The sequence below is a fragment of the Natrix helvetica genome (assembly GCF_964273705.1).
Source record: "Natrix helvetica genome assembly, chromosome: W".
Lineage (NCBI taxonomy): Eukaryota > Metazoa > Chordata > Lepidosauria > Squamata > Natricidae > Natrix > Natrix helvetica.
This window is the reverse complement of record NC_138555.1, coordinates 85,966,532-86,088,427: the sequence shown is the minus strand read 5'-3', so window position 1 is coordinate 86,088,427 and position 121,896 is coordinate 85,966,532. Positions and strand designations below refer to the sequence as shown.

General features: G+C 53.9%; 7 protein-coding genes and 1 long non-coding RNA gene across 10 annotated transcripts in view; 5 read left to right on the top strand and 3 right to left on the bottom strand.

Moving 5' to 3' along the window:
* Positions 1-13,649: 13,649 nt before the first annotated feature.
* Positions 13,650-15,773, bottom strand: LOC309400365. Its single transcript, XR_014176645.1, has 3 exons — positions 15,677-15,773; positions 14,693-14,784; positions 13,650-13,702 (listed from the first exon to the last, which is right to left on the bottom strand). It is a non-coding gene; the product is annotated as an uncharacterized lncRNA (long non-coding RNA).
* A 2,763-nt stretch (positions 15,774-18,536) lies between these two features.
* On the top strand, positions 18,537-51,079 carry LOC309400533 (GRB10-interacting GYF protein 1-like). The gene is made up of 28 exons (XM_081969102.1): positions 18,537-18,940; positions 27,603-27,866; positions 28,549-28,620; positions 28,787-28,915; positions 30,220-30,349; positions 30,582-30,677; positions 30,768-30,879; positions 31,004-31,118; positions 31,205-31,245; positions 31,423-31,623; positions 32,060-32,289; positions 37,765-37,933; positions 38,020-38,214; positions 38,351-38,493; positions 39,748-39,907; positions 40,018-40,184; positions 41,131-41,231; positions 41,373-41,462; positions 41,690-41,790; positions 42,116-42,198; positions 42,311-42,403; positions 43,264-43,386; positions 43,505-43,678; positions 44,505-44,680; positions 44,781-44,941; positions 45,154-45,326; positions 45,539-45,680; positions 46,231-51,079. The coding sequence occupies exons 4-28, from the start codon at positions 28,881-28,883 to the stop codon at positions 46,281-46,283; spliced, it is 3,264 nt and encodes a 1,087-aa protein (XP_081825228.1). The 5' UTR covers positions 18,537-18,940; positions 27,603-27,866; positions 28,549-28,620; positions 28,787-28,880; the 3' UTR covers positions 46,284-51,079.
* Positions 51,080-53,094: 2,015 nt separating this feature from the next.
* LOC309400861 (guanine nucleotide-binding protein G(I)/G(S)/G(T) subunit beta-2) lies at positions 53,095-65,148 on the bottom strand. The gene is made up of 10 exons (XM_081969576.1): positions 64,961-65,148; positions 58,375-58,492; positions 58,069-58,107; positions 57,860-57,966; positions 57,657-57,720; positions 57,408-57,570; positions 57,244-57,310; positions 55,728-55,929; positions 54,831-55,047; positions 53,095-53,484 (listed from the first exon to the last, which is right to left on the bottom strand). Exons 2-10 carry the CDS (start codon positions 58,429-58,431, stop codon positions 53,378-53,380), a joined length of 1,023 nt encoding a protein of 340 aa, XP_081825702.1. The 5' UTR covers positions 58,432-58,492; positions 64,961-65,148; the 3' UTR covers positions 53,095-53,377.
* A 2,899-nt stretch (positions 65,149-68,047) lies between these two features.
* On the top strand, positions 68,048-78,421 carry LOC309400744 (actin-like protein 6B). Its single transcript, XM_081969380.1, has 14 exons — positions 68,048-68,226; positions 68,982-69,058; positions 69,191-69,356; positions 69,922-70,022; positions 70,112-70,209; positions 70,429-70,523; positions 71,247-71,353; positions 71,788-71,877; positions 72,118-72,179; positions 73,980-74,094; positions 75,524-75,604; positions 76,431-76,526; positions 77,741-77,827; positions 77,969-78,421. The coding sequence occupies exons 1-14, from the start codon at positions 68,202-68,204 to the stop codon at positions 78,047-78,049; spliced, it is 1,281 nt and encodes a 426-aa protein (XP_081825506.1). The 5' UTR covers positions 68,048-68,201; the 3' UTR covers positions 78,050-78,421.
* Positions 78,422-81,864: 3,443 nt separating this feature from the next.
* Positions 81,865-82,748, top strand: LOC309400865 (ribonuclease P protein subunit p20-like). 2 transcript variants are annotated; one of them, XM_081969581.1, is made up of 2 exons: positions 81,865-81,955; positions 82,231-82,748. In XM_081969581.1, exon 2 carries the CDS (start codon positions 82,237-82,239, stop codon positions 82,621-82,623), a length of 387 nt encoding a protein of 128 aa, XP_081825707.1. In that variant the 5' UTR covers positions 81,865-81,955; positions 82,231-82,236; the 3' UTR covers positions 82,624-82,748. The 2 variants fall into 2 exon arrangements, with proteins under 2 accessions (XP_081825707.1, XP_081825708.1); XM_081969582.1 differs by having other exon boundaries at positions 81,932-82,057.
* A 13,507-nt stretch (positions 82,749-96,255) lies between these two features.
* On the top strand, positions 96,256-101,653 carry LOC309400863 (erythropoietin-like). 2 transcript variants are annotated; one of them, XM_081969579.1, is made up of 5 exons: positions 96,256-96,526; positions 98,004-98,131; positions 98,428-98,517; positions 98,616-98,783; positions 99,221-101,653. In XM_081969579.1, exons 1-5 carry the CDS (start codon positions 96,514-96,516, stop codon positions 99,251-99,253), a joined length of 432 nt encoding a protein of 143 aa, XP_081825705.1. In that variant the 5' UTR covers positions 96,256-96,513; the 3' UTR covers positions 99,254-101,653. The 2 variants fall into 2 exon arrangements, with proteins under 2 accessions (XP_081825705.1, XP_081825704.1); XM_081969578.1 differs by having other exon boundaries at positions 99,217-101,653.
* Positions 101,654-104,021: 2,368 nt separating this feature from the next.
* On the top strand, positions 104,022-117,733 carry LOC309400858 (transferrin receptor protein 2-like). Its single transcript, XM_081969573.1, has 19 exons — positions 104,022-104,194; positions 105,872-105,930; positions 106,082-106,304; positions 106,639-106,831; positions 107,445-107,585; positions 107,681-107,792; positions 108,646-108,768; positions 109,945-110,061; positions 110,269-110,408; positions 110,529-110,701; positions 110,798-110,917; positions 111,653-111,735; positions 112,008-112,071; positions 112,309-112,376; positions 112,487-112,563; positions 112,991-113,075; positions 113,653-113,880; positions 114,677-114,817; positions 115,702-117,733. The coding sequence occupies exons 1-19, from the start codon at positions 104,053-104,055 to the stop codon at positions 115,942-115,944; spliced, it is 2,532 nt and encodes an 843-aa protein (XP_081825699.1). The 5' UTR covers positions 104,022-104,052; the 3' UTR covers positions 115,945-117,733.
* Positions 117,734-117,793: 60 nt separating this feature from the next.
* The window catches only part of LOC309400645 (phosphatidylinositol 4,5-bisphosphate 3-kinase catalytic subunit alpha isoform-like), a gene marked incomplete at its 5' end in the record, with an annotated part of 27,797 nt that continues 23,694 nt past the window's right edge, over positions 117,794-121,896 (bottom strand). Inside the window, 4 exon segments of the mRNA XM_081969208.1 lie at positions 117,794-118,559; positions 119,894-120,045; positions 120,177-120,294; positions 120,953-121,123. Of these exon segments, the coding sequence (XP_081825334.1) occupies positions 118,274-118,559; positions 119,894-120,045; positions 120,177-120,294; positions 120,953-121,123 (727 nt within the window). The 3' untranslated portion in view covers positions 117,794-118,273.

The following is a 121,896-nucleotide window of genomic DNA, read 5'->3' as shown; positions in this document are numbered from 1 at the left end:
TGGATCTCAGATTACTGCAGTAGACTTGGGAGGGGTGCACCTCATTGGGGAATATGATTTATGACACAGACTGAGAGGAGGGAAGGAACAGGGGTAAAGTTCAGCTATAATTCAGCCTAACAAGGCTCAGATCTGACTGCGAAAAGGCCTTGCCTAATGGTGCTGCTAATAAATGACTGGATTTCTTTTGAACATTGGCTCGAGGCTCGTAAATTAATTAGGGCATTTTTAGGAAACCTGACAGCATCCTCATTTCAATTCTGAGCTACAAATATTCTCCTTTATTGGTAGTCAATCATGATTCATCTTACCCAAAAGCTGGGACCACCGCAGATATGCAGACATCTGTTCTACCCTTTCCCCCCCACAAGTCTTGCATCCTAAAATATGCAAACTCCTGGTTGTCAATAAACTACACTGGTGCGCCTTGTATACCGGGGATCCGTTAGTCTCCTCTTCCACTAACCTTGCTTGGCTGTGCTCTAGTGTACGGCAATGTCACAGATCCATACAGCCAGTTGGGACTCTGAGTCCCTATACGGTTCCAGAGTAGAACGGCGCTTCCTGAAGGGTCCTCCAGCAGGACCTGCAACTGAGTCTCCACTTCCACGACGCTATGCATGTGGTAGTAGAATTCAACGCAGGCCTCCTGACTGATGCAGAATGGTGAGCTGGAGAAACGCGTAGACTCATTCGGCTTTAGTTGGCCACCTTCTACGTAGATGTAGTAGCCTTCTAGAAAAAGGTGAGGGAGACCCATCAGGGCATCCATGGTCCTTATGTCAACACTGACAGGACAGGCGCCAGAGGGAGGAGGTCAGGCCACAGAGTATTGTGAGGGGTCCTTGGCGCTCTCTGAATCTGGTTGTTTTCTTGCAGACATTTCATGAACCCAAGTAGGTAACATCATTACTGCTAGATGATGTTCATCAAGGATCATTACACTGATGATGTTACCCAGTTGGGTCATGAAATGTCTGCAAGGAAACAACTATGCTCATCTAGCACTAAGGACCACAACCCTCCTCCAAAATGGGACAACTCGCCGTGGCCAACTCATCGCTGCCAATTCACCATGGCCCACTCACCATGGGACAACTTGCCAATTTCCTGCAAGGCAACTCACCGGACAATTCATCAATTTTATTTAATTATAAAATAAAGCCAGAGGTGGTATTTGCCGGTTCTCCGAACGACTCAAAATTTCTGCTACTGGTTCTCTAGAACTGGTCAGAACCTGCTGAATACCATCTCTGCCCCAATTCGAATGTGGTGGAAGTGATGAAATCCCCGTCTTGAAATCCCAGGCGTGTCCCCTTCTTCTTACCACCGTGGGGATAATCTCCAGGGGGCCCAGTGTCTTCGGTTGGGGTGTTTCGGTTTGTTCGTTTCCAGGTGTTATTCATAGACTCACTCCAGCCACAGAAGGGGTCCGTGTTGTTGTTGAAATCACAGCTGGCAAAAATATCTGTGGGGCAGGAAAGGCAGCGAGGCAGAGTCAGCTTCCCTTCACCCCTTGGCTATTCTTCAGCCCCACTCCCACCACCACCCACACTACTTGCCCACAGGGTCAGGCCTGGGTTACCTTCACAGGGAGAAACTGCCACATTGTCCACTGCCAAGCCGGGGTTCCCTGCATAGATGCCTTCGAAGACAAACTGGAAGGGGAAAACCGTGAGTGACCACCAGCAGGAAAGGATGCCCGTGGATGCTTAAGGATGCCCACTCAACTTCTGGGTGTAGCATTGCAGGCAACAGTTATGTTAATTAACCTCTCTAAGATCGGACCTTCTGTGTAGAGCAGGGGTGTCAAACTGGATTTCTTCGAGGGCCGGATCAGCATTGTAGTTCTCCTCCACATGCTGGTGGTGGGGCGGGGAGGGTGGGGGAGGCCGGACTGGTGCCTTCTGTAGCACCCTACTGGCCAAAACGGGGCACAGGAGGGTGCATGGTTTCCCCCCCCCCCCATGCCTCATTTTCACCCTCCATGGCCTCCAGCAGCACTCTGAGGCCAAAAATGAGCCACACGGAGGCCCTGCGAACCCCCCGTGTAGCCCGTTTTTGGCTGGCAGAGTGCTGCAGGAGGCTGTGGGGGCTAAAAATGGGCCACGGAGGGATGGAGATGCAGCCTGTTTTGGCTGACAGAGACCTCCGCGCAGCCCATTTTTGGCCGGATCCAACCTGCGGGTCTCGAGTCTGACATTGCCACACTGGTGGTAGAGTCCCTCGAGTGTCCATGCTCTGCCATGCTCTAACTCCACCACTTGTGTAAAGCGAGGTTACCTGCCATGTTCTGCCATAATAGCCAGGGGGCCATGCATCCAGCCAGTAGTGTAAGCAGCTGTGTGGTTGACAGGCTCTCTGACAGCTGATTGAGACATGCTCCAGTAAAGAGGAGTTGAGATCACACAATGGTAAGGAGGCACCTTGGATTCTAGGGCCGGGGTCTCCAACTGTGGCAACTTAAAGCCACAAACCTGGTGGCTTTAAGAGGCGTGGACTTCAATTCCCAGAATCCCCCGGCACTAATGCATTCCTTTTTATATGCCTACCCATTGTGGCCTGCTTACTCTCTTGTAATCCTTTCCTCCGCAATCTCTAAGGAGCAAAAAGGCCTGGGCATTTCTGGGAGTTGAAGTCCACAATTCTTATAATAATAATAATAATAATAATAAATTTGGATTTATTAGCCGCTCCCTTTCCAAGTAGGACTCGGGGCGGCGTACAATGGAGCATATAACATAAAAAATATATAACAACACCCAACGTACATACATACACAACACACATACATACACGGAGGAGGAAACAAATTACATCTATGGACAGTTAAAAATCTGCTTTAAAATACCCCAATTGTAAAAACCCAATAAAATTAATATTTAAGAACAATTTAAAAAACAGTTTGGAGGAAGTTTCCAAAGTTGGAGATTCCTGTTCTAGAGCAAGCAGAGGTGGGCCCTTTCGACAAATGAGATGTTCCAGACGGTAGTCTGGATTCCCCGCAGGGAAGGGCTCCACTCCAAAGGAGGAAGGGACAGCTCCGTTTGCGTGGAAGAAAGAGGGTGAAGGCAGTTCCTTCCTATTAATTCCGAAAGTATACATCTTAGGAGGAAAATAGTCTGCTACAGTTTGGCAAGATTCGGTCCGTAGGCGTGGAGCAGAGGAAGGAAACTGCTTAGAAAAATCTCTGGGTGCCATTTATGGTTTTGGGAGCCTGACAATCTGTCACGTGGATACAGGTCGTCCTTAACTTAAAACCATTCATTTAGTGATTATTTGAAGTTACGACGGCACTGAAAAAGGGTGATGACTGTTTTTCACACTTATGGCCATTGCAACACCCCCCATGGCCCTGCCATCCCCTTTCGCTTTTGCAAATTCAACGGGGAAGCCAGATTCACTTAACAACCATGTTACTAACTTAACAACGGCAGTGATTCACTTAACAACCCTGTCAAGGAAAACTCATTTAGCAACCGTCTCATTTAGCAATGGAAGTTTTGGGCTTCATTGGGAGGACTGCAGGTATTCCCCTCTGCTCCGTGGGGAGTTGCTCTTACTGTCACTACCGGTACGCTCATCATGCACTCGCGTGTTCTGTTCGCACAAGCGCCTGACTGTGCCAAATCCACCACCCCTGCGAGAAACAGCTGATTGTTGGGGCTCGCACAGGAACCGCACGATGTGCACACATGTGAACTTTGCCGTTTGCCGTAAAAACAGATATAGAGCGAGGGAGGGTGGGCCAAAAGAGCCACCGTGCCAGTATGCTCTCAGCTGCTCCGGGCCACTACCGGTAGGGCCATACCGGGCCATGCCCACAGCAACCCACCTCTGCTCCTTCTACTCCCACATGGCCAAAGCGAGCAGCAACACCCCCCCCCCCCGCATCATCTCCCCTTCGACCCCCTTACCTGGATGTCCTCCCTCCCGGTATAATTAACAGACCTTCCCCTCCAGTTGGGACCATGTTCCCCTTTGAGAGTCAGCAACGGGACCCCCAGGTCTCCCCCTATTTACAGGAAACACAAAGAGGAAATGGCGTTTACTCAAGGCTCCGTCTGCTCGGAGGGTCTTTGGGGGGAGGGCGGGTCCCCTTCCGAAGTCCCAGGAACCTGCCTGGGGGAGCCGCATAGATCTTCAGGGCTGCATCGTCGGAGACGCCATGGAGAGTGTAGAAGAAGGTCAGGAGAAGGCACCCTCCCGAACTGAACGTGGGGCTCTTCAGAAAGCTGCTTCCACGACTTCCCTCATCGAAAGGCTCCAGCCACATGTAGGAACCAGCTACAATGACAGTGGAAAGGATCTGAATTGGCTTTGGGGCAAGAGTCCGGAGGGGGGTGGGAAGCAGGTTTGAAAAGCCTGAGACTATGCTGGGCCATAAAAACCTCCGGAGGCTGGCAGAAATGTTTCCGAACTGATCGGCAGAATGCTGGAGATGCAAATATAAACAAGGTGCATTTTCCCATATGTGGTGGAGGTGCCCAAAATATTGCCCAGGAAATATTGGAACCAAATAAAGACATGTCTAGAAGAAATTGCGAAGCAAAAAACTGAATCGAGACCGGAGTTATTCCTATTAGGTATAATAAGAGAAGACCTTTGCCAGAATTACATTTGCTCAAAACTGGAAACAAGATAGCGTTTCTTCAGATGTCATGGGTAATAAAAAAAGGTGATAGATTGTGCTGAGATGGACAGGCTAACTATGGAATTAAAAGATAGAGAAGAAATAGATTATATGATTTGGAATATATGGTATAATTTGCTAGAAAATAGATGCAAAGAACATACATAAAGACTACTGGAGAGGTATATTAAAAAGGGAAGATATTGTATATATTTGTAAATATGGATATGTTAAAACTATGCACAGTACCTATATAAATAATTGTACAGTACATAGAATAATGATGTATAAAGTGAGTTGAAATAGCCATGATGTAAATATGAGTGATAGTGCTACTGAAACACTGTTAAGAGTGGAAATGTGGTGGTAAAGTTGAAATATGCTTGATGCATATTTGAAATATGCTTCCCTCCTGCTTGATGCAAAGTGACCCAAAGTTACATGCAAAAGAAACCTCTACTTGCATTGGAGGAAAGCACCTTAGGAATACCTGCCTCAACAGGTAGTACCTTCTTCTTGCCCAATACATACTCACCTCCAGGCCTGGAGAAGTCATCTGATGGCCCCACACCAGGTATCCCTGTGGAGCCAGGCCATTGAGTCCAAGCCACATCTCCCTCGTCTGGGTTGCTCCACCCACAGAGATCCATTGCAGTATCAAAATCGCATTTGGTCTTACAGGCTGTAGAAGGGGGGGGGGGGGGGAGAATGAGACCACCACCCATTCAGCAAAACCCTTCTTCTCCAGAGCAGTGTTTCTCAACCTTGGTGCCTTTAAAATGGATGGAGTTCAACTCCCAGAATTCCCTAGCCAGAAGTCTATCGCCTAGAGTGCAAAGATTGCAGAGGAAGGGATTACAAGAGAGTAAGCTGGCCACAAAGAGTGTGTGTGGGGGGGGGGGGTTGCATTTTTGCTGATAAATAAATAAAGGGAGACTAGTATAGATCTATTTCAAACTATTTACCTCTCATCAGCTAGCCAAACCCTTACTGGGATTCGAGCTTTGGCTGTTTTTACTGATTAGGCAGTTGTATTAACCTCTAAGCCACAAGCTCTCCTCTCTTATCAGCTGAACCAGGGGAATGAGTAAGTGTTTTTTCTTTTGTCAAAGCACCTGGTGTGCCCAAATATGGGAGGGAGGGAGCATACTGCTCCCCATTTGCCTTTCAGCCCTATTCCAGTGGCCCATATTTGGGCACACCAGGTACTTTGACAAAAGGGAAAACATTAGTGCATTAGTGCCAGAGAATTCTGGGAGTTGAAGTCCATCCATCTTAAAGCCGCCAAGGTTGGGAAACACGTGAAGCGTGAAGGTGGTGGGGGCATGGGTGTTAGATATTAGCATATATCGGGATAAGTCTTCCCTCAGGTCCGCTCCTACAGCGGGAAACAGGTATTCCTCTGATTGGTCAATGGGCGTGCCTCATCCCTATAAAAGGGGAACCCTCCGACCACAGAGTAAGCTGGATCACTACTATTACTAATAAAGAGCTGTTAAGTCACGTCGTGTCCGCAGTCTGTCTCTCGTTGCCCAGATCTAACATTGGCGACGAGGGTGGGATTGAGAGACAGATAGGACGAAGAACGCTACTTCAAGAATCTCCGGATTTGATCCAGCCCAGGAATTCGGCAGAAATTCCGGCAGCCATCTCAGATCACCGCAGCGCGGCAAATTCAAACTGAGAAGATGGCGATGCATGCTCCCCCCGCTCCTTTCGACCCAGCAACCGACGAATGGGAAGCCTTCATGATTCGCTTCGAGTGTTTCCTCGAAGCAAATGAGTACACGGGGATCACCGATGCAAGAAAGAAAAATATCTTCCTCGGCTACTGCGGAAAGGAAGTCTTCAATACGGCCAGAGACCTCACCGCGCCTACTCCAATACAAGCAGTACCATGGGCGACGCTGAAACAAGCCTTGGAAACACATTACGCGCCAAAACCGTCCCGCCATGTCAGCCGCAAAGAGTTCAACATGAGGACTCAAAAGGCGGGAGAATCCATTAACCAATTTGTTGCAGCTCTACGAAGAATAGCAGCCCACTGTGAATACAGGGATTTGGAAGAGCATATCTTAGAGCAATTCATCTGTGGGGTAAGAGACATTTCGTTGCAAAAGAAACTGTTAGCCAACCCGAATCTAACCCTACAGTCAGCATTGAACAAAGCAAGAGCGTCGGAATCAGCGGAGAAATCAGCAGTGACCATACAACGAAGGGTCAACGAAACCCAGCCAGCACCGAGACAAACCAGAGTCCACTACGAAGACGCAAGCCCCGACTACGTGGATCCCGAGTTCGAGGACAGTCACCTAATGCAGAGCAGTCACTGGAGGCCTGGGGGGAAACCCGGATCCCGTTTGCCGCCCTGCGCAAGCTGCGGAGGGAATCACCCCAGGTCTACTTGCAGGTTCAGGAACGTTGTTTGTTCGCACTGCAACAAACTTGGGCACATCGCACGAGTGTGCCGGAGCGGAGTCCCTGCCTCACGGCAGCCACCCATGTACCGCCAACAGAAGCCCAACCCAGGGGCTTGGCGAAATCAAAAAGGGCGCCCAGAGAAAAATCCACAAGTGTTTACCCAGAGAGAAACTCCCCAAAGAGCTGAACGAGCGTATTCCCAGAGAGATTACTCACAAGAAAGTGAGCGAGCGTATCCCCAGAGAGAATTCACACAGAGAGCCGAAAGAGCGTTCTACCAAGACGCTCAACGAGAGTATTTTCAGGATATAGACGATGAGATAGAGTTGACCCAGAGAGAGGAGTTGCGAACGTATCTCACCACGATACATCAGGTCCGCCCTAAGCGGCCCAAAAGGCTGAAAGTCACAGTCCTCTTGGAGGGCTCACCCTGCGAGCTGGAGGTTGACACAGGATCAACCCTGACGATCATTTCATGGGCATCCATGAAACAGGCCATTCCCAGCCTCAGAAAGAGCCAACTGCGCGCTCCTGACGTCCTGCTACGAGACTACCAGGGGAACCAAGTCCCCATCGTGGGCCAAGGCACATTCCACATCCAGTTTAAGGACATCGAAGCCCAGCTGCCCGTGACCATCTCCAGCGCGCCATTGCAGAACCTCCTGGGGCTTGATTGGTTTGAAGCCCTGGGATTAGAAGTCACCGGAATCAACGCCGTGAGAAACAGCAGCGCTGAAAAGATCTTTAAGGAGTTCGAGGATGTGTTCAGCTCCGGTCTTGGTAAGTATGTGGGCAAACCAATATCGTTCAATTTAGATCCAAATGTGGCGCCAATCCGGCTTAAACCGAGACGAGTGCCTTTTGCACTCCGCCCAAAAATAGATAAAGAGATAGATAAGTTAGTGGAACAAGGAATCCTGGAGCCGGTAGATCACGCGCGTTGGGAGACACCTATCGTGACCCCAGTTAAGTCAGACGGATCAGTCCGCTTGTGCGCAGACTATAAATGCACAATTAATGTCGCGCTACAACAGAGCGCATATCCGGTGCCCGTAGTACAGCACCTATTGCACTCATTGGGGCCAGGAAAAGTTTTCGCTAAATTAGATATGGCACAAGCTTACCAGCAACTGCCAGTAGATAGCGCCACAGCGGAGGCCCAGACTATAGTGACGCACAGAGGAGCGTTTAAATGCAACCGGCTACAATTCGGCGTAAGTATTGCTCCAGGATTGTTCCAGAGCGTCATGGAACGACTGTTGCAAGGGATACCGGGAGTCGTCCCATATTTTGACGATATCTTGGTGTCCGCTGCAAACGAGGAGCAACTAAACAAAAGAGTCAGATCGGTTTTGGCCAGAATCAGAGAGAAGGGTCTCCGCCTGAAAAAAGAAAAATGCCAAATTAACGTGCCTAGCGTAGAATTCCTGGGTTATAGAATTGATGGTCAGGGAATTCACCCCACTGAAAAGAAAATTAAGGCGATCCAGGACGCCCCCACACCACGAAATCAAACCGAGTTGCAGGCCTTCCTCGGACTACTTAATTTCTACAGCGTTTTTCTGAGACAGAAGGCGACCGTTGCTGAGCCACTACACCGTCTACTCCAGAGGAACGCACCATGGAGATGGGGACGAGCAGAAGCTGCAGCATTCGCCGGGGTAAAGCGCCTGCTCACCACTGACTCACTACTTGTACAATACAGTCAGACCCTCCCGCTGGTATTGACCTGCGACGCATCGCCGTTCGGGGTTGGAGCAGTCCTCAGCCACAGGATGCCCGACGGGAAAGAAGCACCCATTGCTTTCTACTCCAGAACTCTTTCATCGGCCGAAAGGAACTACAGCCAAATGGACAGAGAAGCATTGGCTGCCGTTGCAGGTGTGAAACGTTTCCATGAATACCTCTACGGCCGCGATTTTGAACTCATTACTGATCACAAACCGCTGTTAGGACTTTTGGCGGGAAATCGCCCCACTCCGGTCTCCCTTTCTCCACGTATGACCAGGTGGACTGTTTTCCTGGCTGCGTACTCTTACAAGTTAATTCATCGACCGGGCTCCACTCTAGGGCACGCAGATGCGCTCAGCCGTTGCCCATTACCAGACATTTTGCCAGACCCCACTCCAGAAGTACCGGTATTGCTCATTGACTGTTTGGATTCGGGACCGGTTTCTTCTTACGACGTTGCAAGGTTCTCCTCGAAGGACAATTTAATAAAACAAGTGCAAACTTGGGTATGGAGGGGGTGGCCAAAGGGAAATGTGGGCCCGGAATTCAAAATGTTTTGGTCTAAACGGGACGAACTCTCCGTGTTACAGGGATGTTTGTTGTGGGGGGATCGAGTTGTTATTCCTTTTGCGCTACGAAAAAAGGTATTGAATGCTTTACATATGGGGCATCCGGGGATCGTGAGAATGAAAGCGTTAGCGAGAAGTTATGTGTGGTGGCCCAATATGGACAAAGAAATAGAGGAGTGGGTGGCCACTTGCGACCCATGCCAGGAGTCGAGACCAGCACCCCCGGAAGCGCCCGCCACAGAATGGGAGAAACCCAAGGCACCCTGGTCACGCATTCATATTGATTTTGCAGGGCCATTCCAGGGTCAAACCTTCCTCATAGTTGTAGATGCTTATTCTAAATGGTTGGATGTAGTCCTAATGACATCAACCACGGCAGAGGCAGTTATAAAGGTTCTTAGGCGGCTTTTCGCCACCCATGGTCTACCAGATCTGTTAGTATCGGACAACGGGCCCCAATTCACGGCCATGCAGTTCGAAACATTTTTAGCAGGGTTGGGAATCAGACACGCCCTCATCGCGCCATTCCATCCAGCGTCCAATGGTCAGGCAGAAAGAATGGTGCGGTTCGCGAAAGAGGCCCTCGCCAGGATGGGCCCGGGGGATTGGCAAACACGCATTGACCATTACCTCCTCATTCAACACATTACCCCGAGCGCAACGACGGGTAGAAGCCCCGCTGAACTACTAATGGGTCGCCGCCTACGATCTCACCTGGACAGGCTCCACCCGAATTATTCTACCTCGGCTCCCCCAGACTCTACAAGTAAGGTCAGATCTTTTAGAGAAGGAGACACTGTTTATGCTCAAAATTACACAGGGGGGACATTGTGGATACCGGCAAGGGTCATTGGCATCATGGGCCCTCGATCGTATTTGTTAGAGCTTGAAGATGGGCGGAATTGGAGAAGGCACATCGATCAGCTTCGAGGTCGCCTAGCACACTCCAACTTAAGGGATGAGGGCGAAAGTTTCCTGTCCACAGAAAGACAACCGCAGGGAAACTTCATCCCAGGAAACGACGACACCGGCGAGCTAAGCGGGGGACAGGACATCACGCACGCAGCTGAGCAACCCCCCGTCATCACAGCCGCTGAGCAAACCCCCGTCATCGCAGCCGAACAAGATACCAGGGAAAAGAGCATCGAAAACGCAAGACCTCCAGAAACAGAAAAAGCACCCGATCCTGCAACTACTTCAACCCAACAGGAAACCAATCCTGCAAGTACTTCAACACAACCTGAACTCCGACGTTCCTCCCGAGCAAGACAAACACCCACCTACCTAAAGGACTATGTCACCTACCGCAACGTCCCATCTAGGAGGGGAGGGGTGTTAGATATTAGCATATATCGGGATAAGTCTTCCCTCAGGTCCGCTCCTACAGCGGGAAACAGGTATTCCTCTGATTGGTCAATGGGCGTGCCTCATCCCTATAAAAGGGGAACCCTCCGACCACAGAGTAAGCTGGATCACTACTATTACTAATAAAGAGCTGTTAAGTCACGTCGTGTCCGCAGTCTGTCTCTCGTTGCCCAGATCTAACAATGGGGGAAGAACGCTTACGTGAACAAGGTCCCGGTTGGATGAAGATGGAGTCCAGAGCCAGTGAGATGTCTCCTGTGCTGACCTCTTTGCCTTTGAAAACAACCTGGATAGAAAGACAGATGAGGGTTTGTTCCTGCTCTCCAAACAGGGCCTTTCCATCCCCAAGAGTTAACAAGGATTGTTTTATGAAATTCAGATCAGACACGGACAAGGGCTTACGGTGCAAAGGACCAACTATGCAAGAGCTTAGGGTGGGCCAACTGTGAGATATAACCAAGATCGGTTGGACCACCGGAAGAGCTTCAAAATCCCTTCCAATTCTGTTATATATTTGGGTTTCGAATGTTGCTTCTGTTTATGTTTCCCTGTTTTTAAGAGTAGTTTATGTTTGTTTTTATCTTTACTCTGCCCAGAGTCACTTGGGTGAGACGGCCAGCTATATTGAATTACTGGATAAAACAAAATATATAATAAAGTAAAACATAAAATAAAATAATAAAATGTAAAATAAAATAATAAAATAGTAAAATAAAATAAAATAAAATAAAATAAAACAAAACATAAAAGGAAATAATAAAATAAAACAAAATAAAAAGCAAAGTAAAAATAATAAAAAATAGTAAAATAAAATAAAATAAAATGAAATGAAATAAGAATAAAATAAATTAATAAAATAAAACATAAAATAGTAAAATAAAATAATTAAAACAAAACCAACCAAACAAAACAAAATAGGCAGCCGGGAGGCAGCCAGGAAGTCAGAATGACCTGAGTAGTGATAATCCTCGACTTATGACTGGCTGCTTAGCGACCGTTCGAAATTACGACAGGCTCCTCCAAACGGGACTTACAACCTGGTTCCGAAGTTCTGACGTGGCCCCCAGCCCTCGTGGTTATGTGACCACATTTTTGTCCTTGGAAAACCGCCCTTCGTTTACGGCTGTTCGCAACGCCCTGCAGTCACGTGACCCCGGATTTCTATTTCTGCGGGAAAATGGGGTTTCCTTCCAGATTACCACAAAGGAAATCAGACAACACTGGGGGGGGGGGGGGCTGTTTGCTTAATGAACGCCACACAAAAGGATGCAATGACTCCAGCCACGTGGTGACCTGCTTTACGAACATCAGGATTTATAACTGCAATTGCCAGGCTCGATTATGGTCATAGGTTGAGGACTCTCCCCTGCCTCCCCCCCCCTTACCTTGAAGGGGCGCAGAGTCTGGGCAGGAACTGTGATGGCCCCACTCAGCCAGGAGGTGCTCTGCACTTTCTTTGGGGTCCACAAGAGGGCGACACTGCCCGAAGCGTCCTGGATCTCAACGCTCAGCGGGACTTCGGAGCTGAGGCCGTAAAAATAATACAGGAATCGCACGCAGACCTCCGCCCCCGCCGGGTCCACATCCGGGCTCTCCAGCTGTGCAAGCCCTCCAGCTGCTGGATGGATGTAATTGTCTCCTGGGAAGGGAGAAGCCGTGGCCCTTTTAGGGGGCTGGAGAGCAGAGGGGCCGGGCTGATGGGGCCCCTGCCAGATGCACCCCGAAGGGCAGGGCTTTGCAGGGAGGGCCTTGGCTTGCTGCCCTGGGATCTCTGGGGTGTACCCCCCCCTTGCCGGGAGCCCCAGGTTGTGGGGAAGCTCGGCCAGGAGAGGGAAGTTCAAGGTGGCACGGATCCAGGAGCAGCGGGTGCCAACCCTAGGGCTGCCTGTCTGTCCCAGGGCCCCACGAGGATGCTGGCCTGAGAGGGGCCCAGCGCAGCCTCCGCAGAAGAGACCGGGGCCACCGCGAAGCTCTTACTCCGTGCGATGTCTCCTTCAGGGGGTCCAGGGCTCTCCCCAGGCTTCTGCCCCTGTGCTTGGAGCCACAGGCTGCCCTGGCTGTCGGGGGGCTGGCTCCAGTCGCAGAAGGGATGGTCGGCATTGTCAAAGTCACAGTAGTCTAAGGGGAAGGGGGAGCAAAAGGTCAGCCCCTCCAGCCATTGATACACAGCCCTCAGGTGCAAGGGATGCTGGGTTTCCCAGTGCCTGGAAGCGCCTGGTTTGGCACTGCATGGCCACTCCCTGCTTCGGGAGGGAAGGAGGGTTGGGAGCTGTGGAATGCCCCCTTCTCTCCTCTGCCTCCAAAGCTCTCAGGTGCCCCCCTGGGCATCTGCACAGAAGATGCCCCTTGCTCCCTCTGGGACCAGGGTAGTGCAGGGGAAGGAAGGAAGGAAGGAAGGAAGGAAGGAAGGAAGGAAGGAAGGAAGGAAGGAGAGAGAAAAAAGGAAGGAATGGAGGGAGGGATGGAAAGAAAGGGGCAGAAGCAAGGAAAGAAAAGGAAGGAAAAGGAAGGAAATAAGGAAGGAGAGAAAAGGAAGGAAGGGATGGAAAGAAACGGATAGAAGGAAGGAAGGAAGGAAGGAAGGAAGGAAGGAAAAGAAAGGGATGAAGGAGAGAAAAGGAAGGAAGGGATGGAAAGAAAGGGACAGAAGGAAGGAAGACAAGAAGGAAGGAAGAAAAAGAAGGAAATAAGGAAGGAAGGAGAGAAAAAGAAGGAAGGAAGGAAAAGAAAGGGATGAAGGAGAGAAAAGGAAGGAAGGGATGGAAAGAAAGGGACAGACGTAAGGAAGGAAAAGGAAGGAAGGAAAGAAGGAAGGAAGAAAAACAAGGAAATAAGGAAGGAAGGAGAGAAAAGGAAGGAGGGAGCGAGGAAGGGAAATACAATCCTGAGCTACAAATATTCTCCTTGAGTAGAAGGGAAATACTACTCACAGTCTGTGCTCAGGGTCTTCGGTGGAGTCTCCACACCTGGGGCTAAGTGTACCCTGAAACAGGGGATGAAAGGGAGGGGCAGGGAGGGTTAACTTCCGCACAGAGACAGAGCCCCCTGCCCCCCCTCCCCTCCCAATGGGACCCCCCCCAGGACCTCCCTCCTTCTGCACCCCACACGACCTTCCAATGGCCACCGATGGCAAAAGGCTCCAAGGTTCGCCTCAAAGAAGCCCTTGGGTGTTCCTCGCCCTCCCCCGCCCCCGGTGCCCAGCAGGGTGTGGGTCGCCCTCGCCCTCCAAGGGAGCCAGTTCGGAGGGAGGCAGGGCGGGGGGTCTGAAACCCAGGCCTTAGGATGAGCACCAAGGACAATGTGGAGGGAAGCATCACACGTAAAAAACCTGGACCAAAGTCTATGAAACTGTGACCTTTCGTTACTCATCCAAGTTAAATGAAGATTTTTGATTAGGCATAGGATCAAAAGTCAACTTTCTTGGCTATTCTTTGAAAACTTTTCACTTCTCCTCCAAGAAGCTTCCTCAGTTCTGTCCACTAAAGCCCCTTTGGGACAACCATAGTCTGGATGACTGGGAAGCTCCGTAGACAAGGCAGAGAGCCTCCTCTCTCCCAGCTGCTCGCCTTCCAGCATTTTGGGTGTTCCTTCTGTTAGCTCCCCCAGAGCCAGCCCTCCCTCCGCTCTTCTCAGATCTGCTAGAAATGGGATTCCCACCCTGAAGACCCCCACCCCAAAGTAGCTTCTGGCTTCAGCTTTAAGGGCGGAAGAAATGCTGAAAGGCCTCCGTGTGTCATCCAGGTGCTTTGAACAATCCCCGAAAGACAAACCTAAGTCAGAATAGAGCTGGAAGGGACCGTGGAGGTCTTCCAGTCCAGCCCCTGCTCAAGCAGGAGACCCTAGACCAAGGGTGCCAAACTGGATTTCTTCCAGGGCCAGATCAGAGTTGCAGCTCTCCCACCAGCTGAGGGAAGGATGGGAGGGATGCCTCCTGCAGCAGCAGCCTCGGTTTAATCGAAGCGTCGGTGCTTACCTGCTGGGTCCGGTGGCGAAAAGGCCCTCCAGGGCCAGGAGGAGAAGCACCGCCGCCAGGCCTGCCTTCTTGCAGCCCATCCTGGGAAGCAGCTGGAGTGAAGGACGAGCGCATCTCCCTTTCCGACTTATATAGCTGGCCGCACTTCCCACCCACCCCTCCACGGGCAGAGGGCAAGAGGCTGCTCGCCCATCTCGAACCCTGGACTTTCCCCTTCACCATGGGGACTTGACGTGCGGATGCCTCATGGGGTGCGGCCCCGGACAAAGATCAAAATATAGGAGGGGGAGGAGGGGGACAGATTGGCAGGCAGATTTGGGGAGCAATGGAAACACCCAACAGCCAACCCATGGCAAGTCCTTAACCGGGGTCTCCGGTTGAGGACTCAGGGGGCCAGGTGGAGGTGATGCCTCGGGGCAACGTGGCTCCAGCTTTCAGGAGCTTTCGTTGCCTTGACAAGCACCCACAGCCTCCCTTGAGCCCACCTGGAGCCCAGTTCGAGGGTCAGCACCTGTGGCGGATTCCTACCGGTTCAGCTGAACCAGTAGCGGTTTGGCGGTAAACAAAAAATTCCGCACGCACCGAACCATCAGTAATGCCGGGAGCAACCCACCCCTGGCCAGCACCCTTCAGGCCAGTTTCAGAGGGGGGCTCCCAGTGCTGCCACCCAGCGAGGGAGGGGTGATTAGAAAGCTATGCTGGTTAGGGAAGAGTTCCACGCATCTTCTGAATTACTATTTGAACCAAGGCTGAAGCAAAACCGTAGCGACGTTGCCACCAAGTGAGAAATTGGCGGGTGGATCCTTCCGTTCCAAGAATCCACTGGGCAGGTTGTAAGCCCAAACTGGTCAACAAATTGCACCTCACTCTGCTCATTAGGTGCCCCCCAACTTCTCCCAGGCCCCTGCGTGTTTTTGTTTCTGATTGCAAAAAAAGAAAGAAAGATATTTTTGAATGTGGTTGATCTTTGATCAGGCAGCTCACTTATCTTGATTTCAGTCCAGCTGAAGATATTCCCTGCACAGGGCGTGGTGGGTCATACCCCCCCCCCCCCGGCTGAGGGTTGAAACCCCCCCTCTTTCACAGACCTCAGTCACATGGGAGAAAAGAGTTGAAGGGGTGGGGGGAAGAAACAGGTGTGGTCCTCTTACATTCTTTAGCCGTGCATAATTGGCCAATAAAGAATTCCATGTGGATTAGTAATTTACAGGAAGGAATTAAGGTTTATATGCCTGCAGATAAGGAAGAATTGGTTGGGGTGGACTAGAAGACCTCCAAGGTCCCTTCCAGTTCTATTCTATTTTAGAAGACCTCCAAGGTCCCTTCCAACTCTGTTAGTCTGTTAAAGAGTCCAACGCATCAGAGGGCAGGAAAAAGAAATGATGGTTGGAAGCTGATCAAGGAGAGAAGCAACCTGGAATGAAGGAGAAACTTCCTAACAGGGAGGACAATTAACCGGTGGAACTGCTTGCCTCCAGAAATCGTGAGTGCTCCGTCACTGGAGGTTTTTAGGAAGAGATTGGACAGTCACTTGTCTGAGACAGTATGGGGTCTCCTGCTTGAGCAGGGGGTTGGACTAGAAGACCTCCAACGTCCCTTCCAACTCTGTTTGTCTCTTCAAAATTAAGAGAAATCTTGGCAATGAAAATGTGGGCGAAAAATATCAAAATGGAATTTGGGAGACAAAAGTGAAATAGGAACCCAACACAGAACTATAAATAGCCGGGAGAGGGGGCGCTCTATAAATGTGAATAATAAATAAATAAATAAATAAATAAATAGCCAACCCGGTAACCGCATTTGTAAGAAAGATTGTGGAAGAGCCACCGATTGCAAAACAAATGTGAATCGGCAAATCCAATGCAGTTGCAAAACAGATAAAAGCAGTTTTAGGCAGTGGGGATGAGGGAAGATGGGCTCCCCTTTTCCAGAGGTTTCCAGAGGTTGCAGAGCCATGGGGCAGGGTCGAGCTTTGCCGGCTTCCTGTCTTCCAGGAATGGGAGCCTGCAAAAGGCAGCTGGCTGGAAAAAGCACATTTTATTTATTTTTCATATGTTTGAATAGCCATCTCTCCCAGAGACGGGCTCTGGGCGCTGCCCAATAAAGTGATAAAATTTTAAAACAGGCATATATGAAAGTTCAAGATTGAGAATTTCAGAGGAATAATTTAGGGATTTAACTCGACTGCGCGAGAATAAATAAAAATGAGATCCAGACAGCTGTGAGGAAAGAAGAAATATTTATTCCGAAATGCAAAATGATTTGCAGAGAAATGGGGCACAGGGGCAGTTTTTTACCGGGGGAGCTTGTCCGGGGTGTGGAAGCATCTCATATGGTGATTCTCGGGTTACCCTTGAGGGGTGTGTGTGTGTCTGTGTGTGTGTGTGTGTGTGTGTGTGTGTGTGTGTGTGTAGATATGTTTGTTCTCGTGAACATGCAGTTCCTTTGGGAGACCTAATTTAATTAACTCTGTTTATGCTTGCAAACCCTATCCTTTGATATGTGGATGAGGCTTTACGGGATTTTGAGGAAGTTTGCTAATTTTAATTGATTAACTTAGTTTCAGCTGGACTTGTCAATTCTCTAGGGAAGACTTTGGTTATCAGACCACGGTGGGCTCTGTTAATATTTTAGGGGAAAATGGAAACAATATCTTCTTCTTCTTCTTCTTCTTCTTCTTCTTCTTCTTCTTCTTCTTCTTCTTCTTCTTCTTCTTCTTCTTCTTCTTCTTCTTCTTCTTCTTCTTCTTCTTCTGCCATATCCGTCATCGGACGTTGGTGATCATGAGTTTTGTCCAAACCAAACCTTTAGGTTTTGAAGCCATGAGGTTCTTCTTCTGCCTGGACCTCCTTTGCCTTCAATCTTCCCCTGCCTGGGGGATTAAAGTGAAGGAGGACGTGTTTTTCTGGGTGCTGCATCACCAAGATATTCTAACTTTTGGCTTTTTTATGGTTTTGATGATCTTCCTTGGCTTTATCATTTGTGGTTTTGTCAACCCAGCTTCTACGCAACAGTCGTCTGTCAATCCACATTTCAACCGCTTCTGGTTTCTTCGGGTGTTTTTTCTGTCAGACACCAAAAGTATAAAGGAAACAGTATAAGGAATAAAAGTTAATTTGGATATGAAGCTTCTCACAAGGCAAGGATTTACACCAGGGAACCCCAAATTTGGCCCCATTAAGACCGTTGGACTTCGGCTCCCAGAATTCCCCAGCTGGAAGTTGAAGACCAACGGTCTTAACGGGACAAAGTTTGGAGACCCCTGATTTAGTCCCCAAAGGAAGAGGGGGGCTCTTATCAGCTCCATGGCTGGGGGGCTCCTCGGCCTCCCTGTCCCCCAAATACGGGGCTGCGTAGCTATGTTTTGACTCCGTAAACATCAAAGGCAACCAGGCAGGATTTAATTCTTCCAAATGAAGCTCTGGGACAGGTTGGGGGTCTACAGTGACCTTCACCTCAGGCCTGTCCACCCTCAAGGCCAGTTTTGACTACTTTAAGAGCATGGACTTCAACTCCCAAAACCCCCCACACTGTGACAGGGGGATTATGGGAGTTGAAGTCCGCCTCTGTCTTAACACAGTCCCTCGTTCGGCAGAAGAGGAGCCAAAGGCACTCTGCGCATGCTCAGAGGCCCTCTGGCCCTGACATCATTTTGTCACAGGCGCGTGACGTCACGCGAGAGGCAGGCCAGGCTAAATGAATAAAAGGAATGAAGGGCGGGGCCGGAGCTTGGATCACATAACGGCGGGGCGGGGCCACGTCCAAACAACGTCGACGTCCTTCACCTCAGGCCTGCCCCCCCAAAAGGACGATGGAGCGGGGGCGGAGCTTGTATCACGTGACGGCGCGGGGTCGCCCAGTCTGATGAGGGGAGGAGTCACGACGTCCAAACGGCCTGGCCAAAGAAAAAAAAAAGAGGAGAAAAAGGGGGCCGGGCCTGAGGGCGGATCACGTGCCGCCCAGCCTGAGGGAAGCGCGGGGTCACGTCCAGCGACGTCCCCGGCACACGTGACGCCTCCCGCGCGCCTTCGGGGGAGCCCGCGTCACGTGACCGGGAGGAGGGCGGCCATCTTGGTTACAAACACAAACAAGCGGCGAGAGGAGGAAGGAGCGCGAGACGCGGAGCCGCAGAGCCCTGGAAGAGCCGTCGCGGCCTCTTCCTCCTCCTCCTCCTCCTCCTCGGCCCCAGGCCCGCCCCCCGCTCCGGCCCCCGCCGCCTCGCCCGCCCACCCACCCAGCCACCGGCGGGTAAGGCGCGCCGCGGGGGGCCCTGCGTCGTCATGGGAACCGGGGCTCCCCACCCCCTCCCTCCGTCCCCACTCCCTCTCCGGGCCCGGGTTGCGCTCCCCGCCGGCCCTCGGCCCGCCCTGCCTTCGCGCACGTGGGGACCCCGCGTGGCCCGTGGGAGCGGCGCCCCCCTCTTCCCCTCCCCCCGCGGGGGTGTGGCTGCAGTGGGGGAGGGGCAAAACGGGGGCCCTGCAGGGCCCTTTGGGGGGAGGGGCCAGGGCCCTCATCCTGGGCGGGGGCTGCAAGCGGGGCTCCCGGGAAGAGAAGGGAAAGGGAGCAGGAGCAGGGGGGAGTCCGGTGGGGGGTATTGGGGGCGAGAGGGAGGGACCCCCGTTTTCCTCCCCCAGCCCCTCCTAATAGACCCCCCCCCGCATGCAGTTTGTGGGGAGCCCTGGAGGGGGGGAAGACACGCCTCTTTCCAGGCCAGGTTTTGGGGTTTGGCTGCAAAGGGCGGGAGATTGGGGGTGGGGGGCTTTGCAAAGGGGAGCCTGCAAAAAAATGTGCTTTTTGTGGTGTTGTGTGTTAAAAACAATATTTTTTGATGCATGGATAAATTGTTGTAACCTGGGATGGTGCTTTGTTTCCGGGGGGAAAAGGGTCCCTTCTCTCCGCCCCCCCTTCAAGGGATGCTGGTACTGACCTGGCTTCACCTAAGTTTGGTGGCCTGATGCTGCTCTGGAGGAAGCGCCGCCTGAGATGTTGGCTTAGCGGAGGGGAGGTTCAAAGGCCAGTGGCTAATGATTGCCAGCCGGTCAGGGGCATGACCTGGGTTTGAACGTGGAGGGTAAACATGGACCCTGGAAGGGGGTCCTCTGCGGTGGGAACCAGCTTCCCTCCAGAAGATGTGGGTGCTCCCTCAGTGGAGGCTTTTAAGAAAAGATTAGACAACCATTTGTCTGGAATGGTGTAGGGTCTCGTGGTTGAGCAGGGGGCTGGACTAGAAGACCTCCCAGGTCCCTTCCAGCTCTGATAGTCTATAATCCCAGGTCAATTAATCACTGGAACGAATTGACTCCAGAAATTGTGGGGGCTTCATCACTGGAGCTTTTAAAAAGAGACTGGACATCTAGTTGTCCGGAATGGTAGAGGGTCTCGTGGTTGAGCAGGGGGCTGGACTAGAAGACCTCCCGGGTTCCTTCCAGCTCTGATATTCAATAATCCCAGATCAGTTAATGAAACGACTTGACTCCTGAGTTATGTGTGCTCCATCACTGGGGGTTTTTAAAGAAGAGTCTGGACAGTCACTTGTCTTAAATGGTCCAGGGAGTTGGACTGGGTCCCTTCCAGCCCTCTTCTGATTCATTCATTGAGATTGGGGAAAGGGTGGGCTGGTGGGTCTCTCCCTCCCTCCCTCCCCCCCCCCTCTCTCTCTCTGTATCACAGCTAGCAGTTCATCTAGACCTCCAAGGTCCCTTCCAACTCTTTTTTCCTGTTCCCTTTCTCGGGGTGTTCATATAGTTTTATCAGGTTGCCAATGAGATTTGGTTGTTCTGGAAACAGAATTATAGTACAGGTAGTCTTCAACTTAATGACCACAGTTGAGCCCCACATTGCTGCTGCTAAATGAGACAGTTAAGTGGGTTTTACCGCCTTTCTCGCCACCGTTGTTAAGTGATTCGCTGCAGCTGTTAATGTTAGTAACCGGTCGTAAAGCAGATGTGGCTTCCCCATTGACTTTGCTCGTCGGAAGGTTGCAAGCGGGAATCAAGTGACTTTGGGACGCTGCGACCGTCATAATCGTGAGCCCCCAGCCCTAAGTGGCTTTTTCCAGTGCCCTTGAAACTTTCAACGGTCATTAAACGACCTGTATGGTGTTTTTTTTTTTTTTTTAAGTTTCAGTTCTGTTTCCTTTCACCTGCTGCCTTTGACCCACCTGGCTTGTAGAGTCGCCCCTGAATAGGGGAATGGATGCTTGGAGGGCGGGAGGGAGGGAGGCTTTGCCCTTAGATCTTCCTCTGAGGAAGGCAGAGGTGGCTGGGATGTTGGAGGGGGGCACGACACCCTTTTGGGTCTCTCTCATTTATTTCTTAAGCACCAGGCGAAACCCACGTTACTTCAGCCTCTGCTTTCCTACGGCCTCCTTTCACGCCTAATTCCCATGCATTTAAAATAGAACAAATGGTTGTGCAATATTTTATTTTATTTTAAATATGCGTGTGTGTGTCTCCCTCCACCCCACCCATCTTAAGCAACTCTGGGTGGTTCATATCAACAATGAAAGCCATAAATATAAAGCAGCCTTATCAAGCATTAAAACCATAAAACGATAACGCTCCTGTGCGTTGAGTGTCCTGTTGGAATGACTCCACTTGCCCTCTTACCATACTTTCTGTCTCTGCAGCCCTATCCCAGCACCACAGGGAAATATCGGGTCTTAATGGACTCCCAAAAGACTAAAAAGTTGTGCGTGTGTGTGGGTCTGTTAAATTACCTGTGTGTGTGTGTGTGGATTTGTAGCATCCCTATTCTATCTGAGTTTTGAATGAAAGGCCTGTATAAAAATATTCAGGATCTGCTAATGTGGTGGATGCCTTTTTGGTTATACACTCTGAGCTCTAGTAGTCTCCCTGTAGAATCCTTTCTTTAAAAAATTGTCCTCTGCTTACGCTCAGGAATTGCTTTCAGTATTCTACCATATCCAGTATATGAAGAAGAAAACCAGGTTCCATGCCACGGCTGTGGCCGTGTGGAAAAGGCACGAGGGGGATTTGCAGAATGTCAGAAGTGGTTTTTATTTTCAGAAAAGTAACGGGACTGATATTTTGAGGAGGAAGAAGTAGAAAAAAACATTTTGCTTCCTATCCTGGAAGCGTCATCAGTTGCACTGGGTGGTGTGTGAGAGATGGAAGGACAGTTACTGACAGTTGGGATGACTTGGCTATTGTTAATCAGTTCAGTTGCCTTTTCTAAATAGAAATCACTTTTGACCTGGAGGACTGAGAATCTTCGTAAAGGTTTGATTTGCCAAAAGTGGTCAGCACGTATCTGTTGGGCAGCTGCCTTCCGTTTTGAATCAGATTCAGGTGTAGGACAATTCTTTGGCATTTGGGCCATGATGAGCACTTGCGTGTCTTACAAAATTGTCAACCCAGGGAAGTGTCCCCTCCATGGTGGTTGGTAGGCGGATATGTGTGGAAGCTGTGGGTCACCTGTTGCAAGGAGGAAGTGACCAGGGATTCTGAACTGAACTGAAAGATGCTTTGGGCCCAATTGCCTGAGACAGGGGATAGCTGGCAGAAAGGAAGGGTTGCTTAATTGATTTCTTCCTGCGTGAGAGAAGGAGGTGTCAGGAGAACAGCTTCTTTTTGATGTACTTCAGTGCCTCCACAAATAGGGCTTTGAATCAGGAGGGACTAAAACACGCAGGTGTGTGCGTTACTTTTTATTTTATTTTTGTAGCTCAGTCAGGTAAATCTGTTTTAAGAATTTAAGACCTAGGCAGCTAAGTTGTTATGCCAGCGAGAGTCAAACGTTGCCTAATGGGAAGGGTGGGCTTTCTATGACACCAGAGGTGGTGAGGGGCTTGGAGCTGGGACACGCAACACCAATGATGGTTTGTTAAATTCCTCTGTGGACTTCCACTCCCAAAGATGCCAGAAGTCCCCAAATTGGTTGGTGGTTCTTTTCCCCTGTGGAGAGAATACGAAACTGGAGGGGGCTGCCTCCCCCCCCGCCCCCCCCGTTAAAGAGGTTCTCCAGGGCAAAAGAACTTAAGAGATCCCCCTTCGTGCCTGGGGGATTCCTCCTCACAATCCTCTGAAACCCAGATTGCCCAGTCTGTGCAATTGAGCAGGGGTTCTCCGACCTTAGCCCCTTTAAGACTTGTGGACTTCAACTCCCAGAGTTCCCCACCAGGTAGGACCTAAGTGGGAGACCCGCTTCCCTGGGACGGCCCCTCGGCTATGGGGGAAACGCTTGGTCGGCTCTCCACTTAGCCTTCTCTGCCTTAGGCTGCACAGGCCCTGCTCCTTTTGTAAGTTAAAAGTGTACGTCACGGGGTCTGCTCTCCCCCCTCCAACAACAACTGACAAGTTCTGCTGTGTAGACAAATAATTTGTGCTCCAGCCTTAAGGTTAATAGTTGCTCCGTACGAATTATCCCCACATTTGGCTCCCCAAGGAAGGCTGCCGATTGGAGTCTCTCCCTTCTTGTTCTGGCAGAAGAGTCCTGGATAGTTTGTAGGGTTCCAGAAATCCTGGGTTGTCTTGCTTAGCCAGGATGGGGCCACCTGCAGGGCGCTGCAGGTTGTTATTGAGTTGTGGGTCCTGGAGGTTTTCAAAAACAGGCCCAACCTTTTGATTGGGATGATATGAGATCTGCATTGTCCAGGGGGTTGGACTAGAAGACCTCTGAGGTCAATTCCCGTCCTTGGAGTCTGTATGTCCTCACCTTTGCTCCCAGTCTTTCCTTGGGGGGTTGGGCTCTTCTGGCAGGTGCCTTGCTCTGCGCAGGACTCCGCTCAGCCTATGGACGCTGGGAGATCATCCTGGCATTCTGACTGGGGGGCCAGGAATCGGCCATGGCAGCAGTGGAGGAGGTAGTCCTCACGTTAGGACCATTCACTCAGTGAGGGCACTGAAAAAGTGACTTGGGACCTTTTTTCACACTTACGACCACAGGTGCATCGCCATGGTCACACGATCAAACTTCAGATGCTGGGCAACCGGTTCATAGTTATGACGGTCGCTCTGTGTCTCGGTCCTGTGAAAGTGTTGCAACTTTCTGACTCCCCTCTTCCCCCCCCCCCCCCCCCGGAAGTAAGCCCTCCCCGGAGAATCAGCCCCATCGGGGCTTTTGAGCGCATGGGCTGAAATAAGCCCCCCCCCCTGACAATATGGCAACAGAGCAGCAGCCGTGAGGTGACCACGCTCGCCGCCTCCTGCACCCCTAAAATAATAAGACCTCCCCGAAAATAAGGCCAAGCGCTTATTTCGGGGTGTGTGTGTCAAAGGAAAATAGGACCCTGTCCTGTTTTCAGGGGAAGCCAGGTTCACTTAACAACAGCCAGCGTTACTACGTTCACACGGCAACTATGGCAAGAAAGGTGGCAAAATGGGGCAAAGCTCACAACTGTCTCATTTAAGATCAGACATTTTGGGCTCAGTTGTGGTCAAAGGTTGAGGCCTCTCTGTGCTGGAGAATTGCAGAGGCTTTTTCTGCCTCATTTCCCTCCTTGAGTTCAGAACTGTGTCCAACCCCTTCTACGTGTAAATACGCCAAATAAAACAGGCATAAAGTGGGACCTTTTCACAAGCACAGAGTTTGAGCTTCGTTTTCAACTTTCAGTCCGCAGCAGCTGCAGCATCCGACAAATCTCCTGAACTGGTTGCTCTTCTCTTGCATTGTTAGCCCCCCCCCCCCCCCCCGATCTTAACTTCTGGTTTTAAAGAAAGAGCAATCCGTTTTTGCCTCCTTATGTGGCGGGTTTACTGATCAGATGAGGAAGTTTCCTTACTTGCCACTTTCCAATAAAACCATTTTTGATTGAGAATAGAGGAAGCCGGAAGGGACCTCGGAGGTCTTCTAGTCCAGCCCCCTATTCAAGCAGGAGAACTTATACCATCTCAGACAAGTGACCTCCAGGGATGGAGCACCCACAACTTCTGGTGGCAAGCAGTTCCACCGGCTAATTGTCCTCACTGTTAGGAAGTCTCTCCCTAATTCCAGGTTGCTTCCCTCCTTGGTTAGTTTCCATCCCTTGTTTCTTCTCCTGCCCTCCGGTGCTTTGGAGAATAGCTTGACCCCCCCCCCCCCGGTCCTCTTTGTGGCAGCCCCTCAAATACTGGAAGATGCTATCATGTCCTTCCTAATTCTTCCTTTCTTTAGACCAGCCAGTCCCAAACCCTGCAGCCGTTCTGTGTATGTTTTAAGACGGGTAGACTTCAGCTACCCTTAATTCCATAGGTGGCACAGCTGGCTGGGCAATTCTGGGAGTTGAGGCCCACAAGCCTTAAAGTTGCCAAGGTTGGAAACCCCCCTCCCCCCCTTTACTCTATCCACACAGACTGGACCTGTTAAGATGCCCTCCTCCAGAAATGCATGGGTTTTGTTTTACACCAGCTAAACCTTTGAAAGAGTTAATTACTCATTTAGTAGATTGGGGAAAAACGCCCTGACATACTTTATCTGGACCCGAGATTTCTTTATAAGATGGCAAGAGATGGGCCAGATGACACCACCGCTGGCTTCAGGTGGGAGAACGGCCATAACGGAAGAGATCCCTTAACAAGCTGGCTGGCGAATTCTGGGAGTTGAAGTCCACAAGTCTTAAAACTGCCAACGTTGAGTAACACCGTCCTGGAGCAGCGGTCACCAGTTGGTGGTCCACGAGAAAATTTTGGTGGTCCGCAGAAAAATGATTTGCATTTTTTTATATTGCACTCAATCAGGGGTCCTCAAACTACGGCCCCTGGGCTGGATACGTGCAATGAGCACCTGTGTTGCTGCAGAGAGTCTCCCCCTTTGGGGTCTTTTTGTGGGGGGCGGAGGGGGGCGGAAATCCCGACTTGGGGTCTGTTTTGGCCTCCTGTTTGTGGGGCTTTGGGCGAAGGCTGGAGGGCCTCGTTCCAGTGGGACAGCATCAGGGCCTGGAACCGGCTGACCATCTCAGCCCGCTGAGCCTCCGGGTGCCAGTACCTGGCCTTGCATTCCCACAGGTCTTCCCTCTGCTTGGAAAGCCTATGCTCCTAGTCCTCAGTGAGGTGCTTCGGCTGAGCCTCCTCCTCGGTCAGATCCAATTTGAACTGAGCTGTTTTGCCAGCTCTTTCCCCTGGTGGCTGCTTAGCTCCAGCAACGGCTTCCTGTTGGGGCCCTAGGAGCCCGGTGGGCAGGCGAGGAGGGCCTGGGAGGGGAGGGGCGAGTGACATCAAGTTGGCCACGCCCACACAGCCACGCCCACACAGCCGGTCATTAGGCAGATCATATTAGTGGTCCTCAGGATTTAGAATGATGAGTTTAGTGGTCCCTGAGGTCCGAGAGGTTGGGGCCCCCTGTCCTAGAGTGTCTTCATTCAGAGTAAAGGATGGCACAAACCTCCTTTTGCTGAAGGCTTCCGTCCTTCTCTTGCCCTTGTGCCAGTGTGGGGCTCTCTTAGGGGGTGTTGCTCCTTGCTCCGGAATCCAGATCTCTCTAGCCACCAGAACAGCTGTTGGGCACCATGGCATTCTTCCTTCTTCCACGAATCCCAGACCTCTGTGGCAGCGGAAGCAGAGTGGTTAGAGCAGTCGGGAAGGCATCCGTGTGGGTTAGGGGGAGGAAGAAGATGGTGGGGGCAGCCAGGGCTTCTGAGCTGAAGGAGGAAACGCTTGGAAGGCCTGCCAGGAAAATTGCCCAATCTCTCGCTTTTGAAATGATGGCGCAGGACTTGGGATTGACCTTCCTTGCAAGCCCTGCCTGCCTCTCGTGCCCTGTGTGGTGCCCTGTTCCTCCTTTGGCCCTGCAGTGGGAGGCAGAGGTGGGCACCAGGCTATGGGGAGTCAGTCGGCTGAAGTTGTGTTTCTTCAGATTTAAATTTTCCCTGGCACGTTGCTCCAGTTAACAGAAGAGCAATAGACTTATACACCGCTTCGTAGGGCTTTCCAGCCCCTTCTCTCTAAGTGCTTGACAGAGTCAGCCTATTGCCCCCCCCCCAACAATCTGGGTCCTCCTTTTACCGACCTGGGAAGGAAGGACGGAAGGCTGAGTCGCCCTTAAGCCCTGTGAGAATCGAACTGCTGGCAGAGTCAGCCTGCAGTCCTGCATTCTAAGCACTGCAACACCACAGCTCCAAATAGCAAGAGCTGGAAGGGACCTTGGAGGTCTTCTAGCCCAACCCCCTGCTCAAGCAGGAAACGCTTTAACATTTCAGACAAAGGGTTGTCCAATCTCTTGGTAAAAATCTCCAGTTGGGCTAGCCATTCCACTGATTAATTGTTCTAACTGTCAGGACATTATGTCTCTCAGAAGGACCGTAACAGAGTTGGAAGGGACCTTGGAGGTCATCTAGTCCAACCCCCTGCTCATGCAGGAGACCTAGGGTTTCGAACCGCCGACCTTTCTGATCGATAAGCTCAGCGTCTTAACCACTGAGCCACTTCCAAGGTGCCCAATCAGGGAGATTTGGTCTGTTCTCTCTTTGCCAGTGGTGATCTAGCATTTAGAAATAAAATTGAAACTATTTCTGCCAGGGCAGAGGGGAGCTTCTGCCCTTCTAAAGAGGGCAAAGTGCAGGGAGGTAACGCCTCTTCTGCTTCCTTCTGGAGCAGACGCCCTCAGGATGCCCACTTTGATCTAGTGGTTAAGTGCCAGGCTAGACACCGGGAGGTTGTGAGTTCTAGTCCTGCCTTAGCTATGAAAGCCAACTGGGTGATTTTGAGCCAATCACCAGGTGACGGGGGGGGGGGGGAGTTCTAGTCCTGCCTTAAGTGAGCAGGGTGACTTTGCGCCAGCCACTTTTCCTCGGCCCACCCCACCTTGCAGGGTCGTTGTTAGGAAAATAGGAGGATTTGCTTTGTTTGCCGCCTTGAGAAAGTAGCTGCTTTTGAGAAACAGGGCGGGGGGGGGGTGTCCTCCCCTTCGGCTCTCCCCAGCCTTCCAAGGCAGGTGTCCGTCTGCCGTTTTAACGCCGGCCTCTCTTCTTTTGCAGAGTGCTGCTTTGACAGGAGTCAAGCCGCCGGGCTTCGTCCTGGGGGGGGGGCGGCCAAGCCAAACCGCTTTCTTCTCCGGCCACCCCAGGCTGCGGAAGCTGCTTCGGTGGGATCGTGCCTGCTGAGGGAGGAGGAGGCTGACCCTCCCTGCCTCCACCCCTCCCTTCCTCCATCCCTCCCTCCCTTCCTTCCCTTGCTCTTTCTGCCAGCTTCCCTCCTCCTCCTCCTGACAAGGGGCAGCACCTGCGCACAGGCACCCTCAGGTGAGTGGCCAGGCCTGGGTCAGAGGGGGCCTGAGATTATGACGGTCGCTTCCATGGAGCAGCTGCACTCAATCCTGGGATATATCCCTCCCCCCCCCTCAATCAATGGGGCATGTGGGGGGCCAGGCAGTAATTCCAAAGACCCCAGGACTTTGGGATACAGGTAGTCCTCGACTTATGACCACAGTTGAGCCCAAAATGTGTTCCTATAAGTGAAGCGGTTGTTAAGTAACCCCAGGGACCAGGTGCCCTCTGGGGCCAAGCGGTGGGAGAGCCGTATCTTGGGAAAACCCAGCATGATTGACTTTGCTCTCTCTCTCTCTTGATATTTTTTCCCCTTTTTGAGATAAGCCCTCGGTCGCTCGCCAGTTAAAAATAGCTCTGGGAATAAAAAGAGCCATAAAAGAATTATCAGCCGGGAGGGGCTCCCGGTGCCATCCCAGGGCAGTTGCCTAAATCACGTAACGCTTCTCTCTCAAAGCAAGCAGACAAACAAACAACCTTCCGGTGTCCTTCAGGCCGTGGCTGATGGATCTCTGCCACCGCTTGGCCCCAGAAGGCACCTGCAGGCTGGGTCTGGTGCAAGGAAGGGCAGCCAGCAAGCCCCATCTGGCTTGTTTTGCTCACCCATCTGGCAGCTCCAGGTTGGCATCGCCCATTGGTGTCCTTTCCTCTTTTGTAGGTTCCTTGGGGGTTTCATAGCCCCCCCCTCCCATACACCCAGTCAGGGAGAGAATAGCAGCCGAGTTTTAAGGTACGTTAGGAGGGCAGGCCCCCCCCTCCTTAAGGACGGGCTATTCTCCTCTCCCGCCCAAGCGACGGGCTCTTCCCACAGGGAGCAGGCTGTCCCCGCTTTTCCCTCTGGGGTCCCTCGAGAAACGGGGAGTGGCGGTAGCAACCCCTCTGCCTTTCCCTTCAAGCTCTCCACCGTCGCTTGGGCTGTCGGGGGTCTCCTTGGCGAGGCATTGAGGAAGGACGTCTTAGCCGGCCAGAGAGCCGCCCCAAGACAGGAGGATGGCTGCCGAGATGCTGAACTTCGGGCCAGAATGGTGAGCGAGGCAGGGAAGGGCAGCGGGGGGGGGGGGGGGTTGCAGGAGATCCAGAGCCCCCAGGGGAAATGGAAGTGGCCCAAGATCTTCTGGAGTGGTGCCACGAGGGCCCCATCTTTGCAGGATCCAACTGGAACCAAAGTTTTATTCTTCCAGGCTTTTGGACTGTTACGAAAAAAGTTTCCCTAGTTACTAGAACAATAAAAGTAAACACTCCTGAAGAAAAGATGCAATAGCTACAAACAGAGGAAAAAGAAGAAGTGAGGAGAAAGGGGGAGAAGGAGAAAAGGAATGAATTAAGAGTGGAATTTTTGAGAGCCCAAGAGAACAATGGTTAAAAGAGGAAGGAAGGAGAAAAGAGTTACATTAGTAGACCAAAGAGAATAATAGTAAGATTGTTATTGTTAGGAAACTAATAAAGAGATAAAGAAACTATAGCATATTGTTAATTGTAGACAAATTGAAAGAAACACTCTCTGTGTTTAAATTGAACTAGAAGATATATGTTGTTTATGGTAAAATATATATAAATGGAGAAAAGAAGAAATGGGAATTTGATGTAACTTTGAAGGGGCAATTGAAGATATTGTTTATGTAGTAAGAAAAATAAGTATAAAGGTGAAAATAGTAGAAGAGAATAATTTGGCTGAAAGGAAAAACAAAACTATGATGTAAAATGGACTGTGTAAATCAGAGGGTTCCTATAATATGTATAATTTGTATTAAAATAATAAAAAATTATATATATTAAAAAAGAGAATGGGCTCCAGCACAAGTCCAGCTAAAATAGAATAGAGCGGGAAGGGACCTTGGAGGTCTTCTAGTCCAGCCCCCTAACTCAGGAAGGAGACCCTCTACATCTCAGACAAGGAGCTCTCCAGTCTCTCCTTCAAAGCCTCCAGGGATGGAGCGGCCATGATTTCCGGTGGCAAGCAGTTCCACTGGCTAATTGTCCTCACCGTCAGGAAGTTTCCCCTGAAGTCCAAAAGCTTGGAAGGTTCAGCCTCTGGTCCCAGGCACCCACTCCGGTTGGATCCTGCCCCCTTATTGTGGGACACGTGAATTCACCTTAAATTCATTTTAGGATTTCTTTTTTACCGGGCAGGCAAGAGGAGCGGAGGCCCTTCCTCTCCCCTTTTCCTCTTCTGCTACCTGGCCAGGAGTCCTGAGTCCCTGAAGGGGCCCTTCTGTCCCTCGGCCTTGCCATGCCACCTTGCCCCCTGCTGCCAAGTAGCCACTCCACTCCACCTCCTCCTCCTCCTCCTCCTCTGCTGTGGTCTCACGCCGGCCTTCTGCTTCCGCAGGCTTCGTGCACTCTCCAGTGGGGGCAGCGTGGCTTCCCCGCCATCCTCCCCTGCCATGCCAAAGTACAAACTAGCCGAGTACCGATACGGGCGGGAAGAGATGCTAGCACTTTACGTCAAAGACAATAAGGTGAGCCTGGAACCTGTAGGTGCTCGGGGACTGAGCCTGTCTCTGGCCTAGGTGCAGGAGGGGCACCCCTGAGGAAGCCGAATGGGCAGAGTGCGGAGGGCACACAAAGGGACCGGGGCTGGCTGAGGAATTCTGGGAGTTGAAGTCCATAAGTCATAAGGTTTTGGACTTTGGAGACCCCCTCGGTCACACGAGGGCCCATGGTTCTGTTCCCCCCCCATCCTCCTGGCAGGTCCCTGACGAAATCCAAGACCGTGAATTCTCCGCCATCCTGGAGGAGGAGCCTCTGCAGCCCCTGGCGTTGGTCCCGTTGACCGAAGAAGAGCAGGTGAGTTTGGAGGCTGCTGCCCTGGGAGGAGGCCGAGGCCCTGGCCCTTCCCTCCCTCACCTCTTTCTCTCCCCTTTTGGCCTCCTGCAGCGGAACTTCTCCATGTCCGTGAACAGCGTGGCCGTGCTGAGGCTGATGGGAAAGGGGGCTGGGGTGGCCCCTGCGGGGGTCTCTCGTGGGAGAGGCAGCACGCGGAGCCGAGGTAAGGAGGCTTTGGGGCAGGTGGCAGCAGACCCCAAGGGCTGGGCCTTCTCCCCCTTTCCGTAAGGGGCAGCGGCCTGCCTCTGTGACGTGCCTCCCGTCTGCCCCCTCCTCGAAACAAGCAGGCCGCGGGCGAGGCGAGAGCGGTTTTTACCAAAGAAGCGTTGAGGAGGCGGAAGGCGGAGCCTTTGGACGAGGAGGGGTCCGTGAAATCCACCGCAGCCAGAGTTGGGATGACAGGTGCGTAGTAGGGGCAGAACTTTGGAAGGGGACACAGTGGGGCTGGCCTGCCTGTTCCCGACCCTGATGCCCTCCTTTTCCCGCAGAGGGGATCGGCGGTTTGAGAAGCCCATCCGGCGGGAAGGAGGTACGTGTGGGGCAGAGGAGACACCCCCGGGTGCTTCTCCCCTCCCCCCGAGGAGGCTGCAGAGAGGAGGGTGGGGGTTTCCCGTTGGGGCTGGAGGGTTGTTTGGGCGCTTTGTGTCCTTGGGGGAGGCGGCCGTCTCTGCCAAGGGGGAGGGGTGACGGCTGTTCTCTTTCTTAGCCCGTGCCCCCTTTGAGGAGGGGGCTCCCCCCAGCCGCAAAGACTTTGCCCGCTCGGACAGCGACAACTGGCGCACGCTGCGTGAGGAGCACGAGGAGGAGGGAGAGGGCAGCGGCAACACAGGGGGCGGGTCAGGAGGAAGCTGGCGGCAGAGCGGGGGGTCCCGGCGAGAGAGCGAGCGCTGGCGGTCGGCCAGCCCAGGTGAGCTGCCCGTGGTGTCTCCTTGGGGCTCCCAAAGGGAAAGACCCTCCGGCCGATACAGGCGGTCCTTGAATTTCAACAGTTCATTTAGTGACCGTTCAAAGTTCAAAAGCATCGAAAAAATACGACCAAGTTTTCCACACTTACGACGGTTTGTACTATCCCGTGGTCACGTGATCAAAATTAAAGCACTTGGCAATGGACTCAAATTTATGACGGGTTGCACATGATTCCCCTTTTGTGACCTTGTGACTAGCAGAGTTGACGGGGAAGCCGGGTTCACTTAACGACCGGGTTACTAACTTATCCATGACAAGGATTCACTTAAGAATTGTGGCAAGCACTGTCATAAAGTGGGGCAAAACTCGCTTGACAGCAGAAACGGTCGTAAGTCAAGGACTACCTGCAGTCTCAACCTCCTTCCCCCCCCCCCCAGATGGAGGGCCTCGTTCGGCCGGCTGGAGGGAGCACGGCGGGGATGGGCGCCGGCGGAAGTTTGACTTTGACTTCCGGGAGCGTGAGGAGGAGCCGCGCGGGGGACGTCGCCATCGGCAGAGCAGTGACAGCTTTGAGGAGGAGAAGGACGGGCTGCCCGAGTGGTGCCTGGAGGACGAGGAAGAGGAGATGGGCACCTTTGACTCCTCAGGGGCCTTCATGTCCCTCAAGGTATGGGCTGCCCCCCCCTTCTTCTTGACCAGGGGTCAAATGCTCTGATGTCTTCCATTCTTTTGCTATTTTCGTGCACGCACACCAAACGTGCACTTTGTGCGAATGCGTACCGCAGGCGCTGATTATCGGAACTACTGCTTGGCCTAAACTGGTAGTAAAAAATCGTGCGGCACAGCTGATTTTCATACAGCTGATCATCGGACCCAAACCGGTACTAAAACATGCTACCAGTTCAGGCGAACCAGTAGCATTTTTAAATTATTTGTTCAGGTGAACCGGAAGCATTTTTGTACTACTTGTTTGGGCGAACCGGTAGCATTTTTTAATTATTTGTTCAGGCGAACCGGAAGCATTTTTGTACTACTTGTGCAGGCGAACCGGTAGCATTTTTTAATTATTTGTTCAGGCAAACCGGAAGCATTTTTGTACTATTTGTGCAGGCGAACCGGTAGCATTTTTTAATTATTTGTTCAGGCGAACCGGAAGCATTTTTGTACTACTTGTTCAGGCGAACCAGTAGCATTTTTTAATTATTTGTTCAGGCGAACCGGAAGCATTTTTGTACTACTTGTGCAGGCGAACCAGTAGCATTTTTTAATTATTTGTTCAGGCGAACTGGAAGCATTTTTTAATTATTTGTTCAGGCGAACCGGAAGCATTTTTGTACTACTTGTGCAAGCGAACCGGTAGCATTTTTTAATTATTTGTTCAGGCGAACCGGAAGCATTTTTGTACTACTTGTTCAGGCAAACCAGTAGCATTTTTAAATTATTTGTTCAGGCGAACCGGAAGCATTTTTGTACTACTTGTGCAGGCGAACCAGTAGCATTTTTTAATTATTTGTTCAGGCGAACCGGAAGCATTTTTGTACTACTTGTTCAGGCGAACCAGTAGCATTTTTTAATTATTTGTTCAGGCGAACTGGAAGCATTTTTAATTATTTGTTCAGGCGAACCGGAAGCATTTTTGTACTACTTGTGCAGGCGAATCGGTAGCATTTTTAAATTATTTGTTCAGGCGAACCGGAAGCAATTTTATACTACTTGTTCAGGCGAACCGGTAGCATTTTTAAATTATTTGTTCAGGCGAACCGGTAGCATTTTTAACTACTTGTTCAGGCGAACCGGAAGCTTTTTTTTACTACTTGTTCAGCCGATCCGGAAGCATTATTTTACTACTTGTTTGGGCGAACCGATAGCGTTTTTAAATTATTTGTTCAGGTGAACCGGTAGCATTTTTAAATTATTTGTTTAGGTGAACCGGAAGCATTTTTGTACTACTTGTGCAGGCGAACCGGTAGCATTTTTTAATTATTTGTTCAGGCGAACCGGAAGCATTTTTGTACTACTTGTGCAGGCGAACCGGTAGCATTTTTAACTACTTGTTCAGGCGAACCGGAAGCTTTTTTTTACTACTTGTTCAGCCGATCCGGAAGCATTATTTTACTACTTGTTTGGGCGAACCGATAGCGTTTTTAAATTATTTGTTCAGGTGAACCGGTAGCATTTTTAAATTATTTGTTTAGGTGAACCGGAAGCATTTTTGTACTACTTGTGCAGGCGAACCGGTAGCATTTTTTAATTATTTGTTCAGGCGAACCGGAAGCATTTTTGTACTACTTGTGCAGGCGAATCGGTAGCATTTTTAAATTATTTGTTCAGGCGAACCGGAAGCAATTTTATACTACTTGTTCAGGCGAACCGGTAGCATTTTTAAATTATTTGTTCAGGCGAACCGGTAGCATTTTTAACTACTTGTTCAGGCGAACCGGAAGCTTTTTTTTACTACTTGTTCAGCCGATCCGGAAGCATTATTTTACTACTTGTTTGGGCGAACCGATAGCGTTTTTAAATTATTTGTTCAGGTGAACCGGTAGCATTTTTAAATTATTTGTTTAGGTGAACCGGAAGCATTTTTGTACTACTTGTGCAGGCGAACCGGTAGCATTTTTTAATTATTTGTTCAGGCGAACCGGAAGCATTTTTGTACTACTTGTGCAGGCGAACCGGTAGCATTTTTTAATTATTTGTTCAGGTGAACCGGAAGCATTTTTAACTACTTGTTCAGGCGAACCAGAAGCATTTTTTTACTATTTGTTCAGGCGAACCGGAAGCATTATTTTACTACTTGTTTGGGCGAACCGATAGCATTTTTAAATTATTTGTTCAGGTGAACCGGAAGCATTATTTTACTACTTGTGCAGGCGAACCGGTAGCATTTTTTAATTATTTGTTCAGGCAAACCGGAAGCATTTTTGTACTACTTGTTCAGGCGAACCAGAAGCATTTTTTTACTACTTGTTCAGGCGAACCGGAAGCATTATTTTACTACTTGTTTGGGCGAACCGATAGCGTTTTTAAATTATTTGTTCAGGTGAACCGGTAGCATTTTTAAATTATTTGTTCAGGCGAACCGGAAGCAATTTTGTACTACTTGTTCAGGCGAACCGGTAGCATTTTTAAATTATTTGTTCAGGCGAACCGGTAGCATTTTTAACTACTTGTTCAGGCGAACCGGAAGCATTATTTTACTACTTGTTTGGGCGAACCGATAGCGTTTTTAAATTATTTGTTCAGGTGAACCGGAAGCATTTTTGTACTACTTGTGCAGGCGAACCAGTAGCATTTTTTAATTATTTGTTCAGGCGAACCGGAAGCATTTTTAACTACTTGTTCAGGCGAACCAGAAGCATTTTTTTACTACTTGTTCAGGCGAACCGGAAGCATTATTTTACTACTTGTTTGGGCGAACCGATAGCGTTTTTAAATTATTTGTTCAGGCGAACCGGTAGCATTTTTAAATTATTTGTTCAGGCGAACCGGTAGCATTTTTAACTACTTGTTCAGGCGAACCGGAAGCATTATTTTACTACTTGTTTGGGCGAACCGATAGCGTTTTTAAATTATTTGTTCAGGTGAACCGGAAGCAATTTTGTACTACTTGTTCAGGCGAACCGGTAGCATTTTTAAATTATTTGTTCAGGCGAACCGGTAGCATTTTTAACTACTTGTTCAGGCGAACCGGAAGCTTTTTTTTACTACTTGTTCAGGCGATCCGGAAGCATTATTTTACTACTTGTTTGGGCGAACCGATAGCGTTTTTAAATTATTTGTTCAGGTGAACCGGTAGCATTTTTTAATTATTTGTTCAGGCGAACCGGAAGCATTTTTGTACTACTTGTGCAGGCGAACCGGTAGCATTTTTTAATTATTTGTTCAGGCGAACCGGAAGCATTTTTAACTACTTGTTCAGGCGAACCAGAAGCATTTTTTTACTACTTGTTCAGGCGATCCGGAAGCATTACCGTGTTTCCCCGAAAATACAACCTGTCCCGAAACTAAACCCATGCCACATTTTTCGCGTGGGCAAAAATATAAGCCCACCCCCGAAAATAAACCCCCCCTCCGGCCAGGCAGAGCACCGCTCACTGACCTAGCGTTATTCCGAAAGCGCCAAGTCGCAGGAGGGGGGGAGCGCTCACGTTGCTTGCTGCCTTCGGGATACCGCTAGGTTGGGGAGTGGCGTTCTGCCTGGCCGAAGGGGAGAGTTGCCGGGCGGCTGCTCCCTTGTGAACTGGCTCCCGAAGAGCCGGGCACAGCCTCAGGGGCAAAGCAGCCATGAGGTAATCATGCCCACGAGCAGCCGCCCGGCAAATCCCCTCTCCAGCCGGGAAGAGCGCCATTCACTGACCTAGGGGGTAATCCCCAAAGTGCCAAGCCATGCGGCGCTCTGCCCGCTCCCCAGCTCCTGCGGCTTGGCACATTCGGGATACCCCCTAGGTCAGTGCATGGAGCTCTGCCCGGCTGGAGAAGGGGGTTGCGCGAGCGCCTGTTCCGCTCGCAGCTTCACCAAGCCCTTGCCAGGCTCTCCCAGGCCACCGCCGCTGGCTGCTGCTGCTGCCCGCCGCCGCCGCCCCGCTGCTGCTGCCCGCCGCCGCCCCACTCCTCTCCGCGCAGCTTCAAAACTCGGGCCGAGTCTTTCAGCATCGGCCGCTCCAGGAGTGCTCTCTATGGTGGGCTGGCTGCCGGACAGGGAGTTTTCCAGCAGCCGGCCCACCATAGAGAGCACTCCTAGAGCGGCCGATGCCGAAAGACTCGGCCCGAGTTTTGAAGTTGCGCGGAGCGGAGCGGGGCGGCGGCAGCAGCCAGCGGCGTTGGCCTGGGAGAGCCTGGCAAGGGCTTGGTGAAGCTGCGAGCGGAACAGGCGCTCGCGCAACCCCCTTCTCCAGCCGGGCAGAGCTCCATGCACTGACCTAGGGGGTATCCCGAATGTGCCAAGCCGCAGGAGCTGGGGAGCGGGCAGAGCGCCACATGGCTTGGCACTTTGGGGATTACCCCCTAGGTCAGTGAATGGCGCTCTTCCCGGCTGGAGAGGGGATTTGCCGGGCGGCAGCTCGTGAGCATGGTTACCTCATGGCTGCTTTGCCCCTGAGGCTGTGCCCGGCACTTCGGGAGCCACTTCACAAGGGAGCAGCCGCCCGGCAGCCCCAAAACAATAAGCCCTCCCTGATAATAAACCCAAGGGCATATTTCGTGGGGCAAAAGAAAATAAGCCCCTGGCGTATTTTCGGGGAAACACGGTATTTTACTACTTGTTTGGGCGAACCGATAGCGTTTTTAAATTATTTGTTCAGGTGAACCGGAAGCATTTTTGTACTACTTGTGCAGGCGAACCGGTAGCATTTTTTAATTATTTGTTCAGGCAAACCGGAAGCATTTTTGTACTACTTGTGCAGGCGAACCGGTAGCATTTTTGTACTACTTGTTCAGGCGAACCAGTAGCATTTTTAAATTATTTGTTCAGATGAACCGGTAGCATTTTTGTACTACTTGTTTGGGCGAACCGGTAGCATTTTTTAATTATTTGTTCAGGCGAACCAGAAGCATTTTTGTACTACATGTTCAGGCGAACCAGTAGCATTTTTAAATTATTTGTTCAGGCGATCCGGAAGCATTATTTTACTACTTGTTTGGGCGAACCAGTAGCGTTTTTAAATTATTTGTTCAGGTGAACCGGTAGCATTTTTAAATTATTTGTTCAGGCGAACCAGAAGCATTATTTTACTACTTGTTTGGGCGAACCGATAGCATTTTTAAATTATTTGTTCAGGCGAACCGGAAGCATTTTTCTACTACTTGTTCGGGCGAACCAGTAGCAATTTTTAACTACTTGTTCATGTGAACCGGAAGCATTTTTTTATTAGTTGTTCAGGCGAACCGGAAGCATTTTTTTACTACTTGTTCAGGCAAACCAATAGCATTTTTTTACTGCTTGTTCGGGCGAACCAGTTCGAACCAGTAGCATTTCACCCCTGTTCTTGACACACAGGCAATGCCTTGAGTACTTGGTCTTGTGTGAATTCAGCTAACGGTTGGGTAGCTTAGAGTGGGCGGGAGTGGGGGCTTGTGAAGCAGGCAGGCTGAGCTTGTGGTGTGACACCCCTCCCAGGCTCTCCCTGCCCCCCTTCTGCAGAAGAGCCCCAAAGAGTTTTTGTCGGAAGAGCAGGAGCTGAGTTTCCAGCCGCTGCCGGAGGAGCAAGAGGAGGAGGAGGAGGAGGAGGAGGAGGAGGAGCAGCCTCCTGAGGCCAAGGAGGGCAACCCAAAGGCCGGCAGCCCCACTGCTGTGGAGAGGGCAGAGAGAGGTGAGGGCAAGGGCAGGGCTGGCGGGGGGGTCTGGGGGCAGAGGCAGCACCTGGGGCTTGGAAGCTGAAGCCTTCCCTCCCCCCAGATCAAAAGGACCCCCGTCCTGGCCCAGAGGAAAAGAAGCTGCCTGTTCCCCCGGGCACCCCCTGGCAGCCCAGCCCTCCCTTCATCCCTCTTGCCGCCACTAGCAACTGTGAAGCCCTTGTGTCGGGGAACTCTCCCAAAGCAGAGAAGCTGGCGCTGCTGCCCTGCGGCAACTTGGAGGCGGAGGCCCTGGATGGTAGGTGGCCCTGGCAAAAGGCCCGAGCGGGGCTGAGCAGGCATCGCATCGCCTGCCCGTGGGTGGGGCTGGCACAGGTTGGGCGGGGGGGGAGGGCACCTGGGTTCTGAAACCCTCTCCCTCTGCGCCTCCCCAGGGGACCCGGCCTCTCTCGGCTGCCCAGCCCAGCCCAGCCCAGCTGCCGTCCCTCCCCTCCCCGTGGCCCCGCCTGCTGCTCCTGCCGCCGGATTCACAGTGGGCGACAACGAGGATGAGGACGGGATGAAGCACCTGCAGCAGGTGAGAATGGCTCTCCAGGGGTTGCCCTGGGGCCTGCCAGCAGAGGGCGCTCTCCCGCCTCCCCTCCCATGCCAGGAGGGAGGGGCCTTGGCCTGGCATCCTGCAGAGGGGTTTGCTGGGGAGCCCTCGGCCGACCCCCCCCCCTTTCCTCTAGGTCACCTTGCAAGGGAGACAGGCAGCATCAAAATATAAATTAAATTTAAAAAGAATCAAATCAAATAATCAAATAATAACAAAAATAATAAGGCCTAAGGGGTGGAAGTGGCCAAGATCCACTTCTCTCCTGGATCGTCCGTCCCGCTTTGAATTGGGGCACCCCTGCCGGACCCCTTGCGTCAGTTGCAGGGAGTCCTCACTATAACGGCCATAACAGAGGCCAACATTGAGGTTACTAAGTGAGGAATTTGTTAAGGGGGGGTTGTCCCATTTTACGGCTTCTCTTACCACATTTGTTGACTCAATCACTCTTCAATTAGTAACATGGTCCTTAAGTGAATCTGGCTTCCCCATTGACTTGGCTTGTCAGGAGGTCGCAAAAGTGGGGTGTCAGGTGACACACCCCCCCCGGAAACCGCAACCATCATAAATATGAGCCGCTTGCCAACATCCGTATTTTGATCACATGACACACACGGGGACACTGGCAACGGTCGCAAGTGTGAAAAATGGGGACACGTCATTTTTTCAACACCGTTCTAACTCTGAACGGTCACTGAATGGTCACTGAATGAACCGTTCTAAGTCCAGGACTGCCTGTCTGGGCGTGAGGCAGATGAAGGGGAGGCTTTATAAATGCATTTTGGACCATCTCCTCCACAGGCGGCACCTGCTTTATGACCGTTACAACTTAAGACAGATATGGGCAGACTGCCGGGCACACGGGGAGGGCAGAGGGTAGTCGCTTCATTTTACACACGTTTCTTCACCCCTGCGAATGCCATTAAGCAAGTGCTGGTTTTCGGCAAAACCATAACAATACGAAGGCAGCCACGGGAAGGCCGGATGGTGCCAAGAGCCGTGGATGGGATTGTCGCAGAGTCCCCGCAGGGCAGGGCCCCCCGGGACGACGGCCGGAACTTAGGATCCAGGTTATAAGTCCCCTTTTGTGACTCGGTCCTAAGTGACCGTAAGTGGCCACCTGTTCCCAACTCCTCCGCAGCCGAGGTGGCTCTCTCCTTGGGCTCCCCCAGCCTTGTCTTTGTGGTCGTGGCCTCTGGGACCCTCACCCTGCCCCTCGTCCCCTTCTGCCCCCAGGAAGCGGAGAAGATGGTGGCCTCCCTGCAGGACAGCTCGCTGGAGGAGGAGCACTTCGGCCAGGCCATCCCTGAGCACCGCAACACGGCGGCCGCCTTGCCCCTCTCCCACGAAGCAGCCATGAAGTGGTTCTACAAGGACCCCCAAGGGGAGATCCAAGGTGCGCCCCACCCCCACCCCCCCGAAGCCCTCGGGGCTGGAAAGGGCCGGCTCTGGGGCTCACTCACGGGCCCCTTCCTCCCTCTCTCTCTCTCTCTCTCTCCCTGCCAGGACCCTTCACCACCCAAGAGATGGCCGAATGGTTCCAGGCCGGCTACTTTGCCATGTCGCTCTTGGTGAAGCGGGGCTGTGACGAGGGCTTCCAGCCCCTCGGAGAAGTGATCAAGATGTGGGGAAGAGTGCCTTTTGCGCCCGGTCCATCTCCCCCGCCGTTGCTGGTGAGCGTAGGCCGGGGGAGGGCTGGGCGGGAGCAGGTGGGCGCCTGGCCTGCTTTTCCGGGTTCCCCATTTGGCAATTTATGTCGGGGGTGGCATGGACTCCAACTCCCAGAATCCCCCAGCCATCAAGGGCTGAACAGAATTCAGCCTGGGCTGGAGAAGAAGAACAAAGATGGCCAAACGAGGTTACTGTTTGTTTCTGATCAGGGTAGCTTTCTTAGGAGATGGTGGGAAGCGTAATACATCTCGGCTTCAGCACAGTGGAAACAAGAGCTGGATGGGGAATAGGGGGAGTTTGTCCACGTGCCCAGGTTGAAGTTATTGTTTTTAGAAGCTAGGAAAAGCCGGTGCCAAAGGATGTCCGTCTCCACTGGTCTCCTAGATCACAAGGATGGCAAACTCCCCGGCTCACCTCACCGTCACGTGGGATTTCACGACGGTTCTCCCCTTTGCGGGGTGGGCCTGCGTGAGATTCTGTGCATTGAGGCCACCCACACTTGGCAGTTTTAAGGCTTGTGGACTTCGACTCCCAGAATTCCCCAGCTGGAGAGGAGAAGGACAAATGTAGCTAGACGGTTTATGCCGTTCTCCTAACCCTAACCCTAACTTAATAGAAAGGGGGAGCGTGGTTGACATAATATAGCTTGACGTTGGCAAAGGGGGGGGGGAGCCGGCTGGGGAATTCTGGGAGTTCACAAGCCTTAAAGTTGCATCCATGGTTTATGCAGTATGCTCTTCCTTGAAGCCATGGGGGGGGGGCACCCTGGTGGGGGACTCGGTGCCCCCCTCCATTTAGAGCAGTGGAAGTGGGGCGTTGAAGCAGCATGGCATTTCTTTGGTCCTGCCTTGGTTGGCGTGGGGAGGGGGCTGCAGGGTCCCTTGCAGGGAGCTCTAGGGTCCTGTCTTCATGCAGGGGGTAGGTGACCCCCTCCTCTCGCCCCTCCAGGGCAACCTGGACCAGGAGCGCCTGAAGAAGCAGCAGGAACTGGCAGCCGCAGCCATCTACCAACAGCTCCAGCAACAGCAGCTGCTTCAGCTGGCCAACAGGTACCGCCCATGCCCCCCTCCGCCCCGCTCCACCCACGCCAGGGCTGCCCCAGGTGGGCCAGGGGGAGGGAGCAGAGGAGCCTGCAGCAAGCGGGGGTCTTTCTGGGACTCCCCCCTGGCTACTCCGCCTTCCTCTTGCAGCCGGCAATACCCCCAGTGTGCCGTCCAGCAGAAGGTGTCGTCGGGGGATCTGAGCACCTTCCTCCAGCAGCTGCAGGCTCTCAAGCCCAGGTGAGGCCCCTGCAGCCCCCCATCCAAGGGGGCCCCTGAGTCTGCTGCCCCCTCCCCAGGTGGACTCCCTGTAGTGCCTCTAATCGGTGGGGGGGGGGCTTCCTCTGAGGAGGAGTTGCAATTGAGGGACAGGGAAGCAGGTCTGCTGTACTTGCGAGGGGTGGGGGGGGCAGCACTTGGGGGGCCTGGGGAGCTTTTACATCCCCGCCTTCTCGCTTCTCTTCCAGAGCTGGGGAGCAGGGCATGATCCCCTCCATGAACCGATCCATATCTGTGCCAGACACTGGGTCCCTCTGGGACACACATACCTCAGCCTCACCGCAAGCAGGTCTCTGACAGGCGGGGGGGAGGGGGAGGGGGGGACACCTGCTTGGGAGGGGGAGTTGTGTCCTGGGATGAAGGTCCGGCAAGGCCTCCAAATGGCCCCAGCTGGAGTCCCTCGCATGGCCCAGAGGAAAGGGAGGCTGCTGGGCTTTGGGGTCCTCAATGGATAGGACCCTCGTGTCCCCACAGGGGTGGGGGGTGGAGGGGCAGAGCCCTTGTAACTGGCCATTTTAGAGGGGAAGACGTGGGCAGAGGGAGGAAGTGGGGCTCAGGGTCAAAGCTCTCTCTCTCTCTCTTCCCTTCCTGGCTAACCTCGATTTCTCCTCTAGGCGGTGAAGCCAGTTTGTGGGATATTCCAATTAATTCTTCAACTCAGGGTCCGATCTTAGAACAACTTCAACTACAACATAAAGTGAGTTTATTCATTCCCCCCCCCCCCCCATTCCCAGAGTGGCCCTCAGAAGGGGGCAGCCGGGAAGGGCCTTCCCCCCCCCGGTGACCCCCTCTGTCCCCCCCTCCCTCAGCTGCAAGAGCGCCGAGGGGCCGAACTCAGGGCGAAGCGGGACGAGGACGAACGGAAGCGGCGCGAAGAGGAGGAGCTCTACCGGCGCAAACAGGCAAGGGCAAGTGCCGGGTGGCCCACGGCCGAGAGGGGACGGGGAGGAGGGAGGGGCTGCGTGTGGGGCGGCAGCCGGGCTTGGCCCATTCCGGTACAGGGGGAGTGAAAATGGGGTGAAAAAACAGGGGGGGGCACTTCCAGGGGGAGGGGGATACCTATAAAGGAGAACCTTTGTAGCTCAGGGTTGAAATGAGGGGTCCTTGGGGGTCCTTGTTTTACTACCTGACTACATAACCTCATCCGTGCTAGAAGGGAGGAGGGTTTGGGGGGGGCAGAACGATGACTGCGGGGTCCTTGGGGGTCTCGGAGCTTGGAAGTTTCCTTGCAGACGTTTCACGACCCAGCTAGGGAACCTCATCAGTGCTAGAAAGGAGTGGAGTCTGTTCTCACTTTATATTCTGCTGGCTTCCCCTGGGTGGTCTTAGTTGGCTTGTTGGGCCATTTCCTTGATTGTTGGTCTGATGTTAATTTTGGTCTGATTGCTGGGGTGTGTGTGTGTGTGTCTCTCTTTCTGTGTGTGTGTGTGTGTGTGTGTGTGTTTTGGCCTCTTTGTTCCCTTTTTTGGCGGGTGGATTGTCTCTTCTGCACAGGATGTAGGTCTCCTTCATGGGTGCCTGTGGGTGGCTGGCTGGTGAGAGAGACAGGGAAAGGCCCAAGAATGGAAACAGAGCAGCAAAAAAAAACACCTCTCCCTCCTAGCACTGATGACGTTCTCTAGCTGGGTCGTGAAAGGTCTGTGAGAAAACAAGGCCGTTCTGAGAGCACCAGGGATTCCTGCCTGGGTAGGGGCTCCCTTGGGGAGGCAGGGGGCTGGGGGAGTCTGCCCGGCCGTGAGCAGCCTGGCCTTCCTCCCTGCAGCTGCCCTCCTCTTCCTCCTGGGGCCAGCAGTCCGTCAACGCCTCTTCCGGGCAGGGCAGCTTCAGCCTGGCCGACCTGCAGAAGCTGGGAGACGCTCGGACCTGCAGGGAACTTCGGGAGGAGGTGAGCCCGGCCCCCTCTGGCCTCCCCCCACCCTGCCCCTAGGGGCCTTGGGAACAGGAGTGGGAGGAGCGCCAGAGACCCTTGCCCACCTCTCTCTCTCTCTCCCTCCCCCCCCCAGTGCCGCCACCAGGAAATCCTGCAGAAACTCCTGCAGCAGCAACAGCAGAGCACGCAGCCCCTCTGGGGGGGGCTGGCCAAGCAGAGCCCCTCCCTGAAGGCCCTGCTGGAGTTGCAACAGGAGAGTGACAGGCACCTGCAGAAGCCGGCCCAACCCCGGGGTCAGCAGCGAGCGGTGAGTGACCCCTGGATGGGCAGACCGGCTTTCAGGGAGGGGGAGGGGGGGGTTCCCTGCAGCCCACCCACCCTCTGAGTCAGCACCAGGTCTCCTCGCCTACTTTCACACCATCCACCCTCCCCCAGCCCTTGCTCCTGCTTGCAGCCCCCCCCCCCCCCGGTCAAGAGTGTCAGGGTTCCAAAGAGCATCCAAAAGCCAATCGGAGTCCGAGGCAGAGGATTCCTCAAAGTCCCCGTTGATGAAGAGAGCCACGTTGGCACACCTGGGAAAACCCGAATCTGGAAGCTTCCTGCTTTTCCCATCCAGTTGGGATGGGAAAGTTCAAGATCTCCCCCCCCCCACCCCCAAGTCCATCCCATGGTCCAATCTCCCACTGCCACGCTGGCAGCTTCCACCCACCCAGCTCCAGTCAGGTGCAGAGACAAAGGATGACCTTGGCTTTCCAGAAAGAATGTTGTTATGGCTACCTGTCGTCTAACTCCGTACAATCCCATTTTCCCACCATAGAAAATGCATCGTAGAATAATAGAGAGGGTGCCAGGCCTAACGTCCAAAAGAAAAGATGGCTGCAGGGCTGACAAAGAGGACCTTGGGGGAGGGGGGGGGTTGCACCCCAGGCCAGCCCCCGCCCTTTACCTAGCGGGTGTGTGCTGGGAAGGGGCCGTGCTTTAAGGAAAGGAACCCTTTCAGGGCCTGGAGAGACTGGGGGGGTTTGTTCCCCATTGGGCTTCCTGCTTTAGGGGTCCCCGCAGTTTCCCCCCCCCCCCCGGTTGACTCTCTCCCAAAGCTCCCGGTGACCCTTTTCTCTTTCCTGCCCTGCTAGCACGGCGGACACGGCCTGAGCAGCCTCTCCTCTCAGTGGGCTTCAGACGTGGGTTCCCTGTGGGGGGGCCACGAGAAGGCCGGCCCCCTCGGTCTCTGGGAGGAGAGCATGAAGGGCCCCGGGCCCCTCGGCCGCAACCTGGGCTTGAGGAATAGCCGGAGCAGCCCCTCCCTAGGGTGAGTTGGTCTCCAGGGATGGGAGGGGTGGGGGTGGGGGACAGCTGAGCTGGGGGGCCCCCTCACTCACTCCTTCCCCCCCCCCATCTCTCTCTCTCAGGGACGCCTACTCCGTCTCCAGCCGGCAGAGCAGGAAGAAAACGGAGGAGGAGGAGAAGCTGCTGAAGCTGCTTCAGGGCCTCCACAAACCTGCCCAGGACGGCTTCACCCAGTGGTGTGAGCAGATGCTGCACGCCCTCAACGCTTCCAGCAGCCTCGATGGTACCTCCTGGGGGACGGGGGGGGGGCAGGGGGGAGGGGGAGGGGTCTGCGGACGGAACCGATGGGAGGCTTACGTGATTCGGGAGGGAGCCACGGGGGGGGGAGGGGTCTCCTGGGGAGGGTGGCTCCCCCCCCCTTTCTCCTCCCTGGCCGGTGTAAAGAGAAGCTTCCTTGTGCCCCCCACCAATCATCTCCCCCCCCCGCCCCCCCAGTGCCCACCGTGGTCGCTTTCCTGAAGGAGATGGATTCGCCCTACGACGTCCACGACTGCATCCGCTCCTGCCTGGGGGACACCCTGGAAGCCAAAGAGTTTGCAAAACAGTTCCTAGAGCGCCGTGCCAAGCAGAGAGCCAATCAGCAGCGACAGCAGCAGCAGCAGCAGCAGGTGAGGGGCGCCTGCCAGGGGGGCACAGGAAGGTGTGGGTGTGGGTGTGGGGCTTTTCCTTTGGGTGGGTCCGTAGGCGGATCTTCGGATGGGCACAGAAGTCTGCCCTGCCTGCCCCTTCTCTGCTCAAAGGACGCCAGGCCCCACCTTGCAGCTTCTCCCCCTTTGCTCACCCCCCCCACTCACTCACCCCCCCCCCCCCCCCCCGGCAGGAGGCCTCCTGGCTCAGCCCCAGCAGCCTGCAGTCGCTCTTCCAGGCCAACCACAGCCCCAAACCGCCATCCTTTGAGAACAGCCAAGCCGTGAAGATCAAGAGGCGCCCCGTGATGCTGCACGCAGACCCCAGCATCCTGGGTGAGTGGACGCGGCTGGGGAGTCTGCAGGCAGGGGCGCTCGGTTGGGAGGGGCACCGGGAGGTGGCAGGACGGGCGCTTCCCTCCTGGCCACAGGGCAGCTCGCTGCGGGAGGACCCAACCGCTCCACTTAGTTGCTTAAAGTAGTTTTGAAAACTCTTTTAGGAGTGGTTGCGGTGGCCTAGAGGGGGAGCTCTCGCCTCACAGTCAGGAGGCTGTGAGTTCGGTCCTAGGTAGAGGCAGATCTTTCACTCTCTCTGGGCACCACGAGAATCTATCTGCTGAACAAAACTCCGCCCTGGCCTCAGGAAGGGCATCCGGCCAGTAAACACTCTGCTAGCTTCATTCAGTCGCCCAGACTCCACCCGGCAAGGGATTGTGGGCTCCTTAAATGAAGATGATGAGTGGAAACATTATTTTAATGTTTGCAATTCACCTTTCAATTTTGTCCTTGCTCTGGGGCAAGGTTTCTTATATAACAGTCTTAACTCGTCCCGCAACGCCCTGTTCCCGGGTCGAGCTGTGGTAGACGCTCCGCTCCTTCCTTGCAGGCTACGCTCTTCATGGCGCCTCCAGCGAGCTGGAAACGGTGGAGGACTACTGAGCCCCTCCCTCCCTCCCTCCCTCCCTCCCTCCAGCCGTGGGACCCCCGTCCACCCTGCCGCTGCTGCCTTGATCTCACCCATTTCAGTTCCAGCTGAGAGAGCCCTGCGGGAGGCAGGGTTGGGGGCCGTGCGGGCCCCCTGGCGAGTGAGCGCGAGGATCAGCTGGGCCAGACCGGAAGGAAGGCTGTTGCGCACTTCATTCCTTAAAAAAAAGCACCTTAAACAACGCCCTCTTCTTCTTCTTCTGCCATATGCACTTTATCCGAACTTTGGTGGTTGTTTTTTTTTTACAGTGACTTGTTACAGACTGAGAAAAAAAAAGGAAAAAAAATTTTTTTTTTGAAATTGTGAAAGATTTTTTTTAAAAAAAAAAGCTTAAAAAAACCTACAAAAAAGTTTATCTTAAAAAAAAAACACTTATTTTTCACGTATGTTTAAAAAATGTGAATGGTAAATTTCACAGAAGCTTGATAAAAAAAAGATTTATAAAAGAAAAAAAAACTTGAAGAAATGCACTTAGAAAAAAGATCTTTTTTTAAAAAAAAATGGTTTGGATAACTATAGATAACAGATGTAAATATTCTACAGACTCTTCTCGATCCGCACAGTATATTTTCTCTTACGAAGAGGCCATTTTATAAGAAGTTTTTCTTTTTTTTCGTTTTTGGTTTTTGTTGAGTTCTTTTTTTAAGAAAATTGCACAAAAAAATGCCTCCCTCCTCGTTTCCTTTTCTCCACCCCACCCTGGATGTCACAATTTTCTATTGTGTTTGATTTAAACAAAAAAGAAAGAAAAAAAAACCCAGAAAAAAAAAAGAGAAGAAGAAACAACAACTTGCAAAAAGAGGAATCTACACTACTGTTGAAGCGGGTCCCTCCTCCAAGAAGCTGCTTTGTTCTCCAAGCCGATCCCGGACTCCGGCATCTCCTCCTCCTCCTCCTCGATCTCCAGGAACCTCTGTGGAGCCCCCTCCCCCCAGTGGCCCTTTCCCCTTCCGGCCAGTTCCTTCCTCGTCCGTCTGTCCTTCCGTGGAGATGCTCATGGCGGGCAGTTTTTCTCCAGCGACCGGCGTGGGGATGCGTCCTTTTTTTTTCTAACAAAGGAAAGCAAACGCCGGATGTTGTGAGTCTCCCCGTTTCTCCGGGCCCTTCCCCTCCTCCCCTCCCCGTTTCGTGCACGGATGAGAATCATGAATCGTCCTGCGGGTCGCCCGCCCCGTGGCATCGACGGTCGGAGCGCCCTGTGCACCCAAAGCCAAATTTGAATGTATCCTACTTGGGTGACACTTTTGGCTCCATGCCTCCCTCCCAGAGTTGTCAGCTATGTTGCTGCTCACCTGGGCACAATTGATGTGTGTGTGTGTGTCTGTGTGTGTGTGAAAAAGAGAGAGCGCATGGGACTGTTTTTTGAAAGGAGCTGGCGAGAGATGCGGTTCTCGCACTCTACGCCGGAGCTGTGATGGGCACATTCTCCGTTATCCCGAGGGGCTGCTCTGCTTTTTGGGGTCTTTGTCTCTACACAAGCACCTGCTCGGTTTTTGGTTTTGTGGCAAGGACCTTGTTTTTGCTCGAAATCCGACCCAAGTCCTGGGGACGGGGGCTGCTTTGGACACAGGGTACTCGGAAGACACGCGGAGATTTTTGTTTGTGCGCCGCCTGGCCATCCTGTCGACTTCCGAGGGCTCGACGGACCGGATTGTTCCCTGCACTCCAGAGGCCTCCTTTATCGTTGCCCCCCTCCCCTGCCAAGATTTCCCCCTTGCAAAGGTGAGAGGACACGGAAGGCTTCTGGGGGTGCCCCCCCCCCCCCCCGTGGCATCTTGCGCCAGTGGGGCAGGGACAGGATCGGCTCCCTCCCTCCCAGAAACACATCTCACAAACACTCGGTGGCACGAAGGACTCTGGAGCGCCAGATGCCGCTTTCTTGCAGTGCGTTTAGAATGTGTGTGTGGGGGGGAGGGCGGGGGAGGGGAAAGGGAATCCCCCCCACTTTGGACTGCAGCAGCAGCAGCAGCAGGAGGGAAACCCCCGTCCCGTTGTGACCAAATGCTGAAAGACTGTCTGGGGGTTTTCCGCCTGACGCCAAGCCAGGTAAGGCTCCAAGCCAGGATGGATGGATCCTGTGTGTGTGCGTGTGTGTGCGTGTGCGTGCGTATATGTGTATCTGCAAGAGAATTCAATACTTTTTGTAACTGATACTGTGATGCTTGGAGGGTCCCCATTCTGCCAGACGGACGCAACCCGAGCAGGAAGGGACGAGTCCCTTCTGTGCGCGAGTGGAAGGCCAGTCTTGCTAGGGCGTGCTCGCCCCTTGCCACCCTGGCGCTTGGAAGTGTTGAGATCCCTGGGGGAGGGGGTCACTGTCCTCAGTCTTTCCCCTCCTCAAGGAGGTGAGCTGGGGCTGGGCGCCTTGCTGCAGCACTGGTAAGGGGCCCAGTGTGGCGCCCACTTGCCGTGGGCATCTGTGGGATGCGTTGCCGCCAGAATGTATGTGCAAAATTGCTCCTCCCGCCTGCCTTTGGGCCCGGGGCTGCCTCTGACTTGGGAGCCCCTCTTTCAATGTCCGGCTTTGCTTGCAAATTGGTTTTGGGGGGGAGTCCTCCCCTTCTCGCTGAACCCCCCCCCTTTATTTTCTTTGCACCAAACATTGGGGAGGGATGTGAATTGTAATAATCCTAAGACCTTTTGTGTTGTTTATTTCTGTTTGTGTTAATCAAGGTACGGGAAAAGTTTACAAAACAGGCTGATTGTTTTCTGGGGGGGGGTGTCCCTGTCCTGGGAGGGGGGCTCTCCACCACCACCACTCAGACCTGGAAGGTGGTTACAGGGAGGGCGGGACGGGGGGGGTCCTTTCCCCTTTTGTCATAGGAACCTCTCCTCTTTTTCAGCCTCTGTGTGAATTGTGTTGGGCGTTTTTTCCTGCGAGCTGAACAAAAATGGGAAACTCGTGTGTGCAATTCCTGCCTTACTAGTTTTCGAGGAAAAAATAATAGGGGAGGGAAGAGCGTGAAGTTTGTTTTCAGTATTATATAGCTTTTTTAAAAAAATATGAAATATATCTATCTATCTATCTAGCAATAAGGAGGGAAAAGTTTCACCGAGAATTGTTGTAGCACATGGAAAAGCTGGCATTGAGGCAAAGGGGGCTCCTGCCCACATCCAGTGGGAGAGGGAGGGGGGCTTACCTGGCTGCTGGAACAGGGGGTCCCCACTTTCCCACCCCCCCATGTCTTGACTTCCGGGTCCCATGCTCCACAGCCAGCAGCTTCTGAGTCAGGGCCAGTCTGAGTATTAGTACTACTGCTGCCAGTTCGTTTCCTTTCAGACAATAATGCGCATAAGAAGAGTTTCCTGTAGCAATCCCCCCCCCTTCTGTTCGTTGAAATTTTGGGGCAACCATTTTTTGGAATGTGACTATGAATGTATACATGTGTCTGTCTCGGTCCCTTTTCGCAACCATTGGGAGGGTTGTGTGGGAGGGGTCTCTGGGGGTGGGGGGGTGGGAGTAGTGTTTTAATTTTGAGCTTGGTGTATGCCAGAACAAATAATAGCTCTCGTGCATGTCTCGTTAAGAGAGAGCCACAGCAAGCGAAGAAGGCAATTACAACGCTATGCAGCCGTCAGTGCGGTCTCCGGCTCATCCATTTTGGAGGGGGGAGGGGGCTCTTCCTGGGGTTCCCTCGGAGGGAAAAGCTCGCTGCGACCCCCATCGCTCCCCTCGCTCCTGGAGAAGGGACGGGCTCCCCCACTTTTTGCTCGTTCCAAAACTTTGTGACAACATTTTTGTGTGTCTCTGATGCCTTAAAACTGTACCCACAAACTTCTGCGGAGGGGCAGACCCAGGAGGGGTTTCGCCCGAGGAGACCACTTGGTGAGGAAGACCAGAGAGGCTGGACCGAGGCCGGCAGGCGAGAAGGCCCTGGAGCCAGGAAGGAGGCCTGGGAGCCTCGTTTGGACGCCTGCCCACATCCACAGCAGCCGCAACGGGAGCCTGGCCTTTACCCTCCCTGGTATCCCACGCGAGGAGGGCCCAGCCAGCTCGGCCTCCAGCTCCGGCCACCATCTACCTCCCCGCTGCAGCTGCTGTCCCCCCAGAGGCAGGCGAGGCCCGGACATTGTCGTGGTCTGTCCGTCCTTCCCGAGTGTTACAAGAAACTGATGGGGGTCCGAGGCCCCTGGGGGAGGGGTCTCTGAGCTCCTACTGAGAGTGGAAAGATGTTTACAGACTTCACCTTTTCCCGGCGCGACTGGCAGGGCCCGGGAGAGGGGCCACAACTTCCTCCCTGTCCCGGGTGCCGAATGTTTCCCCATGGACCACCTGCCTGAAAGACTTGAGGGGGGCGATGGCGGCCGTCCCCCCCGTCTGCGCCCAAGCTGGCTGGCTGCCCACGGGACTTGGCTCTTCTGCCAGAAGACGAAGCCGCAGCCAGACCGGCCGAATTGGACTGCGAGGGGCAGACGGGGGCCCCGCCACAGCTCTTCCTCCTTCCGGGCGTGCGGGGCATCCACCTGCCTGCGTGCCGACGAGGGGCCGGCCGGACCCGGTCTGCTTCTGCGCCTTAAACTGGCGGCGGCGGCGGAGCGCCTGCTGGTTGCACGCAAGACAGCTTTGCTCTCTGAACCCGCGTAGAGACTTGTTTGGCTTTTGCTAGTGGCAGACTATCCAAAGGGGGCGAGACGCCAAGCCCCCCTCCCCCTCCTGTACATATCCCCCCATTTGCCGCTTGTTTTGTAAATGGTTTTGCGTCCCTCCCTTTGCTCTGCGTGTCTGCAAGGAAATAAAAGCTTAGATGTTGTGGAACGTTCTGGGCTTTTTCTCTCACACCCACCAGTGATGGGTTGCAAACATTTGAACTCCCGGTTTGGGCCGCTCCCAGAAGTCTTCACAACACTTCTGTGCATACAGAGAAGCCTCCGCGTGTACGGGTGGGGCCGAACCAGGAGCAACCCACTCCTGACTGACAGACAGAGACACACACAGGAGATAAAGGTAATCCTCGCTTACTGACTGAAGTTACAAGGGAGCCAAAAAAGTGGCCTGTGACCGATTTTCACACTCGTGGCCATTGTAGCATCCCCTCGGTCACGTGACTCGCATTCGGGTACTTGGCAGCTGACTCTCGTCGTCCGTGACGGTTGCCGTGTCCTGAGTAGCAGAAGTCCCCGGGGAAAGCAAGAGTCTCTCCCTGGAAAATAAGCCCCAGCCTAGAAGGCACCCGAAGGCATCCAGGATGGGGGACCTATGCCAGGGGTGCCAGAAGTGGCATGCAGAGCCCGCTTGGTGGGCACGGGTGCCACCAGCTGCTCTTCACAGGCACCGGAGTGCCCGAAAACATCCCCCAAACAGCCAAAAAATGGGGGCGTGTGCACCAGAAGCCCAAAGAGCAGTTGACTAGCAGGCACAGGCTGGTTTGGGGGCAGGGGGGGCATGCACACACATTCCAGCTTGGAGACTGGGTGCTGAAAAGGTCTTTGGAGTAGGCCTAAGACAAGCCCTCCTCCGCAAATAGGCCTGGAGGGCAGGAGTGGGCAGCACAAGAGGGCTTGGGGGCTGCTGGTGTCTGGCGTGGCGGTGAGAAATCTGAGGGCAGAGGGGGGCAAGGGTGGGAAGACGGGTGGTCCGGACATGTTGCACACCTGCCTGGCTCATGGGAAGCTGCCAGGCAGCTCATATGGCAGCACGGGGAAGAGGCAGCAGTGGGCGAGGGGCGCCTGCCAGGGGAAAGCTGCGGGAGACTAGGCACGAAAAGTCTCTCTGTGCCAGGAAGCTCGGCAAGCCATTGCGGCCATGGGTAAGCGGAGGGAGGGGGAGGGCGGATGGCCGTAAAATAAAGACTTCCCCCCCCCAAAATAAGACCTAATGGGTCTTGGTTCCCCCCCCCCATTTATGAGCCTCGGGTCCTGTTTTGGGGGAAACACGGTAGTTTAAAAATGGCAGCGATTCACTTTAAATGGGGCAAGAAAAGTTGTAAAATGGGGCAAAATTCTGTGAACAAATGTCTGTCTGAAGGTGAATTCTGGTGGTCAGTTGAGGACCCCCTGCCATCTCATTGGGCTGGGCCACCCCAAGGGCAGCTCAGGGGCCGGTGGAGCAGAGCCCCTGGTGGCAAAAGGTTGGGGAACGGGGTCAGCAGCTGCAGCCTGTCAAAATCCCCCCCCCCCCCAACCAAGACGGGGGCTAACCCTTAGCCCTATACCTCTCCCTCCTGGCCATTTTGGTGGGAGGGAAAATCGATCCAGGCGCAAACGGGGACAGCCAGCAAAGAATGAAGAAAAGGGGGGGGGAGGTTTCTTTGAACTGCCCCCCCCCCCCCGCATCCCAGGAGTTGGGGCCCAATCCCTTTCCTGGCTCCAGTAAGTCAGGGCTCCCCAAAAGTCTCCAGCTCAAGGCTGAACTGCCGAATTGGGACGCTCCTATTTCGCAGCTCGAGCAGATCCCCCTCGAGGGGGGGGCACTGATGACCTCCCCTACCCCCAAGGAAACCTGTGCAGCAACAGCCCTCCAAAGAACCCAGCACAGCCTGGGACCCACATCTGCCTCGGTGGCCAGGGGGGGGGGGATGGGTTTTTCTCCCCCACCTGCCTCCGAGAATGAGGAGATCGGGGAGGGAGGGAGGGATACCAAGAGAGTCATTGGGCCACAAGGGGCGATCCCCATCGGAAGGAAGGCATTCGTCCCAGGGAATAGTTGAAGCCCACAAGTCTTAAAAGTGGCCCCCTTTGGACACCCCTGCCCTAGGCTATGCACACCAAAGCTTCCCCACCACCACAATCCTGCAGCTCCCCTCAACGAAATCACACAGTGCTACATTGTAACCCCTCAAAACCTTTTTATTTGTGGGGCTGGCACCCCCTGCTCCCCCTTGGCAGCATCACTGGCATCCTCCCCCCTCAACGTTGCAGGTGGAAATCAGGCTTAGAACGAGGTTGAAGTGGGGCAGAGAAAGAAACGGGAGGGGGGGACGGACTGGGAGGGCAGCCGGCTGAGGGGCAGAGGCTCAAGGCCACAGCAGAGGGGGCAGAGACTGGAGGGGGGGGCACCAAGGGCTCCCACCAGCCCCCCGCCCCACCCCCACCCACCCCAAGGCAGGGTTCAGTTCCAGACTTTCAAGAAGCTGTCCCAGGAGCCAGTAGCTACGGCCATACCGTCGTCTGTCACTCCGAGGCAGCTGACCCGGTTGTCGTGGCCAGCGAGGACCCCTGTAAGGAGAGAGAATTCCTAGCAAGGAAGCTCGAGGCAGCAGAGGCCACGGGGGCACCTGGGAAGCCTTTTCCTGCCAGTCAGTCCAGAGGGAGAGGAGCCCCTCCCCATGGCATTCCCCTTGGCCAGCCCCTGACCGCTTGCAACCAAACCCTGAGAGAAGGGTCTCCTCTCCTGCTCCTCCCATGGGCCCAGCCTGACCCCTCCCCAGCACAAAAATTGGGTTTCTCTTCCTGGATGCTGGCCTGGGGCATGGGGCTCCGGGTGTTGACCAATGGGCAGATCAACCAATGTGGTTATAGCAAAGAGGCGGAGGCGGCAAATATCGGCCATAGCTACGGTTTAGGGTACAGGGGAGTGGGACGCAGGACAGAGTTTACTCCTCTTTTGGGGGACTATCAGGTTGGCCTGTGGTGGATGGCAGCCTGGATTCCCAGGAGGGAGGGGCTACTTTCCCGAGGGCAAAGAGGCAGCGGAGATCGGAGCGTCTGGGAGGCAGGAAGGAGGCCAAGGCGGCCCCTCCCTGGCAGCTCACAGGAGTCTATATAGCTATGCAGGGAGTTGCTTTAGTCTAGCAAGATCCCGTCTACAGGCAACAAGAGGAACCGGCACTGGGGATGTTTCCTAGTTGGGGTCATGAACCTCCTGCAAGGAAGCAACCAAGCTCAGAGAGCAGCCAAGACCCCACAGCCCTTTTCCTCCTCTTCCTCTTCCTCACAACCCCCACTCCCTTCTAGCACTGAAGAAGCTACCTAGTTGGGTCTCGAAATGTCTGCAAGGAAACCCCCAAGCTCAGAGGGCACCAAGGACCCCTCCAATAAGCATAAAAACATCTACGGAACTTCTCTGTCATCCAAGTCATGGTTCTCTCAAAGGTGTTTCCCCCCCCCCCCAAGCGACAACTGGAGTTCTTCGTTTTTCTTTGAAAATGTTTCGCTTCTCACCCAAGAAGCTTCTTCGGCTCTGACTGGGATGGTGGGGAATGGAAGGATCAAATTTGAAGAAGCTTCTTGGGTGAAAAGTACCTTCAAAGAAAAGCAAGAAAGTCCAGTTGCCTCTTGCAAAAAAAAACCTCCCTGGGGAGGAACAATAAGCTACTCAAACAGCCGAGGCCACAGAACTCTAAGCTAAGCAGACTGTGGTCCGATCTGGTTTCTGAAAACCAGGAATCCCTAGAGTTTGGAGGGATCCCAATTGGGCTCCAGCAGATCCTTGAGGCTGGGAGGAGAACTTTGTTCCCTTAACTCCGCCGACTTTAAAAGGGCTGCTCTGAGCTTTTAACAGAGCAGCGAAGTCAGGGGGCACAGGAGATGGGAGGGAAGAGGAGCTCCCGCTGGCCACTCACCCGCCCGGTCGCCCTTCATGGAGTCCCAGATGTTGCAGTTGAAGTCATCGTAGCCGGCCAGCAGGAGGCGTCCGCTGCGGGAGAAGGCGACCGAGGTGATGCCACAAATGATGTTGTCGTGCGAGTACAGCATCAGCTCCTGGTCGGCACGCAGGTCGAAGAGGCGACAGGTGGCATCGTCGGAACCCGTGGTGAAGGCATTCCCATTGGGGAAGAACTGGGTGAGAGAGGAAGAGGGGGGGGCAGCTAAGCAGAGGCACCGAGGGGATTCTGGGCGTTGAAGTTCCCCCGCCTCAAAATGGCCACTGCGGAGCAACCGTCCCAGTCGAGGCCAAACGGGGAATTAGAGCAAGGGACTCGTTACGTTAACACGTGAGGACGGAGTCTGACACACACACACACACACACACACACACACACACACACACACACACGCTTTGAATGCCAGGAAGTCCCAAACTGCAGTCTGGGAGATTCAATAAAGCAGCTACTTTGAAGTCTTTTTTGGCCTGGGTGTTTGTTGTGTGTGTGTGTAAGAAGAGAAATTCTGGCCTAGGTGTCTCTCAGGGGCTGGAGAGCACCTCAAACAGGGTTTTTCGAGTCCGGCCTCCTACAAACCCCCCACCCCCCATTGCCACCCCTATATTATTCAGGGAGAAGATAGATGGAGGCTTCCGCCTATGCGTGGACTTTCAGGGTACCAATGTCGCGTGCGTGGAGCTTATAAATCCTCGGCCCCTCGTGGGGGCTTTGCAAGCCAGTTGTTGGAGGGGGTTACCTTTCCTAAGTTGGACCTCTGAGGTCAGGAGGGAGCGCCGCCACGGAAAAGCCACCACCCCCACGAATGTCAGCAGGAGGATTGACGTCTCCCCCCCCCAAGGCAGGCTCCGCACTCACACAGACAGCGTTGATGTCGGATTCGTGTCCCGTGAAGGTCTGGCGGCACATGCTGTCTCGGATGTCCCACAGCTTGACGGAAGCATCGCATGCGCCCGAGACAAAGCAGCGCATGTCGGGGGAGAGCGAGAGGGACATGACGTCCCCGCTGTGGCCTGTGAAGGTGGTGGTTTGCTGGCCCGTCTCGATGTCCCACAAGGCGCTGGCAAGGAGGAAGGGGAGGCGGTCAGGCAGGCACCCCACCGAGTTTCAGGGCTCCAGACCCGACCTCTCCCTGGTGTTTGATACCCCACGCCAAAATGGACATGGGGCAGACGGACGGCTTTAGAACAGCGGCCTCCCAACCAATGGTGAAATCTAAACCTTTTTTTTACTACCGGTTCTGTGGGCGGGGCTTGGTGGAGGGTGTCATGTGACTTTATGGGGGTGGCTATGTAGTTATGTAACTGGGGGATCAAAAGACACTTTAACAATGTCCTGCTGGAGCAGGGTTGGACTAGATGACCTCCAGGTGCATTCCAGCCGTGGGTTATCCTCTGAAGCTGCGTCTAGTGCCGGGTTTGTAGTCCTTCCTTCCTCTCCTTCTTCCCTCCCTCCCTCTCTCTTTCTCAGCACCCCCAACCTCCGTTTTTGGCCTAGCAGGCTCCAGGGAAGGCTGCTGGGTGCAAAAACAGAAAGAAAGAAAAAAATACCCTGCATTTCGGGAGAACCTGTAGTAAAAAATAAAAACAATTGTGCGACTCCAGGACATCCGCGGCCATCATAAATGTCAGCCAGTTGGCAAGCATCCAACTTTTGATCACGTGACTATGGGGATGTGGGAAATGGTCATAAGTCACTTTTTTCAGTGTGGTCGTAACTTTGAGCAGCCATGAAATGAAAGTTGCAAGTCAAGGACTACCAGCGTTATGAGCCATGGTACCCAGTGGTTAGAATGCAGGATTGCAGGCTGACTCTGCCAACTGCCAGGAGTTCGATCCTGACCGGTTCAAGGTGGCCTCAGCCTTCCCTCCTTCTGAGGTGGGCAAGAGGAGGACCCAGATGGCTGGGGGCGGGGGGGGGCAAGAGGCTAACTCTGTAAACCGCTTAGAGAGGGCTGTAAAAGCCCAGTCAAGCGGTATATAAGTCTAAGGGCGATTCCTTGGGAAGGGAAGATGAAGGGAAGGAAGCTGTAGGGGCCCAGTGGTTAGAATACAGTATTGTAGGCTAATTCTGCCCATGGCCAGCAGTTTGAACCTCACCGGGCTCAAGGTTGACTCAGCCTTCCGTGGCAGTAAAATGAGGACCCAGATGGTTGGGGGGCAAGAGGCTCTGTCAACCGCTTAGAGAGGGCAGTAAAAGCCCTGCAAAGCAGCATATAGATGTCTCAGTGCGATCGTGCCCACTTCTAGCTGGGTCTCAGCTCAAAGCATCTCTCTCAGCAAGGGAGTGAGGGATAGATCACAAACCCCCTCCCCTTCTTTTGGGAGTGGGAGGGGGGCTTGGCATCTATTTGGCTCAAAGCCCACCCACTCACCAGGTTGTGTCTCCCGAACTGGTGATGATCTGGTTATCGGTCAGGAACCGGCAGCAGGAAAGGTACCCTGGTAGAGAGGAGAGGAGGTTTCGTCAGGAGGGCGGGTGGGGGGGGGGCGCGGAGGAGTCCTGACCCCTCCCCGGGGGAGAAACGCGAGTCCTCACCCGTGTGTCCTGGCAGCTCCCGGCTGACGCGGACGTTTCCTTCGCGGGTTTTGAGGCTGTAGATGGAGCAAATGTTGTCCAGCCCCCCGCAGGCCACGTAGTTCCCGGAGGGCGCGTAGGCGCAGGTCATCACCCAGGACGACCGCAGAGGAATGGCGTGGACCTGGAAGGAGAGGGGCACTGAGCGGGGGGGAGGGGAGGGGCCGTGGGGGCCTTCCTCGGGTGCCCACCTGCCGCCTTCCCGCTCACCTTGTTGGTGGTGTAGCTGTCCCAGATGATCAGCTTCCCGTCTTGAGAGGCACTAACCAAAAGTCTGGGGCGAGAGAGGGAAATGGGGCTCAGGGCCTTGATCGTTTGGGGGGGGGAAGGGATGGGGATCCCCCACCCTCGAGGACGCTTCCAACTCCCCCACCCCCTCTTCATTGGGGGGGGGAGGGGGGAGGGGCTCTCACCTGGAGTCTGTCCCCCAGTGCATGGCGTAGATCTTGGCCAGGTGACCCCGCAGCGTCCGCCTCGTTCGCATCTGGATCCGGCCCACCGGATCGAGGCCAGCGGTGATCTTGGGGTGGGGGGGGAAGAGAGGGGTCAGGGGTGGGAGGAGGGGCCGAGTGAGGTCCCAGAAGCCACCTCCACCTCCCCTCCCCGAGTCCAATGGCCTTACCTGGGTCAGTGTGGAATCGCCACATGCTTTCCTGGCGTCCTGCGGAAGAGAGGAGGAAGGAGCGGCTCACTTAACGACCGGCTCAGATGCCAGTTGGCAGTTTTGCAAAATGCCCACTCCCCTCACCCAAAACCCAACTGCCCCCTTCATTCCCCTCCCCGGAGAGCATTGTATCCTCCAGCAGCCCCCCTCCCGCCAAACCAAAGATGGTGCCATGAAGGCCCACCGCCTGGTTTCTCAACATGCATTTGCCACCTCACTGAGGACTAGAACCTTGTGGCAGCCCCACTCCTCCGAGTAACTCACCCGGATCTGGTTCCGCAGCTGCTCCGCTTCCTGCCTCAGCTGCTCTAGTTCACTCATGGTGGCTGGGGGGGGGCCAGGGGCTTGGCCAGCAGCCCCTTTCACTTAGCCACGGTCCTGCCTGGGGGGGGAGAGAGAGAATCCTGAGCTTGGAGGCAATCGGAAATGACTACTGCGACTTTAAGGAAGAATACCTCACTTCTTCACCAGGGTGGTGCGGTGGCCTAGAGGTGGAGCTCTTGCCTCTCAGTCAGGCGGCTGTGTGTTCGATCCTAGGTAGAGGCAGATATTTCTCTCTCTCTCTGGGCTCAATGATAATCTATATGCTGAACAAAACTCCGCATTGGCAACAGGGAAGGGCATCCGGCCACTAAGCACTCAGCTCCATTCAGTTACCCTGATGCGAGGGATTATGGGGTCGTTAAATGATGATCTTGCATTTTCTCCAAGTGGCGTTCCAGTTGAATGGCAGCTTTCACAATCAGAATTCCTTGACTTAACAACAGTTTAGTGACCACTCAAAGTTACGACGGCACTGGAAAAAAATGACTTATGACGTTTTTCAGAGTTACAATCTTTGCAGCATCCTTATGATGGTCACTGTGTCCCAAGGTCACGCCCATCCCCTTTTGCGACCTCACTTGACCACCAGTTACTCGCTTAACAACGGCAGTGATTCACTTAAGGACCGTGGCATGAAAAGGTCGTAAAATGGGGACAAAACCCGCTTCACAAGTGTCTCGCTTAACAACAGAAGTGTTGGGCTCAATTGTGGTCGTAAGTCGAGGACCACCTGTAAAGTCAATGATTCACTTAACGACCATATTACTAAACAGCTGCAGTGGCTTTTAAGAAAGGCCAGAAAATGGAGCAGAACTCAGAACAACTGTTTTGCTTAGTGACTGAAATCTGAAGCTCAGTTGTGGTCATACGTCAAGGACAACCTGTGATTTAAAAATGCAGCTATAATACTCCCTTTAATCCGGCAAAAATCGCTTGCTGGATTAAAAATGTTTTTCCACTTTCCAGTCGGAAAGAGGACAAAGAGAGGACGCGGCCACGATTCTCCCCTTACGCCTCCCCTCCGTTTGTCCCTGGTCCAGCCGGACCCCCGGCTCCCCACCAGGGGCCAAGGGAGCCACTGACCCTCCTGAACCAGACCCACAAGGGGCAGCCTTTGAAGGGAGCGGCCCTCTTGCCTCTGCAGGGAGCTCACCGTCCCACTCCTGAGCCCACCCCAGGGACCCCAAAAAGGGGGATTTGAGGGATGGTTGACATGCACCCCCCTTGCAACACAAGCCCCCCCAATTCCAAAGCCATGGGGGGGGAGGCAGGCCGATCCAGGAGGTGCTGCTAAGAGGAGAAAGGAAGATTTGCAGCCCCAAATCCCCACAGATGCAAAGGAGGGACACACACACACAAGGAGGGGGTCCCACTTTAACCGGGCCCCTCAATGCTCTTCTCTCAAAGGTTGACTCAGCCTTCCGTCCTTCCGAGGTCGGTAAAATGAAGACCCCAGTTTGTTGGAGGGGGGGGGGAGAGGCTGACTCTGTAAACTGCTTAGAGAGGGCAGTAATAGCCCTGCAAAACGGTATATGAGCCTAAGGGCTATTCCTTGGGAATGGAAGATGAAGAAAAGGAAGAAAAGGAAGGAAGGAAGGAAGGAAGGAAGGAAGGAAGGAAGGAAGGAAGGAAGGAAGGAAGGAAGGTGTAGTGGCACAGTGGATAGAATACAGTATTGCAGGCTAATTCTGCCCACAGCCTCAATGGCTCAAGGTTGACTCAGCCTTCCGTCCTTCCGAGGTTGGGTAAAAGGAGGACCCAGATTTTGGGGGGAGGGCTGCAAAGCACTGACTTAAGTCTAACTGCTATGGCTATTGCTACCCGAGCCCCCCCCCCGATAGGACCCCCCCCCCTCTGCAGCTCCCACGACCGCTTCTGAATGGAAAAAAGGCTGGGGGAGAAACTCAGAGCAGCTGGATTTTCACTTCCTGGCAGAGCCTTTTGCAAATAAAGGTGGGGTCGCCCCCTACAGACCCCCCCCCCTCTGGCCACCCCAGAGAAGCCCAAAAGACAGGGTTGCTAAGGCGACCGGCCATTCTCTCTCACACATACACACATACAGAGACTGCTCTATGCTAAGGGAGGCGGTTGCCTGGGCAACAGGATGAGAAAGCCGAGCGAGCGATGGATCCGGCCTGTTGGGAGGGAGGAAGTGGGAAGGGAAGGAGGCCAAGGGCGGCTTCCTCCAGCAGGGGGGGGGGGACTGCTCCTTCCGGGGGGGGGGGGAAGGAAAGAACCCCCCCCCCCGCTGCTCAGCCTTCGCTCCAGACGAGAAAGGTCCAGAGTGGCCAGAAAACGCCTGGAGGGGGAAGAGGGCAGGCTGGGACCTCCCGGCTCCCAATTTACAGGGGAGACCCCAAAACAAGGGGGAAGAGGGGAGGGCCCCCAGGGGGGGAGAGGCACAGCTGGAGCATGGCAGGGATGGTGCCAGGTGCCGTCTTCCAAAACCGGAATTCTTTGCCACATCCAGGGATCCTGGCACTTTTGCACGATGCCAGGCACCAACCCCCCCCATTAGAAATGGGAGGGCATTTGAGGTGCCCAGGGAGGGGGCTGCAGCAAAGGAGGCAGCAGGATCACAGTGCTCACCCCCTCCCCAGATCCTCCGACTCAGCCCAGATCACAGGCGCTCCCTGCTCCTCCGCAGGCCCGTCTGATCCTCCGTCTGATCCTCCGCCGTGGGGGATTTGGGAGCCTTCCTGGGGTGCAGCGAGGGGGCCCACCCTCACGGCTGGCAAGAGACTCAGCAGACGGGAGCCCAGCGGGAAGGAGGCCTCAGCACTCCCCCCCCTCCCGGCTGCAAATCTGTGCTCAGACTCACAGGGAAAGCCTGCATTTATTTAGAATGGAATAGAGCTGGAAGGGACCCCAGAGGTCTTCTAGTCCAACCCCCTGCTGAAGCAGGAGACCCTGCACCATTTCAGACAAGCAGCCGTCCACTGAAAACCTCCAGCACCCACAACTTCTGGTGGCAGGCTGTTCCATTGGTTAATTGTCCTCAAAACAATACAATACAATACAATAGCAGAGTTGGAAGGGACCTTGGAGGTCTTCTAGTCCAACCCCCTGCTTAGGCAGGAAACCCTACACCACTTCAGACAAATGGCGATCCAACATCTTCTTAAAGACTTCCAGTGTTTGGGCATTCACAACTTCTGGAGGCAACTTCTGTTCTACTGATTAATTGTTCTAACTGTCAGGAAGTTTCTCCTGAGTTCTAAGTTGCTTCTCTCCTTGATTAGTTTCCACCCATTGCTTCTACCCTCAGATGCTTTGGAGAATAGCTTGACTCCCTCTTCTTTGTGGCAACCCCTGAGATATTGGAAGACTGCTATCATGTCTCCCCTAGTCCTTCTTTTCATTAAACTAGACATACCCAGTTCCTGCAACCGTTCTTCATATGTTTTAGTCTCCGGTCCCCTAATCCTCTTTGTTGCTCTTCTCTGCACTCTTTCTAGAGTCTCCACATCTTTTCTACATTGTGGCGACCAGAACTGAATGCCGTATTCCAAGTGTGGCCTTACCAAGGCCTTATAAAGTGGTATTAACACTTCACGTGATCTTCATTCTCTCCCTCTGTTGATGCAGCCTAGGACTGTGTTGGCTTTTTTGGCAGCTGCTGCACACGGCTGGCTCCTATTTAAACGGTTGTCCACTAGGACTCCAAGATCCCTCTCACAGTTACTACTGTTGAGCAAGGTACCACCTATCCTGTCCCTGTGCATTCCGTTTTCCTTGCCTAAATGTAGAACCTTACTCTTTTCACCATTGAATTTCATTTTATTAGATAGTGCCCAATGTTCAAGTTTGTCAAGATCCTTCTGTATCTTAAGCCTATCTTCTGGAGTGTTGGCTATTCCCATCTGCAAATTTGATGAGTTCCCCATTTATTCCCTCATCCAAATCCTCACTGTCAGGAGATTTCTCCTTAATTCCAGGTTGCTTCTCTTCCTGATTAGTTTCCATCTTTTCTTTCTTGGTGCTTTGCAGAATAATTTGACCCCTTCTTCTTTGGGGCAGCAGCCCCTCAAATACTGGAAGACTGATATCATGTCCCCCCTAGTCCTTCTCCTCTCTAGACTGGCCAAATGCAATTCCTGCAGGCGCTCTTCCTATGTTTTAGTCTCCAGGCCTTTGATCATCTCCGTTGCTCGTCTCTGCACTTTTCCCAAAGTCTCAACGTTTTGGTTTTTTTGTTACGTGGGGACCAAAACTGGACGCAGTCTTCCAGGTGTGGCCTTACTAAGATTTTACAAAGCGGCACTTTATAAAGCGTAAAATACTTCATTTGCACTGTCTCATCCACGCGCTGGACCACAACACCCCAAATTCCCAGCCAAACCCCACCAGAGGAGAGGCACCAAAGCAGGGACCCCAGCTACATCCAGAGGGTCTCCCCTCAATCCAGACTAAAAGTTGCAGTATTCACCCAACTTTCTGGTTCAACAGTGGAACACCACAGTTGTGCCTCTGACTTACGACCACAACTAAGCTAAGCAAAACAGTTGTTAAGTGAGTTTTGCCCCATTCTACCACCTTTCTTGACACCGTTGTTAAGCGAATCTCTGCAAAGGTTATTAAGTGAATCTGGCTTCCCCGTGGACTTTGCTCGTCAGAGAGGTCGCCAAAAGAGGCTCACATGACAACACACACATCCCCGGGACATTGCAACCGTCGTAAGTATGAACCAGCTGCCCATCATCCGAATTTTGGTCACGTGATCCCAGGGAATGGGGCAAGGATTAGTAACTGTGAAACACGATCCTAAGTCACTTTTTTTCAGTGCCGTCATAACTTTGAGCAGTCACTAAATGAACTTGTAAGCGGAGGATCTAGGCCAGCCTTTCTCAACCTTGGCCCCTTTAAGAGGGCTGGGGAATTCTGGGAGTTGAAGTCCACATCTCTGAAAACAGCTGAGGTTGAGAAATAGGAACATCCTCGGAGGAACAAGTAGGTGCAAAAAACTGCACACCGGAAGTAAAAGTGCAATGAGTTCTGCAGAGAGCTGTGAGGGGGGGGGGAGAGAACGGGACCAGAAAACCAAAGCCCCAGGAGTCTCCATCGGGGACCCCCGCCCAGGAGGAGGGGCTCCCGGTGCCCATTGGCAGCATTTCCCAGCTGGCATTTCCTCTTTCAGCTCTCGCCCAAATCATGGGTGGTGGGCCCTTTTCCAAACAGTGGGGCTCCACCCTCCGAGCTCAGGGGGTCTTTTCCAGGGACTCTGGGAGTCTGGGAGACCCCTCCCCTTCTGCAGTGGCGCATCAGCTCCAATCCCCCCCCCCATTCTGGGGCTCAACAGGCAGCGGGCATCAGCTCAGCGCCAGGGTGAAGCCCACCTCCACTTCCTGTAAGGGGGCCTTGCTGGGCTCTGACGGTTCAGGCTGGGCAAAACACCCTCCCGTGTGTCTCTGGGGGAGCTGTTTTGCCCCCTCCCCACGGCTAGAGGGGCTGAAGCTTCCCCTTGGCTGTGTTTGCCACCCTAGCTGACTTTCAGGAGGAAGTGAACTGATGCAAGGCTGGGTGGGGAGGGGGCTCTTCTGCACAGTGCTCTTGGGTGGGGGGTGGGGTTCCTAACTCTGCAAAGGTCAGGACAGCAGGTAGCCCACCCCCAACCCACCTGCCGTTGCAAAGAGGCAGCCACCGAGGGTCTCTTCCTTTGCGAGATGCTGCAGCCTGCCAGGTGCAAGGGTGCCCCCTCCCCACCTTGCACGCACCTTGACCAAGCCCAGAACTTGGCTGCTTGCAAGATGCAAAATTGTCTGTCTGTCTCTCTCTCTCTCTCTCTCTCTCTCTCTCTCACACACACACACACACACACACACGCACACCTTCTGAGCCCTGAGACGCGAAGGCTCCCCCGGGGGAGTCTCATTTCAAGTCCTAATGGAAGCCTCCAGAGAGGCTCCCGAGGATGCCTGGGCTGCTCTTTTGGGGAGGGGACGCCCAGCTGCCAGCCCAGCTCTCCCCACCCACGCCCAAGAGCTCAGCCCGGGCTCCCCACCCCCCCAGCACAAGAAGACCCCTCCCCCAAAAAGTGCCAGGGACTTTTTCTGGGAGGGGGGATGCAGGAGCTTCCTTCTTGCGGGCGCGGGGGGGGCAAGCCAAGGCACCGCTTTACCATCCCCCCCGCCAAAAGGGAAGGGACTGGCTGATTTCAGTGGGGAGGGGTCGCGAGAGCGAGGGGGGGCACTGCTGCGGGGGAAGAAGTCGGGGTAGGCTAGGGGGCGTAGGAAGGGGATCCCGGGGAGCCAGGGCGGCCCCTCCCTGCTGCTCGGGGGCGAAAGGGCGGCGGAGCGGCCGGAGGTTGTGCAATGGGGCGGGCGCTTCCCGGCGCCGACAGAGGCTGGGGCGGCGCGGGGGAAGGGCTGCCCCGGGTTAGGGGGGCTTCCCGGGCTTGCATGGGGGGTCGGGGGCGCCTGGGCGGGGGTCTGCAGGCAGGAGGGGAGGGGGAAAGAGGGGGAGTGCAGCAGGAGGAGGAAAAGAAGGGGGAACCGCCCGGCCTTCCCCAGCCTCCCCCCCCACCTACCTGCTGCTGCCGCAGCGCCGCCGCCGCCGCACGAGGGGGCCCGGGGGGGCGGGGGACTCGTTTCCGCTGCTCCCAGGAGCGGAAGGATCGCGGATCGGCCGCGGATGCTGGAGCTGCTCAGAGCGCGCGGCGGCGGCGGCCGGGACTCGACTCGGGAGCGCGCGGAGCGATCTTGCCTCCGCCGGCCCAGTGATGCGGCTCTCTGCCGCCGCGCCCAGAGTCGGACGCGGCTGAAAGGGCTCCCCGTTGGAGGGAGGGGGGAAGCGGGAGAAACCAAATCGCTCCGGAAGGGGGAGGTCGCGCGGCAAAGGGGAGGCAGGCGGACGCTGCCAGACTGTGAAGCGGGTATGGGCAGTCGAGGAGGACCCGTCCCGGGGTGGGGCGAGGCCGGGCCAGCGCCTCCTTTCCCCCGCTCCGAAAATAATTCTCGGGTCGGGCCGTACCAACTCGGATGGGCAGGATCAGACCACGCATCCCGGAGGGGGCGAGAGAGGGATGAAGGACTTGGGCCATACCAATTCCCAGGGGTGACTGACGATGAGGGCGAGGAAGAAGCGTCCAGGAAGGAACGAGGGCACGCATTTCTTTAAGGGGAGAGTTGTTCCATCCAGAGGGGGGCACCAGGAAAGGTGGTACAGTCCAAAACAGCTAGCCTGCCCCCCCACACACATACACACCCCGGATGCGTCGGGACTACAATTCCCATCGGTCCTTGCAGGAGATTCAAAAATGGCCTCTGGGCATTCAGAAGCAGGCAGAAATCCGCAGGGGCAGCCTTGCCATTGGCTGCCAGTGGAACCAGCTGGTCAAAGGGGATCCTGGCAGGCAGAAGGCCAGGGCTGGGTGCGGCTGCACCTGGCAACACCTGCCTGCCCCACAGCATGGAGAGATGCCAAGCAGGCTGCCCGGGGGGGATGCATCAGAACTGCTCTCGCTAACCTCCTGGGATAATGGGAATTGGAGTCCGAGCCTGTTTGGGAGGCTGTAGCCACTAGGCCTGGCGAGGGTCTTCACTTCAGGCCCCAGGAGCTTGGTGCTGCTCCAGAGTGGCTGAGGATGAAGGGAGTTGGAGTCTAATTATTATTTATTTATCATAGGGGACGGACGAGCCGTACAGGTAGTCCCAGACTTACAACGGGGCTTCATTAAGTGACCAAAATAGCCCTGAAAATAGGGACTTGGGACTGTTTTTCACACTTACGACCTGCCCATGATCAAGTAATGCTTGGCAATTGGTTCATACCTACGATGGTGGCAGGGTCCCAGGGTCACGTGATTTCCCTTTTACGGCCGTCTTGACGTGCAAAGTCCACGAGGAATCCAGATTCACTTAACCGGGTTTGTTAACTTCAGAACCGCAGTGATTCAGTTAGCAACCGTGGCAAGAAAAGTCATAAAATGGGGCCAAACTCGCCTAAGAAATGTCTTAGGGCTCCATTGTAAGTCGAGGGCTGCCTGGATATATGAACATTTCACTGAGAATATTAAAGCACAAAAAACCCCAAATGCTAGAAAGATCCAGGTTCGAATACTAGGCCTTCTAACCACTCAACCTCAGCATTGTTTACATGGGGGGTGGGGGGCGAATCAGATCCCTGGACAGATAGATGCCCTCTGCTTACAACCGGCCATGATGTGGTTTGACATGATGGGACCCCTTAGTCCCACCAAGGAGGAGGAGGAGGAGGAGGAGGAGGAGGAGGAGAGTCCGGCAGGTGCCCTGGGAGGTGCAATTCCTATTCAGGGCTGTCCATGGCTGACGGACGCCTTAGTTCGAAGCCTGAGGGGTCATTTATCTTCCATCCATGCAATGAGGAGCGTAAGGAGGGTGGCAGAGGCTGGGTGCCTAATAATACAGAATAGAATAGAACAGAACAGAATAGGGCAGATAATAACATATAGAATAGAATAAATAATAAAATATAGAATTAGAATGGAGTAGACAATATAGAATAGAATAGAGAGGAATAGGAATGGAATGGAACAAATAATAAAATATAGAATTAGGATAGAACAGAAAATATAATACAGAATAGAATAACTTTATTGTCACTTTGAATGCACACCAATCAGCATACATTAAATGAAATAACTTTGCATACAGCTATGAAAGGATCAGCCAGGGACCTGGAAATCCAGGGGAAGCCTTCTGCCTCAATCTTGCACTCCAGCCCCAAATTCTGTCTCCTCCCCCCCCCCCCAGGGTGGGTTAGTCCCGCCCTTAGTGGAAAATTGAGAGGGGAGAGGGGAAGGAAGGAAAGGAGGAGGGAGGGAGAAAGGAAGGAAAGAGAAAGGAAGAGAGGATGGAAGGAAGGAAAGAGGAGGAAGGATGGAAGGAAGGGGGAGGAAGGAAGGAAGGAAAGAGATGGCAGGAGGGGGAAGGAGGAGAGAGGGAGAAAGGAAAGGAAAGAAGGAGAAAGGAAGGAAGGAAAGAGGAAGAAGAAAGGAGGGAAGGAAAATATAAAAGGAGGGAGAAAAGGCTGTGGGAAGGGAGGGAGTTTCTAAGGGGGGGGAGGAAAGGGCTCGTCCGTGGACGGCACCTCCCACCTGATGGGTTCCAAAACCCGACTGAATTCTCCACCCCGGTCGGGAAGACGCGTCCTCCTCGGGGAATGCGGGGAGGCCGATTGGGCGGGCAGCGCTCGCTCTGCACGAGCTCAGAGGCACAGCTGCCTTTCCTCCTCTCTCCCTCCGCCTCCCCCCCCCCCGCACTCACACCCGGGTCCTTGCAGCCTGGGCAGAAATAAAGACCCCTCCCCTGAATTAAGCAGCCTCTTTCAACCAGGCACTCCCTTGGGTGGGGGGGGTTGCAGCCGGGCCAACGGGGGGGGGGGGGGGAGACTAAATAGAATTTCCAGGCATTCGTTCCAATTAGCGATCAATGAAGGCGATCCCTGGAATCCCCGCCGACTTCTAAAAGGGGAAGGGTCCGCTTCTCCCCCCTCCCTGCGGGTTACCTGCCGCCTCCCCCCCCCGCCGCCTCGTCCCCTTTAAGGGCCCATCGCTCCTTTCTCTTCATTGTCTCCAACGGCGGCCAATCAGTGACCCTCTTGGGGAGGGGTGGGCATCCCTGATTGGCCGAGACGCAGACCCTCCCCTCTCCCTTCGCAGCCCCCTGCCCAGGCTGCTGTCCGCCGGCCCAGGTGCTGAACTCTCCCGCCCTTTGGCAGCCCAGCCCCGGCAGCGCCGGCATCCCGCCCAGGCCCACCGCGACGCCCACGGGCACCGCACGCGGGTCGGGATGAGCGGAGGGGTCTACGGAGGAGGTAGGGCTGTCCCTCGCCCCGCTCTCGCCCCCCTGCCCTGCTCCGGGGCACCGGAAGGCGGGCGACCGGGCGCTGGGAATTCTAGCAGCCGCACTGGACCGCCTTGAGCTGGGAGCTGGGTTTGAATCCTGGTCCTGAGCGAAGCCCCTTTGCCAGAGAGGCCGAGCGAGGGAGGAGGATCGGAGGTCCTCCCCCTTCACTGCTGCGTGCGGCTTGGCTCACTTGCTTAAGCGGCCTATGGGCAGGAATGTGCTCGGCTTCCCTCCTGCCGTGGGCGACGGGCCTACGAGGAGGCATCCGCGGTCCCTCTTCAGGGGAGCAGGATGGGCGACTCGGATGCCCCGGAGGGGTCCATCCCCGCGACCCTCTCTTCTCCCTGTCAGTCGCCCCCTCCTCCCAATTTCGTAGCCACCTTCCCGGACAGCCAGGGACAAAAGAAGCCAACTTTGCAGGCTGCCAAATGGAAATGAAAGAGCCGGAAGGGGCCCTCGAGGCCATCCAGTCCCCCCCGCCCCCCGCCCCTGTGCAGTCCAGAGATCCAGACTGTCGCCTGCTGATCTCATATCCTTAAATCTGGGCCTCTCTGTTGGAGGCACTTGGGTGAATTAAGCCCCTGGATGAGTTGGAAGTGTTAAAATGCGAATTAAAACGCCTCCTCTAGGCTGTAAGCGAACAAATTGGGGTGGGGGGGCTGCATCCCTCTCCCCTCCGCTCTCCCTCCCTCCTCACGCGTGTCGCTGGTGCCTTCCTTGCAGACGAGGTGGGAGCACTGGTCTTCGACATCGGCTCCTTCTCTGTCCGGGCCGGCTATGCTGGGGAAGACTGTCCAAAGGTAGGAGGGGGACACCCCCCTTCTCCTCCAGCCCCCCCCGATGGGGGGAGTTTTCCTTGGCAGGGGCCCTCTTTGCAGAGCCCCTCCCCAATCCTGCACTCCCCTGCCCCACGGCGCCTGCTCTGCTTGCAGGCGGATTTCCCCACCACGGTGGGCCTGCTGTCCCACGATGAGTCGGCCATGGAGCTGGACGGCGACAAGGAGACCAAATCGGGCAAGGCCTACTACATCGACACCAACTCCCTCCATGTCCCACGGGAGAACACGGAGATTGCCTCGCCCCTCAAGAACGGGATGAGTACGAGGGCGGGCCGGGGAACGGGGGAGGCCGAGGGCCTGGGGGGCTCCAAGGGGGAATGGTGGCCCTTGCCCACTGTGCTGGGACCCCTAAACCCCCGGGTCCTTCAGTCCACGGGCTCACGGTGCACCTGGAAAGGGGGAGAGAGAGAGAATGAGAAAGAAAAAGAGAGAGAGAAAGAGAGAAGGATAAAGAGAGAAAGAGAGGGAGGGAAAGAGAGAGAGAGAGAGGCCGAGGCCCAGGGGGGCTCCAGAGGGGAACTGTGGTCCTTGCCTGCTGTGCTGAGACCCCTAAATCCCTCCTTTCCTTGAGTCCACTGGTACATCTGGAAGGAGAGAAAGAGAGAGAAAGAGAAATGTATACACAGAGAGAGAGATACTGAGAGAGGGGGAGGGGAAGAGGGAGGGAGAGGGAAAGAGGGAGGGAGAGAGAGAGAGAGAGAGGCTCCCTGCTTGGGGATTTGAGCAGACCATCCCAAGCGGGGCCTGGAGAGGGGTCCCGGCGTGGGGAGCAGCCAGGGGGGTCCCGTTCTCCTTTATCAGCCCCATTTCTCCTCTCCCCTAAGTCGAAGACTGGGGCTGCTTCCAAGCCATCCTGGACCACACCTACAACAAGCACATCAAATCAGAGGCCAACCTCCACCCTGTCCTCATGTCGGAGGCCCCGGTAGGTATCTGGGGTGACTCCCCCCTCCCCCCTCCTCCTTGGGGGGGTGGGCCCCTGCACCCTTCTGACCCTCTGCCCCCTCCCTCCAGTGGAACACGCGGGCCAAGCGGGAGAAGCTGACGGAGTTGATGTTTGAGCATTACGCCATCCCAGCTTTCTTCCTCTGCAAGACGGCCGTCCTCACGGCGTATCCTCTCGGGGCCAGAAATGGGACCCCCACCCCACCCCGGCCCCTGCCTGGTTGCCCCCAGGCTTTGCCTTCCTCGGGCCTGTTGCTCCAGTTAAGGCTCTCGCCACCTGGGAGCCTCGAAGGAGAAGATTGGGGAGGGGTGTGTGGCTTCCCCTCCCCCCCTCCCCCCCATCACAGGCCCCCCGTCTTGCCAAAGCCTTGACGCCGCTTCACCAGCTTTGCCAACGGGCGCAGCACCGGCCTGGTCCTCGACAGTGGGGCGACCCACACCACGGCCATCCCCGTGCACGATGGCTACATCCTGCAGCAAGGTGGGGGGGTGTCGCTGTCTTCGGAAGGGGGGGGGAGCTTCTGGTCTCTGTTATTGTGAAGGCCCAGTGCCACGTTCTGGGGGCCGTGCCAGGATGCCAGGGAGCTCTGGCACAAAGAAAGAAATCGCCCATTCAGGGAGTCCCCAGGTGTGCTTGGCCTCCGAGCCCTTGGCAGGTTCAGGGGGAAGTGGGGTGGGTTTGGGGGGGGGCTCCAAATAATTTGGGGGGAGTTCTGCAGGGCAGAAGAAGATGCTGCCAATATAGGGGACAGTGGGGGCAGCTCTTCCTTCCTTCCCTCCTCTCCTCTCCTTTCTTCCTTTCCTCCCCCCTTTCTCCTTCTTTTCTATCTTCTTTCTTTCTCCTTCCCTCCCTCCCTCATTCAATTTCTTCCCTCCTTCTTTCCTTCCTTCCTCCCCCCTTCTTTTTTATCTTGCTTCGTCCTCCTTCCTCCCCTCCCCCCTCCCTCCTTTTTTATTTTCCTTCTTTCTCCTTCCCTCTTTCCCTTCCCTCCTTTCTTCCTTTCCTCCCTCCCTTCCTTTCTCCCTCCCTTCCTTTCTCGCTCCCTTCCCTCCTCTCCTCTCCCTCCCTCCTTTTTTCCCTCCCTTCAATCTTTCTCCCCCACCCCTTCCCTCCTTCCCTGCCCCCTTCCTCTCCTCTTCCTCCCTCGCTCCCCTCTCCCCCTCTTCCTTTTCTCCCTCCTTTTCTCCCCCTCCCCGATTGCAGGGATTGTCAAATCCCCCCTGGCTGGCGACTTCATCTCCATGCAGTGCCGTGAACTGTTCCAAGAGATGAATATCGAAATTGTCCCCCCCTACATGATCGCAGCCAAGGTAGGGCTCCCCCTTCTCTCCTCGCGCCCCAGTATGCAGCGATGGATCCCTGGCGGGGGGGAGGGGGCAACCGGGCGCCTTGCATTCGGTCCACTCTGCTGCTAGGAAGAAGTGCAAGGAATGGGGTGGGGGGGAGTGTCATTCAGACCTGGAAGCCCCCCACCCAGTGCCTGTCCTGAGCTCGAAGCTTTCAAGAAGAGAGCGGAAGTCCAGCCTGCTGTTTTGCTCCCATCTCCCAGAGCGGAGAGATCACAGAGGAAGGGATTGCAAGAGAGTAAATAGGCCACAATGGGTGATACCTATCAAAAGGAACGCATTCGTCCCAGGGAATTCTGGGTGTTGGAGTCCACAAGCCCCTCCTCCTACAGACAGCTGGGTCCAGAGAGGGTTGCAAGGGAAGGGGCTCCCACAATCTGCCTGTCTTTCTCCCCCAGGAAGCTGTGCGTGAAGGAGCCCCCCCCAACTGGAAGAAGAAGGAGAAGCTTCCCCAAGTCAGCAAGTCCTGGCACGGCTACATGTGCAACGTGAGCCCTTGGGGGAGGGAAGGGGGGAGGGGCCCCTGGGCTGCCAAAGGTGCCCAGGACGGTTGGGGCAACATGGGGCACACAGGTCAAGGAACGGGGCGGTCGGTGGGCTGATAGGTTGAGGTCAAGGCTTGTTCCTGGGTGGGAAGGCGGGGGAGGGTGTGTATTGGGGAGGGGGCTTCTGTGCAGGCCCTGGATGTGCTGACCCCCACCCACCCACCCTCTCTGTCCCTCCCGCAGGAGGTGATACAAGATTTCCAGGCATCTGTCCTGCAAGTTTCAGACTCTCCCTATGACGAGCAGTGAGTACCGGGGAGGAGGAATGGGGCGAGGGCAGGGGTGGGTTCCCACTGGCATTGCTACTGGTTCGGTGCCCGAAAAAGTTTGCGCTCTGTGCATGTGCATATTTGCACATAAAAAGGTCTGCACATATTGGGCACAACATTAAAAATGGGGAATAAAATACTTTTTTTTCAATGAAGATTGTGCAGAACAGGAAATCAAGATGGCAGCCCCGAGGACAGAACCGGTTCGGGCGCATGTCCAGCCGAGTTACTACCTACTTGGCCAAACTGGTCCGAAGCGGTAGGAACCCACCTCTGGTTGGGGGCTACGTCTGGGGTTTCCCATGGCCCAATCTTTGCCCAGCCTGCTGGCTGCCCTCCCGATGGGTTGGGACCACATCTCCCAGAATCCCCCTCTTTCGGGCAAGGTGCTGGGAATTCTGGGAGCAGGGTGAAAAAAGCCAAGAATCTATTTCCTGCTTTGAGAGTTCAAGGCTGGTTGCTCCCTAAGGGTTTTGTCTCCAGAAAAAAAAACAGCCCTGTAAGGTAGGCTGGACCTGAGTCACAAATAGCCCCTGTTCTCTCTGGCCTCAGATCCACACCACGTTTTCCCACTCATCCCGCCTGGAGTGGGCTGTAGGGGAAAAACTCCCTGCCAAGGAAGGTTTAAATCTACGTGTCCCCGGATGACGTTAGATGAATTCATTGGTAGCCTCAGCAAGGCCATGCAGTCAGTTTCACAGCTACTCCGATGGTTGGTTGAGCAGGGACAAAAACAGCCAGAGAAATGATTGAAGTCTGAGAAATGGGCTACTCAATAGGAGGGTTGATTTATGACCAGCTTACGAGGCTCTTTGCAGCACAAGGAAACAGCAATTCAGGACTTAGTAGCCAGCCAGCCAGCCACACTCTAAGTAACAACCCAAAGCTACACAAAACAGGAACCATAAAAATTCAACGGGTGGAGCAGCCCAGGTCGCACGTTCTGAAGAGAGAGAGAGAGGGAGAGAGAGAGAGAGAGAAAGTCACTGGCGATGGGCTCCAGCAGGAGGTCTGAAAGCTTGAAAGAAGAAACTTTTGGTTCCGGCGACCAACTCAAATTAAGGAGAAAAAAAAAACTTTTCCAAAAGTTGAATTTCAAAAGAAGCTTCTCCCAGCTGACATTTTATAAAATCCCAACTCCCTCCCCATGACCGGAATGGCAGGACGCCCCTCCTCTGGGGGCCGGAGGAGACCAGATCCAGAAGACAGAATGCAAGGCGACAAATCAAAAGAGACGAGGGCCCAGAAAGACACCAAGGGTTGCATCCTTGGTGGGAGAAATGAAACTGGTTTACGAAATGGAAAAGAGGATCTGATCTAATCAAGGAAAGAAGCAGCCTGGAATTAAGGAGAAACTTCCTAACGATGAGAACAATTCACCAGTGGAACCGCTTGCCACCTGAAGGTGTGGACGCTCCATCACTGGAGGTTTTTAGGAAGAGATTGGACTGCTTGAGCAGGGGGATGGACTAGAAGACCTCCAAGGTCCCTTCTGATCTGTTCTGATTGATTGATTGATTGTAGGTTGTGGGAAAGGAAAAGGAATTAGGTGGGGCCTGGATCCAGGGAGATGCCAGAGAGATCTGGCAGGGACAAAGCTGTCCCAGGCATCACCCTGGTAGTCCAGAGGCTGGGAAGCATTGTTTATGGGAGGGGTCTGTGTCCCCCATGTGGGAAGGAGGAAGGTTGGAGGGAAGACTGCCCTGTCCTGGCACGGTGAGTCCAGCCAGACCTGGCACTTTCTCTGTTTCCAAACCCCGCCCTTCTTCGGAGCAGGGTGGCTGCCCAGATGCCCACCGTCCACTACGAAATGCCCAATGGCTACAACACAGACTATGGGGCTGAGCGCCTGAGGATCCCCGAGGGGCTTTTTGACCCCTCCAATGTGAAGGTGAGCAGGGCAGCAGAGGAAGGGCAGAGAGGGGCCCTGGCATTGCATTTCCCCGGGAATCTGGGCGGGCGGGATGGGCAAGCAGGTTTGGGGCAGGCAGAAGTCACGGTGCTGGCCTGCTAGAGTAAGGGTCTCCGACCTCGGCCATTTTAAGACTTGAGGGCTAGTGGGAGAAGGTCCAAACACCCCTCAAACACCCCCCCCCAATTGCTCTATGCCAGGGGTCTCCGAACTTGGCAATGACTCGTGGACTTCAACTCCCAGAATTCCTCAGCCAGGAATTCCTGTTGTTTTTCTCCCATGTCCTACAACTGGGAGATCGCAGAGGAAGGGATTACAAGAGAGTAAATAGGCCTATCAAAAGGAATGCATTCGTCCCGGTGAATTCTGGGGGTTCAAGTCCACAAGTCTTTTTTTTTTAATATAAAATTTTATTTCTTCCTTTCATATATGTTCCCAAATATACATTCTTGTAAATACTCTTGACGTTCATCTATTAGCTATTAACGTTTATCCCAATCTCCTTATGAATATAGAAAACACAGTTGGGGGTTAACTGTATGGCCCCTCCGTATCGCCATCTTATTTTGCAACGACTCTACTTCCGTCTTGCCAACCTCCCTTCTCCTTTCCTCCTCTCCTTCCTCTTTTCTTCTTCCCTTCCCCTCCCCTTCCCCAACTCCTCCTCTCTTCTCCTCCTTCTTGCCCCCTCTCCTCCTCTTCCTTCCCCTCCCTTGCGTCCTCTGCTCTCCCCTTTCTTCCTTTCCCTCCTCTTCCTCCCTCCTTTCCATTGTTTTGTCCACAAGTCTTAAAAGTGGCCGAGGTTGGAGCCCCCTGTGCCAGGGGAGGGACCGGGCTCTCTCTCAAAAGAGGGGCAAGCCCAGCCCCCTGCCCGTCTTGCGCAACAGGCAGGCGTGGCCAGCCAAGTGGAGGATCTGAAGGGCTGGTGTGTCATCTTTTAAGCACAGGCAGGGTGGACACAGGGCGGCGGCTGGACTTCCTCCCGTCCCCTGTTCCCTGTCCACGGCTGGCCGTGCTTTGCTCCTGGCGAAAAGGTTGGGCGCTCCTTGTGATGGGTTATTCTGGGGGTGCAGCACCCCCAAACCACGACCTTTGGGGGGACAGGGTTGAACGGGGGGGTGTTTACATTCATATTGGTGCTTCCTGTCTGCTTGCACCCCCCCCCCGTGCCTGCTCAAATGTGTCCATAGGTTCTCTCGCTTAGATGCACCCCTGAGCGGGCACCGGACGCCCCCCCCCAACCTCCTCCGCTTTCTTCTTCCCCCCACACACGCACCCCAGTTTATGTCCCTATTATACCCGCAGCATTGCAACCAGGGAAGGTTGGTGTGTGAGGCTTGGTGTTATTTTGCTTTGTCCCCCTGAAGTCTGGCAGTCACAGCCCCTCCCCTCCCCCTCTATTTCTCAGGGTCTCTCTGGAAACACCATGCTGGGCGTTGGCCATGTGGTCACCACGAGCATCGGGATGTGTGACATCGACATACGGCCGGTGAGTCGCCCCCCCTCCCCACCCAAAGCCCCCCCTGGACTCTTCTCTCGGCCGGAAGGCTGAATTCCCCAAGGCCCCGCCCTTTGAGGAGAAGCAGGGGCTCCTCACCCCCTCCTCACAAAAGCCCAAAGGGCAAGCGGGAAAGCCCCCTCCCCCACTAGGTTTTCACACTTAGGTAAGGGCTTCTACGTAGCTCAGATTCTCATTAAGCTTCATTTACTGGCATCTGGGTTTATTAATGCATTGTAAGCTGCCCAGAGTGGATAGCGCAATGAGAAATAGAGAAATAAATAAGTAAAAAGAAAGGAGAGAAGGAAGGAAGGTGGGAGGGAGGAAAAGAGGAATGGAGGAAGGAAGGAAAGAAAAGAGGAAGGAAGGAAGGAAGGAAGGAAGGAAGGAAGGAAAGAAAGAAAGAAAGAAAGAAAGAAAGAAAGAAAGAAAGAAAGAAAGAAAGAAAGAAAGAAAGAAAGAAAAGAGGAATGGATGAAGGAAGGAAAGAAGGGCATGGAAGGAAGGAAGGAAAGAAGGGCATGGAAGGAAGGAAAGGAAAGGAAAAAGAATAGAGGAAGGAAGGAAAGGAAAGGAAAAAGAATAGAGGAAGGAAGGAAAGGAAAGGAAAAAGGAATGGAGGAAGGAAGGAAAGAAGGGCATGGAAGGAAGGAAAGGAAAGGAAAGAGGAATGGAGGAAGGAAGGATCGATCCACAGGGATCTTGGAGCGTTGGGAAGATCGAGTGGGAAAACACCGCCATCTCTCAAAGGCAGCCTTGTGGGCCGAGTGGAGAAAGAGGCTCCTTCCCCCTTGACTCCCCCTCCCCATTTCTGCAGGGTCTCTACGGCAGTGTCATCGTCACGGGTGGGAACACCCTCCTGCAGGGCTTCACCGATCGCCTCAACCGGGAGCTCTCCCAGAAGACCCCGCCGGTGAGAGCCCCCACCCCCAGGCGAGGAGTGAAAGGGGGCCACGAGGGCAGGTGGCCGAGGGGCTTTGGGGGTCCCCGCTTGGCCCATCGGCACAAGGCCAGCGGGGCTGCCGGAGGAGGGGGGAACAGTCACCCCACCCCCCACCCACCCCCCATGGGTCTCCCAACCCCGAGGGGCAGCTGAGAGGGTCTTGCCCGTGTGGCGTGGATAAAAGTACTGCTGGAGATAGGAGGGCCATTGCAGGGCACCCCGAAAACAAAAATGACTTTGGAAATTCAGGAGTCGCTAAATCTCCTCCTCCTTGGGTATCAATGAATCAATCAACCAATCAACCAATCAATCAGAATAGAGCTGGAAGGGACCGTGGAGGTCTTCTAGTCCAGCTCAAGCAGGAGACCCCAGACAGTTTCAGACAGATGGCTGCCCGGTCTCTTCTTAAAAACCTCCCGTGTTAGAGCACTCAAAATTTCTGGTGGCAAGTAGTTCCACTGGTCAATTGTCCTCACTATAAGGAAGTTTCTCCTTCGTTCCAGATTGCTTTTATCCTTAGCTAGTTTCCATCCATTGCTTCTTGTCCTACCTTCCATCCATCCATCCATCCATCCATCCATCCATCCAAATAAAGCTGGAGGAGATCCTAGAGGTCATCTAGTCCAGCCTCTGCCCAAGCAGGAGACTCTACCCCATTCCAGACAAATGGTTGTCCAGTCTCTTCTTAAAAGCCTCCAGTGTTGGAGCACCCACAGCTTCTGGTGGCAAGCAGTTCCACGGATTAATTGTCCTCCTGTCAGGAAGTTTCTCCTTCGTTCCAGGTTGCTTCCCTCCTTGATGAGTTTCCACCCGTTGCTTCTTCTCTTCCTGCCTTCAGGGGCTTTGGAGAAGAGCTTGACCCCCCCCCCTCTTCTTTGGGGCAGCCCATCAGATACTGGAAGGCTGCTGTCGTGTCCCCCCCCCACCCCGCCCCGGTTCTTCTTTGCTCTAGGCCGGCCCAAATCCTGCAGCCGTTCTTCATCAAATAAAATCTCTGCACTGGAAAAGTTTGCCATCCGGCTGCTGATTTTTGGCTGCTCCGAGAAGGGATTTTCTCCTTTCGAAAGTCAATTAAAAGGGGAAAATAGGCCCTTCCCTGGGGAGTCAGGACTTGGCAATGAGAATGAACTTGGATTCAGAGCCCCCTCCCCGACCTGTGACCCCCTTTTTTGCCCCTGCTGCAGAGTATGCGCTTGAAGCTGATTGCAAGCAACAGCACCATGGAACGGAGGTTCAGCCCGTGGATCGGGGGCTCCATCCTGGCCTCTCTAGTGAGTGGGGAGGGAGGGGGGATCGAGGGAGGGCTTGGTTGCAAGGGGTGGGGTCTGCAGTTGTCTGTGGGGCTGAGGGGTGGGTGGGTGGGAAGGAGGGGGCTGGGGAGGGGGCCTCTCACCGTCTATTTCCTTCTCCAGGGCACCTTCCAACAGATGTGGATCTCCAAGCAGGAGTATGAAGAGGGGGGAAAACAGTGTGTAGAGAGGAAATGCCCCTGAATCGCTGCGCCCCCCCCTCCCACCTCTGACCCCCCCTCCCACCCTCTCGGGGGCGCCTGCAGCCCTTCTCGGCCCGGGTGGCAAAATCCGCTCCCCACTGCACTCCTGGCTCTGCCCTCCCTCCCCCCCTCCCCACCCCCCCTCCCCTCCCACCATGGCCCCTCTTGTGCCCAAGAGCCCCCTCCTCTGAAATTATGGGGGGAGGGAAACACAGGGGAGGCCGCCTCGTCCGTTCGTGCTCCAACCTTCCTTCGTCCATTTCACCAGGTGCCCGGATGGCACCCCAGAATTCCTGAATGGGGGGGAGGGGGGGTCTGAGTTCTTTTTAAAAAAAGTTTTGTTTGGGAAGGCCTGACAAAATAAAGAAATAAATGTGGAAGTTTTTTTTTTAAAAAAAAGAAGAAGAAATGAGCTTTCTTTCTTCAGGGTGGGATTGTAGAAGCGGTTTGGCCCATGCCTTGTCTCCCTTCTTGCACCCGAGTGCCAAACTCTGCTCACCAAGGGGGCCAGTGCACCCCACTTGCCTGCATCTCTTTGGGGTGCAGGTGGATTTAATTTGGGGGCTTGCTCGGCACCTGCGGGCCAATAGCGCCATCGTGGGGCATCTTGAGTTCATCATCCAGCAGTGTCTTTCTCGGTGTTCAGGCTTGATTGCGGTCCGCAAAGAGCTTCCCCGCCCTCCTTTGCCCACCCAACCTACTTGTAAGAGAAGCCCCCAGCAGAGATCCCCAAATATAACACAAGGAAGGACAACCCAGAACGAGCGTCCTGCGAATTTCAACTTAAAGATGGTGGACTTCAACTCCCAGAATTCCCCACCCAGCTATTTTTTTTTTCATCACTTTGCTGAAGTCAAGTTATATTTATATTACATGGACCGGATTCCCACCATCTCTTAAGAAAGTTACCCTATCCGAAAAAAAGGAAGAAGTATAAAATAGATTGCCTAACCACATTTGTTCTTGTCTGATAAATGCTGAATCCTGGTGGGGCCTAGCCGGCTGGGGAATTCTGGGAGTTGAAGTCCACACGTCTTAAAATTGCCAAGGTTGAGAAACACAGCTCCAGAATGAGGATCTCTGTGGAAGGGAGGGAGGAACGACAACCAGGACCACTGTTCGAAATGTCAGTCCTCCCCCTCCCACTGATGTTATTCTCTAGTTGGGTCATGAAACGTCTGCAAGAAAACAGCCAAGCTCAGAGAGCACCGAGGACTCCACAGTCTTTGCCTTCCTCCTCCTCCTCCTCCTCCTCCTCCTCCTCCTCCTCCTCCTCCTCCTCCTCCTCCTCCTGCTGTGCTTTGCATCCCCAGACAGGATGGAGGACGGGCCCCAGCTGGACCACCCTCTCAAGGGCTCCCCGATCCTCGTGTCCTCCCCAGAGGGACAAAAGTCCACAGGAGCCCACCCCATTGTGTTGTGGGTCCTTGTTTTGTTGCGTGAGTCCCAGGGAAGAGAAACCGGGCAAGTTCCTTCCCCTCAGTTCCGCTCTGGAGAACCCAACGGAGCCAAAAGACCCTCCTCCCAAGGGCCGGACGGAGAACGAGGGCACGGGAGGAGTTGCCTCCAGAGCATGTGAAGAAGACACTGGACGGTCGTTTCTCTCAAACGGTGTATAGCCCTTGATGGGAAACCTCTGGCACGCAGAGCCCTTTCTCAGCCGTCATCACTGTGCATGCGCAGGCCCCTCCCGCCAGCCAGAGGATTTTCGGGACTCTGCCATGCATGCGAGAGATGCACATGTGGGGAGGGGGGGCTGCCGGTCTTGTGCACATGTGGGGGAGCATGGGGGGATGGCCCTCCCCCCGCGCCCCATTTTTGGTCCCAGGAGCCTTGAGGGAGGCCTGCTATGCCCAAAACGGGGCACCAGGGGTGGCAAATGCATGTGTGGAGAGAAGGGGGAGCATGGGGGAGTGGTACACGCAGATGTGGGGGGGCGGGGGATGTCACACACCCATGCACAGGGGCTGGGGGCGCGGAGGGGGGTGTCACGCATGCATTGCATTGTGGGTGTGAGTGTGCGCTTTCGGGGTTAGCCATAGGGTCTCCTGCTTGTGCAGGGGGTTGGACTAGAAGACCTCCAAGGTCCCTTCCAGCTCTGTTGTCCAGTTATTTGTGGGTCCATCCATTTGCAAGTGTGGCAGGCGGGGGTCCGGTCACTTTCTCAGGGGCGACCCGTTTCTCGCCCGATTGTCAGGGCAAAACCCTGAACTTAACTTTATTCAATTTCTAGCCCTTCAATTTGAAGCCCTTTCGCAGGGGCTGTGCTGCTCTCTGTGGTCGCCATTGAAGGACAGAAACACGAGGACAAACGGTGGACAAACCAGAGTTCCTGCCGGCCGGGGGATTCTGGGAGATGAAGTCCACAAGCGGCCATGTTTGAAAACGTGGATCTAAAAAAATTCAGACGAGAATCGAAATGCGAGTGGGGACCCCGTTCAAAAGCCCAGAGCCCTCGACTCAGGGACCCATGCCAGGAGGGTTGGGACTACAGCACCCATCATTCCAGCTCAGGTATCTGTGTGGGCACTGCACTCCCTCGGGCCATTTCTTTGGCCATCCCACCTCGCAGGGTTGCTGTGAAGAGGAAAGAGGAGAAATCTGCCTCCCATTCAAACCCTTGGAAAGCATTTGGCACACAATGTGAAGAGGAAGGAGGGGAGTATCTCTCACCTTACAGCCACAATTGAGGGTCAGATTTCCATTGATAAGTGAGACAGTGGGAGCTCTGTTCCATTTTATGACGTTTCTTGCCACAGTCGTTAACTAGGTCTGGCTTCCCCGTTGACTTTGCTTGTCAGAAGGTTGTAAAAAGGGATCACGTGATCCCACCCCCCCACCCCCGGGACACTGCAACTGTCATAAGTACATGCCAGTTGCCCAGTGCATGGATTCAGATCATGTGAACACAGGGATAATAGTACTGCAGTGGTCATAAGAGTGAAAAACGGTCAGAAACGGTCATTGTAAGTCACTTTGTTCAGTGCTGTTTGTTCAGTCACTAAATGAAAGGTTGTAAGTCAAGGACTGCATCTATTATAAAATGAAATGAAATGAAATGAAATATAAAATGAAATAAAAAATGAAATAAAAAATGAAATGAAATGAAATAAAAAATGAAAAAAATGAAATGAAATGTAAAATAAAAAATGAAATGAAATAAAATAAATGAAATGAAATAAAATAAAATAAAATAATGAAATGAAGTGAAATAATGAAATAAAATAAAACAAATGAAATGAAAAAATGAAATAAAAAATAAAATAAATGAAACGAAATGAAATCAAAAATAAAATGAAAAATGAAATGAAATAAAATAAAATAAAATAAATGAAATGAAATGATGAAATAAAATAAAATAAAATGAAATAATGAAATGAAGTGAAATAATGAAATAAAATAAAACAAATGAAATGAAATGAAACAATGAAATGAAATAAAATTAAATATAAAATAAAATAACAAATGAAATGAAATAAAATAAATGAAATGAAATAATGAAATGAAATGAAATGAAATAATGAAATAAAATAAAATAAAATAAAATAAAATGGAATAATGAAATAATGAAATGAAATGAAATAATGAAATAAAATGAAATAAAATAAAATAAAATGGAATAATGAAATAATGAAATAATGAAATAATGAAATAATGAAATAATGAAATAATGAAATGAAATGAAAATAAATTGCTTCAGGAAGGGAGAAAGTTGCAGCTTCTAAAGCTTTTTACAGAAATTAAACCTTTCCAGCAAGATGGAGAAAAATCGCGTTTCCCTCGCCAGGGGGCGCCCCGGAGCCCTCCGCGCACGCGCACTCGCCTTCCACCCGGACTTCCGGCTCAGCACCGACCGGCGGACCACGTGCGCGTCTCCCTCCGGCGGCGGCGATCGCGGGGATCGGAGGTCGGTGGGAGCCTTCCTGCCCCACCCGCAGGAGGGACCCTCGGGGGCGGCAGGCGGGGGAAGGGGGGCTTTGCTTTGCAGCCTGGATGGGTGGCTCAACAGGTGGGCGCCCCAGACCGCCTCCTGCAAGCGCACGGGGGCCGGGGCGGTGGGCTTCTGCAGCGGGGGGGGGGGGTGAGCAGGGGGGCGCCCCCAGCCCACTTCGTGCAGGGGGAGGGGAGGGGAGGGGGGTCCCGAGCCAGGCGACCTTCCCTTCATCGGCGTCTCTCCCGCAGGGCCGCATGGCTGAGCCGGGGCCCCCGAGTGAGCCGGAGCACGCCCTGCGCCGCCGCCCGCCCCGCCGCCTGCCCCGCCGCCGCAGCGACATCTACGTGAACATGAAGACGGACTTCCGAGCGCAGCTGAGCCGCTGCCAGAAGCTGCTGGCGCCCGGCGGGGCCTGTGCCGAGCTCTGCATCCACGGGCTGGGCCTGGCCATCAACCGCGCCATCAACATCGCTCTGCAGCTGGAGGCCACGGGAGGCGGCGCCCTCCGCCTGGCCGCCAACACCTCCACCGTCCAGCTGGCCGACGCCGCCGAGCCCGAGGGCGACCGGGAGGAGCCGCTGGCCCGCGCCCGGCACAACTCCGCCATCCACATCCGCGTCCTGCGCGCAGCCCCCGAGTAGCCAGCGGAGGAGGAGGAGGAGGGCCTGGGGGCTCCTTGGAGGGGCCCCCAGAAGACTTGAGGGGAGGGGGCTCTCGTCTTTGTGTCCCCCCCCCAACCCTGGAATAAAAGCCCTGTGTACCCATGGAGGGGAGTCTTCGTAGGGCAGGGTTGAAATGAGGGGGGTCCCAAGTGCCGAGTTTGGTGGTTTTCTTGTAGGCGCTTTCATGACCCAACTAGGGGGTGTCATGGGGGGGGGAGGTGATGGTCACCCTGATGGTGATCCCTAGATGGGTCGTGAAAACGCCTGCCAGGAAAACCACCCAGCTCAGGGAGCAGGAAGGAGCCCAAGGTGGTGGTTGGCATCCTCCTCTTCCTCCTTTCTGAAAATCTCCTTCCTTTCCAACGCTGGTGAGGTTACCTCGATGGGTCATGAAATGTCCCCAAGAAAACAAGCTCAGGATCCCACAGCCCTCCACAATCCCCCCTCCCTCATAGCACTGATGATGGGTCTGCAAGAAAAACCACCCAACTCAGAGACCACCCAGGATCCTACCGTTCAACCGGAGCGTGTTTTAGATGGAGCCCCACTTCCAGATTCCATGCGTGGCGTTCAGGGGATTGGGGGTGTGGGGTCAACAATGGGGGGTAAGTCCGAGGGGGGCCTAAAATAATTCTGGGATGGAAGAGGGGTCCCTGCCCGTCCTTCCCTGAGGTTGCATGCCCCAGGAGGTGCCTGGGCAGGGGGGGCCTTGGTAGCTGCCCCCAAGCGGTGGGGTACCTGGACTGCTGCATTCCTCCCAGCCCAACTAAGGGGTGGCCTCAATCAGCAGCCCCAGAGCCGCTGGGGGGGGGGAGCCCTTGGCAGCCTGAGGGCCCAGCAGGTCGTTGGGGAGACGCACCCACCCAATTGACATTGTGGCTTCGAAATTACTCTCCGGAGGAACGCCTGCTTGGGTAGGGGTCCTTGCACCTTCAAGACCCCTGGCCTTTATTGGGGGAGGCAGTTAAAGGGAAAGGAGGGGTTGTGTCCCCTATAGAGAAGTTGGCTCCCCCTTTTCTCAACAGGAAAAGGGTCATCAGTCAGTCACCCTGGGGGAGGAGGTCTCTCCATTCGGTGAGAATTTAAGTCAGAGGGCTCCAATCTTGGCCACTTTTAACACTTGTTGACTTCAACTCCCAAAATCCCTCAGCAAGCAAACTTGGCTGCATTAAGACTTTAACTCCCAGAATTCCTCACTCAGCAAATGTGGCCACTTCAAAACCTGTGGACCTCAACTCCCAGACTCCCCCAGCCAGCAAGGCTTCACCAGAATTCAGCATGGATGGGGCAAGAACCTACATGCCTTGACTAATTTATCACATTGTTTGGTAGGGTAACTTTATCATAGATAGTGGGAATGCGGTGAACCTATCTTGATTTCAGTAAAGTGGGGGGGGGGAAGCTAGCTGGGGAATTCTGGGTGTTGAAGTCCACAAGTCTTCCAAAGTGGCCATGTTTGGTGGCTGAGGAATTCTGGGACTTGAAGTTCTCCAAGTCTTACAAGTCTAAATTCTAAATTGACCAAGGACTGATGGGGATTGGAGTCTGCCTTGTGTGCTTGAAGGTGCCTGGCTGTGGAGAGAGCCACTGGAGGGAATTCCCGCATTCTTCCTGGGGTGAGGGGGGGGGCGGGAGGGGTTGACCTCTGCTGTTGTGCAAGAGCGTTGTGTCATCCAGGTTGCGTGTGAGAAGACAGCCTTATCTCAGCTGGCCGGAAATAGCGTTTTTTCCACTGCCCGGCCTGAGGTGCCACTGCCGATAAGAGGCTGGTAGGGAGCCAGAAGCTGCCCTGGCATCTTGAGCCCTCCGGGAATTGCGCTGATGGGCAGAGGAGGGCTTTCCTTCCTGCGTGAGGGGCGCTTCCCCCCCCACCTCTGTCCAGGTGGGCACCCAGAGTGATCCACCACATCTGAAGGCTCCCAGATTTTGAAGCTTCTTCAGTCCTTTGCAAACAGAGGGATCGATTCAAGACCACGTGAAGTGTTAATGCCACTTTATAAGGCCTTGGTACGGCCACCCGTGGAATCCTGCAGCCACGTTTGGTCGCCATGGTGTAAAAAAGACGTGGAGACCCTGGAAAGACGGCAGAGAAGAGCAAGCAGGATGATTTAGGGGGCTGGAGGATAAAAATATATGAAGAATGGATGTAGGAGTGGGATATGTCTCATTTAATGGAAAGAAGGAGTAGAGGCCACATGACAGCAGGCTTCCAATATTTGAGGGTCTGCTCCAAAGAAGAGGGGGGTCAACCTGTTCTCCAAAGACCCCCGAGGGCAGGACAAGAAGCAACGGGTGGAAACTAACCAAGGAGAGAAGAAACCTGGAACTAAGGAGGCATTTCCTGACAGCGAGAACAATTAGCCTGTGGAACTGCTTGCCACCAGAAGATAAGATAGGATAACTTTTATTGTCATTGTTTACTGTGTCCACACTGGCACATATTAAAAATGAAATTCTGTTGCCTGCTCTCAAAGGAAATACATATTTACACAGGCACATTAATAACACACAGACAGACCCACCAAACTGGAGATTTTTAAGAAGAGACTGGACAGCCACTGGTCTGGAATGGCATAGGGTCTCCTGCCTGAATGGGGTTGGACTAGAGGACCTCCGAGAGCCCTTCCAACTCTTGATTCTGCCATTCAAACTTTAGCCTTCAGTTCTTCCATTCTAGCCAACCCTGCAGGATTGTTGTGAGATAAACTGGAAGGGAAGGTGGCAATGAAACGGCCCCGCCTGGGTCCCTCTGCCTTCCAGCTGCTTCCCGTGATGCCATGACTTGCTTAGAGACCGTCGCTTCTCCCTGCCCTGAGAAACAGCCCTTCGCCCTTTGCCATTCAAGAGCCCAGTTCCTCAAAATGCGAGTTTATGGGTAGTCCTCAACTAACGGCCACAACGGAGTCCAAAATTCCCATTGCTAAGCAAGACAGTGAAGTGAGTCGTGCTCCATTTTATGACCATTTTTTTTGGTACAGTTGTAAAGGGAATCCCTGAAGTTGCTAAGTGAATCACGAAGTCACTAAACAAATCTGGTTCCCCCATGGACTTTGCTTGTCAGAAGGTCATGACCCCGGGATGCTGCAACCGTCATATATAGGAGTCGGTTGCCAAGCTCTGAATTTTGAGCACGGGAAAGCTGCAAAGGTCGTAACTGTGAAAAATGGTCATAAGTCACCTTTATCGGTGTCGTTTGGTCACTAAATGAATGGTGGTGAGGGGAGGACTACCTTTGTACACCTGTATCTCTTCAGCCAATGAGTAATCTCTGCCCTGCCTATGGAATCAGAGTCAGGATAGAGCTGGAAGGTACCTCAGAGGTCATCTAGTCCAGCCCCCTGCTCAAGCAGATCCTATAGCATTTCAGGCAAGTGACTGTCCAGTCTCACTTTTTTTTCCCAAAATAGTTTTTATTAAACATCTTTACCTTTAAAAACAGAAAGAAAAACACAACAGCCACAAAAGAAAGGCAAAACAAGACAAGCGTAACAATATTAAAGCAGTTATTCAGCCTTCTGTATCGCCTTTCATCTTTAGCCTTTGTAGTTCTCCATTCTATCGATTGCCTTCCTATCGGTCTTAACTTTTCTAATAATGTAATAACAGTCGTATTAACACTTGTAATAACATTGATTGTTCATATCACCATTATATTTACATTGCAGTCAATACTTACAGTTTGATAGTAATCAGTAACTATGGTTAATTTTTATTCAATACTAGTTTAGAAAAAAAACCGCCAAGAAAGACTCCTATTTCCTGTTTTGGCTTCTGTTTTCTAGCCACTGATAAATTATATTCCATATTTTATAGAAATGCAAGGCTTCTCTTTCTTTTAATTCCATGGTCAAATGTCCAGTCTCTTCTTCAAAGCCTCCAGTGATGGTCAAGGACTGCCTGTTGTCTACCTGCACCTCTTAAGCCAACATCAATGGCCCCAAATGCCCCTCTGGGCCACCCTTGGCAAGGCTTGGCTGCTGTGCCATGGGGCTGCCTGGGGCCCCCCTATGTCCAGGCTTCGGCCCTTCCTTTCCTTAATCCCTTTGAATGGACTCTCCCTGGGGCTGTTTTTTTCAACCTTGGACATTTGAAAATGGGTGGACTTCAACTCCCAGAATCCCCCAGCCAGCCAGGGTCCGACCCCACCCCCCAAAAGCTTCAGATATTTCAAATATTTCAGAACTGCACAAGGCTTGGCTGGTCTCACCTTGGCCCTGTCTTCCCCCAATTCACCAGGTACATAAACAGAGCAAACACCACTCTCTTCTAGCACTGATCGTGTTGCTTAGTTGGGTCGCGAAATGTCTGCAAGAAAACAACCAAGTTTGCAAACTCCCCAACAAAGGTTCTGTCTGGTTTGATGAGAAGAAGGACCAGGGGAGACATGATAGCAGTCTTCCAATATCTCAGGGGTTGCCATAAAGAAGAGGGAGTCAAGCAATGGGTGGAAACTAATCAAGGAGAGAAGCAACTTAGAACTTGCTTAGAGTAGAAATTTCTTGACAATTAGAACAATTAATCAATGGAACAGAAGTTGCCTCCAGAAGTTGTGAATGCTCCAACACTGGAAGTCTTTAAGAAGAAGTTGGATAGCCATTTGTCTGAAACGGTATAGGGTTTCCTGCCTAGGCAGGGGGTTGGACTAGAAGACCTCCAAGGCCCCTTCCAACTCCATGGTTCTATTCTAAGTTCAGAGAGCATTCAGGATTCCACACTCCTCCTCCTCCTCCTCCCTGCAAACCCCATTGCCTTCTATATCTGATGATGTTACCTAGTTCAGCAATAAAACGTCTGCAGGACAAACAAAGAATAACAAAGGAGTCCTTTAGCAAGTGTGAACTGAGAGGTACGTTGCAACAAACAGCACAGAGGAGTGAGTAGAGGCTTGCTTTGAGGATTGGGAAGACGTGGATTAAACTTTCCCTTTGCCACGAAGCTCGCTGGGCTGTCTTTGGGACTAGTTACCCTGACATATTACACAGCACTATTGTGGGAATAAAATTAAGAAGTCAAATTCTGGAGGGAAAACAGCAGTTCAGTTTATTAAGCGAGGCGGTTACTAAGTGAAACTGCAACTGCCCTTATTACTTCTGCTTTCCTTTGCTCTGCAAAGATTGTAAATGTGAAGATTAGCTGCCAGATGCTTTTTCACAGCTGCCCTAAGTGTGAAGGCCAGTCATGACACAGGAATGACTACCAATGGCACGTTTCTCTCTCTTTTTTTAAAACTTTTCGTTTTGTTCATGCAAACATCACATCTTTGCAACACATGGCACTTCTTTTACATGCCCGTTGTGATTCTTTTATCTGTCAATATATATATTTGTTTTCGTAGATTTTCACGGGTGTAGGTATGCTGGTCTTGTTGTATTCGGGTCTTTTCCCATGTAAGATTGAAATTGTCTTTGCAACGTTTCAGCGAGTTCTCACTCGCCATCTTCAGGCTGGGTTTTGGGCTTAAAGCGTGATCGGAGCTGCCGTCTTTCTGTAAATCTTGATGGGGTTGTGTGGAGTGCTGGCTTTGTTTCAGTAAGTGGAGTGATTGGTTGTGTGGTTGTATCATGATTGGTAGACTCCTTGGTTTTCTAGCTGGATTTTGTCTTTGGGGTTTCTTAAGATGTTGGCTATTTTTTGGTCAGTGTTGAAGGCTCTCTTGATATTGTGTTTGTGTTTATATATGCTGGCCTTGTTGTATTTGGGTCTTTTCCCATGCAAGATTGAGATTGTCTTGGCAACGTTTCGGCGAGGTCTCACTCACCATCTTCAGGCTGGTGTTTTCGGCTTAGTCAACAAACGAGCCCCACCCACCACCCAGGCTGTTATAACACGAAACAACAATAGGCACACAGCCAGCACCAATCAGCACCAATCTACCAATCATGATGCAGTCACACATCCAATCAATCCACTTACTGAAACAAAGCTAGCACTCCACACACACACACACACACACACACACCCCAAGATTTATAGAAAGACAGCAGCTCCAATCACGCTTTAAGCCCAAAACCCAGCCTGAAGCTGGCGAGTGGGACCTCACTGAAATGTTGCCAAGACAATCTCAATCTTACATGGGGAAAGACCCGAATACAACAAGGCCAACATAGATAGATAGATGATAGATAGATAGATAGATAGATAGATAGATAGATAGATAGATAGATAGATAGATAGATGATAGATAGATAGATGATAGATAGATAGATAGATGATAGATAGATGATAGATAGATAGATAGATAGATAGATAGATAGATAGATAGATAGATAGATAGATAGATAGAGTTAGAGTTAGAGTTATATAAGACTTATATGTAGAGATGCAAATGGTGTATTTATCAATTGAGTTTGGGGCAAATGCAGGAAGCTGTTATAACACAATGAAGAGCCCACTTTTTGGGGGTGCTGGTGTGCGCGAAATAGACATTGCCAGATGTAACACACACACACACACACACACACACACACACACTTTCTTGCCTGCTTGGAGTGGGGGACTGGCATTCTCCATCCTTCTCACCCCCATCCCCAACCCCCATCCTGGCATAAAGGTGCTCCTGGTTAGAATACCCTTCGGGCACTATAAGCTGGGTTGGGGCACCGTTGGTGGATTCAGGTGCCCAGAGATCTCTGTCTTTCTGCCTTCCATGCTGGGGTTTGCGCGCAGAGGGCGGAAGGAATCCCCCGGGGCATTTCTTTCTCTCTCTCTTTTTTAATGAAAAGTTTTTATTTTTAGTCTCCTAGGTATATTTACACATTCACATGGTTCTTCTTCTATTTTAACACTTTTAAACATTCGTTGTTCCATATTAAAAAAAAATGAAGATACATAATCGAGATTGCTTTGCTTACCATCCCATTACACCTCTTTTATTTTACTTCTACCCTCCTTCTCCTTCCTTTTCTCCCTCCCTCCCTTCTCTCCTTCCTTCCTTCCTTCCTTCCTTCCTTCCTTCCTTCCTTCCTTCCTTCCTTCCTTCCTTCCTTCCTTCCTTCCTTCCTTCCTTCCTTCCTCCCTCCTCTCCTTTATTCCCACGGGCATTTCTTGAGGTGGGGATGCCTACGGGGTCTTCCCTGCCCCAGGAGAACTGGGGGTGGGTGGGAGCTGAAGGGTCCTGGGTGGGTAGAGGGTCTCGCGCGGGCACCTGCGAGGTAGCGCCGCGCAGGCCAGGTAGCCGCACCGGCAGTGGCGGCTCCCGGGGGACCGCGCGCTCCGTCCAGCCGGGCCAGGGTCAGAGGTCCGGCCGGGGCTGGTTGATCTGTCACTCCCGCTGGCGCCAGGCGAGCCGGCCTGTTTGGAGACGCGGCCAGGATCGATGCGGGCCGGCCGCCGGGTCGGCGGATCAAGGCTTGCGCTAGTGCGAGCCGGCACGTATGAGCGCCCGGCGGCCGCCCAGCCTTGGCACCGGACCAGCGGCGCAAGACTGGAGAAGGAGGGGGGCGCACAGAAGGGAAGGGATTCCTCCTCCCCCCGAAAGAGCCCAAGGAGGGGGGGTGGCACCCCTGGGTGCTAGGGATAATGGGATGAGTTGTAGGGGCGGGCAGTGCCCGGGCAGCCGCCAGCAAGGGGAGTAGAGGGGGCAGAGCCTCTATCCTGGGTAGGTGGGTGGGTGGGCTTTCTGGGGAGGGGGACTTTCCAGGAGGGGTTTGAGCGCTGGACAAGCAGCAGGTTGTATTTAAGGGGAGATGCTGCTTGGCCCTCTTCTCCAAGAAAAAAAAAAACCCAGGAGAAAAGGGCTCATGAGGACTAGCGACTTGGCCCAGATGCCTGGCTGCTGAATTCAGCCCCTGCTCAGCCCAGCAGGAAGGGTCAAACTGACGGGGGGGGGGACGACCCCTGAATGCCCATCTGTGAAATAATGGGCATAACTGTGGAAGGAAGGGAGAGGCCTTTGGGGGTGCCATGCCGGATGGGGGGGTCAGCCAGCTGAGATGAGATGGGGCTCAGGGAGAGTTGGGGGGGGGGGCTGGGACCTGGCAGCCTCCTGCCCTGTGGCCTCGGGGCACGTATGCACCAGCCAGGCTGCCTTCGGAGGCAGCGTCAGCATCCGAAGCGTCTGGCTTGGGGAAACTCCTCTGTGTGCGTTTGTGTGTCTGTGTGTGTCTGTGTGTGCTGTTTCCACACTTGCAGCCATCTGGTTTTTCCATCTTTGGGGGCGGAAGTGCCCGAACAATGGAGAGGCTGGCCTGGTGTGACCAGACTGCCTGGCGGTGTGTGTTTATGGCTCATCTTGCACGTGGAGGTGTGTGTCCAAGCGAGTGCACACTCAAATGGATTGCTCCACCTGCACAACTGGTGCCACTATTTTGTGCTTCTCCTCCGGCCGCTCTTTCCGGTTCTCTCTGGCCGGTGCAAAAATGGCAAGTTTTCTTTTTTCGGCAAAATTAATTTGGTTTTGACTTTTAGTTGTGAATTCTTCCAACGATGCAGAGAAAGGGAAGAGACCGATCCCTTCCTGGGGGGACCCACTGGATCTTTCCCTGGAGATTCCACAGACCCAGAAGGGAGCTGGAGGCCCATCCAAAAGGTTGTGCGTTTCCGTGTGTAGGGACTTGTTGCCGTCAGAGTCCTCCCAGTTGTGCATCTCATTGGTCACTGTCAGGATGGGTAAACTTGGCAACTTTGAGATGGGTGCACTTCAGCTCCCAGAATTCCCCAGCCAGAGGAATATCCACACCTCTTCAAGTTGCCAACTTTGAAAACAAACCTGGTTTGAATGGGCCTTTTGTTTCTTGCACAAACAACAGGATGAGAAAAATCAATTTTTTCTTAATACAATAATACAATACAATACAATAGCAGAGTTGGAAGGGACCTTGGAGGTCTTCTAGTCCAACCCCCTGCCTTGGCAGGAAACCCTATACCGTTTCAGACAAATGGTTTATCCAACATCTTCTTAAAGACTTCCAGTGTTGGGGCATTCACAACTTCTGGAGGCAACTTCTGTTCCACTGATTCATTGTTCTCACTGTCAGGAAGTTTCTCCTCAATTCTAAGTTGCTTCTCTCCTTGATTAGTTTCCACCCATTGCTTCTTGTTCTACCCTCAGATGCTTTGGAGAATAGCTTGACTCCCTCTTCTTTGGGGCAGCCCCTGAGCTATTGGAAGACTGCTATCATGTCTCCCCTAGTCCTTCTTTCTCTTAAGCTAGACATACCTAGTTCCTGCAACCGTTCTTCATATGTTTTAGCCTCCAGTCCCCTAATCATCTTTCTTGCTCTTCTCTGCACTCTTTCTAGAGTCTCCGCATCCTTTTTACATTGTGGTGACCAAAACCGAATGCAAATATCCCAAGTGTGGCCTTAGCAAGGCATTATAAAGTGGTATTAACACTTCACGTGATCTTGATTCTATCCCTCTGTTGATGCAGCCTAGAACTGTGTTGGCTTTTTTGGCAGCTGCTGCACACGGCTGGCTCATATTTAAATGGTTGTCCACTAGGACTCCAAGATCCCTTTCACAGTTACTACTACTGAGCAAGGTGCCACCTATACTGTACCTGTGCATTTCATTTTTGTTGCCTAAATGTAGAACCTTACTCTTTTCACCATTGAATTTCATTTTATTAGATAGTGCCCAATGTTCAAGTTTGTCAAGATCCTTCTGTATCTTAAGCCTGGAGTGTTGGCTATTCCTGCCAGCTTGGTGTCATCTGCAAATTTGATGAGTTCCCCATTTATTCCCTCATCCAAATCATTGATGAAGATGTTGAAGAGTCCTGGGCCCAAAACAGAGCCTTGGGGTACTCCACTGCATACTTCCCTCCATGTAGATGCAGTTCCATTGAGGACTCCACGTTGAGTGCGGTTGGTCAGCCAGTTACCAATCCATCTGGTGGTGATGCTGTCTAACCCACATTCTTCTACTTTATCTAGTAGTAGGTTATGGTCTACCTTATCAAATGCCTTACTGAAGTCCAAGTAAACTATATCGACGGCATTCCTCTGGTCCACTAATTTTGTCACTTTGTCAAAGAATGCAATAAGATTAGTCTGGCACGATCTGTTTTTGACAAACCCATGTTGGCTTTTGGCTTCTTCTTCTTCATGTGAGATTTAGGATGCTTAAGAACCGGAGAGGATCTGTCTGTGGAATTGATTCTCTCTCCGTTTGGTGGTTTGCTTATAGACATTTCATTAGCTGATAAAGTAACATCATTGATCCCAGTTAGTTGGGGGTTTGCAAGCCACATCCTCCCTTCCACTGATCAGGTTCCCTAGTTGGGTCGTGAAACGTCTACAAGAAAACCACTGAGCTCAGAGAGCACAAAATATGAATTTAAATATGAGCCAGCCGTGTGCAGCAGCTGCCAAAAAAGCCAACACAGTTCTAGGCTGCATCAACAGAGGGAGAGAATCAAGATCACATGAAGTAATACCACTTTATAAGGCCTTGGTAAGGCCACACTTGGAATACTGCATTCGGTTTTGGTCGCCATGATGTAAAAAGGATGCGGAGACTCTAGAAAGAGTGCAGAGAAGAGCAACAAAGATGATTAGGGGACTGGAGACTAAAACATATGAAGAACGGTTGCAGGAACTGGGTATGTTTAGCTTAAGAGAAAGAAGGTCTAGGGGAGACATGATAGCAGTCTTCCAATATCTCAGGGGTTGCCACAAAGAAGAGGGAGTCAAACTATTCCCCAAAGCACCTGAGGGCAGAACAAGAAGCAATGGATGGAAACTAATCCAGGAGAGAAGAAACTTAGAACTTAGGAGGAATTTCCTGACAGTTAGAACAATTAAATCAGTGGAACAGAAGTTGCCTCCAGAAGTTGTGAATGCCCCAACACTGGAAGTCTTTAAGAAGATGTTGGATAGCCATTTGTCTGAAACGGTATAGGGTTTCCTGCCTAGGCAGGGGGTTGGACTAGAAGACCTCCAAGGTCCCTTCCAACTCTACTATTGTATTGTATTGTATTGTAAAGGACCCCACAGTCCTCGTCCTCGTCCTCGTCCTCGTCCTCCTCCTCCTCCTCCTCCCACATTCATGAAAGCCGGCTGGGTGACTTTGAACTGATCACCCGGAGACGGGGAGTTTTAGTCCCACCTTAGCCACGGAAGCCGTGTGACTCATTTTTGAGCCAGTCCCTTTCTCTCTCAGCCGAACCCACCTCACAAGGTTGTTGTTGTGGAGAAAATAGGAGGAAAAAAGGTGTTTGAATAAAGTTGCCACCTTGAGTTGTTTGTAACAATAATAAAAGTTGGGATACAAACAAACAAATGGGGGCTGAGCAGAATCTGGACCCCAGAGGGGTTGGGGGGAGGGGGGAACCTGCTCTCCATGTCATGTGTACCTCTGCCCCTTTTTAAAGGTTTCCCACTTGTGCACCAACACAAAGAATCTTAGCTCCTCCTGACTCCCAAAGTGGTATCACTTTAAGTGCAATTGCACAAGTGAAGATCGTTTTGAGGGAGACCCTGGAGGACATTTGGGGGATTTGTTTGGGGTTGTGACCCCGGGGAGACGGCGACCGTCATAAATAGTGTCTGAGCGTCCAAATTTTGATCGTGTGACCAAGGCGAATGCTACGACCGTCCTAAGTGTGAAAAACGTTTGTGTCTCTTTTTTTCAGCCGTTGCTCCTAAAACGAGTGGTTGTCAGCCAGGGACTCTCTGCAGTTTCGTTTACGGTGGACTGATCCTGGTCTCTCACTTAACCCAGGTGCTTGACTTTTCACAACTCTGCCACAGCCACACTCGTACCCCGCAGTGAGATATTTGGCACTCAAAAGACCCCAAGACACCCCCCCTCCCCCTAGAACCGTGATGGGAACCTGCGGCACCTGTGACCCAGGTGGCACCCAAGGCATTGCCCTGTCAGCTCCAGCACGCACGCCTGCGCTGGCCAGCTGATTTCCGGCCATCATTTTCAGCTGTTTTTTGCTGGTCCCACTGGGCCCACCGGAAGTCTGAAAATGGGCCATTTCCGGCCTCCAGGGGGGGTGGGGGAAGTGGGGGAGTCCGCTTTTGCCCTCCCCAGGCTCCAAGAAAGCCGTGCGCACATGCGCGGTGCAGCAGGGTGGGGTGGGGTCACATTCACATGCGCAGGGGGGGCATGAAATTATGCGGGGAGGGTGTGATAGTGTGCACGTCTGTGCTTTTGGCACCCGAGGCAAAAAACGTTTGCCATCCACTGCCCTAGAATCCCAGCAAGCGTGCAAATTCCAGGCGGGGCTTTCTGGGGGCTACTGCAGAGGAAACGCCCCGGGGCCCCCCACATCAGAGCTGCCGAGACAACCAACCGCCGGCCTCTCTGAGGTCAGCCCCCCCCCTAGCTTGGTCCCCAGGCCCCAAAGAACAAGCCCCCCTTTTTCTGAGGAAGCCCTGCCTGCTCGGCCATCCACATGAGTGTACATCAATGGCCTTTACCAGAAATGGAGTGGACAGGAGAGGACAGCAAGTGCCGGACGTTTTAACTGGGCCAAAACTTGACCTCTCTTGCCAACTTCTACTCCCCTCCACCACCCTGTGGCAACTCCAGGCCAAAAGCAGGACGAAATTGTGAAGGACAGTAACTCAAAGTAGAATTAAGGTAACTTAATTCTGGCAGGGTCTCCCCCCTCCCTTCCCTGAATTGAGTTGCTGGAATGGGCAACGCTTAAGGCCAGGGCAGGATGGAGAAGGGGGCACGTTCAGACATTCCTGGCACGACCCAGGTTTGGGAAACCGGCTTTGGGCCACATCTCTCCTTCTCATGGGGGGAGGGGGGGAATGACTCTCCTGGGGGAGGGAAGACAGCCCCACCACTGTTACAGGGGCTCTGTCCCTCAAGGGCACGCCCCCTGCCCCCCACCCCACCTGGGCATATTCCCACCACGGGGGCGTTTCCAGCAAGAAGGGGCTTTCAGCAGGAGGGCAAAAGGTCAAGGGTGCTTGAGGGCCAGGGGTTGTGTGATCAGAGGTGGGGGAGTTAGGGAGGGGAGTCCCAGGCCGCAGGAGGCCCCCTCTGGCAGCTGCACCACCCAGAGCCCCTGGCCAGAAGGTGCCTTCTCCTCCTCTTCCTCCTCGAAGTGTCCGTGGGGAGGAAACGGGCCATCCTCGGCTGCTTTCTGGCACCGGTCAGTGGCCGGCTGCCAAGCCGTTGACCTTCTCCCCTTCCAGGCCTTAACCTGTGGCTGGCGGGGGGCCAGAGGGAGACGTGCTGCGTCTTGCATGGCCCTTCACGGAGCCCTGGTGCGACCGGCGGAGAAAGCCCCCTTGACTTCCGCCTGTCCGGCCGAGGGACACTGCCCATCTCCCCCCCTGGGCCGGTCCAGTGACATTCTTCCCTTCAGAGAAGGAAGGGTGCCTGGTGTGCTGCTGGGTGGGGGGGGGGGGGGAGAGAAGGCATCTGGGACGCAGAGCAAAGAGAGCAGCGGATGAAACATTAACCGCGCTGCCTCGTGCGCCTGGTGTCGCAGCTCAGGAACTGCTGGCTGGGGTCTGCAGGAGGTGAGCCAGGGGGTCTCCTGCAAACTCGGGTGGGGAGGTTTGCACCGGGCAAGACTCCAGACGGGGCGGCGGTCTCTTCCATCGCTTCTCAGCCCCAGGAGAGGAAGAGGAAGGGGCAGCTGAGACAGCCAGGGGCTGCCGGGACCCCAAAGGAACGCCGGAGCAGGGAGCAAAGTTCTGGAGAGGCTCGTCCGGTCAAGCAGAGTCCCGGCTGGCTGGGAGAGGAACCCTCTGGAACTCACCTGGCCGTCTGGATTGTGGCCCCTGCCGCACTCCCCTGGCACATTGAGGAGCGAAGCGGAGGTGAGGAAGGGGACCGACCCGTGCCCACGTTGCCAGAGAGCCCCCGTCTTAGCCAGCCGTCCCCGCCGGCCGTCGATGGAGAGCCGTGGAGCAAGAGGGGTCCGGTAGTCACTGGGACCATGAAGTGTTGGCTATGGGGATCTCTGGTAAGTGGTGTTGCTTCAGAGCTTGGCAAGAGGGAGGGCAGCCCCGCCGTGCCAGCCGTGGTGATTGATGGCGCTGGGCACCAGCCAAAAAGGTTGGCTGTCGGGGAAACCGCGCGGACGCCCTTCCCATCCATCAAAGTCCACGGTCTTTGGGGGGGGAGGGTGGCCAACATCCCCTGCATGGAGGGGGCCTGGGATGGGAACACAGTGTTTCAATGATGGGGTGGGCAGAGTTAACCCCTTGGGTACACCTGGCCAAGCATCAGCGAGGAAGACCGAAGATCGAGCATTTAAATCAGGAGTGCGTTTGTGTGTGTGTGTGTGTGTCTGTGTGTCTGTGAGGCTGCGGAGTTGGGGGACCACCAGCAGGGCCGGAGGGGCCCCTATTCCTACCCCTCTTTGTGGTCATCAGCTTAGGGAAGTGAAAACTGTCCCTGCCAAGGAGCTTCGGGGATAATCTCCCCCTTTGCAAGCAGAAGGAAGGGGGCACAACCCCCCTGTTGAAGTGGGTCTGAATTCAGGGGGATTCGCCCATGTCCAAGAGGATGGCGAGTGGGTGGGTTTGCCGCAGTGGTTCTCCTGGCAGGTAGGAAAGCGAGGCTCGTCTGCATGCCCTCTGGGAGCCCCGCAGCTCAGACGCTGCCCGGGTGGCCCCAAGCTGAGGATGTGGGAAAAATCTTGCGCATATTCCCAAGTTTGACCGCTGTGGACTTTGGCCCCCCTGGAGAGAAACCAAGTGAGTTAAGCGTTGAAGGAATGGCCTGATAAGGAATCTGTCAACACTGCAGGCCGAGAGGTGAGGGATGAAGGGGGCGCGTGGGGCAGGGGAGGTGAGAAAAAGAGGAGTAGGAGCAGCGGCTGCAAGGCGAGGAAATGGGGGGAGGAAAGGCCCCGTTTGGCAGCTGGGGCCAGGAAGGTCAGGGATCCAGCTGGCCAGTCCTGGGGTTAAGGGGGACCCCCAGCTCGATTCTTAAGTCCGGCATGGTGGTGGAGAGATGGCCAAGGGAGAAGGCCAGGCGGGGTCTTTAGCATGGGGGGCAGAGACAGAGGGGTCCCGGGACGCCAAAAGACGAAGGAGAGCAGCGGGGAAGCCCCCTGCCCCCCTGAAATTGGTTGCCCACCTGGCAACGTCTGCTAGGAGACCCCCAAGGTCCCTTCCTGTCCTGCTGTTCTTTCATTCGGTTTTTATATTCTTTCATTCTTACCGTTTGTTCTTCTGTTGTTCTGTTCTGTTATACTGTTGCTCTTTGGTTATTCTGTGGTTCTGTTATTTTGCTATTCTTTTGTTCTGTTATTCTGGAACTTTGAGCAATCCTTTGCCTTGGACTCTCGTTTGATTTGGGGTGCTATTTGGAACCCCAACACTGTTATTCTCTTACTCTCTTATTCTCTTATTCTCTTCTTCCGTCGTTCTTCGGCTACCCCTGGCCTCTTCTTGACCGCGGCCTTCCCGTCTTCCTCCCCGCTCCCCCTGCAGGGCTGATTCTACTCCTCTTAGTGTGGGCATCCTTGGACCCGGCCTTCCCGGCCCCTGCCCAGCCCGTCTGTGACCAGAGCGTCATGAACAAGTTCATCCGAGACGCCAGCAAGATGGAGAAGGACATTGTAAGTCCAGAGCCTGTTGCTCCTTGCCCGCCCCCACTCGGAGTAGCCCAACCCTCCCGTTGCTCAGAGGAGCAAAGTCAACCCAACACTTAAACCCCGGGAGTGACTCAGGGAAGGGCAGACCCTGGCAGGGGCAGTCTTGTACCCGTCTCAGCTGGCTGCTGCCGGACGTTGCAGGAGATGCCATGAGCCTCCAAACTTTCCAGAAGTTGCAAGCAATCAAACCATAGAATCCTGGGGCTGGGTGGGTCCTCGGAGGTCATCTAGTCCAACCCCCTGGTCCCATCTCCCCACAGGTGGATCTTTGCGAAGACGCCTGCAACTTACCCGAACAGGTGACGGTGTCGGACACGCGGGTGAATTTTCCTGACTGGCGAGCAATGGACGTAAGTTGAATCTGAGCTGTGCGGGAGCCCCATGGCGAGGAAACGGCCCGGCGGCTGACCGCCTTCTCTTTCCTTCCCCCCTCCTCTTTCTGCCCCAGAGGTCCAGGCAGGCCTGGGAGGTGTGGAGTGGCCAGGTGCTTCTGTCCAGCGCCGTCGGCCAAGTCAAAAGCCAGCAGCCCCGGATGCAGCCGTTCCTTCGTCAGCTGGAGGTGATGGAGAGCGGGTTGAGGAGCATCCGTGAGATTCTGCGCAGGCACAATGCCCAGGTGAGGACATGCTGGGCTGGGAGGGCCCTTTGCACGGGCTCAGAGGCAACGCCTTGTCCAGGGGCATCAGGGACAGGGGGGCTGGTTCGGCAGGAAACGCATCCCCAGGACTTTGCTTCCCTATTTCTCAACCTCGGCCCCTTTAAGAGACGTGGACTTCAACTCCCAGCATGCCCCAGGAAAATCAATGGATTGACTTTGCAGGGCATCCTGGGAGTTGAAGTACCTGCTGCGAATCTGGATTCACTTAACAACGGTGCTATGTCACATAACAAGAGCGGCGATTCCTTTGGCAAGAAAAACGGGGCAAAGATCATTGAAAAATTGGTCTCGCTTAGCGACGGGAATGGAAGGCACCGTTGTGGTCGTAAGTCAAGGACTGCAGCCCCAAACGCCCTTCCTTGTCTCACCTTGCTCCCTTCCTCTCTGACAGGCAGGCCCCGCGGTGGAGCCCCTCCCTCGGACGTTGAGTGTGCCAACGGTGCCCAAACTCTTCAGCGTTTACTCCAGTTTCCTGCGGGGGAAGGTCAACCTCTTCCTGGCCAGCGTGTGCCAGGGCAGGTGACCAGGGCAGTGGCAGGTGACCACTCGGCGTTCCTCCCCTACCACGGGGAGGGGGAAGACCCCTCGGACGACCGCTTGCTTCCTTGGCTGCTTGAAAGACACACCGTCTCACACGTGGCAACTCGGGCCGTGCCGACGGCGACTCCGGATCGGACCGCCAAGAAGCCCCCCACCCCGAAAGTCACTTCTGCACGCTTCCAGGTGTCTCCTGAGTCCGGGGGAGCGAAGGGGACGAGGCAGCCCCCCACCCAACCCCTGTTTGAGAGTCGCTGCTTCTGCGGACGATGCGCAGCTCCGCGAGGTCAAAGGAAAGAGGGATGGAGGTCTGGGGTCCCCCCCGAAGCCCCCCTTTGCCACCAGCACCCACGCAAAGAGGAAGAAACCAGGGCTGAAAAATGGGGGGGGGGCATTGAGGCATCAGCGGAGGGCTTCTAGATGGGCTTATGTTGACACCCCCCCACCCCAAATCGTCACCATCAAGCCCCTCGCGGAGCCGGTTTGGGGGAAACTCCCAAAATCTTGGAAACACGTGCCTGGAGAAATGCCTGGTTGGTACAAGGGATAGATAACCGACTGTCACAGAGTGATAGAATTGGAAGGGACCGTGGAGGTCATCTAGTCCAACCCCCATATAGGAAACCCTACACCCGTGATGGCTCACCTTTTGTTTGTTGCATGTCGTAAGCGCACACCAACAGTGCGTGTGGGCACCCGCACCCATAATGCACTGCATGCGTGGTCTCCCCCCCCATGCGCCCCCCTGAGCCATGGTTTGGGCCCGGTGGGCCTCCCTGGAGCCTCCTGGGAGCAAAAATGGGTCACGGGTGGGGGGGGAGCGCCCCACCCCTCCCCGGGCCCCCTGCCCCTGCGTCTGCACGCATGAGCCTTCACGCACGCACACCGCTCCCCACGCATGCACAGCAGGGGCCCGAAAATCAGTTGGCTGGCGGGAGGCGCCTACACATGGACGGTGGCGCTGAGCTGGGGCAACCTAAGCAGGGGGTTGGACTAGAAGACCTCAGGGTCCCTTCCAACTCTGTTATTCTCCTGTGTTCCAACTAAGGTGGTGGGAAGCGGTGGGGAACCCCACCCCCTCTCTTTGGAAAATGGGGTGTGTGTGTCAAGGACGCTTGTTCAAGACGAATCCCTTGCACACTTGCACACCTGGGGGCAGCCTTGACCGGGAAATGACCCCCCCACCCCCACCCATGTGTGCGGCGGTGATAAAGTCTGAGCAGATCAGCTGGGGAGACGTCACCCGTGCCTGACAGGTGTCAATCAAACCCTGGCCGACTAGGCATTGGAGCCTTTTAAGCTAAAAACCCTCCAAAGGCAGTCCTGGACTTACGACTGTTCATTTAGTGACCGTTTCAAAGTTACAATGGCACTGGAAAAAGGGACGTAGGGCCATTTCCCACACTTACGACTGTCACCGCGTCTCCACGGGATCAAAATGCAGATGTTTGGCAAACTGACTCGCATTTATGATGGTCGCAGCGTCCCGGGGACATGTGAAGCAAAGTCTGGTGAGCAAAGTCGATAGGGCTTAGGAACTGTATGACTCATGTAACAACTGCAACGATTCGTTTAACAACAGTGGCAAGGAAGGTCACAAAATGAGACAAGACTCACTTAACGATGGTCTCACTTAGCAACAGAAATTTCAGGGTCCGCCGTGGTTGTAAGGCAAGGACTGCCTCCTCTGTCAGAATGAGAGAAGGGTCTTTCTACAAAGATGTAGCCCCCACCCCCCTCTATTCCCCATCCACAAAATGTGGGAAAGTGGGGAGGGGGCTCAGGGTGCCCCCTTGAGTGATTGACAGCTGCCAGGCAGCACATCCAATGGCTGGCTCTGGCCTGTTTGCAAGTAGTCCTCGACTTACGACCATTCATTTAGCGCCCGTTCGAAGTTACCGTAGCACTGAAAAAAGAACTAGTTCTCGGAGTTACGGCCATCACAGCAGCCCCACCCCACCCCCACTGGCACGTCACGCACTTACGACGGTGGCCCTGTCCCTGGGGACACTAACCCGACCTTCTGACAAGTCAACAGATTCATGGAACGACTGCAATGCTTCGCTTAACAACCATGGCCATAAGGTCCTGAAATTGGACGTGATTCATTTGCCAACCGCCTTGCTTAGCAGCAGTCGTAAACTGAGGACTTACCCACAACTGCCATTTATCCAGCCAGCTTTAATGTTTTTTTAAAGGGCGTCCTGTATACATATGTATAGTTTTACTCTAAGGCGGGAGGTCTGCAACCTCGGCCCCTTTAAGACTGGTGGACTTCAACTCCCATAATTCCTCAGGCAGCGCTGGCGGAGGAATTCTGGGAGTTGAAGTCCACCAGTCTTAAAGGGGCCGAGGTTGCAGACCCCCCGCCCTCAGGGGTTTCCGGAGAGTCTATATTTGATATTAAGTTAAAGGTGTACAGTTTTCTGAATATTTATCGTGTTTCCTTCAAGAGCAGCTGGTTTGCGAATCGGTTCTTAGAGAAAAGCGAGGCAAATTCCTGACGGACAGACGGACGGACAGACGGGTGGGGTCAGGGAAGGGCTGAGTCTCTTGTTGATCTTGATTAAAAGTTGCTCTGCTTTCTTGAACAAGCCAGCATATTTGCACGGTGTCTGTCTTTCTCCCAAGGAAGCTGCGTCTGTGTGTGTGTGTTTGTGTGTGTGTAAAAATGGGCAAGTCAGCTTTGGAGATGGAAGAAGCACTCTGCACATCCCCAGAGGCACAGCTGCTTCTTTGCCTAACTCGGGTGTTTTTTTTTTCTCTTCTTTTTCTCAGTCTTTGTGACCGAAAGGTGCTTTTTTCCACACTTTCTGTTTTCTCTTCGAAGACGTTTCGCTTCTCATCCCAGAGGCTTCACATGCTCAAGAGCCAAAGAAGCTTCCCTGGAGGAGAACCGAAACGTCTCCAAGGAGAAACGAAGAAAATCCAGTTGCCTCTTTAAAAAAAGCACCTTTGGAACAACCCGGATGATGGACAAACTCCATAGTCAAGCTTGGTGACTTTAAGATGGGTGGCGGGTTGGACTAGATGACCTCCAAGGCCCCTCCCAGCCCTCTGATCCCATGACTTCAATATCTGTTGGGGGCTGCCCCAAAGAAGAAGGAGTCAAGCTACTCTCCAAAGCCCCTGAAGGCAGGACAAGAAGCAATGGGAATGGAAACTCACCAAGGAGGGAAGCGACCTGAGAGAAACTTCCTGACAGTGAGGACAATTAACCAGGGGAACTGCTTGCCACCAGAAGCTGTGGGAGCTCCATCCCTGGGGGTTTTCAAGAAGAGATTGGAGAACCATTTGTCTGAAATGATGAAGGACTTCCTGCCGAAGCAGGAGGTTGGAAGAGAACAGTGTTTCTCAACCTTGGCAATTTGAAGATGTCCGGATGTCAACTCCCAGAATTCCCCAGCCAGCGAATGCTGGCTGGGGAATTCTGGGAGTTGAAGTCCGGACATCTTCAAGTTGCCAAGCTTGAGAAGCACTGGACTAGAAGACCTCCAAGGTCCCTTCCAGCTCTGTTATTCTAGTCTATGAAATGAGTTTGATGCCTAGAATCCCTCGGCCAACATGCCAGCTGGGGCATTCTGAGGGGGGGGGGGCGTTTGAAGCCTGCCCATCTTAAAGTTTCCAATCTTTGGACACCACCAGCAGGAGCCTATAAAGCTGGCACTTCACACTTAAGGGGAGATTTCCGGATTACTTACAACCTATTGTTGCCCCACACACATGTGCCTCTGCCCCACCCCCACCTGGAAGGTCACTCCTGTCTCCGGCCAGAAAGCAGCCTCCGCCACGCCCATCACGTGCCCACTTCGATGCCAAGCCAAACAGAAGCAGCAGCTCCCACAAGCTGGGATCGGCGGGCAGGATCCAGAGCTGGGCTCCCCCAAAATATCCCAGGCAGAAGGAGGGAGAGACTGGCAAGGCCTGGAGCTGCACTGGGAAGAGAGCCCAGTTGGGGATGCCGGTCAGCGGCCAAATCACCCATGGCTGCCAGCTTCCTCGGCTGAATCAGCTTTCCAGGCTGCACCCCAACAGGATCCCGGAGCTGTCCTGCGTGCTCTACCTGTGGGACTACCACTTCTCTACAGCAGCCACAATGCCCCCAGACAACTGCCTTGCTAGAGACAGACTGCGCTGGCCTCTGGAGGATCAGTTGCTGGGCCAACAAACTGGGTGCCTTTTATTGTGGAGCGGGGTGGGAAGGAGGGGAAGGGGCAAGCCGAGCTGAACCCACCAGAGAGGCCCAAATAGACCAGGCCAGATGTCTGGACTTCAACTCCCAGAATTCCTCTGGGCTCAGCTGGCAGCAAACCAGCCCCACACAAGCGGCAAAGACTCTAAAGCAGCCAGAGGGGGGGTGTCTCCCATTCCCCCCCCACCTCCCCCCAATCAGGGTTGGCTGGCCCGGCCCCTTTGGCACCCCCAAACCAGCAGAAGCCTCGGGACCTACAGGCCCAGAATTGCCAGGGACCCTAACACACCTGGGAGGGGCCCGGAAGACAAAGAGGGGGTGCGCATTGGGGGGGGGAGGTCTGGGTGCTGTTTTGCCCTCCCCAGGCACCCCTTGGTTGAAGCTGTGCGTGCCACACAATGCCCCCCCTCCCACATTTCACACAGCTGTCTGGCTTTGGCAGTTTAGTAGGGACTTGGTCAAGAGGGGCAGTGAAAGGCAGAGTTTGCCCCCCCCTCAATGCAGCTCTCTCTCTGGGAGGGGGCAATGCTACGGCCGCCCCAGAGGGAGGTGCAGCCGCCCAGGGAGGCCAAGGGTTGTCCGCCCAACTCCGCTGGGGCAGTCCAGGGCTGGCTGGACAGGGGCCTCCCAAGAGCCAGGGGTGAGTTGGCGTCTCTTTGGAGGGAGAGGGGGCATCGCGGGGCCCTGGGTCCCCCAAGACTGGGGGTCTCAGCAGCGATTGGCACCACCCAAATGCCATTGAGCTGGTATGGGGAAGGGGGGGGCATCCGTGTGAATACCTCTCCCCAATTCTTTGTCTGTCTTTATGTTGACGCCAACAGCTGGGGAGGGGGGTGTATCTTCAAGAGCCCCCTTGTCCCCCTCCCTCCCCCACCCCTCCCTTCCCTCCCTTGGGGGTTGGGGGGCACCGTTTCTCTCCCCCAGGTCCTCTAAGGAGACCCAGGCCCAGTTCCCGCAAGCGTTTGAATCAGGGGGAGCCCAGGGGTCGTGTGGGGGCCAATCTGGGTGAGGGATTTTGGTGCCTGGTGGGGGCGCCAACCCCAATGGGGGGGGAGGATTCACTCGAGGGTTTCAGGGGGGGGGTTGTGTGAATGCAGCCAGGGAGGGAGGAAACCCCCAACTCATTTATTAGCTTTCAGCAGAGTTTAAATGAAGGGAATCCATCGGCTGCCCCCCCCTCAATTTCCCCTGTCCCATTTCCAGAGGCGCCCCTCCCCCTCCAGCCCAAAGGGATTCCTGGGTCTGGACCTGGGTGGGGGGCCCGGTTCCCTCCAGAAGTAGACTTCGGACGTGGAGGGGGGGTTGGAGTCTCCAGAAGAGCAATAAAAAGGGTGGGTCTGAGTGACCCCTGGGTTCCCCCTCCCCACCAAGGCAGACCGGCTGTAGCAATTCGGGTGTTGCAAGAGAAGGTAAACAATGGAGTCTGAAGCCGGATATGGGTGGGAAAAGCCCTCGTGGCGCCCCCCCCGCCCCCCATCGACCAGCCAGCCTTTCCCGCACGGTGAGTCAGGCGGAGGCCCACCTGGTGCAGCGTTCCCCTTCCCCACCCAAGGCAGGGAGTTCCACACAAGACCCAGGCTGTGGTCCTTTGGACCCACAACCCCTTACGCAATTGTGTGCAATCTGGCTTCCTGGGGAGGAGGACACCCAGCCCCACGGCAGACCCCGAGAGGTAGGGCAGGTGGCACAGCGCACCCCAATTCACCCTGCGTGGGTGTGAACTTCGAGGAGTTGGCACCCCAGTTTGGCAGCCTGTCCGCTGGGATGCCAAGGGAGCTAATTCTGGCCCTGGTGGTCAGGGCACCACCAGGAGATCCCAAAGCTGTGGGGAAAGGAGGGGGAAAACCTTGGCAAGAAGTGGGTGGTGGTGGTGGTGGCAAGAGGGAAGCTCTGCGGAGGTTTGCAGGGGGTTTTAGACCAGGGGTGTCCACCTTTGGCCCCTTTAAGGCTGGTGGACTTCAACTCCCAGAGTTCCCTGGTCAGCTTTGCTGGGGGGTTCTGGGAGTTGAAGTCCACAAGCCTTAAAGGGGCCAGGCTTGGAAACCCCTCCCCCCCTGCTTTGCCACCAGCTCAGGGAGATTTGGGGGAGTGTACCCTCCCCACCTGCCCGCCTCCTGCACAGGGCCCAACCTCGAGACCGGGTGGACTCCCGCCTGCGCCACCCGATAACCCCCTCCAGGCGCCCGGGGGCTGATAAGGCGGCTGCAGCAGGCACGTCACCCGCAGGGCCCGGGGGGAGGGGGGAGGCAGGGTGTGCCCTGATAACCGCCTGGCACTGCTGGAGCCCTGGAGAACTCCTGCATGCCTCTCTTGGCAGGGCTGCCCGGGGACCCACCGGGGACGATGGAGGTCTGGAGCGCCCGCCTGCAGCGAGCGGTAAGTCTGGGAAGCCCTGAAATCCCCCCCCTCCTGACCCACACCGACCCCTTTAAAGCCCCCAACCCTCTCCCTGCTATTCCTGGAAAAACACCCCTGCGAGGTAGACCGGCTGAGAAGCGATGGCTGGTCTTCTCCCTCTCGATTCCAGATCCGAAGGACGCCTGGGCAGAGGTCCTACACCATTTACCGCAACGCAGCCGAGGACGATGGGGACCCTGATCCAGGGGGGCTCCAGATCAAGATGGAGGAAGCCGGGGGGCCCAACGTCCCCCCGCCCGGCAGCCAGAAGTCTGGGTTCCCCCCTGCACGGCCGAAGCGGTGGAAGATGGGGGTCTACCTGGCGTTGGTGGGCCTTCTCCTGCTCATCGTAGGTGAGGAAGGGGCTATGGGCCTCTTCTCCCCCTGCCCCCGCCATCCAGATTTCCCCCCAACCCCCCCCCCCACTCACTCAATTCCAGCGGGATTAGACCAATGAGATGGTCTTCCTTTTGAGTCCCCAATTTTGGGTGGGGGTCTGTCTGTTTTTGTTTCCTAGGGACTGCCATCTTTGGGAGAGGGGGGGTCTTCTTCTCCAAGCCCCAGTGGAGATGATGATGCCTGGCACGGTTGGCATCAGACCCTCCCCCCAAGATTTCAACCTGGGCAGCTCAGCCAGTCTGCCCCCCACCCCTTAACCCACCCCCTTCCCCTGCTGCCCCCCTGCAGGATTCCTCCTGGGCTATGTCTCCTCCCGGAGGGGCTCCTGCACGGCCTGCGGGGACTTCCTGCCCATGGTCAACGAGGACGGGCCCTACCGCCCGGCCGAGGACCCCCGGGGGCCGCCCCCCCTCTACTGGGGCGACTTGAGGGAGATGTTCCAGAAGTACCTCAATGAGGAGGAGCTGGAGGAGACCATCCGGTGAGGGCAGGGCTAGTAGTAGTAACAATAGTAGTAGCAGTAGTAGTAACAACAACAACAACAACAACAACAATAATAAAAACATCAATAATTGCTAATTAATTATTATATTATTCATTATTGATATTATTATTAATAATAATAATAAATCAATAACAAATGCTAATTAGTTATTACATTCATTATTGATGATTGATTATTGATATTATTAACAGTAGAATTAATAATAATATCAATAATAATAAAACATCAATAGCAACAAACAATAATTAGTTAATAATAATAATAATAATAATAAATATATAATATAAATATATAATGATGATATTAAAACATCAATAAACAAATAATAATTAATTATTATAGTATTCATTATTGACATTATTATTATTAATAATAATAATAACAACAATAATAATATTAATATTAGTAAAACCATCAATAGCAACAAATGATATTTAATTATTCTATCACTCCCTTATTAAAATATGTATAATTCACATGATTCCAATAAATGATATTGAGTCCCTTTTTGGGAGAGGGGGCGGTTTAGAAATGCGAAGAATAAATAAATAAAATAAAAATAAATATTCCCATCTCCCCTCCTTGGCAGAGAAATGAGCGAGGGCCCCCACCCCCCTGGCTCCCCTCGGCTGGACGCTCTCTCCAGTCACGTCCTGGACGCCTTCGCCTCCTTCGGCCTGGACCACAGCTGGACCGATAGCCACTACGTGGGGCTCCAGCGCCCCGACCGGTCAGTACGGCTGAGGCTGGGGGTTCCTGGGGGGAGACGGGACAGGGGCCAGGGGGGGGGCTTTTAATCCTTCCTGCACCCCCCCTTTATTTCAGGGGGAGACCCACCTTCCTTCAGTGGGTGGAGGCCAGTGGCGCCGTGAGGGAGGAGCTGCAGCTGGAGGACCCAGAGGTTTATTGCCCCTACAGCGCCTCTGGCACCGTCCTGGTAATGCCCGCTGCTCTGCCCACTGGGCAATGCTCCCTTCAATGCTCCCTGCAGACCCAAACAGGGCACCTTTGCGGTACAAGCACAGAGACTCGGGGGTACAAATCCTCTCCAGTGCACCCAGTCTCCAGGGGGGGCTCTCCGTGCTGGTCTGGAGCAGGTGGGGGAGGGGGGGTCTCCAAACTCGGCCACTTTAAGGCTTCTGGACTTCAACTCCCAGAATTCCCAGGAGTCGATTGAGGCATTCTGGGAATTGGGGTCCACAGGTTCTAAACTTAGCATACAGTTGGTCCTCAAATTATGACCACAATGGAGCTCAACATTTCTGAAGCTAAGCTAGACAGTTGTTAAGTGAATTTCGCCTCATTTTAGGACCTTTCTCATCACGGTTCTTAAAGTGAATCATTGCTGTTTTTAATAAAACGGTCGTTGAGTGAGTCTGGCGTCCCCATTGTCAGAAGGTCACAAAAGGGGATCATGGGACCCCAGGACAGCGCAACTGTCATAACTATGAGTCGATGGCCAAGCGTCTGAATTTTGATCCCGGGGCCCCATGTGTGTGTGTGCTGCGATGGTCATAAGTGTGAAAAACGGTCACAAGTCCCCGTTTTCAGTGCACGGACACTAAATGGATCGTTGCAAGTCGACCTGTCGTTGCCCATCCCTCAGTCAGTGGAGGAATGAGAAATACAAATGGGGGATTAAGGTAGACTTCATCCAGGGCTGGAAGCTCCTCAAGAGAAGAGCCCGGGAGGAGACGGGTGGTTTTGCATTGTCTCTTCCTTTGGGGAGGGATTTCTCCCCCTCCCCCTCCCCTTCCTCTAAGCCTCTACCCCCCCCTCCCCACCCTCAGGGCGGCCTCGTCTTTGCCAACTACGGGCGCAGGGAGGACTTTGGGGTGCTGGAGCAGATGGGGCTGAGTGCGCAGGGACACCTGGTCATCGTCCGCGTTGGGAAAATCAGCTACGCCGAAAAGGTGAGCCGGGCTGCACCCTCCCCCCCTATCATCATCATCATCATATAACGACCCCATAATCCCTTGCATCAGGGTGGAGTCCAGGCAACTGAATGGAGCTGAACTTTTACTGGCCGGATGCCCTTCCCTGTCGCCAGTGTGGAGTTTTATTCGGCAGATATATATTCTCATTGTGCCCAGAGAGAGAAATATCAGCCTCTATCTAGGCTTGAAGTCACAGCCCCCTGATTGTGAGGCGAGAAGTCCATCGCTAGGCCTAGTTGGATAATTAAAACCATCATCATTATCTTCATTTAATGAGCCCATAATCCCTTGTAGGGTGGGCAACTGAATGGAGCTGAGAATGGCCACATGCCCTTCCTGTCGCCAATGCGAAGTTATATTTAGCAGATATATTTAATGACCCCATAATCCCTTGCAGGGTGGAGTCTGGGCAACTGAATGGAGCTAGCAGAGTGTTTTACTGGCCGGATGCCCTTCCCTGTTGCCAATGAGGAGTTTTGTTTCAACAGATATATATTCTCATTGTGCCCAGAGAGAGAAATATCGGCCTCTATCTAGGCTCGAACTCACAGCCTCCTGATTGTGAGATCCATCTCTAGGCCACCGCACCACCCCCTAGTTGGATAATTAAAATCATCATCTTCATTTAAAGAGCCCATAATCCCTTGCGAGGTCGAGTCTGAGCAACTGAATGGAGCAAGAGTGTTTTACTGGCCGGATGCCCTTCCCTGTTGCCAGTGCAGAGTTTTGTTCAGCAGATAATATGGTGCCCAGAGAGAGAGAAATATCGGCCTCTATCTAGGATTGAACTCTCAGCCTTCTGCTTGGGAGGCGAGAGCTCCCTCTCTAGGCCACTGCACTGCTCTACCAGACACCCCCACCCCCACCCCGCCCCCCTCAATCCCGGGCAGAAAGATTCCGGCTACGGCTGCTGGTTTGTGGGCATCTCAGAACGTTTCAGCTGTCAGGTGATGGGGGGCAGATGAGGTTTCTGGGGCCCGGAGGTGCCGCTGTGCAGAGGGGGCAGGACGGGTGACCTCTTGCAATTGGGGAGGGGGGACACATCCAAGGGGGCTCGGTTGGGAACAGACTCGGGGGGGGGGCTTTGAGGAAGGGAGGGGGGTCGCGAAAGGGGAAGGGTCATTCTGAGCACTTTCTCCTCCCCCCCCCCAGGTGGCCAACGCAGAAGCTAGCCAGGCAAAGGGCATCCTCATCTACCCGGACCCCAGCGACATTCCCCAAGACCCCCATAAACTGGGCCTTTTCCCTAACGTCAGCATTTACGGCCATGTGAGTAGGTTTGGGGGGAGGGGAGGTCAGCAGCAGCTGTTAAACCTGCCCCCTCCCCATTTTGCTACCTGCCGGGGCCCTCCCAATACCCTGGGCAGGCGGTGGAAGCAGAGAGCACCTGGTCCAAGGTAGACTGCCTTGATCCAGGGAGGCTCGCGTGGCTTTTTCCCAGCTCAGCCTGCCCCCCTTTTCCTTCCCCCCTTGCAGGTCCACATGGGGGCTGGAGACCCTTACAGCCCCGGCTTCCCGTCGTTCAACCACACCCAGTTCCCCCCCGTAAGATCCTCGGGGCTCCCCACAATCCTGGCTCACCCCATCAGCGCCGCCGTGGCTGCCCGCCTGCTCAAGTGTGTAGCTGGAGGGGTTTTTTTGGGGGGGGTTGGCAGCGTTGTGTGGGACACGAGGTGGGAACAGTGGGGGGGGCAGCTGTGCCCATCCTTCATGGTTGCTCCTGGTTCCCTTTGCAGGCAGTTGGCGGGACCCCCGGCCCCCCCGGCCTGGAGGGGGCTCCTTCCGGAGGTCCCCTACCTGCTGGGCCCCGGGGACCCCAGTTTCCGCCTGAAGCTTGGGGTGCACAGCGTCCGGCAGTCGGTTATGATCAACAATGTCTTTGGCTGCATCGAGGGCAAATTCGAACCCGGTACAGTGGGCACAGAGTTCGGGGAGGTGCGGCGAGGAAGAGGGAAGTGGGGTTTGGGGTTCCTGCAGATGAGACTGATCTCTTGTGATCCACTAGATCACTACCTGATCGTGGGGGCCCAGAGGGACTCCCTGGGGCCCGGAGCTGCCCGGTCCGGAGTGGGAACGGCCATCTTGCTCGAACTGGCCCGGACTTTTGTTGCCATGGTGCAGAACGGTAAGACCCCCACTTCATAAGACCCCCAGCGCCCCCCTGCAATACAGGCCGTCCTCGACCTACGACCACAATTGAACCTAAAACTTCCATCTCTAATTGAGATGGTCAGGAAGTGAGCTTTGCCCATTTTGCCCCCTTCCTTCGTTCCTTCCTTCGTTCCTTCCTTCCTTCCTTCCTTCCTTCCTTCCTTCCTTCCTTCCTTCCTTCCTTCCTTCCTTCCTTCCTTCCTGCAAGTTGTTAAGTGAATCGCTGCCATTGTTCAGTTAGTCACACGGTCCTTAAGTGAATCCGGCTCCCCCATTGAGCTTGCTGGTCACAAGGTCACATGACCCGGGGGGCCTTGTAACCATCGTAAATATAATAATAATAATAATAATAATAATTTTATTTGATTAGCCGCACCCCTCTCCCGAAGGACTCGGGGCGGCGTACAATGAGTCACTTGTCAAGCATTTTGAACACGGGGGGGCTCATGCTGCAACGGCCGGAAGTGTGAAACGCAGCCGGAAGTCACTTCCTTCAGTGGCATTGTCACTTCTGATGGTCACTAAGTGAATAGTCGTAAGTCGAGGATGGCCTGTAAAACTGCAAGAGACGGCTGCTTTCAAACGGGGGGGGGGGCTTTTGGGCCCCGGGGGCTGTTGGGGGCCACTTTGGGGCTGCGGGGGAGGGGAAGGTCATGAGTTCGAGAGAAGCTGCCTAGAAGTGATGGGGGCCCCATGATCTACACTGCAGGGTTCCAGCTACGCAGAAGCCTCCTTTTCGTGAGCTGGGATGCAGGCGACTTTGGCAGCGTGGGCTCCACCGAGTGGCTGGAGGTGAGGGGGTCCACGGCGTGGGTGGGGGTGGGGGCCTCTCCCCCTTTCTCAGGGGGCTTTGCAAAAGTGGGGTGCGCTAGGAACCCACCAATTGGACGTGGCCCCCCAAAATGCTCCCCACCAATGTGTCTGCCTCTTGCCCCCCCCCCCTTGATCAGGGAGTCTCAGCCATGGCAGCGGGGGGGGGGCTGTTCCTCCTGGGTCTCTGAACAGGGGAAGCCCCCCCCCATTTCTACCACCCCCCTTTTTAAAACAGACTCTGATCTCTTCAGGGGTACCTGACCATGTTGCATCTAAAGGCCGCTGCCTACATCAGCCTGGACAATGCGGTTCTGGGTGAGTGGGGAGGGGGATGCAGGAAGCCCCCTCCCCGGAGAGACTGCCGCTGGCCTCAGGGGCGGGGGGGGGAGCACGTCGGGCTCAGCTGCCCGAGGGAGTTTGGGGGAAAGAGTCCCCCCCCCCATTGCCATCTGAGGCTGCTAAGGGAGTAGAGATCCCCCCCAACTGTGGGTGGGGAAGTCACAGAAAAAGTTGGGCATGAGGACTAGAGTCTTGGCCCCGGTCTCTTCGCAGGAGATGACAGATTGCTGGCTAAGACCAGCCCTGCTCTGATCAGCCTCATCGAAAGCGTCCTTAAGCAGGTGAGGAGGAGCCCCTCCTTTTGGGGAGTGGGGGGGGCAGCCTCTGGGATGGGGAGGGCAGGACGGAGGGGTCTCGGTGTGGCTGTCCATCCCCAACCCCCTTCCTCCAGGTGGACACTCCTAATCGCAGTGGCCAAAGCATCTTCGAGCAGATGACCGAGCGGGGGCGACGCTGGGAAAATGAGGGGTAAGAAGGATTTACACCCCCACCCCAAGTACACCCCCCCCCTTGGCCCCCCACCCATCAGGGCTGAGCTCCAGAACTGGCCAGCTAACAATTGGACAGTAATCCAATTAGTGGCTTCATCAGCATTTCTTAACCTTTGCAAGGATGGACTTCAACTCCCAGAATTCCTTAGATGGTTGACTCCAACTTGGCCCCGTTAAGACTGGTGGACTTCAACTCCCAGAATTCTAAGGTTCTCAAAGCCGGCTGGGGAATTCTGGGAGTTTAAAGTCCATCCATCTTTATGTTTCCATGGTTGAGAAATGCAGGGCTGAACGAATCCCCCGGCCTTTTGTGGGGGTCAAACTCTCCTGAAATGCCCCTTTTGGCACCCCCGCCCCTTTTCTTTGACTTCCCCTGACCCTGGTGGGCTTCTCTCCCTTCTCAGCATCCGGCCCCTTCCCATGGAGAGCAGCGCCTTCGCCTTCACTTCCTTCGGGGGGGTCCCGGCTGTGGAGTTCTCTTTCGCAGAGGTGAGACGCCCCCCCCCTTGCCCTCCCCCCTCCCCCCCCCACGACTGACAGGCAGTTTGTCCTCCAGTTACGTAGGACCACAATCGAGCCCAACATTTCTGTCGCTAACCGTGGCCGTTGTTAAGGGAGTTTTGCCCCATTTCCCGACCTTCCTTCGCACGGATGCTAAGGGAATCACTGCCGTTGTTAAGTGAATCCATTGACTTCGCTTGTCGGAAGGTCGCAAAGGTGGGAGGGGGTCACGTGACCTCGGGACACTGCGACCCTCGTAAATATGAGTTAGTGGCCAAGTGCCTGAATTCAGATCACGTGAACCACAAAAGATGCTGTGAAGAACGGTCACAAGTCACCTGTTGTGACTTCAAATGGTCACTAAGTGGGCTGTTGTAAGTCAAGGACCCCTCTGGAAATTGGGTTGGGGTCTTTGCCCATAGCAGCAGTCATCATCCTTTCCCCAACCGCGCCCCACCCGTTCTGGAGGGAATGGGACCCCCGGCCCCTTCCCCATGAGCGTCCGTAGCCCCCCCCCCCCGCAATGCCAGCCTTGCAGGTTTTGCCTCATGCCCCCCCCCCGCAGGACTCGCGCCCGTACCCCTTCCTCAACACCATGCTGGACACCTACGACCACCTCAACCGGGCTCTGCAGGGACGCCTGCCCGCCGTGGCCAAGACGGTGGCCGAAGTGGTGGGACTCCTCCTCATCAAGCTGAGCCACGACCACCTGCTGCCCCTCGACTACTGGTGCTACGGGGACGTCCTCCTGCAGCGCATCGCCCACTTCAACCAGTTCAACGCCCAGCTGAAGGTGGGCGCCCTCCCCTCCCCCCCTCCTGTTTCTACCCAGCCCTCCTCATCGTCATAAGGGACGCAGGTAGTCCTCGACTTACGACCACGATGGAGCCTGCCCAGCGCGGTCATAAGTCGTGACGGTCATAAAAAATGCCAGCCATGCGACCGACCTGACTGTGTGTGTGTGTACGCGTGGTGGTCGTTCATCTCCACGGTTGTTAAAGGGACTCCTTCTTCCCCCCCCTGTGAGGTGGGTTGGGCTGAAAGAGAGCGGCTGACCGAAATCACCCAGTTAGCTTTCGTGCCTAAGGTGGGACTAGAACTCCCCGTCTCCTGGCGATTGGCCCAAAGTCACTTGGCTGGCTCTTTTGTCTGACTAGAACTCCCCGTCTCCTGGTTCCAGCCTGATGCTTTCACCCCTAAAACAAATTGGCACTCGGTATTTGGGGAGCAATTTCTGCAAAGCTTTCTCCAACAGTGTTCCTCAAAAGGGAGACTTAAAAAATTGGGGGGTGGGATGTCTCCCACTTCTTACCCACCCCATGTTGCAGAGGGAGGGCCACATTGCACCCCACAGTGGCCCCAAATCAGAGAGCCCCTAGTACCCCCTTTTCCAATAATTTGATCTTTGGCATCCGTCCTCCCAGCTTACTCTGCCCAAGTGCGCTTCTTGTAGCGTCCAGCAGGGGGCACACAGGTGAAAAACAGACCTCTCACCTGTGGTGCCACCTGCCAGGTGATGTTCCCCCCCACCCCTCTGCGCCCTACACCCAAGATTCACACCCTTCCCCCTCTGCTTCTTCCTCGCCCAGAGTCGGGGTCTCACCCTGCAGTGGATGTATTCGGCAAGAGGGGATTATGCGCGAGCCGCCGAGAAGTTGCGCCGGGACATCTACACCTCGGAGGAGCACAACGAGCGGCTACTGCGGATGTTCAATGTCCGCATAATGCGGGTGAGGCCCAGGGGGGGGAGGCGTGGGGCGTCTTGGAGGGCTGGGGGACTGCTGGCCTGGAAAATTGCAAAGAACTGTGGGAGGGGGCAATGTTTCCCCTCTCTTCCCTCACTCCGCCCCTGAGAACTGCATGTGGGGGTAGAAAATGGGTTGCCCCACTGGGGTGAACTTCAACTCCCAGAATTCCCCAGCCATCTTTGCAACTATTTCCAACTGTTTTCCAAGTGTTACAGCTTTAAGAGGGATGGAATTCAACTTCCAGAATTCCCCAGCCAACTTTGCAACTATTTCCAACTGTTTTCCAAGTGTTACAGCTTTAAGAGGGATGGAATTCAACTTCCAGAATTCCCCAGCCAACTTTGCAACTATTTCCAACTGTTTTCCAAGTGTTACAGCTTTAAGAGGGATGGAATTCAACTTCCAGAATTCCCCAGCCAACTTTGCAACTATTTCCAACTGTTTTCCAAGTGTTACAGCTTTAAGAGGGATGGAATTCAACTTCCAGAATTCCCCAGCCAACTTTGCAACTATTTCCAACTGTTTTCCAAGTGTTACAGCTTTAAGGGGGGTGGACTGCAACTCCCTGAATTGGCTGGGGAATTCTGGGAGTTGCAATCCACCCCTCTTAAAGCTGCAAACTCAGGAAAGACAGAGATAGCTGCCTTCATAAGCAGAAGTAGCTGCTTTCGTTGCTGCCTGAATAACATTTGTTAGGCAGAAAAGAAGTGCCCCCAGACCCAAATCCTGCAAGGTCACAGATCGGTATCTCTGGGGGTGCAACGGGTGAGAAGACCCCCCTCAATCCCTCAACCCGGCAGTGTCCCTTTGGGGTCCCCCACCAGACCAAAGGACGCCTCCCTATGCTTCCTGCTTCCCTCCTCCAGGTGGAATTCTACTTCCTCTCTCAGTACGTGGCCGTGACCGAGACCCCCTTCCGACACATCATCCACGGCCGGGGCCCCCACACCCTCAGGGCCCTTCTGGAGCACGTCAGCCTCCTGCAGGAGGCCCCGGAGAAGTTTGACGAGGTTCTCTTCCGCCGGCAACTGGCCCTCGTCACCTGGACGCTGCAGGGGGCCGCCAACGCCCTCAGCGGGGACGTCTGGAACATTGACAACAACTTCTGAGCCAAGACCCCCAATTTGAGGCTGGGGGGGGCAGGGGCCCCTAATGATAGCTCTGGTGTTTAGATGCTCCCCTCAGTTTCTGGTTCACCCACCCACCCCAAAAGTCCTTGCAAAGCAGACCCTTTTGGCAGAATGGCATTGCACTTTTTTTTTGCAAGCCCATGCGTGTGAGTTGCACACGCATAGGGGTCTCGTTGCACCCCCACCCCCTTTTACTCTTCCTTTCCTTCTCCCCCCCCCCCCCGATTCTTAATTTATCAGTGACAGGGTTCACTATGAATTATTGGAATATTGCTATGCAATAGAATGTGCCTTGTGCCCCCCCCCCCGGTTAATTACAACCCCTCCCCCCCAATGGAATGGCAGCCCCCTTCTTGGCCCACTCCCCCCACCCATCACCCCCCCACCCCCACCCGGATTTATCAGCAGCAAGGTCTGCTATAAATGGAATTGATTTATTGCTATGTAATAAGACAGGAATCCTGCACCCCTCCTTTCTCTTTCCTTCCTTCCTTCTTTCCTCCCTCCAGTCTTTCACTCCCTCTCCTTCCTCCTTCTTGGTTAATCCGTCAGCGGCTGAAAATGTTTATTGATGGAATAAAAGGCTAATCGACTTTCACTTTTCAATGTTAACGAAGGCCCTGGTGGATGGATAGCTGCATTCCTTATCAATCATTCCTCTTGCCTACCTGGCAGGTGTCAATCAAATCAGGGCCGACTGAAGCTGAAACATCCTATTGTAAAGGTTGAACCTCTATAGGTAGTCCTCATTTAGTGACCGTTCAAGGTTTCAACAAAACTGAAAAGGGGACTTATGGCCGTTTTTCACACTTACAACCTGTGGTTTTGTGATCCAATTTCAGACGCTTGGCCACTGACTCATATTTATGACAGTCGCAGTGTCCCAGGGTCAGGTGATCCCCTTTTGTGACCTTCTAACGGGCAAGGCAGATTCAATTAACAACTGGGTGACTCACTCAATGACTGCAGTGTTTCACTTAACCACCGTGGCGAGAAAGGTCGTAAAATGGAGCAAAACTTACTTAACAACTGTCTCGCTTAGCAAGAGTTATTTTCGGCTCCATTGTTGTCATAAGTCGAGGACTACTTGCAAACGGATTGGGGTAATGGATCCTTGGGAGGAAGATTTTGCCACATCCTCAGGACACCCCCCCCCTCTTTTCTTGGCAAGTTTTTTTTCCCAAAACTGGTTTGCCATTGCCTCCTTCCTGGGGCTGCGAGAAAGTGGCTGGCCTGAAGTCACCTAGCTGGTTTTCATGCCTAAACCAGGTCTATAATTCACGGGCTCGCTGTTTCGAACCTGACACCAGACTGGCTCTCAGGCTCATCTGAATAGTCCCCCCTTAATTCCCTAGACGTATTTCCCAACAGACCCATCTCTCTTGGCTTGAATTAAATTCTTTTGGCCATGATATAAATCAACTTTTGTTGGCTTGATCCGAGAGAACCACGATTGTCCACATTCATCAAAATTGAGGGAGGGTCTGACGTGCCTTACACATTTCATTAAGAAACAGGAATTGTTTTATTCAATTGAATTAAATGGAATAAAATGATTTCTTCAATTAAGCGTCATAAAGTCAGACGTCTTCAAAAAAAATAAAAATCACGTTTTGCTTGATGTAAGAACATCGCCCTTTATTACGTTTAGCAAGATCCCTATTTTATGACCCAAATACTTTTAAATCCTAAAATGTGTGGGCATAAACAGGAACTCTCCAGGCTCCTTTCGAGAATTTGCATTTTGCAGCTCAGCAAGCAAAACAAACCCCCAAAAAACGATTTTTATTTTTATTTTAAAAAGAAGAGAGACCTCTAGAGACTGGTACATATCCCAAATGTGAGGTTTTTTTAAAATTTTTATTTGAAAAAAGAGAAAGAGAGAAAATAATTATGATTCTTTTTTCTTCCTTTTCGGACTCCAGACGTTTTCAAGTATTACCCTGCTCTTTTGATTGCTCCCCAGGCTTCCTTCCTCCCCGCAGCGCCCCCCTCCCTCCCACCCCCAGGAAGCTTCAGCGGAGGGGAGAGGAAAAGTCTCTGAGCATAGGATGATTTCTGGGGTTGAACCCCGAGAGGATCACGGTTGCCAACGGAGGGGGTCTTTCCCGCTCCCCGTGGGGCTCGGAGAGGAACGGGAGGGCAGAATTCTGAGGTCCCCCTCCGGTGCCACCCCTCCCGCAATCTCGGCTGGTCCCAAGAGAGGACACGGACCACAGGGGTCTCGGAGAAATCAGTCGCGTGGCCCGGAAGGGCTTGCCCCGCCCGAGTGAAGGTCCACATGACCAACCTCCTCCTGCCGGGTCCCTCAGTCGTGGCTGGCCTCGCTAAGCGGCATGTGCCGGATGGTGTGGAAAATCCAGTCCATCTTGGTGGTCCACCCGCCGTGGTGGGCCTCGTTCATCTGCTTGGTGAAGTACTCCAGGGCCTCCTGCTCCGTCTTGTCCAGCGCCAGCGTCTTCCGCAGGTAGGCCACGTCGTCGAAGGACTGCAGCTCGGGGAGCCCACTGCCCAGCATCATGGAGAAGAGGTTGATGAGCAGGTTGGCATGCTGGCGGATGGTCAGGTAGGCCTTGTAGCACACCTCCTGGAACCTGCAAGGAGGAGGAGGAGGAGAGGGGTGAGGAAGAAAAAAAGGGGAGGGGGACGCTGCCTGAGATACACCGGGGGTGAAAGAGAAGATCCCATGCCACCTCCAGCCCACCCGTAGGATGGGATGCCCAACCGCAGAACCAAGGGCTCTTCACGCCACCTCTGGAAAGCGTTGTGGCCCGCCAGCGGACAGCAGATTCAGAGACTGAGGAGGGTTGGGGAGGAACCTGGGCCAGTCCTGGAGTCTGGGGAAGGCTCGGACGAGGGCTCTGCGTCGTAGGCAAAGTGGGGGCCAGGGCCCTATGCCAGTTCTCAGCTGCCTTCGGAGTCAGAGATCAGTGGGGCAGAAGAACAGCTGGAGCCTGTTCCCAGTGTGCGCATGTGCAGAGTTGCCAGGCGAAGGGAAGAGCTAAAGGACAGGGGTCGACTTGGGAGGAAAGCCACAGGTGGATGATGAATGGCCCCTCCCAGAGGAAACAAAAGAGGAACGACAGGGGAGTGGACTTTGCAGGAGACCGTTAGTTTATTCCTGCATTCTTGCCAAGTGTTGCAATGGAGTCCGAAAGATCTCGGCCGGCCCCTCTCCAAGCCTCAGAAAGGTCGGGAATTGGGGACTCTCTTGAAAGACGGAGGGAGAGGAAAGACTTTGCTGGGGAGGAATTCACGGTCAACGGAACAAAAGGGGCTTATCGGGACGAGGACGAGGCTTCGTGCTGCTGGGGAAGCTTCGGTCACAACAGAAAGTCCTCCAGATGTTCAGGGACACATACACACACACACACACACACACACACACACACACACACATTCTGGAACACAAGATTACAGGTAGTCCTCGACTTACGACTCCAATTGAGCCCAGCGTTTCCATGGCTAAGCGAGACAGTTGGGTTTTGCCCCATTTTATGTCTTTCTTGCCACGGTTGTTAAGTGAATCACTGCTGAGTCACATGGTTGGTAAATGAATGCAGATTCCCCCTGGACTTTGCTCATCAGAAGGTCATTCACAGTTTCAACGGCCCTGGGAAAAGGGACTTATGACCGTTTCTCGCTCTTACGACCGTTGGCCACATCCCTGTGGTCACATGAATCAAAATGAAGATGTTTGGCCACTGACTCTTATTTATGACGGGGGGAGTGTCACGCAATCCCCTTTTTGCGACCTTCCGACAAGCAAAGTCAGTGGGGAAAACCGGATTGCTGCATTGCTCAGGGAGGGTCTGGGGAGGGGGAACGAAGGAGTCCCTGGAGGGGAGGGGGAACTGGGGGAGGGAAGGGCGACCTGCTTGACCAAGGCACACACACACACACACACACACACACACCCTGTGCCCACCTCTCGAATTCTTTGGTCTTGGTGCACTCTTGCACCCCTTTGCTGATGACGATGAGGAAGTCCTGGGTGAGGACAAAGGGGACTCGCTCCCGCTTGTAGCCAAACTTCTTCTTCTTGTGGTCCAGGAAGTGCCCGAAGTCGATGTGGAAGAGCTGCAGAGAGAGAGAGAGAGAGAGAGACGGGAGGGTGGGCAAAGGGGACGTCCTCAGGTCTTCAGGTCTTCAGCTGGGGGCGGGCCTTCCAGCCCCCCCCCCTCACAGGGCTGTGGAGGGGAAACGCCCACCTGCCCGTCGTCCTTGACCATGATGTTGCTGTTGTGGCGGTCACCGATGCCCAGGATGAAGGTGGCCACGCAGTAGCCGGCGCAAGAGCGTGTGAAGAGGTCGATGGCCGCGTCGTACCTGGACCAGCAGGGAGGAAATGGTCAGCCTGGCAAAGGTCCCGGGGGGGGGGGCTCTCCGTCCTCCGGGTCAGGCTCCCCCCAAAGGGCAACCGGACTTTTCTTGACTTTTTACTTAAATTTCACTTCTCATCCAAGAAGCTCAGAAAAAGAAGAACAGCTGCAGGATTTGGCCAATCGAGAGAAAAGGAGGACTGGGGGAGGGGGCGTTGGGGAGGGGGCAGCCCAGTTCCAGTATTTGAGGGGCTGCCCCAAAGAAGAGGGGTGGGCTTATTATCCAAAGCCCCCCAAAGGTAGGACAAGAAGCAACGGATGGAAACTAACCAAGGAGAGAAGCAACCTGGAATTAAGGAGAAACTTCCTAACAGGGAGGACAATTGACCAGTGGAACTGCTTGCCACCAGACGTTGTGGCTGCTTCATCACTGGAAGGTTTTCAAGAAGAGATTGGGCAGCCACTTGTCTCAAATTGTATAGGGTCTCCTGCTTCGGCAGGGGGTTAGACTAGATGACCTCTAAGGTCCCTTCCGACCCTATTCTGATTGATTGATCTCTGTTATTCTGCCCCAAAGTCCCTTTGGAGCCAGCCTGGCAAGCTGCCTCCTGCCCAGCCCCTCTTCAATCCTGCCCACCACCACTCCCCCCCCCCTCCTGACTGACCCTTCGCCCTTGTTCTTGTCCTTCAGCCAGTGGTGCAGAGCGTTGCTGTTGAACTGGAGCGCCCCCTTCAGGCCGCCCTTGCACTGGATCTGCATGATGGTGTAGGAGCTCTTGACCACTTCGATCAGCCCCACGCAGTCCCCGATGGACAGGCAGCCGTAGGGCAGCATCCTGCAAGGGGGGGAGGGGAGGGCAGGTCAGTTCCCAGGCGGGAGGAGCCCCGGGGTCTGCAGCTGAAGGCCAGGAGCCGGGTGGGTGGGCTGCTGCTGCTGCTCCCAAATGGGGCAGGGGGCTTCGCAAGGCAGGCCCGGCTGTCTCCTGCAGCCATCCATTGGCCAGCACACCCCATAGTCTCCATCTCTTCCCCCCACCCCCCACCCTATTTCTAAATTTCTTTTTTTTTACTTTTCGGGTTTTCTTTTTGTTTCTTCCCCAGGTTAAAATATCAAATCCAAAAGAGAAAAAAGAAATTAGCAGAGACGAAAACAAAACTTAAAAAAGAAGATTTTTTTGGGGGGGGAAGGGAATTATAAACGAAGGATATAAAAACACGTATTATCCCCCCCCCTCCAGCTGAACACTTGAGGCCATCCATTGAGCCAGTGGTGAAATTCAAAAGGTTTTTACTACTGGTGGGCGTGGCAGGGGAAGGACCCTGCAAAATCTCCTTGGTGGGGCCAGCCAGTGGTAGCCTTTGCCGGTTCTCCAGAACCTGCCAGAACCTGCTGGACTTCACCCCTGTATTGAGACAACTCCCCCCCCCCCTTTTCCAAAGCAGCCTGACATTTATAAGCCCCCATCAAATGCCAACCCCTCACCTGCCCCACATTACCTCACATACGGAAGAAAAACTGTTCACAGGTGAAACCACGCCAAAATTTTAATGCAAAGTGTTCTATTGATGGTCTGTTATTGTAATTTGCTTGGAGAAAGTCTACACGCTG

Coding starts and splice junctions, on each gene's coding strand:
- LOC309400533 (XM_081969102.1), top strand. CDS start 28,881: ATGGCTGCCGAGATGCTGAACTTCGGGCCAGAATG. Junction 37,934..38,019: donor TGTGGAGAGGGCAGAGAGAG/GTGAGGGCAAGG, acceptor CCCTCCCCCCAG/ATCAAAAGGACCCCCGTCCT. Junction 38,215..38,350: donor GGAGGCGGAGGCCCTGGATG/GTAGGTGGCCCT, acceptor GCGCCTCCCCAG/GGGACCCGGCCTCTCTCGGC.
- LOC309400861 (XM_081969576.1), bottom strand. CDS start 58,431: ATGAGTGAACTAGAGCAGCTGAGGCAGGAAGCGGAGCAGCTGCGGAAC. Junction 58,108..58,374: donor AGCTGCGGAACCAGATCCGG/GTGAGTTACTCG, acceptor TCTCTTCCGCAG/GACGCCAGGAAAGCATGTGG. Junction 53,485..54,830: donor CATGAAGGGCGACCGGGCGG/GTGAGTGGCCAG, acceptor CTCTCCTTACAG/GGGTCCTCGCTGGCCACGAC.
- LOC309400744 (XM_081969380.1), top strand. CDS start 68,202: ATGAGCGGAGGGGTCTACGGAGGAG. Junction 71,354..71,787: donor CCTACATGATCGCAGCCAAG/GTAGGGCTCCCC, acceptor TTTCTCCCCCAG/GAAGCTGTGCGTGAAGGAGC. Junction 74,095..75,523: donor TTGACCCCTCCAATGTGAAG/GTGAGCAGGGCA, acceptor TCTATTTCTCAG/GGTCTCTCTGGAAACACCAT.
- LOC309400865 (XM_081969581.1), top strand. CDS start 82,237: ATGGCTGAGCCGGGGCCCCCGAGTGAGCCGGAGCACGCCCTGCGCCGC.
- LOC309400863 (XM_081969578.1), top strand. Junction 98,132..98,427: donor GCAAGATGGAGAAGGACATT/GTAAGTCCAGAG, acceptor ATCTCCCCACAG/GTGGATCTTTGCGAAGACGC. Junction 98,784..99,216: donor TGCGCAGGCACAATGCCCAG/GTGAGGACATGC, acceptor CCTCTCTGACAG/GCAGGCCCCGCGGTGGAGCC.
- LOC309400858 (XM_081969573.1), top strand. CDS start 104,053: ATGCAGCTCTCTCTCTGGGAGGGGGCAATGCTACGGCCGCCCCAGAGG. Junction 104,195..105,871: donor GGGCCTCCCAAGAGCCAGGG/GTGAGTTGGCGT, acceptor CTCTCTTGGCAG/GGCTGCCCGGGGACCCACCG. Junction 111,736..112,007: donor GCTCCACCGAGTGGCTGGAG/GTGAGGGGGTCC, acceptor TGATCTCTTCAG/GGGTACCTGACCATGTTGCA.